This window comes from Oncorhynchus masou, chromosome 8 (assembly GCF_036934945.1).
Source record: "Oncorhynchus masou masou isolate Uvic2021 chromosome 8, UVic_Omas_1.1, whole genome shotgun sequence".
NCBI classification, from domain to species: Eukaryota; Metazoa; Chordata; class Actinopteri; order Salmoniformes; family Salmonidae; genus Oncorhynchus; species Oncorhynchus masou.
Window position 1 is genome coordinate 29089213 of NC_088219.1, and position 144179 is coordinate 29233391.

General features: G+C 42.4%; 6 protein-coding genes across 8 annotated transcripts; 2 read left to right on the top strand and 4 right to left on the bottom strand.

The window, feature by feature from the left end:
* Positions 1-4506: 4506 nt before the first annotated feature.
* On the bottom strand, positions 4507-26036 carry LOC135544501 (growth hormone receptor-like). The gene is made up of 9 exons (XM_064972160.1): positions 25770-26036; positions 18043-18135; positions 13893-14034; positions 13483-13652; positions 7675-7853; positions 6709-6853; positions 6506-6596; positions 6320-6389; positions 4507-6201 (listed from the first exon to the last, which is right to left on the bottom strand). Exons 2-9 carry the CDS (start codon positions 18131-18133, stop codon positions 5293-5295), a joined length of 1797 nt encoding a protein of 598 aa, XP_064828232.1. The 5' UTR covers positions 18134-18135; positions 25770-26036; the 3' UTR covers positions 4507-5292.
* A 2356-nt stretch (positions 26037-28392) lies between these two features.
* On the top strand, positions 28393-38546 carry LOC135544503 (succinyl-CoA:3-ketoacid coenzyme A transferase 1, mitochondrial-like). 2 transcript variants are annotated; one of them, XM_064972164.1, is made up of 17 exons: positions 28393-28544; positions 30487-30613; positions 30850-30940; positions 31084-31219; positions 31396-31545; positions 31717-31823; positions 32056-32116; positions 32243-32350; positions 32456-32570; positions 35888-35982; positions 36117-36165; positions 36313-36385; positions 36487-36562; positions 36653-36742; positions 36847-36927; positions 37022-37123; positions 37254-38546. In XM_064972164.1, the coding sequence occupies exons 1-17, from the start codon at positions 28446-28448 to the stop codon at positions 37287-37289; spliced, it is 1596 nt and encodes a 531-aa protein (XP_064828236.1). In that variant the 5' UTR covers positions 28393-28445; the 3' UTR covers positions 37290-38546. The 2 variants fall into 2 exon arrangements, with proteins under 2 accessions (XP_064828236.1, XP_064828237.1); XM_064972165.1 differs by lacking the exons at positions 36117-36165; positions 36313-36385; positions 36487-36562.
* A 6494-nt stretch (positions 38547-45040) lies between these two features.
* c6 (complement component 6) lies at positions 45041-73692 on the bottom strand. Of its 2 annotated transcripts, none has more exons than XM_064972162.1 (18): positions 73675-73692; positions 65394-65594; positions 53269-53425; positions 53032-53173; positions 52787-52928; positions 52447-52591; positions 52145-52354; positions 51641-51881; positions 51410-51532; positions 51078-51244; positions 50651-50876; positions 50234-50402; positions 47662-47776; positions 46902-47034; positions 46524-46718; positions 46266-46353; positions 45808-46049; positions 45041-45602 (listed from the first exon to the last, which is right to left on the bottom strand). In XM_064972162.1, the coding sequence occupies exons 2-18, from the start codon at positions 65537-65539 to the stop codon at positions 45418-45420; spliced, it is 2826 nt and encodes a 941-aa protein (XP_064828234.1). In that variant the 5' UTR covers positions 65540-65594; positions 73675-73692; the 3' UTR covers positions 45041-45417. The 2 variants fall into 2 exon arrangements, with proteins under 2 accessions (XP_064828234.1, XP_064828233.1); XM_064972161.1 differs by lacking the exon at positions 73675-73692 and adding an exon at positions 73509-73647.
* A 7319-nt stretch (positions 73693-81011) lies between these two features.
* On the bottom strand, positions 81012-94994 carry LOC135544504 (regulator of G-protein signaling 7-binding protein B-like). Its single transcript, XM_064972166.1, has 6 exons — positions 94621-94994; positions 93838-94010; positions 84923-85053; positions 84526-84670; positions 83129-83199; positions 81012-81182 (listed from the first exon to the last, which is right to left on the bottom strand). Exons 1-6 carry the CDS (start codon positions 94768-94770, stop codon positions 81091-81093), a joined length of 762 nt encoding a protein of 253 aa, XP_064828238.1. The 5' UTR covers positions 94771-94994; the 3' UTR covers positions 81012-81090.
* Positions 94995-105958: 10964 nt separating this feature from the next.
* On the top strand, positions 105959-107244 carry LOC135543928 (5-hydroxytryptamine receptor 1A-beta-like). The gene has a single exon (XM_064971249.1). It carries the CDS (start codon positions 105959-105961, stop codon positions 107189-107191), a length of 1233 nt encoding a protein of 410 aa, XP_064827321.1. The 3' UTR covers positions 107192-107244.
* A 19039-nt stretch (positions 107245-126283) lies between these two features.
* On the bottom strand, positions 126284-128939 carry LOC135544505 (uncharacterized). The gene is made up of 2 exons (XM_064972167.1): positions 128571-128939; positions 126284-128364 (listed from the first exon to the last, which is right to left on the bottom strand). Exon 2 carries the CDS (start codon positions 128235-128237, stop codon positions 127482-127484), a length of 756 nt encoding a protein of 251 aa, XP_064828239.1. The 5' UTR covers positions 128238-128364; positions 128571-128939; the 3' UTR covers positions 126284-127481.
* Between the last annotated feature and the right edge of the window lie 15240 nt (positions 128940-144179).

The window sequence follows — 144179 nt, forward strand, 5'->3', positions numbered from 1 at the left end:
AGTTCTAGGTCCCAAGAAAAAAGAGATCTTCTGTTGGATCTGACAATTAATCTTGATGGTTGTACAGTTGTCTCAAATAAAACTGTGAAGGACCTCTGCGTTACTCTGGACCCTGATCTCTCTGTTGATGAACATGTTAAGACCGTTTCAGGTACAGCTTTTTCCCAACTACATAACATTGAAATAAATCTGAAACCTTCTGTCCAAAAATGAAACAGAAAAATGTATCCATGCTTTTGTCACTTAGATTAGCTCTACTTTCCAACTATCTGGATAAAGCACTAAATAAACTTCAGTTAGTGCTAAACACAGCTGCAAGAATCTGGACTAAAACCAATTTTAAAAATCATATTACTCCAGTGCTTGCCTTTCTACACTGGTTTCCTGCGTTTTATTTATTTATTTATATATTATTTCACCTTTACTTAACCAGGTAGGCCAGTTGAGAACAAGTTCTCATTTACAACTGCGACCTGGCCAAGATAAATCAGAGCAGTGTGACAAAAACAACACAGAGTTACACATAAACAAACGTACAGTCAATAACACAATAGAAAAATCTATCTACAGTGTGTGTAAATGTAGAAGATAAGGGAGTTAAGGCGATAAATAGCCCAAGGGGCAAAATAATTACAATTTAGCATTAACACTGGAGTGATAGATGTGCAGCTGATAATGTGCAAGTAGAGATACTGGGGTGCAAAAGAGAAAAAAATCTAAAGAACAATATGGACATTAGGTAGTTGGGTGTGCTATTTACAGATTGGCTGTGTACAGGTACAGTGATCAGTAAGCTGCTCTGACAGCTGATGCTTAAAGTTAGAGAGGGAGACATAAGTCTCCAGATTCAGGTGATTTTTTTCAGTTCGTTCCAGTCATTGGCAGCGGAGAACTGGAAGGAAAGGAGGCCAAAGGAAGTGTTGGCTTTGGGGTTGACCAGTGAAATATACCTGCTGGAGCACGTGCTACGAGTGGCTGTTGCTATGGTGACCAGTGAGCTGAGATAAGGCGGGGCTTTACCTATCAAAGACTTATAGATGACCTGGAGCCAGTGGGTTTGGCGACGATATGTAGCGAGGGCCAGCCAACAAGAGCATACAGGTCGCAGTGGTGGGTAGTATATGGGGCTTTGGTGACAAAACGGCACTGTGATAGACTACATCCAATTTGCTGAGTAGAGTGTTGGAGGCCAAATGGAAAATGACATCTCCGAAGTCAAGGACTGGTAGGATAGTCAGTTTTACGAGGGTATGTTTGGCAGCATGAAGGAGTGAAGGAGCCTTTGTTGTGAAATAGGAAGCAGATTCTAGATATAATCTTGGATTGGAGATGCTTAATGTGAGTCTGGAAGGAGAGGTTACAGTCTAACCAGACACCTAGGTATTTGTAGTTGTCCACATATTCTAGGTCAGAACCGTCCAGAGTAGTGATGCTAGTCGGACGAGCGGGTGCGGGCAGCAATCGGTTGAAAAGCATGCATTTAGTTTTATTAGCATTTAAAAGCAGTTGGAGGCCACGGAAGGAGTGTTGTATGGCTTTGAAGCTCGTTTGGAAGTTTGTTAGCACAGTGTCCAAAGAAGGACCAGATGAAAACAGAATGGTCTCGTCTACATAGAGGTGGATCAGAGAATCACAAGCAGCAAGAGCGACATCATTGATATATACAGAGAAAATAGTCGGCCTGAGAATTGAACCCTGTGGCACTCCCATAGAGACTGCCAGAGGTCCGGTCAACAGGCCCTCCGATTTGACACACTGAACTCCTACACGTACGCAATGATGAAACACTTGCTTCAGCGTATCAAGGTGTGTTGAGTATAAATTGAATCAGGGGTGGTTGCACTAAGCTGGGATACAAACATGAAACACTGCAGCTCTCCATGAGCAGGAATGAGGATCACTATCAGTCACTCAGTGTGTTTGTGTAATATGTGCTTATGTTTGCTCTGTGAGTGCTTTCCACCTCTCTCCTGTGCTGCTGTCACAATCTCGAGCTCCCTCTGGTGTCTCTGTCCCACAGCAACAATTTCTGCCACCAGCCTCTGAACCTGGCCACAAGGGGGAAGCAGTGGCAACACATTTTGTTTTTCTGTTTTGTCATGTCAATTTTAAATCCAAACTATTTAATTATGCAAGAATATAATTGTTTGATTCAGTTCATTTAATCCTTCTGCCCTCACCTCTACTGTCCTCTCACAATGCTTTTTTCACATCTGACACTATCTTACAGAAGATAATTCAAAGCTGAAAAGCAGAGTGTTACCATTTAATTTTATTCCAACATTTCCAAGAGAGTTTAGAATCAGACAATAGATTAAGTACTGTATCTAACAGATGAGACTATTCCCTCAGCTCACACTGCTGCTGTAGTCCACTCACGTCTCGACCTCTCTCTGCAGGACATATTCAGGTGAACTGATGTTACATTACAGTACCACCAGAGGGAGACACAGACTGTAAATATAGTTTTTAAACTAGTTTTTAAAATAGCGTTTATCATCGAGGCCTATTTACCTTACTTTGAGAAGGACAGCTCCAATACAAGTTCATGTTTGATTGGAACTGGACTTTGGTAAAAGTACTAATGTAAATACCAACATTCCTAGTATTGGTCACTTTGTTGACTATTCACACCAGACCAAAGAGCTATCAATTCAATTCAATTCACGGGGCTTTATTGGCATGGGAAACATATGTTAACATTGCCAAAGCAGGTGAAGTAGATAATAAACAAAAGTGAAATAAACTATGAAAATGAATAGTAAACATTACACTCACAGAAGTTCCAAAGGAATGAAGACATTTCAAATGTCATATTATGTATGTATACAGTGTTGTAACGAGGTGCAAATGGTTAAATAAATAAACATAAATATGGGTTGTATTTACAATGGTGTTTCTTCTTCGCTGGTTGCCCTTTTCTTGTGGCAACAGGTCACAAATCTTTCTGCTGTGATGGCACACAGTGGTATTTCACTCAATAGATATGGGAGTTTTTCAAAATTGGGTTTGCTTTCAAATTCTTTGTGGATCTGTGTAATTTGAGGGAAATATGTGTCTCTAATATGGTCATGCATTTGGCAGGAGGTTAGGAAGTGCAGCTCAGTTTCCACCATTTTGTGGGCAGTGTGCACACAGCCTGTCTTCTCTTGAGAGCCAGGGCTGCCTACGGCGGCCTTTCTCAATAGCAAGGCTATGCTCACTGAGTCTGTACATAGTCAAACCTTTTCTTAAGTTTGGTCAGGTATTCTGCCACTGTATACTCTCTGTTTAGGGTCAAATAACATTCTAGTTTGCTGTTTTTGATAATTCTTTCCAATGTTTTCTTATGATTTGGTTGTGTCTAATTGTGTTGCTGTCCTGGGGCTCTGTGGGGTCTGTTCGTGTTTGTGAACAGAGCCCCAGGACCAGTAAGTGATGGCTTTGTTGTGGAAGGTTTAGGAATCACTTCCTTTTAAGTGGTTGTATAATTTAATGGCTCTTTTCTGGATTGGTGTTTTATGTTGTACACTGGGGATATTGTTGCAGAATTCTGCATGCAGTCTCAATTTGGTGTTTGTCCCATTTTGTGAATTCTTGGTTGGTGAGCGGACCCCAGACCTCACAATGAAAAAAGGGTAATGGGTTCTATAACTGATTCAAGTATTTTTTAGCCAGATCCTTATTGGTATGTCGAATTTTATGTTCCTTTTGATGGTATAGAAGGCCCTTCTTTCCTTGTCTTTGTGGAAGTTATCTTTAAGCCGAGGTATGTATAGTTTTTTGTGTGCTCTAGGGCAACGGCGTCTAGATGTCATTTGTATTTGTGGTCCTGGCGACTGGACCTTTTTTGGAACACCATTATTTTGGTCTTACTGAGACTTACTGTCAGGGCCCAGATCTGGCAGAATCTGTGCAGAAGATCTTGGTGCTGCTGTAGGCCCTAATTGGTTGGTGACAGAAGCACCAGATCATCAGTAGACATTAGACTTCAGATTCTAGTAGGGCGAGGCCGGGAGCTGCAGACTGTTCTAGTGCCCTCGCCAATTCAATGATATATATGTTGAAGAGGGTGTGGCTTAAGCTGCATCCCTGTCTCACCCCACAGCCCTGTGAAAAAAATATTAACCGCAGACTTGTTTGTGGACATGGATTTTATAATGTTGTATGTTTTTCCCCCAACACCACTTTCCATCAATTTGTATAGCAGACCCGCATGCCAAATTGAGTTGAAGGCTTTTTGGAAATCAACAAAGCATGAGAAGACTTTGCCCTTGTTTTGGTTTGTTTGTTTGTCAATTAGGGTGTGCAGGTGAATGAGGTCTGTCATTCATGTTCATCTGCTCATGACTGGTCTCTCTCCCTCTATCACTAAAGATAACACAATCCTGATGGGTGGCTACTTTAAAATTCATTTAAATTCTACGGATCTTAGATTCATTTGACGCTGTGAAATGAAATGGAGCGTAGTCCAATGGCTACAACTCAAAGCATTAGTACTACATGAAATGAATGGAATCAGTACAGTTTTAATGTGAAATATGTTTATTTATAACATTATAGCTGTACAGTGAAGAACCATTACCATTTCCAGTTCCCCAGAAGGATCATCTGACACTCATTTGATAGTCCCCTTTTTGTAAGTGTACATCATAGTAAGCAGAAAAAATATATAATTTTTGATAAAACACATTTGTGTATATATGGAAAAACAACACAATGACCTACTCTTATAGACTGGTTGAGAAGCCACATTCAATCGGCAGAACACAGATGGTGTATTCCCACTTGTTTACCAAATGTTTCCCTTTTGACAATATTCTGATCTGTAAATACTTTTCAGTTGTAAGAACCAATAATTGGGATTATTGTAAACAACATTATCAACACCACTAAGTTAACTATATGTATTTTGTGCTGGCAATTAAAGTCACTTATAGATAATGTTCTTCAAAAATATTAGTAATATGTTAAGATATTTCATACGGCCAGCTCCTATGAGAGACCATAATCCCTTCTTGTCCTTCTATATCCTTTGTTTTCTCACTTAAGGTGTTAGCAGACAGGTGTGGCACATCAGTTCAGACCTTGGAGAACAAACCCCTCTCCTGACCTCCCCATCCTTCTTACCAAACCTCAAAATGTCTGTAGCGGTCATGTTGGGAGAAGGAAGGAAAAGAGGTGGGGCACGCAGGGGAACCCCCCTCATTTTTGGAGGAATACGATTTGGCACCCTACTCTTTGATTTATAGTCACTGAATTCCAATGCCACCTCTGATCTGTGTGCAATAGCATAGTCTCTACACCTCTGAGTTACGGTGTAATATTTCCCAGTAGGTCAGGGGTCAGGTACCCCTCTGGTGTAGGTGTAGGAAGGGGCAGCTTGGTTAGGACTGGCTGGGGTGCAGGTGGGGGGCTGGGCTTCAGAAGGAGGCTGTTCTGCCTGTCCACTCCCTCCACCATGGTGTAGACAGAGAGAGGGAGCAGTGGGGAAACGGGTGAGGCAGGTGGGATGGGAGGCATTTCAGCCTCAAAGTACAGGCTCTGGTACTCCCTAAAGGGCTGTCCCTGCACAAGCCTACTATCCTCTGTTGGAGCAGGCTGGCTGCTTCTCCCAGTGGGGAGTTTGGCACTCATCTTCCCAGCGTCTAACTCTGTGGTGTAACCTCCCCCGTCAGCATTCACCACCAGCAGCTGAAACTCCTTCCTCGGCTTCTCTTTCTCCTTTCCCTCCTTAGCCTTCTCCTCTTCATCCTTCTCAACCTTGCTCTGCTCCTCAGGCATCAGGAGCACTTCGCCAGAGGGTCTCACCTCGCTCACCTGGGTATAGAGGTCCTCCCTGCCAGGGACAGCCCAGAGAGTCATCCCTGTGGTGGGGGTCTGGACTGGGGAGTTGGCCTCAGTGCTGGCACCAGAGGGCTCCAGGCTGGGGCTGGTGTTGGAGAGGAGGGGATGGAAGGGGAAGGCCTCTGGTTCAGGCAGATCAGGGTCACAGCAGCTGGCCCGGCCAGAGTCGTCATCTCCGAAGCCAATGGTGAGAGGGGGACAGTCTGAGGAGGGCGAGCGGTCCATCAAGCACTGTGTGTCCAGCTCAGTCAGCCTGTCGTTGGGCTCCTCCATGTCCAGCTCGATGAACTCCACCCAGGGGTCTTCACCGTACAGCTCTGGCCTCAGGTCAGGGTGGTCGCCCAGGATGGAGGTCAGCTCAGCCAACTTACCTTTCTATGGACAACGACATAATACCTCAGAGTTAGTTTAAAAGGGAAACATACATTTATTACAACCTCGCTGGTACTTCATATTGTCTCCCCGCTTTTTAAAAATTGTGTCAAATTAATACCTTGAAAAGCTCAGGGTCGATTCCTTTGATTTTGGGACCAGGAATTGGAGGCAGGAGAATCATCATCAACCTTGAAGATAGAGGAAGTTATTAACAGGCACACATGTTGCATAAGACTTCATATTTATCTGAAGAGGTTCAACATATTATTTAAGACAGAGTAACAGGCAGAAGTAAATATCTTACTTCTGTTGCTGGGAATAGATGACCAGTATTAGGATGACTGCTAAACCCAAGGCAGCAAAGACAAGCAGGACAGTAACTGGAAATCGGGACTCTGAGCACACATATATAGAAGGCAATTAATATGATTCAAAACAGAGACATCATATATGTTATAACATGTTACATTCTATATGACAGTATATAAAAACTATACATGTCAGTACCTTTAGTGGGGATGTGTATGACTATGGGGTCGCTGAATTCCCCAAAATTACGGGATGCCAGCGTCTTGCACCTCACCCTGACCTCGTGATCTGTGTTGGTGCGCAGCCCGTACAGCGACCTCTGCCTCCCCTTCTCAAGGTTCACCTAGGGGGTGCAGTCAAAACAGAGAGGTTTCACACCAGTAAGTTGGTGAATAGCACCCACACAGCAGGCGAGACAACTTACACCGGCAGGCTTCATCCATATAAGGACCTGAATCAACGAAAGCAGTAGAGCCTTGGTATGTTACTTTGGTAGATTACCCCCAAGATTAGACTCATGTTCCCTTGCATGGAGGGAGATAACATGAAAGGGCAAGAATGAGGACATAGTGGGAAAGAGGCTGTCTGTTCTAAATTACAACGTGGGAGAAGGAGGCATAAGACTTGATTATTAGGTACTTTTAAAATAGTGCAGTAAAACTTGGTCATGTCAAAATTACATGGACAGCAGTCTTAGCAGGTCTGTCCAGATGAAGGTGTATATGAGCACTGACAACTACATTTAGGAATCTATTCAATCTGTGTCGCTGAAGCGTTGCAGATTGTGTGATAGAAATGGTAAGGTCATTTAGGATTTAGCTGACAATATACACCGTTTACCGTGAATGCAGTCTCCGCTAACGCGGGAATTTAAACCATGTTGTAATGCTGAACTTCCTCGATACGGATTGAATAGAGCCCTATGTAAAGATTCTGAAATGTCACAATGGTGGGATCTGCAACAGTTTCACCAAAAGAGTCAGAGTCCTCATGGAAGGGTAATCAAATCAAAGTTAATTGAATGCATACACAGATTTGCAGGTCTTCTGGCAGGTGCAGTGAAATGCTTGTGTAACTTTATCCATCAGTGCAGTAGAATGTCTCGCTAATTTATCATGCAGAAAAGCCACCACTAGTCAGCTAACTGTTAGGGTGTAGACTCACCATCCTCCACAGTGTTGAATTGACCTCACGGTACTGCACCTCGTATTGTAGCGTCATCCAGCCCATAGACACGTCTGCAGAGTGTGGCGGCTCCCAGCTCACCATGATGTCAAAGTGGCTACCGGTTAGACCCACATTCAGCAGGGTCCAGTTCAGCGCTATTGGAGGGTCTGGTTCCACTGGAAAACATTAGTTGGTTCATCACTTCAAATGCTGAATGGCACATGCAAAATTCAATATATCTACACAACTAGGCAATATACTGTATATACTGTACACACACACTGCATGACCAATAGTATGTGGACACCAGCTCGTCGAACATCTCATTCCAAAATCATGGGCATTAATATGGATTTGGTCCCCGCTTTGCTGCTATAACAGCCTCCACTCTTCTGGGAAGGCTTTCCACTAGAAACATTGATGCAGTGACTTGCTTCTATTCAGCCACAAGAGCATTAGTGAGGTCGGGCGGTTAGGCCTGGCTCGCAGTCAGCGTTCCAATTCATCCCAAAGGTGTTTGACGGGGTTGAGGTCAGGGCTATGTGCAGGGCAGTAAAGTTATTCCACACCGATCTCGACAAACCATTCCTGTATGGACCTCGCTTTGTGCATGGGGCATTGTCATGCTAAAACAGGAAAGGGCCTACCCCAAACTGTTGCCATAAATTTGGAAGCACAGAATTGTCTAGAATGTCATTGTATGCTGTAGAGTTAAGTTTTTCCTTTACTGGGACTATGGGGCCTGAACCATGAAAAGCAGCCCATACTATTACACTTCCTCCACCAAACTTTACAGTTGGCACAATGCATTCGGGCAGGTTAGCGTTCTTCTGGCATCCGCCAAACCCAGATTCGTCTGACAGCCAGATGGTGAAGGGTGATTCATCACTCCAGAGAATGCGTTTCCACTGCTCCAGAGTCCAATGGCAGCAAGCTTTACACCACTTCAGCCGACACCTGGGATTGCGCATGGTGATCTTAGGCTTGTGTGCAGCTGCTCGGCCATGGAACCCATTTCACGAAGCTCCCAAAGAACAGTTATTGTGCTGACGTTGCTTCCAGAGGCAGTTTGGAACTCTGTAGTGAGTGTTGCAACCGAGGACAGACCATTTTTACATTCTATGCACAGCACTCAGCGGTCCTGTTCTGTGAGCTTGTGTGGCCTACCACATCACGGCTGAGCCATTGTTGGCCCTAGATGTTCCACTTCACAATAACAGCACAGCACTTACGGTTGACTGGGGCAGCTCTAGCAAAGGCGGGAAATTTGATGAATTGACTTGTTGGAAAGGTGGCATCCTAGGACGGTTCCACGCTAAAAGTCACAAGTTCTTCAGTAAGGCCAATTTACTGCCAATGTTTGTCTATGGAAATTGCATGGCTGTGTGCTCGATTTCATACACCTGTCAGCAACAAATCATTAAGAACACCTGCTCTTTCCATAACATAGGAAGCTAGGGGAATCCAGGTGAAAGCAATGATCCCTCATTGATGTCACTTGTTAAATCTACTTCAATTAGCATCGATCAGTAGTCACCAACCTTTTCTGAGTCAAGATCACTTTGAGTCAAAATGCAAGCAAAGATCTTAAGAATGGCGCCGGAGGGGATGGCTGCCGTTTTACGGGCTCCTAACCAACTGTGCTATTTTTTTATTTTTTTTGCGTTGTTTGTAACCTATTTTGTACATAATGTTGCTGCTACCGTCTCTTATGACTGAAAATAACTTCTGGACATCAGAACAGCGATTTCTCACCTCGAACTAGACAAAGATTTTTTTCTTTAACGAGTCTGACACAAAGGATATACTGCTTTCTTGGGAACAGGCCCACATCCCCGTCATTTGCGTGAAGAAAAGATGGAGAAAACTCTAGAAACTCTAGACCACCTTTTCTTCACACACAGAGACGCATACAAAACTCTCCATCGCCCTCCATTTGGCACATCTGATCATAATTCTATCCTCGTGATTCCTGCTTACAAGCAAAAAGTAACAGAGACTCGCTCAGGAAGTAACAGTGACTCTGTCACGCCCTGGTCGAAGTATATTGTGTTTGTCTTTATTTATTTGGTCAGGCCAGGGTGTGACATGAGTTTATTGTGGTGTGTTTTGTCTTGGGGTTTTGTTAGGTATTGGGTGTGTGGCTTAGTGGGGGTATCTAGCATAGTCTATGGCTGTCTGTAGTGGTTCTCAGTCAGAGGCAGGTGTTTATCGTTGTCTCTGATTGGGAACCATATTTAGGCAGCCATATTCTGTGAGTGTTTCGTGGGTGATTGTTCCTGTCTCTGTGTTTATGTTCACCAGATAGGCTGTATAGGTTCACACATTTATTGTTTTGTTTAGTTATTTCATGTCGAGTTCATTTATTAAAGAACATGAAAAACCACCACGCTGCATTTTGGTCCGCTTCTCTTCCACCAGACGAAAGCCGTTACAGAATCACCCACCACAACAGGACCAAGCGGCGTGGTAACAGGCAACAGCGACAGCAGGAGCAACAAAGAGAGGAATGGACATGGGAGGACGAATTGGACGGAGAAGGACCCTGGGCTCAGCCTGGAGAATATCGCTGCCCCAAAGAAGAACTGGAGGCGGAGAAAAGCGGAGAGGCGCCGGTATGAGGAGGCAGCACGGCGACGCGGATGGAAGCCCGAGAGTCAGCCCCAAAAATTTATTGGGGGGGGGACTCAGGGAGAGTGTGGCAGAGTCAGGAGTCAGACCTGGGCCAACTCTCCCTGTTTATCGTCAGGAGCCAAGGAGGAGACCAGAGCCGGTGTTGGAGGTGAGCGAAGCAGAGACTGTGAAGGAGTTAATGGGGAAAATGGAGGAGAGAGAAATGAGGGAGTTGCTGTGTTGGTGCTTTAAGCATGGAATTCGCCCGACGGAGCGTGTTGGGGATTTGATGGCACCTGGGTCAGCGCTCCATACTCGTCCTGAGGTGCGTGTTAGTCGGCTGGTGAAGTTGGTGCCAGTCTCACGCACCAGGCCTCCTGTGCACCTCCCTAGCCTTGCACGTCCTGTGCCAGCACTGCTCTCAAGATCTCCAGTACGCCTTCACGGTTTAGCCCATCCTGTGCCACCTCCACACACCGGTGGCAGCTCCCCGCACCAGGCTTCCTGTTTGTGTCCTTGGCCCAGTACCACCACCACGCATCAGGCCTACAGTGCGCCTCGCCTCTCCAGCACTCCCGGAGCCTTCCTCCTCTCCTGCGCTGCCGGAGTCTCCCGCCTGTTCAGCGCTGCCCGAGCCTTCCTCCTCTCCTGCGCTGCCGGAGTCTCCCGCCTGTTCAGCGCAGCCAGAGCCTTCCTCCTCTCCTGTGCTGCCGGAGTCTCCCGCCTGTTTAGCGCTGCCGGAGTCTCCTGCCTGTTTAGCACAGCCAGAGCCGCCAGTCTGCATGGAGCAGCCAGAGCCGTCAGTCTGCATGGAGCAGCCAGAGCCGTCAGTCTGCATGGAGCAGCCAGAGCCGTCAGTCTGCATGGAGCAGCCAGAGCCGCCAGTCTGCATGGAGCAGCCAGAGCCGCCAGTCTGCATGGAGCAGCCAGAGCCGCCAGTCTGCATGGAGCAGCCAGAGCCGCCAGTCTGCATGGAGCAGCCAGAGCCGCCAGTCTGCATGGAGCAGCCAGAGCCGCCAGTCTGCATGGAGCAGCCAGAGCCGCCAGTCTGCAAGGAGCCGCCAGAGCCGGCAGTCTGCATGGAGCAGCCAGAGCCGCCAGTCTGCATGGAGCAGCCAGAGCCGCCAGTCAGCATGGAGCAGCCAGAGCCGCCAGTCAGCATGGAGCAGCCAGAGCCGTCAGTCTGCCAGGATCCGCCAGTCAGCCAGACGCTTCCAGATCCGCCAGTCAGCCAGACGCTTCCAGATCCGCCAGTCCGCCAGACGCTTCCAGATGCGCCAGACTCTTCCAGATCCGCCAGACTCTTCCAGATCCGCCAGGCAGCCAGACTCTTCCAGATCCGCCAGGCAGCCAGACTCTTCCAGATCCGCCAGTCAGCCAGACTCTTCCAGATCCGCCAGTCAGCCAGACTCTTCCAGATCCGCCAGGCAGCCAGACTCTTCCAGATCCGCCAGTCAGCCAGACTCTTCCAGATCCGCCAGTCAGCCAGACTCTTCCAGATCCGCCAGTCAGCCAGACTCTTCCAGATCCGCCAGTCAGCCAGACTCTTCCAGATCCGCCAGTCAGCCAGCCTCTTCCAGATCCGCCAGTCAGCCAGACTCTTCCAGATCCGCCAGTCAGCCAGACTCTTCCAGATCCGCCAGTCAGCCAGACTCTTCCAGATCCGCCAGCCAGCCAGACTCTTCCAGAACCGCCAGCCAGCCAGAATCTGCCGTATCCAACTCCCTGCCGGAGCTTCCTTTCAGTGCCGGGCTGCCCCTCAGTGCCGGGCTGACCCTCAGTGCCGGGCTGCCCCTCAGTGCCGGGCTGCCCCTCAGTCCAGTGGGGTTCTGGGTGAGGACTACTAGGCCATGGTCGGCGGCGAGGGTGGACTATCCTAGGACGCGAGGAGGAGGGACTAGGACCTTGATAGGGGGTGACCTTGATAATTTATTGTTAAAACGAGAAGCTGCCTGGATCTTTAATTTAAAGACCCTTGCGCCCTTCGGTCTCAACGTAGACTTTGATCTGAAGCCATTCTTGTGATTATTGTGATTTGGCCATTGTAATTGTGTGTAAACTTGTATAGTCAAATTAATCTATGATCGTATGCTATCCATTTGTTTGTATGCTGTTCTTTTTATAACATTTTAATATTTGATTATTAACCACCTGTGTCCTTTGACACTATATAAACGAGTCATCCCGCAGTGTTTGTGATTATACCCTGATGAAGACAGCTTGGCTGTCGAAACGTTGGTATTACATTTTTGCATCTGAGCTCCAAGAGTGTGTGGCTTTCTTTTATTTTCTAGCAGGCAATATTAACCAGGTGAAATTGTCTCACTTCTCTTGCGTTCATTGCACGCAGAGTCAGTGTATATGAAAAAGTTTGGGCTGCCTAATTTGCCAGAATTTTACGTAATTATGACATAACATTGAAAGTTGTGCAATGTAAAAGAAATATTTAGACTTATGGATGCCACCCGTCAGATAAAATACAGAACGGTTCTGTATTTCACTGAAAGAATAAACGTCTTGTTTTCGAGATGATAGGTCATTAATATGGTTGAATCCGGAAACTAAGGATAGTATTTATGTGTGTTATTATGTTATAATTAAGTCTATGATTTAATAGAGCAGTCTGACTGAGCGATGGTAGGCACCAGCAGGCTCGTAAGCATCATTCAAACAGCACTTTTGTGCGTTTTGCCAGCGTTTTGCCAGCAGCTCGTTGCTGTGCTTCAAGCATTGAGCTGTTTATGACTTCAATGCCAAGAGTGTGCAAAGCTGTCACCAAGGCAAAGGGTGGCTATTTGAAGAATCTCATATTTTGATTTGTTTTTTGGTTACTACATGATTCCAATTGTGTTATTTCATGGTTTTCATGTCTTCAATATTATTCTACAATGTAGAAAATAGTAAAAATAAAGCAAAACCGTTGAACGAGTAGGTGTTCTGAAATATATATACACACACACACACACACACACACACACACACACACACACAGTCAAGAGTTTTAGAACACCTACTCATTCAAGGGTTTTTCTTTATTTTGTCTAATAATAGTGATATATAAAATTCAGTATTTCATTTTTTAAATTCAAGGCTGTAACGCAACAAAATGTGGAAAAAGTCAAGGGGCTGTGAACACTTTCTGAAAGCACTGTATAGGTAACTAAGGTTTAGGAGGTCAGAGGCCAGGCTCACCGATTTCTTCCACAGTGAAGATGACCTCGTCATAGAGATTATCCTGATCTCCAGAGCGGAGTTGGACACTGTAGGTTATCCAGACCTTCGTGTAGCTTTCATTGAAGAAGCACTCGTCTATCCTGTCAGCCATGTAGTTAGGACACTCACTCCACTCTTTGGGAGATATGCTGCAGGCATGGGAGACAACATGGGGGGTTTAATACTGTGCTGATTGGAAGAAAGACTAACATCATGCACCTGACATGTAGGTAAGAGGAAGAGACTCACATACGGCTAATAACATTTACATTACATTTAAGTCATTTAGCAGACGCTCTTATCCAGAGCGACTTACAAATTGGATAACTACAAATGATTTCAAGAAAAATGAATTGGCCTATCAGTGAACAAACTCTTCTTTCTCTCACTTCTTGTTATTGATGTAGTAGAACATCCGCAGGTCTCTGGGCTCTGTGAGGTTCTGGAATGTTCCGACATTCCATCTGCAGCGGAACGTGTTCATGTCATGGGAGACACAGCCAGTGATCTGGGGGCGGATCTGGGGCAGGGCTGAGAGGGAGAGCGTGAGAAAGAGAGACGTGAGCACACACAGTCTATAAGGCTTGCAAACAGTCAAAACTCTAACTTAAACATTAACTTTGCGCCCATTTTTAATTATCCTAAAATGACACACACCCAGTCAAGTTGAACTATGCCCGTTGCTGTATATAGAGACCATTTACGGGGCTGAGCTGCTCTTCATGTGTAATAGCCACAGGGCGGACAGCTGTGTTTTCCTGGAAGTATCCTTAGACCTTCAAATTGTCAGCCAGACTATAATGCCCACGGGACTTTCTGGTAAATCCTCTCTGTTACTGGTTCTCAGAACTACATAGTACAAGGTGTGAAACCTCTACTCACAGTAATGGACACTACTGTTCAGATATCTTCTGTTTCTGCAGAAAATGGCAGCGGACAATTAAATTCCTAATTAAATTGCTCAATTGGAATGATTTTCTCAGAAGCCAATTACTACCTCTACACATGAAAACGCTGTAATATTGCTTATCTTGTTACCTTCTGCTCATTGAGATAATAAAGGAACCAATAAATAAGCTGTAGGAATGGTAAATTATCATTCTATCTTGTTTATAACAGGTAAGTGCTGTCCTGGTCTGTCTGTGCTATATTAAATGATTATACTAATGTGTCCTCGGGGAGAGGGGCGATTAAGGTAAACACTCTTGTCTGTTCACAGCCCTGAGGAGTGACTTAAGTACCATCTCCCATAATGACACTGGCAAGAGCTGTCAGTCTGCCACATCAACACCGATGAGTGGGACAGCACAACAGCTGATTGAAGGGCCCTGGTGCCTAGGGAGATGGCAGCTTCAACGGTGTATTGCTCTTCTGAGGAGTGATGCACACCACTGGCTTGGTTAGCAGCTCAACAAGGGGGGAAGGGGGCACAAAGGTTAAAAATAACCTGTTTACCAGATCCTTTCCTCCCAGGAACGCCCTTAGAATTAAGAGGAAAAATCTATCCAACACCTGGCAACGCTTAAGGGTTTCATACTAGCTACATTTCCTGTGACTGATTAGGATTCAGGGACTAGTGGTGTGTGCGTGCGTGCGTGCGTGCGTGCATGCGTGCGTGCGTGCTATGCAGAATTTGAGACTCTACATCCAGTCCCCATTTTGACTTACCCAATATTTTCTGAATGTAAATGTGCACGTGTAAATATATATGTGAGTACTCGTGAATGTTCTTGAATGTGGACGTGAGTGAGTGCTGTTTGATTCGTGTTTGCCAAGTTCAGGTCGCTAGTTTTCACAGAAGCAAAGGTGCGCAGCAGATATCACCGGCTCCAACAAAACGTTGAAGCTTTAACTTCAAAACATACTTTCCAAGAAAACATACACTTTTGAGTTCCAGTTATTCTAGTATTTCCAGTCACTGGAAGGTGAACTCTTTTCCATTACAACCCGTTTACCCTGACATCCCTGCAGTGCAGAGTACATTTAATTGCCTTTAATAACGATCCAAAACGTGCTGATTTATCTCGTAAAATCTCTCACATTAGGACTGAAATGTCAAAACATTCATCCTGACTAATCAAAGGAAGGAGAGCGTTGTGTTTGATCGGCTGCTGTCTAATAGGAGGTACGGTGGGAGGAAATGTCTATTTTAATCAAGGTGCTTCTAAATGTACATGTACCTTTTAATGTAATTCCCTGAAGAGTACACATGCAAGGAGTGCTAGAACTGGATGCTTTATAGAGGCAAATTCCCTATTATCTCTACAATGTCACTGACATATCCCATATACACATGCACATCTATACAGATGAAAGGGATGGTGCTATTGCCTTAAACGCTACAAATGAAATACTCTTCCGGGTCTGTTGTTTTTACTCCTTCAAAAGGCTCAAAACCACTTTGTTTAACTCTGTGAAACATGGTTGGGCTGGGCTGTTTTTTTAACAGGGAGCTCGTCCTCCACTTTAGGAACATGCCGACTTAACGCAGAAGTTAGAATGACATAGTTATCTGAGAAAATGTGTTACCTTTGTCCCGGTTCTCCCCTACACACCAGGGAGTATCATCATACTGTAACTGTCTGGCACACAGTTAACAACTCTCAGAGGACTAGATCACAGATATACAGTATGAATGATTTAATTACACACTCTGGTTTAAATGTTACATAAATAATTGAATATAGCAGTTATTTGTGAAAATGCAACATGTTTTATGATAATGCAATGGCACTGTGTTTAGTGTATTATACAGACTAATACAATCTGTTAGAACATGTTCTTTAAATAAGCATGCACGTATGGGCACATAGTGTTGCACTGGGCACGCTGCACATTGAGTGCTTTCCAGGAACTGGATTCCCAGGAATTCTGAAGGGGCAGTTTGGGAGCAGTGAGTAGTGCACTGTGGGAAACGGTTTAAATATTCAGAGGCCCCCTTCATTCAAGAGTGTTGAATGAACAAAGTTTAAGTGCAGGAAGTTTTATTCCTAGGTGGTTCAGGCATTTATGGTGAGTGAAGTCACACTTTAAGTGTTTCTTCATGTTACGTAACATTATACACTTTATATTAGAGCTCTTTAGCGATGACTGATTGAGCAGAGGCTTTCCCTCTACCGTGAGTCTGTTTTGTCTGATTTGTGTAGGCTTTGACTGTATTGCTTCTTCGACAAAGTTCCTCTGTTTCCAGTAAGTGTTACTTCACTCTGTCAGAATAGTTGAAAGAATTTAAGATCCCAGACAAAAATATAATTGACACATTTTTTTCTGAAAATCATCAGTAGTCCAGCCTAAGAGGTTATTGTCTGAGATAAATGGGTGGGAGGTGGAGGAGGTGGGGACACAAACAGAAGGAAAATCTTTATAATCCAAGGTTTTACCTCATGCTTTAAATCTGTTCAATTGAAGGAGAATACCTTGGTTGCAGCTACTGCTTTAAAGTGCCCACATAAGTACAATATATATCAGATGTCCTTCACTCAAGCTTGCCTCTACCATAAATGGGGAAATGGCACATTGCACATGTAATTCACTTCATTTCTTGAACAAAACAGAACAGGTAAATGCTTGCTGTATATTTATTTTAGACACACATGTATTTTTGGAAACTATCATGAATTTCTCTCTCACGTTAGGACTGAAAAGTCCAAACATTCATCATGACTTTAATCAAAGGGAAAGAGAGGGTTGTGTTTGCACAGCTGCTGGGTAATAGTAGGGACGGAGATAGGAAATGGCTGTTTTAATGGGGAGGGGAACGAAGCGCGCTCCCCTGACAGCCAAGGCAGCGGATTGATGAAGCTTGAACATGTAACTCAAGCGCGCTCCCCTGACAGCCAAGGCAGCGGATTGATGAAGCTTGAACATGTAACTCTCTCTAAATAACCACTGGCCTCCATGTTTTTTTGGGAGGCCATTTATTAAATACATCACTTCAAATAAGGAAATATTATGATTGCGCAACATTGAGATGTTGTCGCAAGATTCATTTTCATACACTTCTAACCTTTAACATGAATTATTCAAATCGACACATGAAATGATGTCTGATAGTACATTTGTCGAAAGTAATGAGCATTACAAACCAGAAACATGGGGATAAGACAGATATTGTGCACTCTTCACAAGCTGTCACTTCCACCCCAAGGCTGTGTTACTCTCGCCCCGCTGGAAGTTACAAAAGTAACATTGCAGTAGTTCTGGTCTTGGTCTATTTAATTTAAACTAATTTACCCTACAGAAGAAATTATAGTTGCTTATGGTAGAGGACATATATACTGTAAGTTGTTTGTCATGACAAGTGTTGTTTGTCATAAAATATGGTGTCTCTAGCTTTATCGATCTAAGCAATTAGGGAAAAAACTAAGTGTTACCTTCATCCTGGTTCTCCCCTATGTATATAACACCACATAGTGTACATACAAGACTGTCCTTACTACGAACTATGGATGCATAGGAAGTACTTCTAGGTCTGTATTGATTGTCCAGTGAAAGGAAAGCCCCTCTGGTTTGATCTGGTTCATCATTAATCAAAAGTACCTTGTTCAGAAGTTGGCGGCTCCTGCGACACAACTGTTAGGATGAGGAGAAGGCAGATGAAGAGAATGTAAGAGGTTGCCATGCTGATCATCCCTAGAAAAACATGAGAGAAGAGTTAACCCCACTGAACATCACCCTTAAGCTGGCCCGCTGCAATTAAGTAGGGTGTGCTTACAAACCGAAACATACAGTATAAGTCCAGAGTCTGGCACTGTGATCCCCACCATTGCCTGTGTATTGTATATGTATTCATAGTAGCTTATCTATTCTTCTAGGTCTCAACGTATCATTTGATGAATTTGAGCCCATTGTCCTGTCTAAATATTATGTTACATTCTTGAAGTTTGAACTCCGAGCTTCCATGAAACAGACTGCTCTCCCACTATACACAGAGTATACAAAGCATTGAGAACACCTGCTCTTTCAATGACATAGACTGACCAGGTGAAAGCTATAATCCCTTATTGATGTCACTTGTTCAATCCACTTCAATCAGTGTAGATGAAGGGGAGGAGACATGCTAAATAAGGATTTTGAAGATTTGAGACATGGATTGTGCATGTGTGCCATTCAGAGGGTGAATGGGCAAGAAAATACTTAAGTGCCTTTGAACAGGGTATGGTAGTAGATGCCAGCCTGGGTTTTTTCAGTCAACAGTTTCCTGTGTGTATCAAGAATGGTCCACCACCCAAAGGACATCCATCCAACTTGACGGAACTGTGGGAAGCAGCATCCCTGTCGAACGCTTTTGACATCTTGTAGTGTCCATGCCCGTCGAAATGAGGCTGTTCTGAAGGCAAAAGTTGTTCCTACGGTTTGGAAAACTCAGTGTATATAGTAACTGGAAACTCCAAGGGAGACCCGAAAAAGAAAAGTTCACATTTTTCCTGTGTATTCTGCCTGATAGTAAAATGTGAAAATAAACAGAGGAGTATATCATGCCGAAGAAGTTATACAAACTACACAATAATTAATACAAAATTATACAAACTAGGTTGTTTTTTTTCTTCATGATATCCAATTGGTAGGTACGATCTTGTCTCATTGCTCCAACTCACCAACGGGCTCGGGAGAGGCTAAGGTCGAGTCATGCGTCCTCTGAAACATGACCCGCCTAGCCGCGGTGCTTCTTAAAACCTGCTCGCTTAACCTGGAAGCCAGACGCATCAATGTGTAGGAGGAAAAACCATTCAACTGATGACTGAAGTTAGGATTTGCTAGAGCACATTGAGCCAAGAACAAACCCCTGGCCAAACCGGGCGAAGCTGGGCCAATTGTGCGCCGCCCTACGGGACTCCCAGCCAGCTGTGACACAGTCTGGGATTGAACCCCAGTCTGTAGTGACGGACACCGACATCACGCTTCCAGACAAACTAAACACCTTCTTTGCCCGCTTTGAGGATAATACAGGGCCACCGTCACAGCATTGTTCCTGAACCCAAGAAGGCAAAGATAACTGAACTAAATGACTAGCACTCACTTCTGTCATCATGAAGTGCTTTGAGAGACTAGTCAAGGATCATATCACCTCCATCTTACCGGCCATCCTAGACCCACTTTAGTTTGCATACAGCCCCAACAGGTCCAAAGACGATGCAATCGCCATCACATTGCACACTGCCCTATCCCTTCTGGACAAGAGGAATACCTATGTAAGAATGCTGTTCATTGATGACAGCTCAGCATTCAATACCATAGTACCCTTCAAGCTCATCATCAAGCTGGAGGTCCTGGGTCTCAACCCCACCCTGTGCAATTGGGTCCTGGAATTTGACGGGCCGCCCCACAGGTGGTGAAGGTAGGAAACAACATCTCCACTTCGCTGACCCTGAACACTGGGGCCCCAACAAGGGTGCGTGTTCAGCCCCCTCCTGTACTCCCTGTTCACACATGACTGCGTGGCCATGCATGACTCCAACTCAATCATCAAGTTCAGACGACAACAGTAGTGGGCTTGATTACCAACAACAACGAGACAGCCTACAGGGAGGAGCTGAGGGCACTCGGAGTGTGGTGTCAGGAAAATAACCTCTCACTCAACGTCAACAAAACAAAGGAGAAGATTGTGGACTTCAGGAAACAGCAGAGGGAGCACCCACCTATCCACATCGAAGGGACAGCAGTGAAGAAGGTGGAAAGTTTTAAGTTCCTCGGCGTACACATCACAGACAAACTGAAATGGTCCACCTCCACAGACAGGGTGTTGAAGAAGGCACAACAGCGCATCTTCAACCTTAGGAGGCTGAAGAAATTTGTCTCATCACCCAAAAACCTGACAAACTTCTACAGATGCACAATCGAGAGCATCCTGTCGAGCTGTATCACGGCAACTGCACCGCCCTCAACCACAAGGCTCTCTAGAGGTTTGTGCGGTCTGCACAACGCATCACCAAGCCTCTCTTGAAAAAGCCAAACCTTGACCCAGAAATCAGCCTATATCGAATCTTCCATTCCTCTCAAAATCTTTAGAAAAAGCTGTTGCGCAGCAACTCACTGCCGTCCTGAAGACAAAGAATGTATACGAAATGCTTTAGTCTGGTTTTAGACCCCATCATAGCACAGAGACTGCACTTGTGAAGGTGGTAAATGACCTTTTAATGGCATCAGACTGAGGCTCTGTATCTGTCCTCGTGCTCCTTAGACCTTAGTGCTGCGTTTGATACCATCGATCACCACATTCTTTTGAAGAGATTGGAAACCCAAATTGGTCTACACGGACAAGTTCTGGCCTGGTTTAGATCTTATCTGTCGGAAAGATATCAGTTTGTCTCTGTGAATGGTTTGTCCTCTGACAAATCAACTGTACATTTCAGTGTTCCTCAAGGTTCCGTTTTAGGACCACTATTGATTTCACTATATATTTTACCTCTTGGGGATGTCATTCGAAAACATAATGTTAACTTTCACTGCTATGGGGATGACACACAGCTGTACATTTCAATGAAACATGGTGAAGCCCCAAAATTGCCCTCGATAGTAGCCTGTGTTTCAAACATAAGGAAGTGGATGGCTGCAAACTTTCTACTTTTAAACTCGGACAAAACAGAGATGCTTGTTCTAGGTCCCAAGAAACAAAGATCTTCTGATGAATCTGACAATTAATCTTGATGGTTGTACAGTTGTCTCAAATAAAACTGAAAAGGACCTCGGCGTTACTCTGGACCCTGATCTCTCTTTTGACGAACATATCAAGACTGTTTCAAGGACAACTTTTTTTCCATCTATGTAACATTGCAAAAATCTGAAACTTTCTGCCCAAAAATGATGCAGAAAAATTAATCCATTCTTTTGTTACTTCTAGGTTAGACTACGGCAATGCTCTACTTTCCGGCTACCCGGATAAAGCACTAAATAAACTTCAGTTAGTGCTAAATACGGCTGCTAGAATCCTGACTAGAACAAAAAATTGGATCATATTACTCCAGTGCTAGCCTCCCTACACTGGCTTCCTGTTAAGTCAATGGCTGATTTCAAGGTTAACTGCTAACCTACAAAGCATTACATGGGCTTGCTCCTACCTATCTTTCTGATTTGGTCCTGCCGTACATACCTACATGTACGCTATGGTCACAAGACGCAGGCCTCCTAATTGTCCCTAGAATTTCTAAGCAAACAGCTGGAGGCAGGGCTTTCTCCTATAGAGCTGAATTTCTATGGAATTGTCTACCAACCCAAGTGAGACGCAGACTCGGTCTCAACCTTTAAGTCTTTACTGAAGACTCATCTCTTCAGTGGGTCATATGATTGAGTGTAGTCTGGCCCAGGAGTAGTAGAGATACTCTTAATGATCAGCTATGAAAAGCCAACTGACATCTACTGCTAAGGTGCTGACTTGCTGCACCCTCGACAACTACTGTGATTATTATTATTTGACCATGCTGGTCATTTATGAACATTTGAACATCTTGGCCATGTTCTGTTATAATCTCCACCCGGCACAGCCAGAAGAGGACTGGCCACCCCTCACGGCCTGGTTCCTCTCTAGGTTTCTTCCTAGGGAGTTTTTCCTAGCCACCGTGCTTCTACACCTGCATTGCTTGCTGTTAGGGGTTTTAGGCTGGGTTTCTATACAGCACTCTGGAGATATCAGCTGATGTACAAAGGACTATATAAATACATTTGATTTGATTTGATCACCAGGGGCAAACTACCTGCTCTCCATGACGCCTACAGCACCCAATGCCATAGGAAGGCCAAATAGATAATCAAGGACAACAACCACCCGAGCCACTGCCTGTTCACACCGCTACCATCCGTATGGCGAGGTCAGTACATGTGCATCAAAGCTGGGACCGAGAGACTGAAAAACAGCTCCTATCTCAAGGCCATCAGACTGCTAAACAGCCATCACTAACTCAGAGAGGCTGCTGCCTACATTGAGACCCAGTCACTGATCACATTAATAAATGGATCACTAGTCACTTTAAACCAGGGCTCTCCAACCCTGTTCCTGGAGAGCTACGTTCCTGTAGGTTTTCGCTCCAACCCCACTTGTAACTAACCTGATTCAGCTTATCAACCAGGTAATTATTAGTATCAGTTGCGCTTGATTAGGGTTAAAGAGAAAACCTACAGTGGATACAAATTGCTTTTACTATAAAATGTATTTTATGACAAATGTCAAGAAAATGTTGAGCAACGTAATAAAGTAATTACTTTTTTAAATCAATTAAGTTACACTTTATGTTAATTTGTTAGCTACGCCACAGTCGCCAGCCTTACGAACTGCATAGCATTACAGCAGTTGCTTGTATGTACGGGTAACGTTAGTTGGCTACTAACACATCAAACTTGCCAGTATATTAACTATATTGTAAAGACCCTGGGTTTATAAGCGTGGAAATAGACCCTGCCGCACAAGCATGCTTTTGCAGCACAGTCGATAGCACGCCGGACCTCAGGCTCGAAGGTCCAGGGTTCGAGACCGGCTCCCTGCTGTTTCATTACAATATGCTATCCAACTAACTACCCAACATTTATTGACTTGATTATTCACGTCATTCTTAGCGGTATATGTGTTGTGCATTCTCAATGGACATTGTTACTACAATGAAGTCATAAGATGTCTAGCTAGTATTTGTTATGCTAACAAACTAGCAAGAAGTTGCATAGCAACAGCATAAACTTCCGGTAGACAGGTGAAGCACAAGTACACTCTGAAAGAATACTGTTTGTTTATAGTATACTAAAATTAACTAGTTGTATATAGTATACAGTATGTTATTATATTGGTATTCGAACACAGTTGAGGTATTTTAAATATACCCTTCGCTAAGCCCAGCCCCCCTTAGTTACTGTTGCAACCTCCGACAACATTTTCCCGGAATGCCCAATTTCATTCAACCGCTGGCGAAATACCTTAACAATGATCTCAAAAACGGTGTGTCTAATACACATCTAAATTCAACATAACTACCCCTGGCTGATCAAGAAACTCTTGGGTATCTTGTGGTGGACTGCCATTACAATTGCTTCACCGGAACCTGGTTAAAATCTGTAACAGTGTAGCTAGCTGAATGGCTCTGAAGTCAATGTCAGCATGCAGTCAAAGCAAAACTGTTTTATAGCCCTCACTGGCTTTCATGGGATTTAAACATGAACATGTCGGAGGTGTTGACATGTTCTGCGGAGTGCTGCGGTTGGTTGCAGAAACATTTAGACGCCGGGCTTAGCGAAGGGGCAATTGCACACGCCTATCTGATGTCACGGACAACGAGTGACTCAGTAGTGTGAGCGTTGTCCACAATTGGGGGTATTGAGTTTGACCGTTCGGTCGCGTTAGGAAACATGACAAAGTCAACAGTCTACTGCTGAACATGACATTCAAGATCTGCAGCCAAAGACTCTGGGCTGGGTTGTGTCCAGCACTTGTTTTGTGAAATAAAACCATCCTACATCCTGATTCAAGTTATTTCCCCCGCTCTATGGAAAATATAGGCGTTCTTCTTAAACAACAATCCTCTCTTTTCTTCAATCACTATTGCTGTATGCCAACCAAAACATATCAGTCTTTAAGAAACTGCCGCAGAGTGGAAGATGTTAATCTTAAACGACAAATAGATTTGTATGTGTTTGTTTTCACTGAAAGACGATCTGGGAAACAGGGTCCGATCGAGGGGGAGAGGATATGGGAGGGGCGTGGGGAAGGAAAGGAGAATGGGGCACTAACGCCACAATAACACAATGGTCTAAATAGCGTACATATTTTAGGTGTGGTGTACTATGACACGTCTTCTTGTTTTCTTCTTGTTTTTATACTAACAATAGAAACTCAAGAAGTAATATGTTTTACTATTGTAAATGCCTATCCATAAAAATACAAAAAACATGTTTTAGTGATTTAGCATTCACTCTTATCCAGAGGGCCTCACAGTAGTGAGTATATACATTTTTGTACTTCTTCCCATATTGGTCCCACCTGGGAATCAGACCCACAACCCTGACGTTGAACTACATCATCACGCTCAGACTTTTATTCACAACAAGTCAGTTTGGTAGAAACCCCTAATACATACTACACACAATTACCTGTCGTGTGAACTAATGGTAAATATAACTCCCTTCATAGTGACCATAAACAGAAAACTTCAACTTCAATGGATGCGTTTATTTTCTGTATTCATCAACAGACAGTGTGAGCCATTGCATGATGTACTCTCTCTCCTCAATCTAGAATCCCACAGGAGACAGAATGGGTAAACAATAAACACCAGTACAAATCCTTAGTAATAACACCAATGAGTGTTTTAATTTCTTTTTAACTGTCTGGCAAAGGGCTCAATGGACAATTACACTAAAGAGGGTGGCAGACAATAACACGTGTTCAAAAGTGGATAAGACATTTTGATTAGAAAAGTAATTATGTCAATTAGAGTGAATTTGATTATTATAATGGACACATTCATATTGTATTGATATTTTAGTATGTTTGAGATGGCACATCTTATTTCCTTAATACATACACATGAGGTAAATGATCATTTAGACAGATTGTTGATATCTTACTTCTTCAACAAACATTACATTCTTAGTTTTATATGAGGACAGTCATGTGTTTCAGTCTCCATCTGAGGAGTTCAAGGTACTACATGCAAAGCTGAATCAGAGCGTTACCATTTATCAATGGATATAAATGAAGACAGTGTAATAGGTGAATACTGTTGTGGAAAAGTCCTAATATTCATTATTTACTTTGGCAGTGTCGTTCTCTTCTTGTGAGGCCGCCACATGCGTTATTTTATTTCGTTTGGTGTAGGCTACAATTATGAATACAAAACGTGACTTGTCATTGCTTCGCCTATTTACTTTTTTTTGCACACATTTTATACGTAGGTCTACAGGATTTTGACTTTGGAATAATTGAATTTACCAATTCATATGCTAATTACATTGAGATTGTTTTGAAATTTAGCCATTTGACTTTAAATTAACAGGACGTGCACATATGTAGTAGAGATTGTTTATAGCCTACCGTGAAGAACAAAATATTACAATCTTAACAGTAGGATAGGCCTAGTAGACCAGGGTTTCCCAAACTCGGCCCTGGGGCCCTCAGGGTGCACGTTACGTTCTTTTGCCCTGTAACTACACAGCTGATTCAAAGTATCAAAGCTTGTAGACGAGTTGGTTATTTAAATCAGCAATGTAGTTCTATGGCAGATATGGTTGAGAAATCCCTGTACTAGCTCAGTTAGCAAAGAACAATAGTGCGGCTGGTGTCTACTCACTGTATAAGCAAGTTGTAAAACGCTGCTGGTTTCTTCAAGACTTGATCAAGCGGAACACTCGTCTCAACCACGGACTGCAATCTACTAGACCATCACCAAAAACGATCACGCCTTGGTGGAAAAAAACCCCAAACTCAACATTTAAACGTTACTATATTCCAAAAATGACATATTGTAGCAAGACGCATTGCTTTCTCGTACACTCTTCCCCTTGATTCAATTCTGTCAATTTGTGGCTGCGCGCTCTGCGAGCACTTACTGCTGCCATTAAGGGGATTCAATTAATCTGGCCGGGTAAACGTATGAGGCACCGGTTGAAAGTAAATTGCATTCGTTCGTGAGCCAGGTGTCCAGTTCAAAGCAGGCGAAATCGGTTAAAAACAAACGGGATGTGGCCTTAAAACATAAGTGAAATAGGCCTAATTAATCACGTGCAGTAATGAGTAGGATTCTGTGTTTTCACATGCAAAAGTGAATGTTCTTGATAAAAACGTCCCCCAATGAAAACTAGTTTGAAAATTCAAACAGATGTATGTTTCTGGACTATGCGCCATGCTGCTTTGTTGACAACACAACCGAGCTGTGCAGATTAGGCTAGTGTTCGATTTGAGAAGGGAGTGCCTCCCTCAACATGTTTTACGGTTCAAATCACGAGTCCAAAACCAGAATAAGATATATCAATGGCAGCCATTGCAAGTGTACCCATTAGTTTAACAGTCAAATTGGCACGTAAAGAGGTTCCAAAACCCTTCAATGGATTATATGTCTATGGCCACAACAAGCCATGCTTGCTGCCCAAATTGTGGCCCTGCCGACTAGGAATACAGTATCTGCTTGTTTTATACCACAGCTATGTTTTTTTTAAACTATTGATAATCTGTGGGGAAAAATATGCTCTCTGGTGTATTTTGAACATTGTGAGCAGGCTCCTGTGGTTGGTTGCAGTAAAATAATATATATTTTTACTATAGCTGTACTTTTTTTCAGACTACGGCTCCCGACAAGTTCCTGCATTAATCCGGTCCATAAACGGGTGCCCCGCGGTTCAGCATAATCGAATCCACCACTCTGTGGCATCGTGAAAGCGCCACCAGCTGGTAAATATTTAACATAACAGGCAAGACCGAAATTTCGGAGAAGTTGTTTACGCATTTTACGCACAAAAATTACATACCCTACAGTTCAGTCGTGAAAAGAAACCTTTGTCATAATTTACACCCGTTGACAATTGTCCTGAATTATTTTACGGAACCGCCTTTCGAGATTGTGCAAATTGTTTTTTCTTGTTAATCTGTAAGTAGTCTATGACCTCTTCAATGTCCGCTCTCACAGACGCACATGTGGTGTCTATGGGACATGTAAGGCCCATCCATTGATTTAGGACCCTATTTCCACGTATATTTTCCTCGTAGTATGGATTGAAGAGTTCAAAGAAGTGGAATACTCACTTTCACCTATTCAATGTTAGGTTATAAGGAGGGGATGAGTCCATATTTTTGAACCCCCAGTCTCACCTACCAGAGTGGGCATAGCCGGCACACTGAAGTGCACTCACAACTGCAAGACAAACATTTAGCAGGAAGTGTATACCATGTGTATTTTGTTCATACAACTGGAAATGGTTCCCATGTTTTTCTATGTTGGTTGGTTGGTTGAGGGATTATTTTATTGAAAGTAACATATGGTTTTGACTTTTTCCCCTTCACCAAACAAATCAGAGCAGCTGTGGTAAGTCTGTCTAGGTTACTCAAATTACAGTAGATGGAATACATTCTCCTCTCATGGCACTCAGCCCTGGGAGAGTTTCTATTATCTAAAAGATAGGGTCTAAAGATGTATTCCTTCACAAATCTGCCCCCACTTTTCAGAGTCATTATCTCGAGAGAGTGTTTGGCATGTGAGCCCCTGACTCAACTCATTCTCTGAAGTCTGTCAAGTGAGACTCCCTACCCTTGTCACAATAATGGTCGGACCAAGGCACAGCGAAGAGTTCCACATGCTTTATTAATAGTGAAACTTAAAACAATAAACAAACTGTGACTACAGAGGTGCAAAGTGCTCCAAACAATATCCCATAACACACAGGTGTAAAAAATACTACTTAAATATGATCCCCCACTAGAGACAACGATAGCCAGCTGCCTCTAATTGGGAATCATACTAATACACCAACATAGAAAATACAAACTAGAACCAAACATAGAAAATATAAACTAGACTAAACCCCTAGTCACTCCCTGACCTACTCTACCATAGAAAATAAAGGTTTTCTATGGTCAGGACGTGACAACCCTCCATACACATGCTCTTATAAATAGACAGTTTCTCTCTCTAACAAAGTTTGGAATTGAAAGCTTGAAATTCTTCTCAAAATGTGGTCTTCCATGTTGATCCTGTGATTATGCTACCTGGTCTCATGCCTTTTTAGGTTTTCACTTGAATGTGGGGGAAACAGGGACTTACCCTTTCACGAGGTGCTTTGAAAGCCTACATTTAAAACTTTTGATCAGTATGGTACTAATAAGCAGTATCACTTTTAATTGGTCAATTTCTCAGTCACTCCAGAGATGCCCCCACCCCCCCTGGCCTGATTGTTGACTGGGCCCAGGGGGAATGACCTGTACTGCAAACCTCCAACACTCAGTTTTCTGAAAGAGTGACGGACAGATTCCGAAAATGGCGTCCTTCAGAATTCTGTCAAAATCAGAGCAATTTCATAGAAATATATCTTCAGTGAGAAGACAAAAAGGAGTACTGTCTATGCAGTATGGCAAGGTAGGAACAACTTTATAATTTTAACACAATTTGTGTTATGTGTATCATAAACCTGAACATTAGGTAAAATGTTGTTTATTAATCCAGTATATCAAGCTAGTATTGTATTGCTCCATATACAATGTAACGATTGTGTGCTAAATTGTGACTATTGATACTGTTTAATGGTATGGAACTGTTAGGAACCTCACAAGGGTATCTGTTCTGAACCTCAAATGTTTTATTCTTGTCTCTGAAGTACATATGGAAAGATTTCGGACCCTTTCCCTTTTTCCACATTTGGTTAGCTTACATCCTTATTCTAAAATCGATTAAATATATTTTTCCCCGTCATCAATCTACACACAATACCCCATAATGACAAATTGCACATTAGATTCTTTTCCCAGCTAGCGACTGGAACGAGCTGCAACAAACACTCAAACTGGACAGTTATCTCAATCTCTACATTCAAAGACTCAATCATGGACACTCTTACTGACCGTTGTGGCTGCTTTGTGTGATATATTGTCTCTACCTTATTGCCCTTTGTGCTGTTGTCTGTGTCCAATAATGTTTGTACCATGTTTTGTGCTGCTACCATGTTGTGTTGCTACCATGTTGTTATTATGTTGTGTTGCTACCATGCTGTGTCATCATGTGTCGCTGCCTTGCTATGTTGTTGTCTTAGTTCTCTCTTCATGTAGTGCTGTGTTGTCTCGTTGTGATGTGTGTTTTGTCCTATATTTATATTTTTATTTTTATTCCCAGGCCCCAGTCCCCGCAGGAGGCCTTTGCCTTTTTGTAGGCCTTCATTGTAAATAACAATGTGTTCTTAACAGACTTTTCTAGTTAAAAAGGTTAAATATTAAATAAAAAAATACAATTGGAAAAGCACACACCTGTCTATATAAGGTCCCACAGTTGACAGTGCGTGTCGGAGCAAAAACCAAGCCATGAGGTCAAAGGAATTGTCCGTAGAGCTCCGAGACAGGATTGTGTCGAGGCACAGGTCTGGGGAAGGGTACCAAAACATTTATGCAGCATTGAAGGTCCCCAAGAACACAGTGGCCTACATCATTCTTAATGGAAGAAGTTTGGAACCACCAATACTCTTCCTAGAGCTGGCTGCCCGGCCAAACTGAGCAATCGGGAGAAGGGCCTTGGTCAGGGAGGTGACCAAGAATTTGATGGTCACTCTGACAGAGCTCCAGAGTTCCTCTTTGGAGATGGGAGAACCTTCCAGAAGGACAACCATTTCTCCAGCACTCCATCAATCAGGCCTTTATGGTAGAGTGGCCAGACAAAAAACATTTATCAGTAAAAGGCTCATGACAGCCCGCTTAGAGTTTGCTTAAAGGCACCTATAGGACTTTAATCCATTTTAGAATAAGGCTGTAACGTAAAAAGTCATGGGGTCTGAATACTTTCCGAATGCACTGTATATGGGAGTGTTTTATTTATATTTTTTTCTTTCTTTACTTTACTTACCTACACACACACACACCTTTTTTCGCACTATTGGTTAGAGCCTGTAAGTAAGCATTTCACTGTAAGGTCTACACCTGTTGTATTCTCCGCACGTGACAATTTTTTTTGATTTGAGTGCTATAATACTGTGGATGGGTCACTCAGAGTTCTTATGGATGAGAACTGTCTAAGTGGAGAGCATTAGAATAAATCAAGTAGCAAACCTACAAGATTTTTTACAAGTTTTTATTCTAGAATGAATCCTAGTCCATGAGAGAAACCAGGTACAGTGCTACATTAATCACTTTGAATGAACCATTTTTGACACAACTCTAACATACCTTTTTCCCCTGACAAAATGGGGGCACGAAATAACAACATGCAAATTTGTATCAATTTCATTGAGGGGGATTGAACTAACTCTATTGATTCACTGGTAAAAATCCAGGTTTACTGTGATGTCCTTGTCCAAATTGTCATGTGGTTATTTCAGTGTGTTCCTCACCCTCGGGTGTGTGGCTGTTGCTTCTCCACCTCCTGCCCCAGGGATGCCCGCTTCTTTACCGACCCCACAGAGGCAGTGAAAGACATCCCAGACGGCTCCACTCTACTAGTCGGGGGTAGCATACTGTACCTACTCTCTGGCCTTTTTCATCACATAGTTATGCTTTTGTCAAATGTCAAATTCAAACGTTTTGCGTTTCAAACCTCATAAATATCTTCTGCTTCTGGGAAAACAATATGTCATATTTGTTTAAGCGCTAATCATTAACATTCCATGTTTGCGCTTGTACATTAGTTTGGGTAATGTATAGGATAATTCAGAGTTTAATGTTTTCTTCTGAATGTTTTCCAGGGTTTGGTTTGTGTGGAATACCCGAGAATCTGATTGGGAGTTTATTGAAGACTGGAGTGAAAGGTATCACAGCAGTCAGCAACAACGCTGGGTAATTAGGCTACTACAAAATGAGTGTGTGTGCGAGTGCCTTTGAGTATATTTGTTTTTGTGCATGTGTTGTATGTATATAAGCAAGATAGAAATGTGTTTGTGTTATTCTCGTGTGGATAAATCTCTCGTGTGTGTGTGCAGTGTGGATAATTTTGGTCTTGGTCTGCTGCTGAGGACCAAGCAGATCAAGCGGATGATTTCCTCCTACGTTGGAGAGAATGCAGAGTTTGAGAGACAGTACCTTTCAGGGGAACTGGAGGTGGAGCTAACGCCTCAGGTTAGACTCGAATGACTGTGTGTCACTCTAACGTATTTTCTCCATCTGGTTTGTAATGAAAAATGGATTTGCCTGTCATTCTCGCTATAACAAGTTTGTTATAACATTTTTGTATCTTGTTATAGCCTACGTGTTAGATCGTGTTAAGACTTTCTTATACCATTCATCTACTGAAGGGTACCCTGGCAGAGAGGGTACGTGCCGGCGGTGCTGGGGTCCCTGCCTTCTTCACGCCCACTGGGTATGGCACACTGATCCAGGAGGGAGGCTCACCCATCAAATACAACACAGACGGCAGTGTGGCCATCGCTAGCAAGAAGAGAGAGGTATGCAAAAACACACACATATATTCATATTGAACCTTTATTTACCCAGAATAATTGACTTTTTTTCCCCCAAGAAAGACCCGGTAATATTAGAGAGATAGAGGTGGACACTATAGGGTCAGCTCAGCTTTTACTCCTGACCCTGACACATGTGATGTCATTATCTCACAGGTGAGGGAGTTCAATGGCATCCACTATGTCATGGAGAGAGCCATCACAGGGGACTTTGCTTTGATCAAGGCCTGGAAAGCTGATCGAGCCGGTAACATTGTGTTCAGGTGGGGTTGGCTGATTTTTCAACAACAATCATAAGAACGTGTTATATTCAAACTCCACAAGAGGTCAGCATTTCCTAGTATGATGTTGCGCCACTGCTAGTGCTAATATTCAAAATCAATTACAACGGACAACGACTGTCACTGTGAATGATCATATAGTTAATGCACTGACTCTACTTAGCATATCAGCATACAATAAACAGTTCATGATACTGTCTTTGTCTTTCTATAGAAAAACAGCACGGAACTTCAACCAGCCCATGTGTAAAGCAGCTAAAGTCACCGTAGTGGAGGTTAGCATGTCAATGAACCAGTTTCAATTAACAGCTTGTTCAACTATCATGTGTGGCCTAAGAGTTTACTGGACCTGACACCAGACTTTTAAACCCAAACTGGGTCTTCGGTTACTACTGTCTTAGGTAGAAGAGATTGTAGATGTGGGGACCTTTGCTCCAGAAGATATCCATGTCCCCAGCATCTATGTTGACAGGATTGTGAAGGGGGCAGTCTATGAGAAGAGGATAGAGGTAAGCCTGCCTGTCTGTGTCTGTCAGTCTGTTGGTGGCAGGTAACGTGGAATCGGTTGTTTTCTCTGTACTATTGATTGGCAATAATCTCTGTTCACTGTGCAGAAGAGAACGGTCCAGAAAGGCTCTTTGGAGACACCCAAACCCAAGAGGAAGGCAGACCTGCTCCGAGAGAGGATCATCAGGAGAGCAGCACTGGAGTTCCAGGATGGGATGTATGGTATCCTTTACACAGGATCAGGGCCGGAGGGAACAGTGTGGATTGATATTGAAACGTGAGGTACATATTGGGGTATGGCGGTCACAAAATTTCCTCAGATTTGTAATTGTCAAGCAAATAAATGGTCGGTCTCACGGTAATTGACAGTTAATTAACAAACACATTTAGCATCTCCTGGCTTACACACAGCCTACAAGCCACTGATGCAGACCTTTGGAACATCTACATTTGGAAAAAGTCTAATAAAGCCATGTAATATAGCCTATACCTTCACAATAAATCCATTCTTTATTTTAGACAGTTCTAAAGAAACATGATATGAAGAAAATGTGGTCTATTTCAGAAGAACAGAATAGCATACTCTGAGTTGTCCTTATGGTAGGTCCTGATCTGGCTATTCCATATGGCTGTGGGCTATGCTAGTTCATTTAGCAGACAAGATTTACTTAGAATTCCGTGGCATTATTTTATAGTATGAAGAATACAATTGAACATAGCTGGATTACATTGAAAGGATATTTTCTCCAAACGATTCAGGGAGTGTTGCACATGCGGCTATTCTGTGTTGAGCGGTTAACAAAGAAATAGGTATCTATATGCTTAATTTTGAAAGACATGAGCTCATGACATCTGCTCTGTTTATTTGCGCAGGCTGTTCACACTTCAGTCTCTCATTCACAATTTGACGATGCCTTGAATTTCCCGGCGTCATCCCCTTTGTGGCCGTAATGCATCCTAAAAAAATCCATGCCTTTTGTGGCCAGTGGCCGTTGTGCCCTTCTTCCTGAGTGCTGCGTGCTCTTCTCCCTGAGTGCTGCATGCTCCGAAGCACCTCTCACTCACATGGCTCTCCATCACTGATCGGTTCTTTCATACAGGCTACAAGTGAAGACAGACACATCGGGGACGCAACTGTGCACGTCCTTATCCAATTTTGAGATTCATATTGTAATAACTGTCCACATTTACTTTTCGGCAGCCAACAAGATGAGAAAGGCCTAACTAACAGCAAAAGCACTAGCCTATGTCAATTGACTATCCCCAATAGTACAAATGTTGACCTATTCTGTGTGAGAAATAAATATTCCAAAGATAGTCCGGAACAGTTGTAAAATGCGATAGATCCTAAATAAATAAAATACAAAATTACACAATGTGGTGGACCAAACAGATCAGAACATGTGGCAGAAAATGTAGAAAAAACTATTAGGCTATTTCTTCACATTATAAGCGCAGCAATGCACACACGGCAGTAGGCTATATGCTCGAATGTTCCATTAGCGCGAAAACACCCTTATCAAAATCAAATTTATTGGTCACATACACGTGTTTAGCAGATGTTATTGTGGGTGTAGTGAAATGCTTGTGTTTCTAGCTCCGACAGTGCAGTAATATCTAACAACTAATATCTAACAGTTTCACAACATATACCCCAAAATACATGTAAATCTAAGTAAGGAATGTATTAAGCATATATACTGTACATATATGTCAGTGGCATTGGACTAAGATACAGTGGCGTAGTATAGAATACAGTATATACATACAGTATGAATGGGTAACGCAATATTTACACACAATTAAAGTGACTAAGATACCGTAGAATAGTACAGAGTAGAGTTTATACATATGAGATGAGTAATGCAAGATACGGAGACATTAAAGTTGCTAGTGATCTATTTCTAAAAGTGGCCAGTGATCCCTAATCTATGTCTATATGCAGCAGCCTCTGATGTGCTGGAGATGGCTGTTTAACAGTCAGCGGTGTAGTATAGAATACAATACAGTATATACATATGAGATGGGTGATGCAATATGTATTTTTTTTTAAGTGACTAAGATACCGTAGAATAGTACAGAGTACAGTTTATACATATAAGCTGAGTAATGCTAGATACGGAACATAATTAAAGTGGCTAGTGATCCATTTCTAAAAGTGACCAGTGATTCCTAATATCTATAGGCAGCCGCCTCTAATATGCTAGTGATGGCTGTTTAGCAGTCTGATGGCCTTGAGATAGAAGCTGTTTTTCCGTCTCTCGGTCCCAGCTTTGATGCACCTGTACTGACCTCACCTTCTGGATGATAGTGGGGTGAACAGGCAGTGGCTCGGGTGGTTGATGTCCTTGATGATCTTTTTTGCCTTCCTATGGCATCGGGTGCTGTAGGTGTCCTGGAGTGCAGGAAGTTTGTCCCCGGTAATGCGTTGGGCAGACCGCACCATCAGCTGGAGTTTTGCAGTTGTGGGCGTTGCAGTTGCCTTAGGAGGTGGTGATACAGCCCGACAGGACACTCTCAATTGTGCATCTGTAAAAGTTTGAGAGGGTTTTAGGTGTTAAGCCAAATTTCTTTAGCCTCCTGACGTTGAAGAGGCGCTCTTGCACCTTCTTCACCCAGGCGCGCTGTTGTGCCTTCTTCACCACACTGTCTGTGTGGGTGGACATTTTCAGTTTGTCAGTGATGTGTATAGGGGGGTGCTCCCGCTACTGTTTCCTGAAGTCCACAATCATCTCCTTAGTTTTGTTGATGTTTAATGAGAGGTTTCCGCAAATGCGATTATGCATATAATGCTTTTATTATACTAAAAAGTGCATTTAAGGTCAATTCTTCTCCAAACTTGAAACTCACATGGTCCTTATGTATGACACCCTTTGTAAGCAGATTTAATCTACTAAAAATTAAGAAGTTATTTGGCCACTTTAGTTGTGATACAAATCTTTTCAAAATTAGGCTACATGAGGTGTGCGTATATGATTCGAAGAAGTCGCAAAAAAAAGCATTGCCTTAAGTTGGGCATCAGTCACAATTGAAAATATATCATTCACAAGTGATAGGCTAATATTGTCACCCATCAGACTATTCTTAATTTGAATCTTTACATACATTTGTGGATCATTTTGTCATGCACCTGTCACAAAACTGGGGGGGGGGGATACATGTAATCTATGCACTTAAACAGCGGATTTAAGACACTTTTTCCCTTGGTTCATTTTCATGCCAGCTAGGTAGTGTGCTGGCAAGATAAACAATGTGCTTGATATAAGGAAAGTTGGGAAATAAATATAGAAAGCTGAGGCCAGTAGAGTTCGAAGTACCAGGCAGTTAGCAAGTTTAGTAGACTACTAATGACCATTAGCAGCAACAGAGCTTGGAGCAGCCTAATTGCCATGACTAAACGTGGAATTTGACTGCCTTCATGACTCATGACTGCCGGTGTGGCGGTAATATGGTCACCAAACAGCCCTAGGTATATACAATATGTAGATGTGGTGGATGTGATTGGTTATTAATAGGTCCCTTGACTACAGCATCTTCAGCAAACCTTGGTATTGGGATCCCCATGCTGGCCAGCAACTTCATCAACTCTGACATCACTGTGCACCTACAGAGTGAGAATGGACTTCTGGGCCTGGTGAGCCATATTAAACTGTTAGATTTACAGATACAAATAGAAAGTGCATTCAGGAAAGTGGGCACCCTCTCTTTGACAAAGCCCTGTGTGTGTGTCTGTGTCATTTTGTTGTTTTGTCTGTGAATTATAAAAAGGGTCCTTATCCCACCGAAAGTGAGGTAGACCCAGACCTTATCAATGCAGGTGCGTACAGCAAGCACATACGTCAACACTACACCTACAAAGTTGTAGAAAGTCTTTGGTTGGACATGCTATCCTCAAATCAAAGCTTTCTTGGAACATCTTTCCTGGCCTTTACCCTCCTACCCAGTCTCTGTTTGTGTTATTTAGGTAAAGAGGTTGTAACTGTGGTTCCTGGAGCCGCGTTTTTCTCCAGTGATGAATCATTTGCTATGATCAGGGGGTGAGTGCTCAAACCACCTACTGTACTCCCTGATCTTTAGCTCCACTATCACTTTTTCCTTTGGAGTAGCTGAAGGTAACATGAACCACCTCTACTTTCAGTGGCCACATTGACCTGACCATGTTGGGGGCCATGCAGGTGTCTAAGTATGGGGACCTGGCCAACTGGATGATCCCGGTATGATCATGTCTCTCACCCTGGCCAATCGTAGGAATATGTGTATATAATGTTTCAACATGTGTATGCTCTCTTCATTGACCTCCAAAGGGAAAGATGGTGAAAGGAATGGGAGGGGCTATGGACCTAGTGGCAAGTGCAGGAACCAAAGTGGTGGTGACCATGGAGCATTCTGCTAAGGTACAAAATGACACTACCTCTGGTGCTTCATACATATGGTTTTAGACCTTACTACACTATAGGAGTGTACCCTATAGTAAACCTTTTCTCCTTACAAACTTAAGGGGGACAAACACAAAATCCTGGAGAGTTGTACTCTCCCACTGACCGGGAAGCAGTGTGTGGATAGGATCATCACTGAAAAGGTGAGCTTTTTAAATAAAGTTAGGCTTGTCAGCTGCAGGCAGTGTCAATCTCCTCTCCCTGTATGCAGTGGCTTACACTACACCCCCCCCCCAGGCAGTTTTTGATGTTGACAAGGCCAGCGGCCTCACTCTCATAGAGATCTGGGAGGGGCTGATTCCTGATGACATCAGAGCTTGCACTGGCACAGACTTTGCTGTGAGTTTGACAAACCCATCATAGCTCAGATGAATCATGGAATAACTACTGACTCATTAACTCAACACTGAATGTTCTGTGCTTCCATTATAATGACTCAACTCTGATCACTGTTTGTGTTTCTTGATAGGTATCCCCAAATCTAAGACCAATGCAGCAGATCTGAACCCAGTGACTCCAAACCTTTCTGCAGTGCACATAATCCTTCTTTTAACATTCCACGTGACCATAGTGCTACAATTGCATGTACACAACAACTCTGGGAGAGAGGTATAAATAGATCTGCAGACTTGAAGGTATTGACAGTTAAGAGTCAGTCGGCTACAACGTGCCTGTGACTTACAATAGAATCAGCTTGCTGAAGTCTAGGTCTACAATGCAATGACTGGTCATTCCAAGCTGTATATGGTATGATCCATGGCAGATTGTTTTACTCTTAAAATGGCATAACTAAATTTGTTTGAGTTTCATAATTTTACAGAGACACTCAAGTGCTAAGTATTTTTTTTTGGTTCAGGATTGGATGATATCAAATCAAATTGATTTGTCACATACACATGGTTAGCAGATGTTAATGCGAAGTGTAGCGAAATGCTTGTGCTTCTAGTTCCGACAATGCAGTAATAACCAACGAGTAATCTAACAATTCCAAAACTACTACCTTATACACACACAAGTGTAAAGTGATAAAGAATATGTACATAAAGATATGAATGAGTGATGGTACAGAACGGCATAGGCAAGATGCAGTAGATGGTATCGAGTACAGTATATACATATGAGATGAGTAATGTAGGGTATGTAAACAAAGTGGCATAGTTTAAAGTGGCTACAGCAGCAGATGTCACAGGGATGTATTGTCTGCATGATATCATACATTATATACACTTGAGAGCATCTGGGGTCGTCAAAATCATACAATGTTTCTAACTTGGGTAAATTCAGCATTGTGACCTTTGCACTAATGGTGCGGCGCAGAGAGGCTCAACCAGGAAAAACAATTGTTACGCAACCGGTTCCCTACTCAGAAAAGGGGGGTGGTGATTTGCTCCTGGGTTCTGTTGGATTGTAAGGTCGGTAGGTATGATGTGATGGTCTAGGAGGAAGAGAGAAAATACACTGCTCAAAAAATAAAGGGAACACTTAAACAACACAATGTAACTCCAAGTCAATCACACTTCTGTCCACTTAGGAAGCAACACTAAGTGTAACATGTATAGTGTTGATTCAAGAGTTCAATTAACACTCAGTGTATTTTTACACTCAGAACCGCAGTGTTGGTGTTAATAACCAGAGTTGAACCAAAGCCATGCCCATCGTTATATTTTACAGCATGCTCTATTGCAGATTATTTTTGTTTTGTTTCAATGTCTATGTTTTTGTATGTACATTGATTAATTAACCATACACATTTTTTATTTAACTATTCCCATCTGTTGGACTTATTGCAACTGTTACTGAAATGGATTTTCCAGTTTTGATGTTTAAGGTAGTAGCATATCTTAGTCTTCCCAGGAATACCTGGGATAGGATAAAGTAATCCTTCTCACCCCCCCCCCCCCTTAAATGATTTAGATGCACTATTGTAAAGTGGCTGTTCCACTGGATGTCAGAAGGTGAATTCACCAATTTGTAAGTCGCTCTGGATAAGAGCGTCTGCTAAATGACTTAAATGTAATGTAAATGTTCCCAACCCTGGCAATCATTCTGACTGTCTGGATTCAAATCAGACCACTGTATTCAGGTAAAACTATAGTCTCAAAAGAAGGCGTTATTGAAACATGTCTTGTCTTAAAGAATTTAATTAGAATTTTTTCTTTTGGAAAAGTTTTATTGACACAATTCCTTTAAAAACAGCTCATACATTTTTTACATCATTTATACACATAAAAACGGCAACAAAGCATAAAACACAGCATTTGAAAGTTACATTTAAATTTGCTAAAAAGTACATGTTGTTAAAACCAATGAAAACAACCATGAATAAAAGTACTTTCCTTGTAAAAACATCAAATCTGTAAAAGCCATTTAAAATGTGTACTAATGATCTAACAAAGATAAAACTTTTTTAGACATGAAAAACATGTTAAAAAGCCACTTTGTTGAAAGGCTGTCTTCGGCCCCTTGTACAGGAGCGGGGTGAGTCTTTATCAAGCTCACCTCATCCTGCTCTTCTGAATAAATCATCGTCCGGTCCTTCGGGGCCCAGAGGAGATCCCTCCCCTAGGCGCATCGCCCGAGGCGCCGCAGCGCTGTCAGGCCGTGGCCGCCGGGACCTAGGGTGTTGTGGGGGACCCTTCACCTGGGGTCGAGGCCCCCCTTCCTTCCTTTAATTTGAATGATAAAACTAACCTAGGACTTGATGAAGGCAATAGGACTGAAAATGAATGCAACAACCATGTCTCTGACACTAGCAAGCACAGTCATGGATGGTACTGGTAACTCAAATATGCAAATAATGCTTAAAACCCTGCAGCAGGGCTATTAAATTCTGGTTTTGAAGATCTGAAACATTTCTGTTTTTTGATCGTTTATGGTTCTTCAGACACCCTCACCCTAAAATGGTTACCCTATGACATCACTCTCAATAACCTTTATTTGGTTCCAACTTTCACCTTTATTTTTAAGAGCGTAGCTGCAACCTATGTATGAGCTGGAAAAGGAGGTGCAGTATGCTGGGCTGAAGAAGCTCCTTCTCATGAGAGCTACAGTGGAGTACTTGTCAGAGGAACATCCCTGCCACTGCCGCCCTGTCACAACAACGGGCAGCCCCTGCTAACTGGAACAGTGTACATTTTATTATTATTGTACTTTTTAACCCCTTTTTTGTTTTTATCCCCAATTTCATGATATCCAATTGGTAGTTAGTCTTGGCCCATCGCTGCAACTCCTGTACGGACTCTGGAGAGGCGAAGATCGAGAGCCATGCGTCCTCTGAAAAACGCAACCACGCCAAGCCGCACTGCTTCTTGACACACTGCTCGCTTAACCCTGAAGCCAGCCCACCAATGTATCAAACACCTTACAGCTTGCGACCTGAAGTCAGCGTGCATGCGCCTGGCCGCCACAAGGAGTCGCTAGAGTGCGATGGGACAAGGACATCCCAGCCGGCCAAACCCTCCCCTAACCCGGAAAACGCTGGGCCAATTGTGTGCCGTAACCCAGTCACGGCCGGTTGCAGCACAACCCAGGATCGAACCCGGAACTGTAGTGACGCATCTAGCACTGCGATGCAATGCCTTAGACCGCTGCGCCACTCGGAAGGCCAGCACATTCTAAATGTGTCTGCAGGTCTGGCACCTCAGGCCCTGGCTGTGAAAGTGGCACTGATTAGAGAGCAGCCAGATTGCACACTTAATGTAATTTAGGGTTGTTTAATATTTAGTTCACTGGCACTATTGTTCCTATCTCCACTTACATCTGACACTTGGCCAGCAGGATTTCAGATCAATGTATGTAGTTGTACATTTATGCATAATGATTGTAATTGTGATATTTTGGCTATTGGTTTTATAAGGGGTGATCCATGGGAGCTGTAGCTGCTGCTTGTCATGGGGATCCTGTTCTCAGGGTCAAATGTCAAGACGAGGGGGGGCCTCCCTTGTGTGGGCTTCCCACAGAACAAAGGTCCTATTAAGTGCCAGACCTACAACATTTACAGTGAGGAAACTTGACCTAGCAGCTGTCATCGAATTTGATAAACTTATCAGTCATGTGAGGACTCGCTGTCACCTCTTGACCAGAGAGCCTAGTTCGGGGTGCCTAGTTCGGGGTGTGACTAGGGTGGGTAATCTAGGTTGTTTATTTCTATGTTGGCCTGGTATGGTTCCCAATTGGGGATCATATTTAGGCAGCCATTTCCCCACTGTTTTTTTGTGGGATCTTGTTTTTGTGTTGTTGCATGTGAGCACTCCAGAACGTCACGTTTAGATAATTTTTTATTGTTTTGTTGTGCGGTTCACTTGGAATAAAATACGTGGAACCCATATCGCGCTGTGCTTTGGTCTGAGAATGCTTACGACAATCGTGACACTCTTGAAGCGTAAGAGGAATGGGAGTTGGAGTAATACAGTGCTGAGGCATAAGGCTCATAGACAACTGGATACTATTATGAATTGTGTGGTGACATTTCTGGAGCCAAGAGCCGCTGAGGCATCCCCCAAGTGTGTGCTTCACAGAGTGGAAGGCGAGAAGTCCAGTGGCTATATGACTCCGGCTGGTTCCCAGACCATCCTTTTGCAATGGAAGGTGATACCAAAGAGAAATTGTATTCTATGGACAGTACCTTCAGAAAGTATTCACACACCTTGACTTTTTCCACATTTTGTGTTACAGCATGAACTTTAAATGGAGTGTCAGTGTCACTGATCTTCACACAATACCCCATAATGTCAAAGTGGAATATTGTTTTTAGAATTTTTTTCAAATAACTTTTTTTTTAAAGCTGAAATGTCTTGAGTCAATAAGAGTTTAACCCCTTTGTTATATCTATCCTAAATAGGTTCAGGAGTAAATGTTTACTTAACTAGTTAAATCCTGTTTCTAGTCTATTAGTTACAATGTGTAATCATTGATGTCCCAGGACCAAGATTGGTAAACATTGCTGAAGTGTGGAATTGTAATACATGCAGTTGAAGTTGGAAGTTTACATGCACTTAGGTTGGAGTCATTAAAACTTGTTTTTCAACCACTCCACAAATTTCTTGTTAAGTAGCTATAGTTTTGGCAAGTCGGTTAGGACATCTACTTTGTGCATGACACAAGTCATTTTTCCAACAATTGTTTACAGACATTATTTCACTTATAATTCACTGTATCACAATTCTAGTGGGTCAGATGTTTACATACACTAAGTTGACTGTGCCTTTAAACAGCTTGGAAAAATCCAGAAAATGGCATCATGGCTTTAGAAGCTTCTGATAGGCTAATTGACATCATTTGAGTCAATTGGAGGTGTACCTGTGGATGTATTTCAACGCCTACCTTCAAACTCAGTGCCTCTTTGCTTGACATCATGGGAAAATCAAAAGAAATCAGACAAGACCTCAGAAAAAAATTGTAGCCCTCAAGGCTTGTTCATCCTTGGGAGCCATTTCCAAATGCCTGAAGGTACCACATTCATCTATACAAACAATAGTTCCCAAGTATAAACACCATGGGACCATGCAGCCTAGTGGTAAGAGCATTGGACTAGTAACCGAAAGGTTACAAGTTCAAATCCCCGAGCTGACAAGGTACAAAATCTGTCGTTCTGCCCCTGAACAGGCAGTTAACCCACTGTTCCTAGGCTGTCATTGAAAATAAGAATTTGTTCTTAACTGACTTGCCTAGTAAAATAAAGGTAAAATAAAAATACTGCTCAGGAAGGAGATGCGTTCTGATCCAAGAGATAAACGTACTTTGGTGCAAAAAGTGCAAATCAATCCCAGAACAACAGCAAAGGACCTTCTGAAGATGCTGTAAGAAACCGGTACAAAAGTATCTGTGTCCACAGTAAAACGAGTCCTATATCGACATAACCTGAAAGGCCGCTCAGCAAGGAAGAAGCCACTGCTCCAAAACCGCCATAAAAAAGTCAGACTACAGTTTGCAACTGCACATGGGGACAAAGATTGTACTTTTTGTAGAAATGTCCTCTGGTCTGATGAAACAGAAATAGAACTGTTTGGCCATAATGACCATTGTTACGTTTGGAGGATAAAGGGGGAAGCTTGCAAGCCAAAGAACACCATCCCAACCGTGAAGCACAGGGGTGGCAGCATCATGTTGTGTGGGTGCTTTGCTGCAGGAGGGACTGGTGCACTTCACAAAATGGCGTCATGGGGAAGGACAATTATTTTGTGGATATATTGAAGCAATATCTCAAGACATCAGTCAGGAAGTTAAAGCTTGGTTGCAAATGACCCCAAGCATACTCCAAAGATGTGTGCAAAATGGCGTAAGGACAACAAAGTCAAGGTATTGGAGTGGCCATCACAAAGCTCTGACCTCAATCCTATAGAAAATTTGTGGGCAGAACTGAAAAAGCGTGTGCGAGCAAGGATGCCTACAAACCTGACTCCGTTACACCAGCTCTGTCAGGAGGAATGAGCCAAAATTCACCCAACTTATTGTGGGAAGCTTGTGGAAGGCTACCCGAAATGTTTGACCCAAGTTAAATGATTTATAGGCAATGCTACAAAATACACTCAATTAGTATGTAAACTTCTGACCCACTGGGAATGTGATGAATTAAATAAAAGCTGAAGTAAATCTCTCTACTATTATGCTGACATTTCACATTCTTAAAATAAAGTGGTGATCCTAACTGACCTAAGACAGGGAATTTTTTACTAGGATTAAATGTTAGCAATTGTGAAAAACTGAGTTTAAATGTATTGGGCTAAGGTGTATGTAAACTTACGACTTCAACTATACATGCAGATACAGCATCATTCAAAGACTGGAATGTGATACTCCTGGTATTGACTGAAAAATAAGCTCAAAGCTCAAAGACATTCATACCTGAACTGCACCTTTATTTGCCAAGGTAGAGTACATTATCAGTGAATATATTAAATGTACAGGCTACAATGTGCAGATCTCATGCATGGTAATAACTACATGTATTATATGCGACTTGCATCCTTTCACAAAGTTATATTATATTCTACTCAATCCATAGGCTTCATTAATGTCATTCAGATTTGAAGTTGATACATCTGGCTATGAAAGCTGAGGTTCATTGCTAGGTTCTGAACTAATACGTATACCAAACGTTTGGGTCCATACACAGATCAGCTAGACAGATAGCTAGACATCCATAGGCACACAGGCATTTTTATCCTGCACTGCACAATAAGCAAGAACATAGCAAGCTACGTTATTTCATCTATCTGCATTGCATGGCAAATATCAGCAAGGCAAGCTTACAAAATTGTACATTCAATTTGCAGTAAATGCTTTAGCTAGCTAGATTCTATACCTCCAATGTCACAAGATGAAAGCCTGGTTTGCTGGTTGTTTCAGGATTCCCTAAAACAACACCCATAAAGCTAGCCAATGTTAGCAAGTCAGCTAGCTTGCTAAATCACGATTTTCGTCAATTTAACTTCATGATTAAAAAAAATGCATAATCGTTTGTCTCTACATTAACATATTCCTGTCAACTGTACATTTCTCATATGATTCGTTATGACATTATAATCACTTACATTTGCTTCCATCCTAGTATTTTTGTCAGCCATCTTTGTTGAAGAAAGCCTCCAGCCTTGGGTTGCATAGGGTCAAATTTGTCATGGGAACCACTCGATATGATTGGTCATTGCCCAGCGGTCGCCGCTTGTGATTTGCATAAAGTTGGGAAAAGTGTATATTTTTCACCGCACTGCCCACAGCTCCCCTCTTCTCATTGCTTCCCATTCATTCCAATGGAAGGCAAGCAGTGTTTCACCGCACCGCATCCTGTGCTCGTGTATCATGCCCATTTTACGGAGATTCTGGCGCGGTCCCTGAAGCAGGGCTTTCCACCACCATTTACAAAACACAAAATAATGGAATTTCTCATTGAAGAATGGTGTCCCTCCAATAAGAGTTCCAGAACCTATGTTAATGCGCATTGAAGCTGTTCTGGTGACCCGACACACTATTGGTAACGATGTATGCTGAGAGTCGGGAAGCAAGTTCAGGGAGTGAATACAGGTAATAAATAAATAAATGAACAAAACAAGAACCACAAACAGCGCACCGACATGAAACAGCAACAACAACAACTGGGGAAGAAACCAAAGGGAGTGACATATAAAGGGCAGGTAATCAAGGAGGTGATGGAGTCCAGGTTAGTGTATTATGCATGCAATGCTGGTGACAGGTGTGCGCCCTAACGAGCAGCCTGGTGACCTAGAGGCCTGAGAGGGAACACACGTGACACTATTAAGACACTATGTTGGTGTTTCCTTTATTTTTGGCAGTTACATGTAGTTGCAAGTTGTTGTAAATAAAATATTGGATAAAAAATGTTTGTTTTTGTTAATTTAATTTAAACACCACATTTTGCCAAAATATATTTGATTTCATAACAACACAAGCAAATAGTCATAAAAGGATATAAAAAGGACATACAAGTACAAAATAACATGCAAAGAAATGAACTTCAAGCTAGATTGTAAAACAAATTAAGTTGAACAAAGCTGCAATTCAAACGGGACAAAAATCAGCTCTTTCAGAACGTCCATCTTTACAGTTGTGCTGTATGATATAATGGAGAGGGAGAGAGTGATAGAATACAGGAAAAGGAAAGCTACACTAGGACCTGGTTATGTGGACTCTTCACACAGGCCTTCGTTGAGAATCTCAAACTCCATCTTTCTACACTTGATGGCAGCCATGAAACACAGATTCACACTCCTCTTGCTCTGGGTCTTCAGTAGCTTCACACAGAACATGTGTTCCCCCTCCTTAGGACAGTCCCGGGGAACTTTACACAGACACTGTTTGGACTCTGATTGCACAAAGACAAAAGGGAAAGAGCACAGGTATATGAAATGATTTTGCTATGTTGAAACCCTATCGACACATTCATCCTTGAAACATAATTAATTGTATTGCATGTAAACTAGTTAACTCTTTGCAGATTAGGTTATTTCAGATGAAGTGGTCAAGTGCTATCTAAAACTGAAAGGGAATCTGTGGTCAGTCAGTCATACCAGTGCAGCTCTCCCACTCATAGCAGGTGTCAGAGTCGCAGGGCTCCTGGACTGAGCTCTTGGCAGCCATGCTGACCCTGAACTTGGCCCAGTCCAGGCTGACCACATCCTCGTCACACGGGCCCACATTCATGAAGAAGAGCTGGTCACCATGGCAACGGCCCGAGTGGAAACCACAGTAAGACATCATCACACCACTGCCAACTTCAGCATTGAAGATGCAGAACTCAGTTTTGTATGGGCTGCAATACACACACACAGGTGGAGCACACACAGACATGGAAATCATTAGTCAGTCCAAGAAGAGGACAAATCTTGATGAACAGACTGATTCGGGAACCAAATTATTATGGTGGCCTTCAGATGCATGTGTTTAGCTAATGTTAAAAGGCAATTAAAAGTCCATTAATATTAAATTGTTCATGACTTAATTATGATTGATAGGTAAAAGTGCTCACAGGCATGTCTCACGTGCCATGCAGATACATTTGGATCCAACGTGCCTCTCTCCTCTCCCACATTGATTGTCAGGAACAAATGGCTTATCTGGACAGACACATTGACAGGACAAACATCCAATTACGTAATTGAATTATATTGTCAATCATGTGATCGCCACTTGATTGTCGAAAAACTCTATGAGGTCTTTAAAAGGATGCCAACTTTCCACCAACATCCCTCTAATGTTTCTTCAAAGTCCATTTGAGACAGACTACCTATTTTGCAGTGCAGGTCTTTAGGAAGTGGAGGCTCCCAGGTTAGACTCTTGGCACAGGTGTAGAAGCCCTGTTCTGACGGAACCATGCCTCTCTCCGTGCATTCAAGTCCCACGGAGTGGTCCACCTTGTACTCCTTCTTGGAGGGGTACAGAGTCATACCCTCAGGCACGGCAGGCGGGGAGCACACCTTCCCTAAGATGGAGGACAAATACTCAACAAGACTGGTTTGACATGAAAAAAAATGAAAAATTATTATACTATTGGCAAAACATGGATTCCAAAGTCGTTCCATACAAAAGAGGTTTGGTATGGACAGAGTGTAATGCCTTCTGTCTGCATTCTATGCAGGGATTGTTCCTAAGAGGACAGACTTACTGATGCACATCCCTGTGGGAGGGGTCCAGGTCCCGTCAGGGCGACAGTTGATGAACTGGTAACCTTCCATTTCAAACCCTGTGAAGCACAGGAACTCCTCCATGTCGCCAAACTCATAGTAACGCTTATCTTTCTGACATTGAGAAGACAGAGAGAGAGACCAAACCTTCCATCATAAAGCCCTAACCTGCAGAGAGATGAACCTAGAGAAGAGGCCCCTCAGCCAGCTGGTTCTGGGGCTCTGTTAAAATATCCAAACAGATACCACAGAGCCCCAGGATAATTAAACCCAACCAAATCACGAGGGAAAGAATTAATTCCAAAAACTGAAAACATTGGAATGCCATCTGTGCCTAAACAGAGAGTACACAGTGGCAGAATATCTGACCACTGTGACTGACCCAAAACTAAGAAAAGCTATTTGCACATTGTTACAACACTGTAGTTAACAATATAACATGTCAAACGTTTCTTTGAAAATGTTTGTGTGTGTAATGCTTATTGTTTATTTATGATTGTTTATTTCACTTTCTTTGGCAATGTAATTCTTTACCATGCCAATAAAGCCCCTGAGAGAGAGAGACTAAATGAAGAAAAAGAAGATGCTAATAAGGGTATAAACAGGTAAAGGTCACTAAGAGACTGTGACATCACTGAGAGCTGGCCCAGAGTCTTTGGAAATATCACTCTTTCAGAGATCTTTAGTGAGCTCTGTCTCTGTTAGCTTTGTTAGCAGCTAGTGTTGTTAGCTTGTGTCTACCCTGAGGTGACTGTTGGCAGGACGCTTGGGTCTTGGACAGCCCTCCACGCCGGGAGGCAAGCCCTCTGCCCGCCCCTCTGTGGCAAAGTCCTCATCATTAACACATACATTTTGCCTGCGGAGAAAAGACAGACCAACAGAAAATCAGAAATGCACTCAGATATATAAATCAACAGTACGTTTTTATCAAGAAGACCAACACTCTTCCTGATCGATTCTATTTTACTGGAGTGGTATGTACAGGTAACTGCCAAAATAAAGGAAACACTAACATAAAGTGTATTAATGAACACTGGAACCACACCTGCTTTCAATATACACTGGGTATACCAAACATTAGGAACACCTTTCTAATATTGAGTTGCACCCTGCCTTTTTTCCCTCAAAACGGCCTCAATTCGCCAGGGCATGGATTCTACAAGTTGTCGAAAGCATTCCACGAGGTGGCTGGTCCATGTTGACTCCAATGCTTCCCACAGGTGTCAAGTTGGCTGGATGTCCTTTGGGTGGTGGATAATTTTGATACACACGGGAAACTGTTGAGCGTGAAATACCCAGCAGCGTTGAAGTTCTTGACACAAACCGGTGCGCCTGGCACCTACTACCAAATCCAACAACTAGACTTTACCGTGAAATGCTTACTTACAAACCCTTAACTAACAGTGCAGTTCAAGAATAAAATATTTACCAAGTAGACTAAAATAAAAAGTAATAATAAAAGTAACACAATAAGAATAACGAGGCTATATACAGGGGGTACTGGTACAGAGTCAGTGTGCAGGGGTAGAGGCTAGTTGAGGTTATCTGTACATGTAGGTGGGGGCGAAGTGACTATGCATAGGTAACAAAAAAACAGTGAGTGTACAAAAGGGAGGGGAGTGGGGGGGGGGGTCAATTTAAATTGTCTGGTGGCGATTTTATGAATTGTTCAGCAGTCTTTTGACTTGGGGGTAGAAGCTGTTGAGGAGCCTTTTGGTCCTAGACTTTGCGCTCCGGTATCGCTTGCCGTGCGGTAGCAGAGAAAACAGGTCTATTTCCTGGAGTCTCTGACAATTTTATGGGCTTTCCTCTGACACTGCTTATTATATAGGTCCTGGATGGCAGGAAGCTTGGCCCCAGTGATGTATTGGGCCGTTCGCACTACCCTCTGTAACTCCTAACGGTCAGATGCCGAGCAGTTCTCATACCAGGTGGTGATGCAACCAGTCAGTGATGCAACCACACTCAGACCTGCCTGGTGTTTACTCTCGATGGTGCAGCTGTAGAACCTTTTGAGGATCTGGGCACCCATGCCAAATCTTTTCAGTTTCCTGATGGGGAAAAGGTTTTGTTGTGCCCTCTTCATAACTGACTTGGTATGTTTGGACCATGATAGTTCATTGGTGAAGTGGACACCAAGGAACTTGAAACTCTTGACCCGCTCCACTCCAGCCCCGTCGATGTTAATGGAGGCCTGTTCGGCCCGCCTTTTCCTGTAGTCCACAATCTGCTCCTTTGTCTTGCTCACATTGAGGGAGAGGTTGTTGTCCTGGCACAACACTGCCAGTTCTCTGACCTTCTCCCCATAGGCCATCTCATTGTTGTCGGTGATCAGGCCTACCACTGTTGTGTCGTCAGAAAACTTAATGATGGTGTGGAGTCGTGTTTGGCCACACAGTTGTGGGTGAACAGGGAATACAGGAGGGGACAAAGTACACACCCCTGAGAAGCCCCAGTGTTAAGGATCAGCGTGGCAGATGTGTTGTTGCATACTCTTACCACCTGGGGGAAGCCCATCAGGAAGAACAGAATCCAGTTGCAGAGGAAGGTGTTTAGTCCCAGGGTCCTTAGCTTAGTGATGAGCTTCGTGGGCACTATGGTGTTGAAAGCTGAGCTGTAGTCAATGAACAGCATTCTCACATAGGTGTTCCTTTTGTCCAGGTGAGAAAGGGCAGTGTGGAGTGCGATTGAGATTGCATAATCTGTGGATCTGTTGGGGCGGTATGCAAATTGGAGTGGGTCTAGGGTGTCCGGGACGATGCTGTTGATGTGAGCCATGACCAGCCTTTCAAAGCACTTCATGGCTATCGACGTGAGTTCCACAGGGCGGTATTCATTTAGGCAGGTTACCTTCGCTTCCTTTGGCACAGGGACTATGGTGGTCTGCTTGAAACATGTTGGCATTACAGACTCGGTCAGGGAGAGATTGTAAATGTCAGTGAAGACACCTGACAGTTGGTCCGGGCATGCTTTGAGTACATGTCCTGGTAATCCGTCTGGCCCATAGCCTTTGTGAATGTTGACTTGTTTAAAGGTTTTGTTCACATCGGCTACCAAGAGCGTTCATATTGGCTCCCAAGAGCGTTATCGCACAGTCATCCAGCTCTCGTGCATGCTTCAGTGTTGCTTGCCTCTAAGTGAGCATAACAGGCATTTAGCTCGTCTGGTAGGTTCGCGTCACTGGGCAGCTCGCGTCAATACCCCGTTCAAAGGAACTTCAATCTTTTGTCTTGCCCATTCTCCCTCTGAATGGCAAAAATACACTATCCATATCTCAATTGTCTCAAGGCTTAAACATGTCAGTCTCTCTTACTCTTGAAAAATAGAGATGAAGCATCCCTCCTCCTGTCTGGCCGGTCCCTGGCAGAGTTTCCCCCCCCTCAGGGGAGCGGGGTTGTTGCACTCTCTGGTACGATGTCTCTTCATGGATGCATCACAGGCACTCCATGTCCCCCAGCAGCTCCAGTAACCATCTACTGCCTCTGAGGAAACCACACAGCAAACCACACTCAGACCTGCCTGGTGTTTACAGACCAGAAGCCAAACCACATTCAGCACTGTTTGGTGTGTACTATTCACCAGGAGTCAAACCACATTCAGCAGTGTCTGGTGTCAGTCAAACATACTGAGCACTGTCAAATGACTGTGCAATACACAACAGGGACTATACATAATCCTCATCCTATATAAAAATGTGTATATCAGTGAGTGAGTGGGTGCTGCTGTGTACCTGAGGTGTAGTCTTGCGCCCGTTGCTCACAGTTGGACCCATAGGTGCCCGTCTGGCAGATGCACTGACAGTCTGTGCCAGAAAGGACGGCACGGGCATTGTTAGGGCAGGGGGCACACTTGCAGGAGTCAAAGTGCTCCAGGTACTCCACCAGAGCTCTGGTCAGGTGCCTTCTTTTAGTGGCAGCACATGGGATCCCCTTGACCAGATTGATGATGGGCAACAGCTGGAGACAGATAGGAAGGAGACCAATTTCTCACAGGAAGTGACATGTTTTATGTCTTAGGAAAAAGCTGTTATAAACCGAAAGTATCTCAAAAAGACGGTATGGATTCACTATATCACAGCCAATCATACACAATCAATGAATGAACTGGATTCATTGTTTCCATCCTATTTCATTATATTCCACGGAGGGAGTTCTGACCTCATATTCCACAACAGCAGGGTTGTCTATGAGTGATTTGGCCCAGTTCTTATAAGTGGTGCTGTCAGGGGCAGCCCCTTTCTGCTCCCAGGCCAGGGCTGCAGCCTCTCCGTCCCTGCCTCCACGCACCATGGAGAAAGACTTCTCTGACGACTGCACGAAAGAGCCTGACCAACACAGAAGTAACAGCAAAGGATGAAGAGCCAGTTCTCAACAAAACTATTGAGAGAGATACTTAATGAAACCGAACAAGTGAAAAGTCAAGACGACTAGAGCAAGGTGGTCTATCTTGAATGTTCAATTTGTCTGTAACGGTAATTAGAAAAACCAACCTTCATGTTTTTGAGTCATTGTATTGTCGGAGCATCTTACAACATTTGAACTTTGCGAGTATATTATTATAGACATGCTCGACTCAGACTTTAGGCATCCTTTGGTATGCTCTTCTGTTAAACCTGTGACAATGAAACACAAAAAAATGAACAATTTATGAAATCAGAGAGAACAATGCACTAGCAGTGGGTATCATGCCTCCTTTTGACTACAAGGCTGTGCTCTCGTACCACTGTTCTTAAGCTCCAGTCTGCTGTATTGGTAAAGCAGATCATAGTGTCCCCCTAAGGTTCCGGAGGTGAAGTAGTGGGTCCCAAAGTGCATGAAGATCTCCCTGTAGAGGGCGTAGTTGTACTCCAGGGGCAGGCTGGTCAGAAACTGTAAGAAGGGCTCTGTCAGGTACAGGTCTGAATCCTTTACCCTGAATCTGGATACAGGTAACACCTGGTGCACTCGGAAGAACTGGGAGTCCTGCAGAATAGGGTGAGATTACGTAATCATAACGTCAGTGTTACCTTCCCAGCTTTGAAACGCAGTGATTGTATGCATGCCTCACAGTAAATGCCAGTCCTACTGCTTGGATAGAGGGTATGGTAATGTGATCTTAGATCTGTGATTGAGGGAAACCTCTACTTCAAGGTCTACCACTACGTTGCAATACCGTGATCAGTTTTTTATTTTTGTGTGTGTGATTGTGAATATGTGAGAGTGCATATACTGTAGATGCAGCTTGCCGTCTTCTTTGAAGCTGAAATAGCCTGCTTGAATGTCTTTGTGTTGGATTGGTGGTGGCTTCTGGAACCAAAGAAGAAGATCGGGACCCAGATGGAACTTGAGTCACCACTGGAGGAATCACTTCTGGTAGAGACTGGTGGGGAAGCCAGGTTGACGGTCTCACTGTAGACTGGCTGGGGTTCCTGTTTAAAGTCATCTGGGATCTCGACCTGTGGAAGCAGAACCACAACGAGATCTGATCCCAGACCAGTCAAACATGGGGAATAGAATAAGATGAGATCTCTATGCATTAATACTGTACCTTGATCTCAAAGCTTTCTACATTGGCTGGGACGCGGTAATACAGCCTGTAGCTGCTGCCTCTGCTCCTGTTAAGGTTGCAGGTGTCCCCCATGAACATGTTATCCAGTACCGCCCCCCTCTTAGCCTCTGCCATGGCATCAAACCTAAAACAGGAAAGTAACAGAAGCCAGCAGCATTAACCCCGAAGTTAGGTTACTTTTCTTAAAATCACAGGATACGTATCAAGAATTACATGAAGCCGTCCTGCTCTGTATTCACTGACTACTGCTAAACATCTACTATGACATTGACCACTGCTCCGGGCAATGTCTTATGCTGGCCTTTGACCTTTAACCTACCCGTTTCCTATGAGGTCAGCTCCAGGGACCACTCTCTTCTCAACAGGACACACTATTTTGAATTCATCACAGTTCTTCTCATCTGAGTTGTCCCCACAGTCGTTCTGTTTATTACATGTTAGTTTGGAGCTGATACAGCGACCTGCGACAAGGGGAAATGTACATGAGCAGAGTTTTGTTTAAATGTGCACAAGCAGTATTTTGTCTATACTGTATACGTAGTAGCTGAATATGTGACTGTTCACCATTGCCACACTGAAACTCTTTGCAGTTGAGTGTTTCCATCTTGCACTCTGTTGATGGGTAACACGCTCTGTCTTCTGTCAGAACAGCATCGCACTCCACGCCTCCAAACTGGGAAGGCCTTAGCAGTGACCGAGTCCTTAACTACAACATCAGAAAACTGGTCAGAGACAGACGGTGGAAGAGTGTGCGTGTATTTATGTCTGTGTGTCTCTGTGTGTGTATATTCTTTCACTTGCCTGTTTTTTGGCACACGGGGAGCACCCGGACCAGTTGGCCCAATCAGTGAGTTGACAGTGGATGAAGCAGGCCTGGACGTTACATGCCCGACTCTCATGCTTTTGACACAGCTGCTCACAGCTATTCTTCCAGTAATAGTCATCATATCGGATACTCCTGCAGAGGAGGGAATTGTGAAAACACAGGAAGTTGTATTCTATTGTATTTCAAAAGAGGTTTGTTTAAAACTGAGATGGTCATGGAAACGCTGAACAAATGCAAAAGGAGCTTTTGGCCAACTGACCTCAAAATTATACACATTAATCATAAATCACTTACAGTAAAATATCCTTCCTTTATGTCATTTATGGGGCTTGTGAAGCAAAAATCCCACTTTAAATATTTGACATACTTCTGACTTATTGTAAAACAATAACAATAGTCAATGTCTGCGGCCCCGCAGAAATCTAGTTAACAATAATATCAAAATCCCCATAAAAATGAATCACTTTAAGCTAGAGAGGGTTCTTTGCATGGGCAGCGTCTCAATCCACTACATCCCCTGATGTCCCCCGTCCGGGTCTGCAGGACTCGTCTGAAGTCGGTACATCTGATCTACCAACTTCTGTCTGTAGCGTTTATTTTAAGAATGTGAAATGTCAGAATAATAGTAGAGAGAATGATTTTTTCCAGTTTTTATTTATTTCATCACATTCCCAATAGGTCAGAAGTTTACATACACTCAATTAGTATTTGGTAGCATTGCCTATACTTAAAAAAAAAAACTTTGGTCAAACGTTTCGGGTAGCCTTCCACAAGCTTCCCACAATGAATTGGGTGAATTTTGGCCCATTAATCCTGACAGAGCTGGTGTAACTGAGTCAGGTTTGTAGGCATCCTTGCTCACACACGCTTTTTCAGTTCTGCCCACACATTTTCCATGGGATTGAGGTCAGGGCTTTGTGATGGCCACTCCAATACCTTGACTTTGTTGTCCTTAAGCCATTTTGCCACAACGTTGGTTATTGTCCATTTGTGACCAAGCTTTAACTTCCTGACTGATGTCTTGAGATGTTGCTTCAATAAATCCACATCATTTTCTTTCCTCATGAAGCCATCTATTTTGAGAAGTGCACCAGTCCTGCAGCAAAGCACCCCCACAACATGATGCTGCCACCCCCATGCTTCACGGTTGGGATGGTGTTTTTCGGCTTGCAAGCCTCCCCCTTTTTCCTCCAAACATAACGATGGTCATTATGGCCAAACAGTTATATTTTTGTTTCATCAGACAATAAGACATTTCTACAAAAAGTACGATCCTTGTCCCCATGTGCAGTTGCAAACTGTAGTCTGGCTTTTTTTTATTTTTTTAAAACTCTGTTTATTAAGTTTTACACACACACACACACGCACACAGACAATACAATATAAATAATATACTCAACTAGAAAAAAATACAAATAAAAATACAAATAAAAAAATAGCTAGTCTGGCTTTTTTATGGTGGTTTTGGAGCAGTGGCTTCTGCCTTGCTGAGTGGCCTCTCAGGTTATGTCGATATAGGACTCGTTTTACTGTGGATATAAATACTTTTGTACCTGTTTCCTCCCGCATCGTCACAAGGTCCTTTGCTGTTGTTCTGGGATTGGTTTGCACTTTTCACACCAAAGTATGTTTTTCTCTAGGACACAGAATGTGTCTCCTTACTGAGCGGTTTGACAGCTGCGTGGTCCCATGGTGTTTATACTTGCATACTATTGTTTGTACAGATGAACGTGGTACCTTCAAGCATTTGGAAATTGCTCCCAAGGATGAACCAGACATGGAGGGCTACAATTTTTTTACTGAGGTCTTGGCTGATTTCTTTTGATTTTCCCATGATGTTATGCAAAGAGGCACTGAGTTTGAAGGTAGGCCTTGAAATACATCCAGAGGTACACCTCAAATTAACTCAAATTATGTCAATTAGCCTATCAGAAGCTTATAAAGCCATGATGCCATTTTCTGGAATTTTCCAAGCTGTTTAAAGACACAGTCAACTTAGTGTATGTAAACTTCTGACCCACTGGAAATGTGATACAGTGAATTATAAGTGAAATAATCTGTCTGTAAACAATTGTTGGAAAAATTACTTGTGTCATGCACAAAGTAGATGTCCTAACTGACTTGCCAAAACTATAGCTTGTTAACAAAGAAATGTGTGGAGTGGTTGAAAAACTAGTTTGAATGACTCCAACCTAAGTGTATGTAAACTTCCGATTTCAACTGTATATATAGACAGGTGTGTGCCTTCCCAAATCATGTCAAAACAATTACATTCACCACAGGTAGATTCCAATCAAGTTGTAGAAACATCTCAAGGTTGATCAATGGAAACAGGATGCAGCTGAGCTCAATTTCGAGTCTCATATGAAATGTTCTGAATACTTCAGTTTTCTTAGTTTTTTTAAATTTTAACACATTTGCAAAAATGTCTAAAAACCTGTTTTCGCTTTTGTCATTATAGGATATTGTGTGTAGATTGATGAGGATTTTTTTTTATTTAATCCATTTTAAATAGGGCTGTAATATAACAAATGTGGACACAGTCAAGGGGTCTGAATACCCTCCAGAATGCACTGAATGTTATTTGGCTATGCACCATGCTATAGGCTTGTTTAACAGACAAGAAATGCTTATAAGTGCCTTTGACATTATTTTACATTATATGATTTTATAGTAGCAATAATTTTAATGAATTTAGCTGAATAAAATATAAATAATATTTTTTTCCATTTCCTGAGCGTTAAAGTGATCCTTTGAAACAGGTTCTATCTATATGCTAGATTTAGAGTTATTTTGCAACTTAAGTTGTGAATGTTGCAAACCATAGAATGCCTTATAAATTAAGATATATGGGCTGTATTATGACTAGGCTATCGATGATTTGAGAAAGTCGGAAAAAAACAGCTTGTGCTTTGTTCCTTGCTGCACACGTTGTTCTCTCCTCAAGTGATCATATTTTCATCCATCAGACTATTCTCAATTTAAATTGAATCTTGTCTTTACTAATATGTACAATTTGTTTAGATTTAGAATGGCCCATTAGCAAATGTACTGGAAAAGGGAGCGAGAGGAAAAAATACGTCATCCTTTTGCAACGGAGGCCACTTTCCCGCAGGGTTCGTTTCACTCATGTCCATCCGGCATGTTAGTAGGCTACTTCGGTTATTTTGCATATGTGAGGTGATATTCCGCCTATGGTCTCTCCAACCCTTTTCCTGCAACTACCCACTGCTTAATTTGGGAAACCAAATGAAATCTGTTTGTGAACATCGACAGTAACATATTTTCACAGCAAAACATATTTAATTAAAACGTTTGACAGCCCCTCTCTCTGCTTTCTGGAGAAAGGAATGAAGGGGAGAGGGGAGGATCTGGAAATACATGGTGGTGGGATATTCTGTAGCTAAAGGCAATGTGTCAGCCTGTTAATCATGAAAATATTTTTAAAAAGCCCAATTACGAGGCTATTTAAAATCAAATACAAAAGTCTTATAATTGTAGGCTAACTCTGAATCTGTTATTGGATGGGACATTCTAAACTGTAAATCTTCATCATACTCTTCATCATACTTTTTTTATAAATATTATTATTATTATTATTGTTGTTATTTAATACACTACTCCTCTTGTGTTGTCTTAAGGGTAAAAAATGACCTGCCACTGTGTTTTACAGAAGAGAAAAAACCCCAAATTATCTTTCTTCAACTTGAAATTGGATGACTTTTCCTAGAACGGCCCTAACGGCCCCTTACCCATCTGTCTATCGCCTCCTTTGAATTCCATGCTGTCACAGTTACCAGCCCTTTCAAGCTTAACATCCTTATCATTTATCGCCCTCCAGGTTCCCTCGGAGAGTTCATCAATGAGCTTGATGCCTTGATAAGCTCCTTTCCTGAGGACGGCTCACCTCTCACAGTCCTGGGCGACTTTAACCTCCCCACGTCTACCTTTGACTCATTCCTCTCTGCCTCCTTCTTTCCACTCCTCTCCTCTTTTGACCTCACCCTCTCACCTTCCCCCCCTACTCACAAGGCAGGCAATACGCTCGACCTCATCTTTACTAGATGCTGTTCTTCCACTAACCTCATTGCAACTCCCCTCCAAGTCTCCGACCACTACCTTGTATCCTTTTCCCTCTCGCTCTCATCCAACACTTCCCACACTGCCCCTACTCGGATGGTATCGCGCCGTCCCAACCTTCGCTCTCTCTCCCCCGCTACTCTCTCCTCTTCCATCCTATCATCTCTTCCCTCTGCTCAAACCTTCTCCAACCTATCTCCTGATTCTGCCTCCTCAAATCTCCTCTCTTCCCTTTCTGCATCCTTTGACTCTCTATGTCCCCTATCCTACAGGCCGGCTCGGTCCTCCCCTCCCGCTCCGTGGCTCGACGACTAATTGCGAGCTCACAGAACAGGGCTCCGGGCAGCCGAGCGGAAATGGAGGAAAACTCGCCTCCCTGCGGACCTGGCATCCTTTCACTCCCCTCCTCTCTACATTTTCCTCCTCTGTCTCTGCTGCTAAAGCCACTTTCTACCACTCTAAATTCCAAGCATCTGCCTCTAACCCTAGGAAGCTCTTTGCCACCTTCTCCTCCCTCCTGAATCCTCCTCCCCCTCCCCCCCCTCCTCCCTCTCTGCAGATGACTTCGTCAACCATTTTGAAAAGAAGGTCGACGACATCCGATCCTCGTTTGCTAAGTCAAACAACACCGCTGGTTCTGCTCACACTGCCCTACCCTGTGCTCTGACCTCTTTCTCCCCTCTCTCTCCAGATGAAATCTCGCTTCTTGTGACGGCCGGCCGCCCAACAACTTGCCCCCTTGACCCTATCCCCTCCTCTCTTCTCCAGACCATTTCCGGAGACCTTCTCCCTTACCTCACCTCGCTCATCAACTCATCCCTGACCGCTGGCTACGTCCCTTCCGTCTTCAAGAGAGCGAGAGTTGCACCCCTTCTGAAAAAACCTACACTCGATCCCTCCGATGTCAACAACTACAGACCAGTATCCCTTCTTTCTTTTCTCTCCAAAACTCTTGAACGTGCCGTCCTTGGCCAGCTCTCCCGCTATCTCTCTCAGAATGACCTTCTTGATCCAAATCAGTCAGGTTTCAAGACTAGTCATTCAACTGAGACTGCTCTTCTCTGTATCACGGAGGTGCTCCGCACTGCTAAAGCTAACTCTCTCTCCTCTGCTCTCATCCTTCTAGACCTATCGGCTGCCTTCGATACTGTGAACCATCAGATCCTCCTCTCCACCCTCTCCGAGTTGGGCATCTCCGGCGCGGCCCACGCTTGGATTGCGTCCTACCTGACAGGTCGCTCCTACCAGGTGGCGTGGCGAGAATCTGTCTCCTCACCACGCGCTCTCACCACTGGTGTCCCCCAGGGCTCTGTTCTAGGCCCTCTCCTATTCTCGCTATACACCAAGTCACTTGGCTCTGTCATAACCTCACATGGCCTCTCCTATCATTGCTATGCAGACGACACACAATTAATCTTCTCCTTTCCCCCTTCTGATGACCAGGTGGCGAATCGCATCTCTGCATGTCTGGCAGACATATCAGTGTGGATGACGGATCACCACCTCAATCTGAACCTCGGCAAGACGGAGCTGCTCTTCCTCCCGGGGAAGGACTGCCCGTTCCATGATCTCGCCATCACGGTTGACAACTCCATTGTGTCCTCCTCCCAGAGCGCTAAGAACCTTGGCGTGATCCTGGACAACACCCTGTCGTTCTCAACTAACATCAAGGCGGTGGCCCGTTCCTGTAGGTTCATGCTCTACAACATCCGCAGAGTACGACCCTGCCTCACACAGGAAGCGGCGCAGGTCCTAATCCAGGCACTTGTCATCTCCCGTCTGGATTACTGCAACTCGCTATTGGCTGGGCTCCCTGCCTGTGCCATTAAACCCCTACAACTCATCCAGAACGCCGCAGCCCGTCTGGTGTTCAACCTTCCCAAGTTCTCTCACGTCACCCCGCTCCCCTTGCTCTCTCCACTGGCTTCCAGTTGAAGCTCGCATCCTCTACAAGACCATGGTGCTTGCCTACGGAGCTGTGAGGGGAACGGCACCGCAGTACCTCCAGGCTCTGATCAGGCCCTACACCCAAACAAGGGCACTGCGTTCATCCACCTCTGGCCTGCTCGCCTCCCTACCACTGAGGAAGTACAGTTCCCGCTCAGCCCAGTCAAAACTGTTCGCTGCTCTGGCCCCCCAATGGTGGAACAAACTCCCTCACGACGCCAGGACAGCGGAGTCAATCACCACCTTCCGGAGACACCTGAAACCCCACCTCTTTAAGGAATACCTAGGATAGGATAAAGTAATCCTTCTCACCCCCCTTAAATGATTTAGATGCACTATTGTAAAGTGGCTGTTCCACTGGATGTCATAAGGTGAATTCACCAATTTGTAAGTCGCTCTGGATAAGAGCGTCTGCCAAATGACTTAAATGTAAATGTAAATGTAAAAGTGAAACATCGCCTTTGTTCATATTTCCATGAAAGTTGTACACCACCAGGGCACAAAGATTGTATTTTTGACCCGGCAGTTATAAAATCATTTACACACCACAACAACAACCACACACACACAATGAGAAATTGAGATTATGTGTGCTACTGATTGAACTCAGCCAGCAGCTCCTGAAGAGGAAGATAACCATGGTTGGCACAGTTAGAAAGAACAAGCCTAAGCTCCCCCTGAACTGCTCGCAACAAGGGGGAAAGAGGCCTTTTCATCAAAATTTTCCTTCACCCCACCACCACTCTAGTGTCTTATCTCCCAAAGAGGAACAAGAATGTGGTCCTCCTGAGCACACTGCACAAAATGGCTGAGATCAGTGATCGTGAGGGCAGGAAGCCAGCCATCAACCTGGACTGTAACCACAACAAACGAGGCGTGGACAACCTGGACAAGGTGATTGGATCTTACAGCTGCAGGAGGATGACTGCCAGCTGGCCCATGGTCATCATCCATAACCTCATTGATGTGTCCTCATACAATGCCTTCGTGATATGGAACAAATTCAACCCTACCTGGATGCCTGATAAGGAGAACAAGAGGGTGGTGTTCCTGGAGCAGCTGGGAAAGGCACTTGTAACACCACATATTCAAAGAAGGGAGCGCCTCCCCCACACAGCAGCCTCTGCAGCGCTTGTGAAAGCTGTTCAGGGGGATGAATCTTGTCCTGATCCACCTGAGGTTGCAGCTGGGGCAAGGAAGAGGAGGAGATGCCAATTCTTCCCCCCAAAGAAGGACTGTATAACAAATACTATGTGCTGAACATGTGAGAAATACATCTGCAAAGTCCATGCACACACACTTGCATACTGTCCTTGATTTATGTTCTTCATGTTTTTGTTTTGTATCAATTATCTTATTTTATTCTTATTTATTGTTGTTGTTTATACCACTTGTGGGTGGGAGCAATGGTTTTTAAAAAATTAAGACTAGTACTAGATTAGATTAGACTAGACTAGATTAATTCCTCATTGGACAGTATATAAGTATATATCACTATGTTTTCAAAAAAGTTCAAGACTGTTATTTGTTTACCTTCAGTAAAAGGCATTCAAAACTACTTTCTGCACATTTCTTCTACTTTCTTAGGCTATACAAGTGCTATCTTTGGCACAAAAAAAAATAATGTTTACACCTATGCAGTACCTTTAGCTATAATAATAATAATAAACCTCTACTTTGGTAAAGAAAACAATCATGACAGGTGTGTTGTAATAAAAACGAGTGATGTTCACTGATTAAATGCAGTCTCTGCATTGTGAAGAGGGAAAACCCAGATATTCACAAAGTTTTGATGAATGACAGGTTGTTTCTTCATGCAAAATAGATTTGGGGTTTAAAATTAAATTAAACTGCTATATTTTAGGGTTTAGTGAGGGCGGGTCATTTTTTTACCCTTATGTCAAGGGGAGTATACAGAATGTTAAGACTACACAGGGGTTAAGCTAGAAACGCTGTTTAACTTTATGTGTAGACTGGTCTGGACCAGTGTGCAGACATACAACATTTTGATCTCTTTTATACCTTTTAAGTCAGAATTTTTAAAATCTTTCTTTTTGTCCATCCACTTTCGTGGGATTCCCTCAATATTCTAAAGATCCCATTGTGACATCATCTCTTCCAACATTCCATTCACTGTAAATTCAAAAATGTAACTTTTGATACAAATCAGCTACTTTTATCACTTTGCCAAAAACTTAGACAAAAGGTTTGAGGATATGACATCTTGGTCTCCTTCACTGCTATTCAAATCTGAAATTAGAACAGAATTATCTGGAATGGATCAAATGTTACAGCAGTATTAATAACTTGCATCAGCAACATTTTCTGTAACTTTTTATAGACAACTGAAATGTTGACCAATTTCACAACAAGTTAGACAAAAAGTTAAAGGATATGTCTCCTTCTCTGCTATTAAAATCTGTTGTCAGAACAAAAATATCTGCTACCAATGCAACCATACATCTGTTTTAGTAACTGCATTAAAAAAAATGTTTCCTAACTTTTTCCAAACAACTGCAGTTTTGACCACTCCCCCAACAAGACAGACAAAAATGTGTAGCGTATGAATTCTTCCTGAACTTCTCTGCTTTTCAAATCTGAGAAAATATCAGGAATCGCTTCTACTAATCAAGGGGTAAAGCTGTTTTAGTAACCCATCAACTGCTTTCATTACAGATGCAGTAAGTCATGTCACAAGCTAGCAGATTCAGTTCTGGTCCTGGGTGTAGCTAGCTAGCTCTGGTCTAGCGCTTGTCTGCACTATAATTTATAACTTCTTAAATGTTGTCGTGTCTTTGGCTATGCCATATTAAGTGATATGACTTGCTATTCTATAAAATCATTTCTCTGTAATTAATATTACCTGATTAAGCTTATCATGTAAATGTAATTAACTAGAAAGTCGGGGCACAATGAAATAATGTTTATAGAGCTGTTATCTTCCGAATAAACTCTTAAAGACCTAGTAATCTTTTACATCAGTAGCAGTCAATATTTAATCGTCACTTTATTCAGTCTCATCTGAAAGTTGTAAATTCTTAGTTATCTTCACGAACCCTGGCTAACAAGTTGATTCAGCAATACAAAATTAGGTTTAATTATTTATTTACTAAATACCTAAATAATCACACAGAATTACATATACACAGAATGTATTATATGTTGATTACAAATTACGTCATAAAGGAAAACGTCCCTAGCGGACGGAACAGATATGAAGGCTGGTTACACGAAGAAAGGGAGTTGGGTTTGAGTGAAAGAGCGGGAAGACTGAGGAACAAAAAGGTTTTGTGTCTCTATCGGGCCGTAGGCAGCTATGCTATCGTAAATACAGTATCTTATGCATTCTAAATAACCGCCCATTTGAAAAAGGAAAATGCAATAAATATTTTCTCTGAGCTGCGCTTCGATCGGTTGTTCGTAGATGGAGGGCCGGGTGGTCCAGCATGGATCTCTTGTCCTCTGAAGAATGTCTAGTGGTGAACTGGAGCGTGGTAGAATGGATACTCTGTCCGTCTTCTCCTAGCCCAAGTTTAACGGGCGGATAGGATAAGAGTACCAAGTTGCCATACTTTTAAGCTCATGCTATATTCTGTCTGGTATAGTCGAAATTCATCCTTTCGGCATGTGGATTGTCATCTTTACGTTGAAATTCGATGCTAATTTCGTTAGGTTATTTTTGTTCAACCAGAGCTCACGCTGAGGTTGACTTAGTTCTGTATGTGACCTTTGTTCCTTCAACATGGGGACCGCAAGTCCGCACGTCTTTGGAACAGGAAGTTGAGTTTTCATCACGGGTTTATATAGTGGGGAAAGAAGGGCGTGTTTCATAGTTTTACAACCCATGTCTGTTCACTTGGACGAGGCCTCTGAGTGAGCAGAGTGTCAAACCGTTCTCTCATTTCAGAAGCTACAAATACATTTCTTCTTTTCACAAATAGTTTCATATTTAAACAGTTAAATTGCACAACAATTCCATGTGAATCTGATTTTCCAAGATACAGTTTATGTCGTCCTATCATCAGTAATCATGTCTCAGACATCAACTGATCTGACATCCTATTCATTAAGTACCAACGTATATTTTCAACTGGTTGGATTACCGAAATATGGTTCAGTTTCCCACCTTTTGATGTCACCAGACTCTTTCTTTCTATGTTAACAAAGGCTTTACAAGAGTCAACTCCATAAAGTAGAGAAAGAGAGAAAAGTGGAAAGGTATTTATGGGGGTCATAAACCTCCCCCATCAAGCCAACGTCATAACAGTGTGCATACATATGCATATACTGTAATACCCACCAACAATAATTGTAACTCTTGAACCGTTCAAGCAAGTGACACCAAACTAACTTTCATAGGTGCAGGCTGCCCATTCATCTCAACCAACCAATCAATCAATCAATATTTTAGTCAACTTACTTTTTCAACTATTGGGCTCCCGAGTGACGCAGTGGGGAGGGGTTGGCCGCGGCAGGCCATCATTGTAAAATAATAGTTTGTTCTTAATTAACTGACTTGCCTAGTTAAATAAAGGTTAAATAAAAAATAAAAACAGTCACCACCATTGCTCTTGCAGATACTAACACTACTATACCATTTCAAAACCATACATACTTTAACATAAGCTAGCAAGTGTAACGGATGTGAAACGGCTAGCTTAGTTAGCGGTGTGCGCTAAATAGCGTTTCAATTGGTGACGTCACTTGCTCAGAGACCTTGAAGTAGTTGTTCCCCGGGGCTTTTGTGGAGCGATGGGTAACGACCCTTCGAGGGTGACTGTTGTTTATGTGTGCAGAAGTTCCCTGGTTTGCGCCCGGGTATGGGCGAGGGGACGGTTTAAATGTATACTGTTACATTGATGCTGTTGACCCAGATCACTGGTTGCTGCGGAAAAAGGAGGAAGGTCATAAGGGGGGTGAGTGAAACGGCTAGCTCAGTTAGCGGTGTGCGCTAAATAGCGTTTCAATCTGTGACGTCACTTGCTCTGAGACCTTGAAGTAGTTGTTCCCCTTGCTCTGCAAGGGCCGTGGCTTTTGTGGAGCGATGGGTAACGATGCTTCTTGGGTGATTGTTGTTGATGTGTGCAGAAGGTACCTGGTTTGCGCACGGGTATGGGCGAGGGGACGGTTTAAAATTATACTGTTACACAAGCACACCACATTTTCTTCAGGAAATGTACTTTTCACTGTTAGTCTAAAGAGTTTATTTATTAGATAGAACTACAACTAGCTATCAGTAGGTTTATATACCAACCCATTGTACACAGTTCTTCAACTACCACAAAAATACTTTAAAAAAGCTTTAATCACTAGATGCAACATCATATTTCTCTCCCCAAATAGCCTAAAACTTTCTAATCATTACATCGTCATTCAACCGTTGTTAGGTTAGAATACTCATTGGATATTACTGCATTGTCGGAACTGGAAGCACAAGCATTTTGCTACACTCGCATTAACATCTGCTAACCATGTGTATGTGACAAATAAATGTTGATTTGATTTGATTTGATCTCAAATTAAACTTAATTTACACTGAACGTTTTACAAAAGTAAATCATGCATCTATTTATCTGAAACCCACAGCATTAATGATTCAGAGTTGCTTTGCTAAGAGTGTTGTGCACATAATCCTGCCTATTATTCCCATCTTCTGACAGAAGATCGCATTGTCATACAGATAGATGTAGGATCTTAATTTGATTATTCTTTTGTTGCAGAGAATTTTCCTTGCAAACTTGCTTACAATCCTGCATCTGTATGTCTTCTTTCAGTGTTCAAACGCAAACTGTAGTTTATGCATTTTTGTGATCTAAGTTCCCAGCATTCCAAAGTAATAAGGTTTATATAGTAGTATATCAAAGTAATCAGACCAATTATTTTACAAAATGTTACTTTGACTATACAGTATGCAACTACTTTACTTTAAATAGTACAGTAAAACATTTCAGCTTCTTCCACTACCATAAAAATACTTGGAGAGAGATAAAGCAAGCCCCACAACTTTACTTCATGTAAAGTTACCATTTAGTTCTGTGCTATCGCTCTGCTCATACTAAGTTGTGTATTTTACCTGCGGCGCTCCTGGGTCCCGTAGTTGCAGGTTCTGGTGCAGGTGGACCATGAGCTCCAGGCGTAGTGGTCACAGAAGCAGCCCAGGCCGACCGTAACTGAACCCAGGACATGCAGCAGTACCAGGAGACTGTTGGTACGGTCCATGGAGAAGGGTGGTCCAGGAACAGCTCACACTCTGGTCAGGACACTTCTGAAAGACCTGGATGGAGAAGGATAAGGAGGTGGAGGAGGAAATAGATAGTTGAGCAGGATTTACATCCAGGCACACTCAATGAAATCCATGCACTTCATCCCACATGATACCAGAGGTGGGACCAAGTAACTATTATTCGAGTCACAAGCAAGTCTCAAGTCGAGTCCCAAGTAGAGTCTCGAGTCAAGTGGCGGAAGGGTAGCCTAGTGGTTAGAGTGTTGGACTAGTAACCGGACGGTTACAAGCTCAAACCCCCGAGCTGACAAGGTACAAATCTGTTGTTCTGCCCCTGACCAGGCAGTTAACCCACTGTTCCTAGGCTGTCATTGAAAATAAGAATTTGTTCTTAACTGACTTGCCTAGTTAAATAAAGTTAAAATAAAAGTGCAAGTTGTGCATTCTAACAGCAAGTTGAGTCACAAGTAAAAATGATCTATACATGCAATGACTTGTTCAACGACAAATCATTGTCTATTTATTGAGGCTACCAGACAACCCTTTTCATTATTTTGTCTACAAATTGTAATTGATGATGCAATTGTAAAATGGGTTCCTTGTTGCAGTCGCAAGTGCGTGACATCAGCAGAAGGCGAGGCAGGTTGACGTGCTCAGAGTGTAGATTTATTTACAGGTCTTAGTGATCCAATGGTGAAAGCTTCATATCATACAAAATATACAAGTAGATTTACCAAATATACATGGGCCCAAAAGAAATAGCCTCTGTATCAAGCTTAGCCTGTCCTATCTGAACAGACACAGGTAGTGTCATGTCTTGTTATGTCTGTTCATGTCCTTTCTCTTCACTCTGTCTCTCTCTGCTGGTCTTTTTAGGTTACCTTCTCTGTCTCTCATTCTTCAGCTGTTCTACATTTCCCCTAACTAGCTCATTCACTCTTTCCCCACCTGTTCTCTCTTCCCCCTCTGATTAGGTCTCTATTTCTCTCTCTGTTCCTGCTACTTTCAGTGTCTGATTCTTGTTTGTGTTTTTGATACCAGAAGCAAGCTGTCGTCCCGTTTGCTTCCACCTTGTCCTATCCTGTCGGAGTCTGCCTGGCAGGTGCATCCTGCATTATACTACGTTCTTTTGTTCCATTGACTACGTTGGAAGAGGATTTATGCCATTCCTGTTTTTATTAAAGAACTCTGTTTTCTGTTAAAACCGCTTTTGGGTCTTCACTCAAGTACATAACAGAAGAATCAGACCAAGAATGGACCCAGCGGCTCCGGACCCTTTTCACTCCGCCGTCGAGATCCAGGGAGCGATGCTAGGCAGACACGAGGAGGAATTGTCTGCTGCTCGACATGCCGTTGAGACCCTGGCCGTCCAAGTCTCCGACCTCACAAGACAGGTTCACCAACTCCGCCTCGATCCACCGCCCACTTCCAGGGTTTCCGAGTCTCCGGAGCCCAGGATCAACAACCCGCCGTGTTACTCTGGGGAGCCCACTGAGTGCCGCTCATTCCTCACTCAGTGTGATGTGGTGTTCTCTCTCCAGCCCAACACTTACTCCAGGAGCGCAGCCCGCATCGCCTACGTCATTTCTCTCCTTACCGGACGGGCGCGTGAGTGGAGCACGGCAATCTGGGAGGCGAGGGCTGAGTGTATTAACCAGTATCAGGACTTTAAGGAGGAGATGATACGGGTTTTTGACCGTTCTGTTTTTGGCGAGGAGGCTTCCAGGGCCCTGTCTTCCCTATGTCAGGGGAATAGATCCATAACGGATTATTCTATTGAGTTTCGCACTCTCGCTGCCTCTAGTGACTGGAACAGCCGGCTTTGCTCGCTCGTTTTCTGGAGGGTCTCCTCGTCGAGGTTAAGGATGAGATCCTCTCCCGGGAGGTTCCTTCCTGTCTGGACTCCTTAATAGCTCTCGCTATTCGCATAGAGCGACGGTTTGATCTTCGTCGCCGAGCTCGTGGAAAGGAGCTCGCGTTCTCCGTTGCTCCCCTCTCCACATCACTGCCACCTGCCGCATCACTGCCACCCTCCTCCGCCGGCTCGGATGCTGAGCCTATGCAGCTGGGGGTATCCGCATCTCGGCCAAGGAGAAGGAACGGAGAATCACCAATCGCCTCTGTCTCTACTGCGGCTCCGCTGGTCATTTTGTCACCTCATGTCCAGTAAAAGCCAGAGCTCATCAGTAAAGGGAGGGCTACTGGTGAGCGCAACTACTCAGGCCTCTCCTTCTGGATCACGCACTACCTTTCCGGTCCATCTCCGCTGGCCCGGTTCATCTGCTTCCTGCAGTGCCTTGATAGACTCTGGGGCGGAGGGCTGTTTTATGGACGAGACCTGGGCTCGGGAACATGACATTCCTCTCAGACAGTTAGGGGAGCCCACGGCCTTGTTCGCTTTAGATGGTAGTTCTCTCCCCAAGATTCAGCGTGAGACGCTGCCTTTAACCCTCACTGTCTCTGGTAATCATAGCGAAACCATTTCTTTTTTAATTTTTCGTTCACCTTTTACACCTGTTGTTTTGGGTCATCCCTGGCTAGTGCGCCATAACCCTTCTATTAATTGGTCTAGTAATACTATCCTATCCTGGAATGTTTCTTGTCATGTGACCTGTTTAATGTCTGCTATCCCTCCTGTTTCCTCTGTCTCTTCTTCACAGGAGGAGCCTGGCGATTTGACAGGGGTGCCGGAGGAGTATCACGATCTGCGCACGGTGTTCAGTCGTTCCAAGGCCACTTCTCTCCCTCCACACCGGTCGTATGACTGTAGTATTGATCTCCTTCCGGGAACTACTCCCCCCGGGGTAGATTATACTCTCTGTCGGCTCCCGAACGTAAGGCTCTCGAGGATTATTTGTCGGTTTCGCTCAACGCCGGTACCATAGTCTCCTCCTCCTCTCCCGCCGGAGCGGGGTTTTTTTTGTTCAGAAGAAGGACGGGTCCCTGCGCCCATGCGTGGATTATCGAGGGCTGAATGACATAACAGTTAAGAATCGTTATCCGCTTCCTCTTATGTCTTCAGCCTTCGAGATCTTGCAGGGAGCCAGGTTTTTCACCAAATTGGACCTTCGTAACGCCTACCATCTCGTGCGCATCAGGGAGGGGGACGAGTGGAAGACGGCGTTTAACACTCCGTTAGGGCACTTTGAATACCGGGTTCTTCCTTTCGGCCTCGTTAACGCTCCAGCTGTCTTTCAGGCACTAGTTAACGACGTCCTGAGAGACATGCTGAACATTTTTGTTTTCGTTTACATGGACGATATCCTGATTTTTTCTCCGTCTCTCTCGATTCATGTTCAGCACGTGCGACGCGTCCTCCAGCGCCTTTTGGAGAACTGTCTTTATGTGAAGGCTGAGAAGTGCATTTTTCATGCCGCCTCTGTCCCTTTTCTCGGTTCCGTTATTTCCGCTGAGGGCATTAAGATGGATCCCGCTAAGGTCCAGGCTGTCATTGATTGGCCCGTTCCTAAGTCACGCGTCGAGCTGCAGCGCTTTCTGGGCTTCGCTAATTTCTATCGTCGTTTCATCCGTAATTTCGGTCAGGTGGCAGCTCCCTCACAGCCCTTACTTCTGTTAAGACGTGCTTTAAGTGGTCCGTTTCCGCCCAGGGAGCTTTTGATCTTCTTAAGAATCGTTTTACATCCGCTCCTATTCTTGTTACACCTGACATCTCTAGACAGTTTGTTGTTGAGGTTGACGCGTCAGAGGTGGGCGTGGGAGCCATTCTTTCTCAGCGCTCTCTTTCTGACGGCAAGGTCCATCCTTGCGCGTTTTCTCTCATCGCTTATCGCCGTCAGAACGTAACTATGATGTTGGTAATCGCGAACTGCTCGCCATCCGCTTAGCCCTAGGCGAATGGCGACAGTGGTTGGAGGGGGCGACCGTTCCTTTTGTCGTTTGGACTGACCATAGGAACCTTGAGTACATCCGTTCAGCCAAACGACTTAATGCGCGTCAGGCTCGTTGGGCTCTGTTTTTCGCTCGTTTCGAGTTTGTTATTTCTTATCGTCCGGGCTCAAAAACACCAAGCCTGATGCTTTATCTCGTCTCTTCAGTTCTTCTGAGGTCTCCACCGACCCCGAGGGGATTCTCCCTGACGGGCGTGTTGTCGGGTTGACTGTCTGGGGAATTGAGAGGCAGGTAAAGCAAGCACTCGCTCACACTCCGTCGCCGCGAGCTTGTCCTAGGAACCTTCTGTTCGTTCCCGTTCCTACTCGTCCGGCCGTTCTTCAGTGGGCCCACTCTGCCAAGTTAGCCGGCCACCCCGGCGTTCGGGGTACGCTCGCTTCCATTCGCCAGCGTTTCTGGTGGCCCACTCGGGAACGTGACGCGTCGATTTGTCGCCGCTTGTTCGGTCTGCGCGCAGACTAAATCTGGGAACTCTCCTCCTGCCGGCCGTCTCAGACCGCTTCCCATTCCCTCTCGACCGTGGTCTCACATCGCTTTAGATTTTATCACCGGACTGCCTTCATCAGCGGGAAGACAGTTATTCTTACGGTTGTCGATAGATTCTCTAAGGCGGCTCATTTCATTCCTCTCGATAAGCTCCCTTCTGCTAAGGAGACGGCTCAGATCATTATCGAGAATGTTTTCCGTATTCATGGCCTTCCTTCTGACGTCGTTTCCGACAGAGGCCCGCAGTTCACGTCTCAATTTTGGAGGGAGTTTTGCCGTTTGATTGGGGCTTCCGTCAGTCTCTCGTCCGGCTTTCATCCCCAGTCTAACGGTCAAGCCGAACGGGCCAATCAGACTGTTGGTCGCATTTTACGCAGCCTTTCTTTTCGTAACCCTGCGTCTTGGTCAGAACAGCTCCCCTGGGCAGAGTACGCCCACAACTCGCTTCCCTCGTCTGCTACCGGTCTATCCCCTTTTCAGTGTAGCCTCGGGTACCAGCCTCCGCTGTTCTCATCTCAGCTCGCCGAGTCCTGCGTCCCCTCCGCTCAGGCTTTTGTCCAGCGTTGCGAGCGCACCTGGAAGGGGGTCAGGTCGGCACTTTGCCGTAATAGGGCGCAGACTGTGAGGGCCGCTAATAGCGTAGGACCAAGAGTCCTAGATATTGTTGCGGTCAGAGAGTATGGCTCTCCACTCAGAACCTTCCCCTTAAGACAGCTTCTCGCAAGTTGGCCCCGCGGTTCATTGGTCCGTTCCGTATTTCTCAGGTCATTAATCCTGTCGCAGTGCGACTTCTTCTCCCGCTATCTTCGTCGCGTTCACCCAGTCTTCCATGTCTCCTGTGTTAAGCCCGTTCTTCGCGCCCCCGCTCGTCCCTCCCCCATCCTTGTCGAGGCGCACCCATCTACAGGGTTCGTAAGATTTTGGACATGCGCCCTCGGGGGCCGTGGTCAGCAGTACCTAGTGGATTGGGAGGGGTACGGTCCTGAGGAGAGGAGTTGGGTTCCCTCTCGGGACGTGCTGGACCGTTCGCTGATCGATGATTTCCTCCGTTGCCGCCAGGTTTCCTCCTCGAGTGCGCCAGGAGGCGCTCGGTGAGTGGGGGGGGTACTGTCATGTCTTGTTATGTCTGTTCCTGTCCTTTCTCTTCACTCTGTCTCTCTCTGCTGGTCTTTTTAGGTTACCTTCTCTGTCTCTCATTCTTCAGCTGTTCTACATTTCCCTTAACTAGCTCATTCACTCTTTCCCCACCTGTTCTCTCTTCCCCCTCTGATTAGGTCTCTATTTCTCTCTCTGTTCCTGCTACTTTCAGTGTCTGATTCTTGTTTGTGTTTTTGATACCAGAAGCAAGCTGTCGTCCCGTTTGCTTCCACCTTGTCCTATCCTGTCGGAGTCTGCCTGGCAGGTGCATCCTGCATTATACTACGTTCTTTTGTTCCATTGACTACGTTGGAAGAGGATTTATGCCATTCCTGTTTTTTATTAAAGAACTCTGTTTTCTGTTAAAACCGCTTTTGGGTCTTCACTCAAGTACATAACAGGTAGAGGGCAAGACTGCACAGTCTCCCGTTGAGAAACCAAATTGAACGTGTCTAACAGGACCTCAAACAGGTACATATAAGCACTTAGCCCCTCCCAGGACCATACAATTACCCAATTGGCAATTACAACCATTAAACTGGTTCCACAATGTAAAAGGCAATTTCCACATCCATTGTTACATTGGTACATTAGACTTCATTATTATTAATGACATTTCATCACAATTCATACTTGGAACAACAATTTTCTCTTATTCAACATACTAGCCTAACCAGAATGACAGAGACATAGGACACAGACACATGGAATTCCGACATAACCTGGGAAATATGAACAAAGAAAACCCATAGAGAATGATAGGGGCCACTAGTGGCCAAAAAGCCGCTTTAGCATGGCCGGTGCCATTGAGGGCTTCCACACTGTTTCCGCCATTTTAAAGTAGTTTAAGTAGTAAACTTGGTAGAGATTCCTGTTGGTTTGAGCTTCAATGGTGCTGTCACAGACACTATAGTGGCACAGATATAAAGATGAGTGTTCAATCTATGAGGAAACCATACAATGAATTAAATAAACAGAACTTCTAGCTCATGAGTCTTGCGAACCTTCATGTGCACAATAAACATCAAGCCCAGTCAGAGAACATTTTTAAATAAAAATGTATAGTATCAAACATGAAACAGAAATGTCTAAGTGTTACAATAAACAGTATATGGCATAGCTGTGGGAAGTAGGGCTGCTGAGGGTGCTGTGAACCCCCCCCCCCCAATAAAAAAAAATAGTTTTACAAAAGTAGTGCATTTTTTTAAATCTGCATACCCCAGCCCCCTCCCCAACCCCCGGGGGTCATATAAGAGGGCTGTGTACATTTCACGAGCCAGTCTGTTGCAGTTTTTTTGTTGCATGGGCGATGCTGCAGCTATTGTCTCTGGCTGCTTGTAGAGTAATCCACAGAAACTCTGTGCCACAAAATGAGTGACAAAACGTTACAATACCAGGCCAGATAATCTTGAGTCTTGAGGCTCCAAGTCCAAGTCAAGTCTCAAGTTATTTTATGTTCTGTCAAGTCGAGTCCCAAGTCGACAAATTTGCGGGTCCAAGTTAGTGCTGAGCGATTAGTGCTTTTTGAGGTCGGTTTGGTTTCGTTTAGATTATTAAAAAATTATCCGTTTTCGTTTTCAATACTTTTTTTGTTGTTGCATTATGTGGGTTGAATGCTGTAAGAACAGAATAAACATTTAATAAAAGTCCCATGATGGTAGTGACTACCCATTACGGCTTATCACATGTTAATCATCATTTATTCACATTATTTTATTTTAATAAAATACTTGTTTAGTTTGATGACTTCATTATTTCTTTCCAAGTTATCATCTCATAGAGCAGCTGCCCGTGCTGTCTGACAAAATCACTACTTAGAACTTAGTAGTTCTTCAAAGTAAATAAGGCATACTTTTATGACTGATTAATACCAACTATCAATCGCTTATATCATGTATTTTCAGGTAGTGATAACTAGCGAAGCAATTGCTTTCTATCCCTCTTGATTGCAAGTTCTCTGTTATATCCGTCTCCATGTCTGCTCCACAATGACCGGACAAGTAAACTGGCACACAGTGGATTATGCTCATTACTGTTAATTGCCACGTTTTCTGCGCTAAACTATGTACAATATTGGCCTGTTGTAAAATAAAACTCCCTATTGCATCGCACAGTTCAGGGCTTGATCTGATTTATCTCTACAGAAACTGTGCATCCAGCTCACAGAAGAAAAAAACAACAACATGGAATTCAAATAAATTTGTCAATTCGTTCATTAAAAAACGAAAATAACAGAAATGTTGGTTGCTCAGCACTAGTTCAAGTCATATGGCTCGAGTCCGCATCTGCTTGATAGTAAATTAAAATGTAGGCATCAAGGGTTAAATTCCTCCTCATATATAATCCATAGTTTTGCAAACTACGAGGTCGAGATACTGTCCACTTCCAGATAACAAAAGATTGTCAATACAATTCAAACTAATTCTGACTCACCACAGTGTTGACTCCTCGGCCACTAGATCCTGAGCTCTGCAAGAGTGTGTGTGCATGTGAGTATGTTTATGTTCAATAGCTTGAGGGGAACTACTTCATATACCCCCCTAAATGATCTCCCAAGGGAATCGGACTGTGAAAACGATTGGTTATTTGACTTGCCTACCTCTTAACCAGGAAACCCCCTTCCTGTAACAGCCACGAACCCAGCCTAGAATATACACCGAAGAGACTGAAGGCTAAGCAATTTCAACACAAAGTTCAAAGTTCTGTATCTCAAGTCTTCCAAACCATCCTTTCGCAACTCTCCATCCTGTCCTGTTACTGGAAAAAGTGTCTGGAAATGTCAAATTCCGGTAATATGTACCAGCTGTAAGTCCTCTCTACAACTCCTTGTAACCTTTTCCTGCAGTCAATGACTTCAAGCGCCCTCGTTCGCCTCATGGTTGGAATGTTATTAAAACTCTTAAGGATCACATTTTTTGTTGACAAAAATCTGGTGTTTCTATGTCAAACAGTTTTGATATATTTCAGTGTTCTGTGGTGTATATAAAGTGTAATATTGGAATGTAACCTCAAAATTGAATACATTTAACTCTCTATATATCTTTAAGCCCATAACCATGTGTGTACTTTTGTTTCAATGTAGATTTGTTTAAGACTACCATCAATCACTTTGTGTGAGAATGATTTAGCCGACTGCAGCAAAAGGTTAACTCTCCCCCTGTTGACACCCCACCCTTTAACATAGTCCTAGAAAGAGTGTCGAAAGAGAGAGTTCATGAATCAGACACTGCATTCCTGTAACACTGATACAAATGAAAAGGGTTTCATGCTGTGATGATTTTTATAGCGCTGTAAGTATCCACAATTTCTCCATCATTGCCCACATGAAAAATACAACACTTTACTATAGAATACTACAGTACTGTAGAACACTATACACACTGCATACACACTGTAGTAACCCTTGATAATGTGTAGTACTTATTACAGCATTTTGTAGTATACTGTAGAATACTATAGTAAATACTAGTATTATCCACACAAAAAACACTGAAGTAAACTGTTTTTTTAACTATAGTATATACAACAGTATTTAATTTGCATATACCTGCCCATTTCCGTCCACCATATCCCAATTTGTGCCACCCATAAGTGAGAAATCTATGTGCCAAGTATAGACCATACTGTATACTGTGTCCCCTACAGGTTATAGAAAGAGCAGAAGCTCTGAACTATCCATTCAGACCCCAGTCCTGCCTACCTACAGGTTGAGCTCTAAAATTAGCTCTTTTAGTATTTCTCCAGTAGTTTTAATCAAAGAGAAAGCCTCCACTTCTATGTCAAATATATTAAAACAGTATTACTATAGTAAATACTATAGAAATGTCTGCAAAAGCACTACAGTAAATACTGCAGTACGCTACAGTACAGTCCGCAAAAACACTACAGTAAATACTGCAGTATACTACAGTCTGCAAAACCAATACAGAAAATACTACAGTATACTACAGTCTGCAAAAACACTGCAGTATATACTGCAGTATACTACTGTCTGCAAAATCAATACAGAAAATACTACAGTATACTACAGTCTGCAAAAACACTGCAGTAAATACTACAGTATACTAAAGTACGCAAAAGCACTACAGTAAATGGATCTTTCTATAAACTAGGGTAAGGGTGAGCATTTATTGTAGTGGACAACTGTTTGGAACTGTTACAAAGTCATTAATGAATTATTTGCAATTTTTGTCATGTGAATATACTAACATACAAAAGGGGAACATAGATAGAGTTGAAGTCTGAGGTTTTAGACCTCCACAAGTCTGATTCATCCTTGGGAGCAATTTCCAAACGCCTGAAGGTACCACGTTCATCTGTAGAAACAATAGTGCGCATGTATAAACTCCATGGGACCACCCAGCCATCATACCGCTCAGGAATAGCGGTATTAGTCTCCTAGAGATTAATGTACTTTGGTGCAAAAAGTGCAAATCAATCCCAGATCAACAGCAAAGGACCTTGTAAAGATGCTGGAGGAAACAGGTACAAACTTATCTATATCCACAGTAAAACGAGTCCTATGTCAACATAACCTGAAAGGCCGCTCAGCAAGGAAGAATCCACTGCTTCAAAACCGTTATAAAAAAGCCAGTCTACGGTTTGCAACTGCACATGTGGACAAAGATCATACTTTTTGGAGAAATGTCCTCTGGTCTGATGAAACAAAAATAGAACAGTTTGGCCATAATGACCATCGTTATGTTTGGAGGAAAAAGGGGAACACCATCCCAACCGTGAAGCACAGCGGTGGCAGCATCATGTTGTGGGGGTGCTTTGCTGCAGGAGGGACTGGTGTACTCATAAAATAGATGGCATCATGAGGAAAGAAAATTATGTGGATATATTGAAGCAACATCTCAAGACCTCAGTCAGGAAGTTAAAGCTTGGTCGCAAATGGGTCTTCCAAATGGACAATGACCACAAGCATACTGCCAAAGTTGTGGAAAAATGGCTTAAGGACAACAAAGTCAAGTTATAGGAGTGGCCATCACAAAGCCCTGACCTCAATCCCATAGACAATTTGTGGTCAGAACTGAAAAAGCGTGTGAGAGCAATGAGGCCTACAAACCTGAACCAGCTCTGTCAGGATTAATGGGCCAAAATTTGCCCAACATATTGTGGGAAGCTTGTGGAAGGCTACCCGAAACATTTGACCCAAGTTAAAAAATGTATAGGCAATGCTACCAAATACTAATTGATTGTATGTAAACCTCTGACCCACTGTGAATGTGATGAAAGAAATGAAAGCTGAAATAAATAATTCTCTCTACTATTATTCTGACATTTCACATTCTTAAAATAAAGTGGTGATCCTAACTGACCTAAGACAGGAAATTGTTAGTAGGACTAAATGTCAGGAATTGTGTAAAACTGAGTTTTAATGTATTTGGCTAAGGTGTATGTAAACTTCCGACTTCAACAGTACATTCAATATAATTCATGCTTTGAATCCAAACCTATGTTTAAATCCTCTCATGCTTGGAGTCAAAAATCATGTGACATAAAACACTACCTTTCTTTCCTTACATTTATGATTCTGTTGTTTGATGTTACATCATATACTAAGCATTTAACAAATGAATTACACATTCAACTTGATCCTATGAAATTTCTGGATATTGCTGTCAGATTCTTTTTTTTGTCCGGAGATCTCGGATGTGTACTGTAACCTCGTAACATTTTCTATTTCCCTATGTTACGGTGTGAAAACAGTTTTTATGGGCAGACATATCCAAAATAATGTACTGTATGTGATTGCAAAATCCAATGCTTCTAACATAAAGAGGAGCTTTAACATGGTTAATAAAACAAAAATCAATACTGTCTTTAATTAAAGGGGTTCTTCAATAATTACTGGATAATAGTTGTTCGATGCGCATTTGATGTCTAGCTGTTCAGCTACATGGGGACGTTTTCTCTCAACATCAGCTGATTCACTAAAGGATAAAGAGCTTGTGTGATACCGCCCACAATTTAACAACAGCCACAGTGTGGGAATGAATGTTGACCTCAAAGATTGACAGAACATTTTGGTGTCCGTGTTGTTACGGTGGTCAAGATAATTAGGTGGTCAAGATAATTATCCTACATCATGTCAACGTTAACTCAAGAATCCCGAGGTAAGATTACGGTTTGTGTACATTTTGATCGAATGTTTCCCGATCGGGAAATTGGGAATGTGAAAATTACCTGTTTATTCCTTGTTGAATAGAAATCTAAACATTATATAAAACCAAAGCCCCTACCCCTAGACACTTGTGGAGATCTGAGAGAATTGGACAGGTGTAAGCAATACCACCAAAATTCCATCAAGCCTATCAGAGGGTAAGGTGGAGCTCTCACCATGTCACCACCCACCAATCTCTCTCAGATCTCCGCAAGTGTCTCGACTGGGCAGTACGGACTAGGGGTTGTTTCTCGGCAGGCCATGGGTATTATGGTAGCTCAGTCAGTCAGCCTGGCACTGTCAAACATGTTTAATACTGTAGCTGTCAAATACTTGCTTCCTCTGTCCTTGGGAGAATCTCAATTGAATTTCCTTGATTCGTTGCATTCTCTCTCCTCGTCTCCTTCTCAAAAGTCATTGGATGAGGTCAGAGGTCGCTCCCCTCTGACATTCTAGAGGACAAAGGAATGAAGGACAGACTCACTCAGTCACACACACACTGCTTGAAGAGTTTACTAATTATAATGATTGAATATTATAATGATTGTTATTATTATTGTCAACGTTTTTGTTGACAGAATCCATTGTATTATATTATTTTATTAAATTATATCAACTATTAAAAAATATAGAAATGCTGTTGTTTAATTATTCTGGAATGTTTAGCATGGCTATAAATTATAGATAAGTTGACTAAAGCACAAACAGACCTGGCTACTAGGCATGAAAAAGAAACAAGCAGTATACAGTGCCTTGCGAAAGTATTCGGCCCCCTTGAACTTTGCGAACTTTTGCCACATTTCAGGCTTCAAACATAAAGATATAAAACTGTATTTTTTTGTGAAGAATCAACAACAAGTGGGACACAATCATGAAGTGGAACGACATTTATTGGATATTTCAAACTTTTTTAACAAATCAAAAACTGAAAAATTGGGCGTGCAAAATTATTCAGCCCCCTTAAGTTAATACTTTGTAGCGCCACCTTTTGCTGTGATTACAGCTGTAAGTCGCTTGGGGTATGTCTCTATCAGTTTTGCACATTGAGAGACTGAAATTTTTTCCCATTCCTCCTTGCAAAACAGCTCGAGCTCAGTGAGGTTGGATGGAGAGCATTTGTGAACAGCAGTTTTCAGTTCTTTCCACAGATTCTCGATTGGATTCAGGTCTGGACTTTGACTTGGCCATTCTAACACCTGGATATGTTTATTTTTGAACCATTCCATTGTAGATTTTGCTTTATGTTTTGCATCATTGTCTTGTTGGAAGACAAATCTCTGTCCCAGTCTCAGGTCTTTTGCAGACTCCATCAGGTTTTCTTCCAGAATGGTCCTGTATTTGGCTCCATCCATCTTCCCATCAATTTTAACCATCTTCCCTGTCCCTGCTGAAGAAAAGCAGGCCCAAACCATGATGCTGCCACCACCATGCTTGACAGTGGGGATGGTGTGGTCAGGGTGATGAGCTATGTTGCTTTTACGCCAAACATAACGTTTTGCATTGTTGCCAAAAAGTTCAATTTGGTTTCATCTGACCAGAGCACCTTCTTCCACATGTTTGGTGTGTCTCCCAAGTGGCTTGTGGCAAACTTTAAACAACACTTTTTATGGATATCTTTAAGAAATGGCTTTCTTCTTGCCACTCTTCCATAAAGGCCAGATTTGTGCAATATACGACTGATTGTTGTCCTATGGACATAGTCTCCCACCTCAGCTGTAGATCTCTGCAGTTCAACCAGAGTGATCATGGGCCTCTTGGCTGCATCTCTGATCAGTCTTCTCCTTGTATGAGCTGAAAGTTTAGAGGGACGGCCAGGTCTTGGTAGATTTGCAGTGGTCTGATACTCCTTCCATTTCAATATTATCGCTTGCACAGTGCTCCTTGGGATGTTTAAAGCCTGGGAAATCTTTTTGTATCCAAATCCGGCTTTAAACTTCTTCACAACAGTATCTCGGACCTGCCTGGTGTGTTCCTTGTTCTTCATGATGCTCTCTGCGCTTTTAACGGACCTCTGAGACTATCACAGTGCAGGTGCATTTATACGGAGACTTGATTACACACAGGTGGATTGTATTTATCATCATTAGTCATTTAGGTCAACATTGGATCATTCAGAGATCCTCACTGAACTTCTGGAGAGTTTGCTGCACTGAAAGTAAAAGGGGCTGAATAATTTTGCACGCCCAATTTTTCAGTTTTTGATTTGTTAAAAAAGTTTGAAATATCCAATAAATGTCGTTCCACTTCACGATTGTGTCGCACTTGTTGTTGATTCTTCACAAAAAAATACAGTTTTATATCTTTATGTTTGAAGCCTGAAATGTGGCAAAAGGTTGCAAAGTTCAAGGGGGCCGAATACTTTCGCAAGGCACTGTACATGTTTCATGTGACATTTTGAATGACACCGATGTTTTGCTGTTGCTTGGAGTTATGGTCTCATTGTGCCTACCTAGACTCTTTTTCCTGTAACCACACATGTGAAGCTGCAAGAAAATCATATTTAAATATACGTATATCAAACCATTTTGAAATGTTTACCCTGATGTTACACATTGGTCACTTTATTTATAGAAAGACCCAAATACAACAGTATACTACTATCTGCAAAAATAGTACATGAATTATAGTATATACTACAGTTCTTTTACAACAGTATTTATAAATACTACAGTATACTACAGTAAACACTACATTGAATAGTACAATAAAGTTCGCAAAAATTCTACAGTAAATAATATACTATTTACTATACCTTCAGAAAGTATTCACACCCCTCAACTCTTTCCACATTTTGTCGTTACAATGTGGGATAAAAATTGATTTGTCATTTTTTTTTTGTCAACAATGTTCACAAGATTCTACTTTGACATCGTGGGGTATTGTGTCTAGGCCAGTGACATAACATCTCAATTGAATACATTTTAAATTCAGGCTGTCAAGGGGTGTGAATACTTTCTGAAGACACTGTAAACCATAGTGTACTACAGTATTTTATTTAGATGGGTGTATCCTCTCAGTGGGCATCAAGTATTGGCTCTGAATCCAAACATCAAGACACTACAGATCAGAGCCACCGTATAAACCAGACAAAAACTCTTATTTCTATACAAAAAGTTTATTCACATTATAAAATGGCCTATACATACTATCATTCATAGAATAATCTATAGCGCAACATCTATACACTACAAACACTACATTGAGCAATATTCGTGCTGTACTCTTTCTGCCAAGACATACAAAATAAATAGATGCAAACCATTTACAGTAGACATCTTCTGATCATCTAAATAAAAAATGATTCAAAGAAAGTTTCATACAAAACAGAATTTTGACCATTGTTTATATATTTTAATTACATTCATTGACAAATGGCTTTTAGGAGTAACATTGCAAAGCCCTTCTGATGGAAAATGTACGTTGGAGACCGATTTCCTTTTCATTGAAGACTGCAAAAGAAGCATTGCACAGTGAAATAAATATAATGACATTCTGAGGAAGAGGTCTGAAGGCAGAGTTTAGGCGAAGCCATCTACCAACATACTGAATCTCTTATGTCATCAGCTTGGCACATCTGTTTGGGCTTGCCTATAGACCTATAAAAGGTTCTCCTTTTCTACAAAGGGAGATGGCTTGAATAACATAATAGCAAAATATGCATAACATCATTATCCTTTGAATAGCTTTTTCTACAGCGAATAGTATTCAAAAGTAAAGTGACTGATCAGCATGAGATAAAAAAAAAAGATAATTTCCTAAATGGCAGTAATAAGTTGGAAAACATGTAAGATGTTGGGTAAGGTTGGTGTGTTCCCCTTGCTGCTGCCTGCAGGACCTATCAGGCACTCAGCTGGACACCAGGCAGCAGAACCCAGAGAAGCGACTCTTCCTCTGCCTGACCAGCGGATATGGAGTGAGATTCAGCAGACTGCTGTCATCTAGACAGAACACAGACAGCGAAACCTGAGCACAGTGCAGTGCCTTCAATATTGTGTATTTTTTATGATTTAATCCACTCATTGTCACACCCTTATCTGTTTCACCGGCCTTGTGGTTGTCTCCACCCCACACCAGGTGTCTCCCATTTTCCCCATTATCCACTACGTATTTCTGTTTGTCTGTTCGTCTCGTCTTGTTAGGTCATAACAGCATGTTTCCCATTTTTCCTGTTCTCAAGTTTTAGTCTTCCAGTCCTGACCTTTCTGCCTGTCCTGACCCTGAGCCTGCCTGCCGTCCTGTACCTGCCTGACTCGGACCTGCTTTACGAACCACTGCCTGCCGTCCTGTACCTGCCTGACTCGGACCTGCTTTACGAACCACTGCCTGCCGTCCTGTACCTGCCTGACTCGGACCTGCTTTAAGAAACACTGCCTGCCGTCCTGTACCTGCCTGACTCGGACCTGCTTTACGAACCACTGCCTGCCGTCCTGTACCTGCCTGACTCGGACCTGCGTTACGAACCACTGCCTGCCGTCCTGTACCTGCCTGACTCGGACCTGCTTTACGAATCACTGCCTGCCGTCCTGTACCTGCCTGACTCGGACCTGCTTTACGAACCACTGGCTGCCGTCCTGTACCTGCCTGACTCGGACCTGCTTTACGAACCACTGGCTGCCGTCCTGTACCTGCCTGACTCGGACCTGCGTTACGAACCACTGCCTGCCGTCCTGTACCTGCCTGACTCGGACCTGCTTTACGAACCACTGCCTGCCGTCCTGTACCTGCCTGACTCGGACCTGCTTTACGAACCACTGGCTGCCGTCCTGTACCTGCCTGACTCGGACCTGCTTTACGAACCACTGCCTGCCGTCCTGTACCTGCCTGACTCGGACCTGCTTTACGAACCACTGCCTGCCGTCCTGTACCTGCCTGACTCGGACCTGCTTTACGAACCACTGGCTGCCGTCCTGTACCTGCCTGACTCGGACCTGCGTTACGAACCACTGCCTGCCGTCCTGTACCTGCCTGACTCGGACCTGCTTTACGAACCACTGGCTGCCGTCCTGTACCTGCCTGACTCGGACCTGCGTTACGAACCACTGCCTGCTGTCCTGTACCTGCCTGACTCGGACCTGCTTTACGAACCACTGCCTGCCGTCCTGTACCTGCCTGACTCGGACCTGCTTTACGAACCACTGCCTGCCGTCCTGTACCTGCCTGACGAACTACTGCCTGCCGTCCTGTACCTGCCTGACTCGGACCTGCTTTACGAACCACTGCCTGCCGTCCTGTACCTGCCTGACTCGGACCTGCTTTACGAACCACTGCCTGCCGTCCTGTACCTGCCTGACTCGGACCTGCTTTACGAACCACTGGCTGCCGTCCTGTACCTGCCTGACTCGGACCTGCGTTACGAACCACTGCCTGCCGTCCTGTACCTGCCTGACTCGGACCTGCTTTACGAACCACTGGCTGCCGTCCTGTACCTGCCTGACTCGGACCTGCGTTACGAACCACTGCCTGCTGTCCTGTACCTGCCTGACTCGGACCTGCTTTACGAACCACTGCCTGCCGTCCTGTACCTGCCTGACTCGGACCTGCTTTACGAACCACTGCCTGCCGTCCTGTACCTGCCTGACGAACTACTGCCTGCCGTCCTGTACCTGCCTGACTCGGACCTGCTTTACGAACCACTGCCTGCCGTCCTGTACCTGCCTGACTCGGACCTGTTTTATGAACCACTGCCTGCCGTCCTGTACCTGCCTGACTCGGACCTGCTTTACGAACCACTGCCTGCCGTCCTGTACCTGCCTGCCCTCGACCTGGGTTTGCCTGTCCCTTTTTGTTATAATAAATATTCTGAGAATAGTACTATCCGCCTCCTGTGTCTGCATCTGGGTCTTATCCTGAGTCGTGACACTCATACCGTATAAATTCCACTTACCTTGGGTTTTCAGTGGTAAAGGCATGGTCTCCCTGAGTTTGCTTAGCAGGTTTCTCATCTCTCGCATGTCCCTAGGGAGACAGGGGGAATCATGGTTAAATCCATTTAGGGGAGAGTGGGGTGTGTTGAGCTAATGGGGCACAACACTCTTAACTGCCAAGCTACCTGCCGATAAACATTATTAAAGTCACCAGTGTTCAATGACTCTATAGGCCAGTAGTCTCTAAGGTGCAGGTTAAAGTACCGGGTGGTAGCTGGCTAGAACAGTGACTAAGGTTCAGGGCAGGGTACTGGGCGGAGGCCGGCTAGTGGTGACTGTTTAACAGTCTGATGGCCTGGAGATAGAAGCTGTTTTTCAGTCTCTCACTCCCATCTTTGATGCGCCTGTACCGTCTTTGCCTTCTAGATGGTAGCGGGGTGAACAGGCTGTGGCTCGGGTGGTTGAGGTCCTTGATGATATTCAAAATCAAATCAAATTGTATTTGTCACATGCGCCGAATACAAAATGTGTAGACCTTACAGTGAAAGGCTTACTTACAAGCCCTTAATCAACAATGTTGTTTTAAGAAAAAAAAAACGTGTTAAGAAAGTATTTACTAAAATAAACTGAAGAAAAAATAAAATAGAAAAATAAATACAAAAAAATAAATAAGAAAAATAGAAAAATAACATAATTAAAGGGCAACAATAAAATAACAGTAGCGTGGCTATATACAGGGGGTACCGGTACAGAGTCAATGTGTGGGGGCACCGGTTAGTCAAGGTAATTGAGGTAATATGTACATGTAGGTAGAGGTAAAGTGACAATGCATGGATAATGAACAGAGAGTAGCAGCAGCGTAAAAATGTGTGTGGGGGGGGACAATGCAAATAGTCCAGGTTGCCATTTGATTAGCTGTTCAGGAGTCTTACGGCTTGGGTGTAGAAGCTGTTAAGAAGCCTTTTGGACCTAGACTTGGCGCTGTGTGGTAGCAGAGACAACAGTCTATGATTAGGCAGGAATCTTGGCCCCAGTGATGTACTGGGCCGTACACATTTGCGGTGCGGTTGGAGGCCTTGCGGTTGGAGGCAGTTTGGAGAACGTGACCACCCTAACCATAATCCTGTTGGTTGAGATTAGTTTGCCTGCCTGCGTCTGTGTCTGTCTGAGTATTTCACCAATTTACCTATTGCCGGTTTATCACATACTTTTTTTTTCTCACATTGAATGCATTATGCATCAATACCGCACATCTTTTTGCAAAAGCATCACAGACTAAAGCTCATCAAAGATATAATGTTTACTGTGATGTCCAATCTGTTGATAATCCTCTTTATGTATGGCCTATACTCATGTGACCTGGGCATTCTCACTATGAGAGACCATGAGTGTATTAGCATTTTGCATTATACTCTACCTCTCTATGTTTTCAATATCGGTGCACACCAGCCAGGACTCATGTTGGTAGTCTACAGGTGAGGAGGAGTGCTCCTCCAGAATGGGCACATCAGAGCTCTCATCCATCTTGAAGTCCAACCTGGGCTCTGGGTAAGAATCTTTTCCTGTGAGAGGGATTTACATATGATCAACATATAACACTGGGTAACCTGTGAATTGCTTGTGAATGTCTGAACTGCATGTCTAAATGTTCCAATGCTTTGTCTGAAATATAAGAAATCGATGGAATTTGGCTAAATGACTTAAATGTAAATGTAAATGTAGCTACATCTTATTTCATTGCTCTTTATCTTGGTATGACACTGAACATTTTACTATGGACTACTGTCCTCTGCTGGTTGAGATTGGTATAGCACCTTTCCTGTGGAGCTGCAGCACTCCCAGTAGACACATGGACTTGAGCATCTCCGTGATGAACATCTCCAGGCAGCACTGCAGCTGAATGAAGAGCCGGCAGATCTCTGGGTGGATCTCCCCATCCTCTGGCCTAAAGCACATATATACAGTTGGAGAATAGACCGTTTCAAATCTGATCACTGTCTCCTATCCTTGGCCCTTCTTGAATCCCCCTGGCTTTAAAGCAGGGGCCGGAAATAGGTGGCTCACTGCCAACACCAGCCCGCGAGTGAATTATTTTGTCCCCCCAAAGTATTTAGAAAATAAATACTAATATATATATATATATAATTTTTTTTACCTTTATTTAACTAGGCAAGTCAGTTAAGAACAAATTCTTATTTTCAATGACGGCCTAGGAACAGTGGGTTAACTGCCTGTTCAGGGGCAGAATGACAGATTTTTACCTTGTCAGCTCAGGGGTTTGAACTTACATACATACACACACACACACACACACACACACACACACACAGTACCAGCCAATAGTTTGGACACACATACTTATTCAAGGGTTTTTATTTATTATCACTATTTTCTACATTGTAGAATAATAGTGAAGACATCAAAACTATGAAATAACACATATGGCATCATGTAGTAACCAAATAAGTGTTAAACCTAGGACCATGCCTCAGGACTACTGGGCATGATGACTCCTTGCTGTCCCCAGTCCACCTGGTCGTGCTGCTGCTCCAGTTTCAACTGTTCTGTCTGTGATTATTATTATTATTATTATTATTATTATTATTATTATTATTATTTGACCATGCTGGTCATTTATGAACATTTGAACATCTTGGCCATGTTCTGTTATAATCTCCACCTGGCACAGCCAGAAGAGGACTGGCCACCCCACATAGCCTGGTTCCTCTCTAGGTTTCTTCCAAAGTTTTGGCCTTTCTAGGGAGTTTTTCTTAGCCACCGTGCTTCTACACCTGCATTGCTTGCTGTTTGGGGTTTTAGGCTGGGTTTCTGTGCAGCACTTTGAGATATCAGCTGATGTACGAAGGGCTATATAAATAAATTTGATTTGAAACAAATCCAAATATATTTTATATTCTTCAAAGTAGCCTCCTGTTGCCTTGATGAGAGTTTTGCAAACTCTTGGCATTCTCTCAACCAGCTTCGTGAAGAATGCTTTTCCAACAGTCTTGAAGGAGTTCCCACATGTGCTGAGTACTTGTTGGCTGCTTTTCCTTCACTCTGCGGTCCAACTCATCCCAAACCATCTCAATTAGGGTGAGGTTGGGTGATTGTGGAGGCCAGGTCATCTGATGCATTACTCCATCACTCTCCTTGGTCAAATAGCCCTTACACAGCCTGGTGGTGTGTTTTGGGTCATTGTCCTGTTGAAAAACAAATTATAATCCCACTAAGCGCAAACCAAACAGGATGGCTTATCTGCAAAATGTTGTGGTAGCCATGCTGGTTAAGTGTGTCTTCAACAGCAATGCACCCCCACACCATTACACCTCCAGCAAGGCCAGCATCTAGAAGTCGCATCTTCACTGTTGACGTTGAGACCGGTGTTTTGCGGGTACTATTTAATGAAGTTGCCAGTTGAGGACTTGTGAGGCATCTGTTTCTCAAACTAGACACTAATGTACTTGTCCTCTTGCTCAGTTGTGCACATGGGCCTCCCACTCCTCTTTCTGTTCTGGTTGGAGCCAGTTTGCCCTGTTCTGTGACGGGAGTAGTACACAGCGCTGTACGAGATCTTCAGTTTCTTGGCAATTTCTCGCATGGAATAGCCTTCATTTCTCAGAACAAGAATAGACTGACGTGTTTCAGAAGAAAGTTGTTTGTTTCTGGCCATTTTGAGCCTGTAATCGAACCCACAAATGTTGATGCTCCAGATACTCAACTAGTCTAAAGAAGGCTAGTTTTATTGCTTCTTTAAATCAGCACAACAGTTTTCAGCTGTGCTAACATAATTGTAAAATGGTTTTCTAATGATCAATTAGCCTTTTAAAATGATAAACTTGGATTGAAAGAATGTGCTGCTGCACACTGACTATGGAGTGCTCATGTTTTTAAACTCTTTTGAACACATCGAATTGGGGGGGGGGGGGGTGAATTACACATCCTATTAACCTGAGATTGGTGATGTTAGTATAAATGTTTATAGTCAACATGACACGAAATCAATTGCTTAAAACAGATGAATATCTTTGGTATTGTACTGCTTACTTTGTCATACGCGCTGGGGCTCGCAGGACTTAGAACGCAGCTATGATTTTCTTCCTCATTTGGGGCGGGCTCTCTATTCAAGCCGCTGGCCATACACCAATACACTGATCTGACAGTCAAACTATATCTTAAATAGAAGCCAGCCGTTGTCACTGTTGATATCCTATGGCGGCGATTCGTTGAAGTTAACCAACAGAAAAATTAGTTTGTCCCCTTTTCCGTGTGGGCAGGCAGCCTCGTGAAGTCGACATCTGCCATCCCAAAATATATACTGAACAAAAATACTAACGCAAAATGCAACAATTTCAACGCCTTTACTGAGTTACAGTTCATATAAAGAAATCAGTCAATTGAAATAAATTCATATGGATTTCACATGACTGGGCAGGGGCGCTGTGAAGCTGGCCCAGCTAATCAGAATTAATTTGTTACAGACATAAATACTCCTCAGCTGTCCGGGTAGCTTGTCTCAAACGATCCTGTAGGTGAAGAAGTCGGATGTGGAAGTCCTGGGCTGGCGTGGTGACACATGGCCTGCGGTTGTGAGGCCGGTTGGACGTACCTCACAGCATAAGCAATCCAGGGTTTATATACGTCGCTGGATATAAGCCTTATAAATTCTCATCTCACCAACCATGTATAGGTTATTCCAAGTTTCTGTGTGGCCTTTGAATAGTGTTATTTTAAACAGAGCTACACCCCAAAACGGTTGCCCCGTTCTAGTAATTTCAGTGTTGCATTACACTTACCCTGTCAGCGACCCACTTGAATCAAAATGCAATACTTCAAAATGTAGCTAACTGTCTTCTACAAATTGTCCTCTAAACAGTGATGTGCACATTATTCCCAGATTCTGAGTGTTTTTTAACAGGACGTACAACCTCATCTTCCTCCTCTTGCGTAATTGATTTCAACGTGATAATTGACAAAACAGTGTGTTTCTCTTTCTGTATTGGTGCAGAGGAGTGTATTCATGGATGACAAGGGAAGCCAGGTTTCCCCAAAAAATTGACTAAGAAAAAAGCAATATATATGTATTTCTTTTAAATCTCTCTGTGTTTCAGAAATGTCCTTCAATTCGCAAAAGGCTGGATGTCTCTCACCGGAGAAAGCATCCAAGCGAACGAAACTGCACCCTGCTTTCTCTATCTGATGCTGTCTGGTCATAAATAATATTGCCACTGGTAGCACTGAATGCAAGGGAAGCCAGCAAGCATTTGGCCTCCCTTGAGGCCTAGTGGTTAGAGCATCGGGTAACTGAAAGGTTGCTGGATCGAATCCCTGAGCTTACAAGGTAAAAATATGTTGTTCTGCCCCTGAACAAGGAAGTTTACCGGGGAACAGTGGGTTGACTGTCAATGTAAATAATAACTTGTTCTTAACTGACTCGCCTGGTTAAATTAAAATATATATATATATATTAACCAACCAGTATTGAGCTAAACTGAGTGAGCTCAGCTGTAAACGGTCCTGGTGCACCAAAAACTTAAGTAGCAATGGAAGCCAGTTTGGATTTGGCTTCAGACCAATCACAAGCCAAACATCAATATTGACAGAAAGAAAATTGAAATGTTGCATCTCGATGTCAGTGTCCACCGGTGGCTCGCTAGCTCGCTAAATTCATCACTTTCCTAAATTAGCCATGGATAGGTCTACACGGACAAATTCTGGCCTGGTTTTGATCTTCTCTGTCGGAAAGATATCAGTTTGTCTCTGTGGATGGTTTGTCCTCTGACAAATCAACTGTAAATTCCGGTGTTCCTCAAGGTTCCATTTTAGGACCACTATTGTTTTCCCTATATATTTTACCTCTTGGTGGTGTCATTCGGAAACATAATGTTAACTTTCACTGCTATGCGGATGACACACACACACACATGGTGAAGCCCCAAAATTGCCCTCCCTGGAAGCATGTGTTTCAGACATAAGGATGACTGCAAATGTTCTACTTTTAAACTCAGACAAAACAGGGATGCTTGTTCTAGGTCCCAAGAAACAAAGAGGTCTTCTGTTGAATCTGATAATTAATCTTGATGGTTGTACAGTTGTCTCAAATAGAAATGTGAAGGACCTCAGCGTTACTCTGGACCCTGGACTTATCACCTTATCGCCTCTAACATGTAAATAAAACACTATAAAGAGTTTATATAATGTGTCATTACATACCTATTTGAAGGTTGGTGTCGAATTTGAGTCGGGTTTTTAGGGCGGTGCTAGAGTGATCTTAGAAGTAAACAGCGGCGTTGAGAATGATGCAATGATGACGAAAAAAATGACTAGGTATCCCCCCTTACCATTTCTTGTTTTTAACCTCTTACATCTATGGGGGCGCTATTTCATTTTTGGATGAAAAACGTTCCCGTTTTAAACAAGATATTTTGTCACAAAAAGATGCTCGACTATGCATATAATTGATACCATTCGAAAGAAAACACTCTGACGTGTCCAGAAATACCAAGATATTCTCTGTGCGTGCCCTAGAACGTGAGCTTCAGGCAAAACCAAGATGAGATGGCATCCAGGAAATGACAAGGATTTTTGAGGCTCTGTTTTCCATTGTCTCCTTATATGGCTGTGAATGCGAGAAGAATGAGCCTGCCCTTTCTGTCGTTTCCCCAAGGTGTCTGCAGCATTGTGACGTATTTGTAGGCAGATCATTGGAAGATTGACCATAAGAGACCACATTTACCAGGTGTCCGCCCGGTGTCCTGCGCCGAAATTGGTGCGCAAAAGTCACCTGCCAGTATTTTTCCATGCGATACAGAGAGGAAAGCAAGCTTCCACGAACTGCATATCAATGAAGAGATATGTGAAAAAACACCTTGAGGATTGATTCCAAACAACGTTTGCCATGTTTCGGCCGATATTATGTAGTTAATCCGGAAAAAGTTTTACGTTGTAGGTGACTGAATTTTCGGTTCGTTTCGGTAGCCAGACGCAATGTAGAAAACGGAACGATTTCTCCTACACACAGACGCTTTCAGGAAAAACTGCGCATTTGGTATGTAACTGAGAGTCTCCTCATTGAAAACATCAGAAGCTCTTCAAAGGTAAATTATTTTATTTATTTGGTTATCTGGTTTTTGTGAAAATGTTGCGTGCTAAATGCTACTCAAAATGCTATGCTAGCTTTGCATACTCTTACACAAATTAGTCAATTTCTATGGTTCAAAAGCATATTTTGAAAATCTGAGATGACAGTGTTGTTAAGAAAAGGCTAAGCTTGAGAGCAGACGCATTATTTTCATTTTATTTGCGATTTTCAGAAATCGTTAACGTTGCGTTATGCTAATGAGCCTGAGGCTTTAGTCACAAACCCGGATCCGGGATGGGGAGTTTCAAGAAGTTAAAGGATGATAGAAGTGCTACACCTGGTGGAGAGAGATTGTAAGACAGAAATAGTTGCTTTATGCGTGCTGTAAGTTACCACATGACACGTCAAGGTGTAACGGAGGGTCAGTTTTTTTTAACTTTTCTCCAATACTATAGAGCCATTACCATGTTGATCAACGCTTGAATAGAAACCTAGTTCACACCCCCGATTTTGACGTCAACACAGTCGCTACAGTCCCATTAGTTTTCTTTGTAGCCTCGTTTGAATGTTGTGGTTGTGCACATTTGTACGGAATGGGGTGAGTTTACGTTAGTGGTGTTTTCTTTGCGACTTGAGGTAACTTTCTGTTGTTCTAAATCAATAGTTTAATATGCTGAAGAACAAACATGAGTACATATCTTTCCATAATTTACTTAAGGATTAAAAACAAGCTTTGCTTGATTTACAATCCGATACGTCAGTCCTTACCCGCCCTGCTGATAAGGGTGGGTCGGTTGTACAATCCAACACGTCAGTCCTTACCCGTCCTGCTGCTAACAGTGGGTCGGTTGTACTCATGGATAGGACAGTTTATGTAAATGGGTGTCATAGACAACTGCTTGACAACCCATTTACAAGAAACTCAGAAGTGACCCCCCTTCCAATTTCAGAACACTATCTTTACTGTCCTAGATGGGTATTTAAGTTCTGGTCAGATAACCAAAAAAGTATCTGTTTGGGTATTCAACACCCTAAAATTTCTATACTTTGCCAAAATTACACTAAAATGTTACAAAACCTCCAGGTCGCCCTATAGCGGGCATTGATGCAGTAACAGCCCCTTTATGGACTATTTTATTAGACCGCTCGTAGTACAGCTCCCCTCCTTTGTAAAGGACACCAGCAGTATGATCTCTATTATTGAATCTCTTGATGTTGAGTCATTATACACCAATATTCCACACGAGGGAGGTATTGAGGCCAAAGAACATTTTCTTCTGCAACGTGACCCTACTGAACTACCTACCAGTCCATGCATTATAACATTAGCTGAAATGGTACTCACACACAACTATTTCATGTTTCTAAAGTATTTCTTTATTCAGAAGGGTACTGCAATGGGATCCCTTATGGATCCTAACTATGCTAATTTGTATGTGGGTTACATGGATAAAAAGTAAATTCTCAATCCTCTCAAATGTTTTCTTGCCTAACTATATTATTTAGAAACGGTACATTGATGATATTTTTGTTCTATGGAGGAGTGATACAAAACAGCTCAGGGCATTCCATGCTTTTCTTAACTCTTGTTCTGAGCACCTGAGATTTACTATGCAATCTGACACACCTCAAATCATTTTCCTTAATCTTCTGATTGTGTGTGTGTGGATAATGTTCTATACACTGATCTTTACAGGAAACCTACTGATCGTAACAGTTTGCTTGGGTTGATAGTTGTCACCCGCTTCCCTTGAAAAACAGTTTGCCCTACAGCCAATTCAGTCGAATCAAAATAATTTGCAAAAAATGGCTGAGACGCAAAGAAAATTCAAGGAGAGGGGGTAAAAATGGTCAGATTAATACTGCCATTGAGAAAATGTAAAACAAATCGAGACATGATCTCTTTCAAGGACAGTCTCGCAAAAAGAAGCATTATTGTGTTCTTACTGCCCACTATTCAGAGTTCTCTGAACAAATTAAGGGACTCGTTCAAAAATTGGCACGTTCAAAGATCCGATGACAGTATCGGTAATGTGTTTTCGGACCCTCCCATGGTCTTATTCTAGCGGGGCGGGAATCTCAGATCAATTGGTCAACTCTGATTTACCACCCCAAAATACCGCTGCACAACGTCTAGTTGCACCTTTACCGGATGGAAACTATAAGTGTAATGGCTGTGCTCAATGCAATGACACTCAATGCAGATCCTTCAAACACCCCCTAACAGGGAAACAGATAATCAAAGCTGTTATCACGTGCTCCACTAGGGCAGTTATTTATCTTATAACTTGTCATTGTGGTAAAAATGATGTGGGTAATACGAAGCGCGAATTAAAAGTATGAATGTCAGAGAATTGTAGGTGCAAAAACTCGACGTACCCAGTTGCGGTCCACTTTTTGGAAGCGAACCACTCTATTTTGTCCCTACATTATATCGGCATCGAACACATCGCCCTCCCTAGGAGAGGGGGTGACCTTGACAATATATTCTTAAAACGAGAGGCTGCCTGGATCTTTAATTTAAAGACCCTTGCCCCGTTCGGTATCAACGTAGACTTTGATCTGAAGCCATTCTTGTGATCACTGTGATTTTGGTATTCATTGTAAATGTTTGTAGGCCCATGTAGCCAAATTGTATCTATGATCGTATCTTGTAGTTGTCACTGTATTAGACTAAGCAGAGGTGATTTGATGATGTTGAAATGTTTAAATTGAAATTACTTGCGGTAACTCTGTGGTTCTAAATCAATAGTTTAGTGATTCAAAAATATCGGAAACATGAACATGCTTAGCCATGCTGTAGGTCATGTAACAGAGGTTGCTATCCGGTTTTGTGGTAAAACAAAGGTGTGTGTGAATTTATCCTGGTACTGTGTATTCTTATTGTCTCGGCCTCTTATATATCTCGGTCGCAATGCATATGAACTAACAGGTTATAGAGCAAACAACGCAATTATCACAACGCATACTAGGTTGTAATATTGTTTTTTTTTTGCTTCCCCAGTGATTTTATACACGCACCGCTACTGATCAGAAGAAAATTAATCCACGAATACGATACGTTTTACATATATCTTAAATTAGGGAGGGCAAACCCGTTTTGGTGATTTCTCGTATATCATCAAAATGAATAAATCATAGCACGATTTTTTTATTACCTGATGAATTAGCCTACAATACAATTGGAAAATAATGTTGAAAGTTCAATTTATATTCTTATAGATGGAAATGTCAACATTAATTTCCAATGGTGTTGTACTTATTCCGGTAATTAACTGTTGAACTGTGACTGATTTTCAATATATACCAGAAATCCCCCCCCAAAATATTTTTCCTTATCGAAAACCTTCAAAGGCATTGGGTAAAAGAAAATTAATCCACTAATACGAATATATACTTTTACATAATATCATAAATTACGCGTTTGAATGAATTTAATTATATAATAGGGGTATTGAAGGCCATTCAAAAGAGTGTGGGAGATGATCCAGGAAGTAGGCGGCACTTTCATACCATGTAGCAAGCTGTTATCTCGAATAGCGCGCCTTAAAATGACATACACTAGCACCATGGACAGTTCCAGTGACAACTGAAGAAGTCAACATATCATGTTGATGAAACTGTATCCGTATATCGTAGATTCCTTACCCAGATCCAGATATCACGGTGAGGTTCTGATGGGCAGCTTGGGCCATGGTACATCCTTTGGTCCTGGTGCGGTGCAGCGCCTCGCGTAAAGAGGGACAATCGGCCGAAATCTCCCCAATAGTGATGACCTGTTCTCGGTACAGCGCCACGAGAGTGTTGAAATCTTGGACTGTCTTCAGAAGCAACATGGACAAATAACCCCTTTCAGCAAGTCAACGCATAGCACCATACATTTTCAAGGGAGATTGGAGCGACAAGATTATTGCATACGCAAGTGGACACGCAGTAGATCAATGTTATGATTGCCACCCGACCCGTATAGGCCACATAGGCTATATTATGATTAGTGAGGTGCAATTGGCTATACTTGAATAATAACAATATCGCGCTACATAATATAGGCTATTCATATAGACTATATATAGGCTTCCTAATTGAGGCACATTGGTGTAATATTACACCAGCTCTCCTTGTGGCATGCCCTTGTGAGTGCAACAGCCATTATTTTGTTTATCACACCTTAAAGCGCTAAGACACAAAGGGCAGTCTTATATAAATCGCTCTATGGTACCTGGACTCACATTTACGACTTAGTTGACAGAAAAATGTAGCTTGGTAAGAAATGTGTCTCTGCGCATTTTAATTTGTCTTTGTGGTTTAATAGAACACGTGCTTTTCATGGGGGAAATATATTGGTTACAATGTGTCTGCTTTTATAGTAGTATGCCGGTGTTGACTCCATAGTTATTACGACTAACGAGGGAACGATAGATCATAACTTACCATCCTACATTCGCCTACGGCCCGCTGGGCTTTCCGCGTGCTCTCGGTGCTCTCCCGGCGTTCGGGGTCCCTCTGCAGTGGTTTGCTGAGCTGAAAAATGTTCGCTGCGGATCTGGGGCGGTTCTTGCGCCCGTTCGGAGCAGAACACATGCATACACAGCCACTGATAAAACCCAGCGGACAGCCTATCTATTATATCCCCCGAGGTCGCAACCGAGGTGGAGGCTCTTGTCGATGTTCCTACAGGGTCTAAAATGTTCAGCTTGCAGGATGAGTGCGAGTAGCGGACGGCTTCTCGCAGCTCCCTCTCTGCAGCTCTCCCCTCAGCGGCTAGACGAGTCACCTTCACCCTGCAGAAGGCCAACTGTGGCTGAATGTGGTCTTCCGTTGTGCTTTCACGTGAGAAGCGAATACACTCGGAGCCTGCCATTCGTCACTGCTCCGTCATTGGAGGCATCGACGACTCCAAAACATGCGAGTCTGTCACATGAAAACGTGAGTAGACGTAAACACCTCAAAATATTACTCGTATCTGTCAGGAGTAAGAGCACACTCAAAGACCAGTAGTAAAATACTCAAAGTAGATCTCGTGAGTTTACATGCACATCGAAGCCTCCCCGACTGATGTCTGAGATCGATAGGCCTACATGTGGATGATTATAAATATATAGGCCTAGGCTACTTTACAAGCAAACCAAAATATTGTCAGCACAAATGCAAACCAATGAAAACTGTAAACTTGACAGGTAACTTGCCAGAGATTTGGCAATTTGTTATGTAAAATTGGTATAATATGTCTGGTAATACACCAAATGACACAATATGTACAATGAGTTCCTGGAACACACAAAATTGCAAAAAATACTAAAGCACTTAAAATATGCCTATTATGTCTCGTTGCAAAGCTTTTTCTCAGCCAGATTTTTTTAAACAATCATAGTTTTTGTTCTTTCACATTCACTTCTATAACACTTCTATCACACTCATAAATATCCCTCATAAAACAATTGTGGATTTGACAGTGAAAAGATTGATTGCCACTCGGGAGCCAAAATGAAGAATGTAGTGAAGTAAAAGTTGTCAAAAATAGAAATTGTAGAATACTGATACCTAAATAAAAATACTTTGAAGTATTTTTACATACATACTTTACACCACTGACTGCAAGCAATACACAATATACCTCACCCCAAAAGATGCTGAAATGTTTTCGGCAGTTGGTAAGAGGACATTTAGCACAGTTAGCTTTTTAAAAGTTGTGCTTCCATGATTTGGTAGACCTTTGGGAAGAAAGTCTTAGCTGACTGGTTAAGCTCTGAGAGCAAAATGCAATTTAAACACATTTTTGTTAAAACTCTCATCAAAGAGCATCTATACCATTTACAAGTATGGATAAAACAGCTAGTCATTATCAATAAGTGAACCATTGGGAGGAGTATGCACCATAAATTCACACCGTAGCCCACTTTTCTGGAAAAGTGTGTGTGGGATGAGGGTGCGGGATAAGGGACATGTGGTGTTGGCAGGCCTGTTCTTGGCCAGCATGTGGAGGCAGGACTTACAGATATAGGGGCTTAAGTAGACATCTAGGTACTTTAGGTACTTAAGTAGACATCTAGGTACTTTAGGTACTTAAGTAGACATCTAGGTACTTTAGTAGACATCTAGGTACTTTAGTAAACATCTAGGTACTTCATGGTACTTTAGTAGACATCTAGGTACTTTAGTAGACATCTAGGTACTTCATGGTACTTTAGTAGACATCTAGGTACTTTAGTAGACATCTAGGTACTTTAGTAGACATCTAGGTACTTTAGTAGACATCTAGGTACTTTAGGTACTTAAGTGGACATCTAGGTACTTAAGTAGACATCTAGGTACTTAAGTAGACATCTAGGTACTTGAGGTACTTAAGTAGACATCTAGGTACTTGAGGTACTTAAGTAGACATCTAGGTACTTTAGGTACTTAAGTAGACATCTAGGTACTTAAGTAGACATCTAGGTACTTAAGTAGACATCTGGGTACTTAAGTAGACATCTAGGTACTTTAGGTACTTTAGTAGACATCTAGGTACTTTAGGTACTTTAGTAGACATCTAGGTACTTAAGTAGACATCTAGGTACTTAAGTAGACATCTAGGTACTTAAGTAGACATCTAGGTACTTAAGTAGACATCTAGGTACTTAAGTAGACATCTAGGTACTTTAGGTACTTAAGTAGACATCTAGGTACTTTAGGTACTTAAGTAGACATCTACTCTTATGTTGTCACTGATCATTTGGACAAATAATGATTTCGCAGGTGCTCGTATCATTTTAATTTTGGAAGGGAGGGGACATTAACATCTCTTTGTTCCCTTTGCACATGATGTTCACATATGATATAAGAGCACTCCAATCAGTCTGTCGAGTGTCATTGTGAGAGAACACTCAGAGGCAATAGAGAGTCTTTCATTTTGGGCAGAACTGAGGGCTTTTTGACATGCACTAGGCCCCCCAATTAAAATACCAATATCACAGAGACAGTCTGCAAACCATGAAGAGAGTGGTTTGTGGAAGGGCTTGAGTTTAACAGCAATCAACCAAAACTAATTGAACTCCTCTTGGAACAAGAATAGCGACTCTATCAAAACACAAAAATCAACCGCTAGTACAGACGTCTCCCTTACCGTTGCTTAACATGTTTTTCATTGGTATGTGCAGTGCAAGTGTGTGTATCGCGCACCATAGCAGGGCACATTTATACTACAGATTATAAATGAGCACCAAATACAGTGCAAGCCCTGCACCAATAAAGCAGTGAGACAAACCTCAGAAGAAACCCTTCACGGCCACCGGCTGAAGAACCTTACATCAGCCACGTATGGTGACTTGAACCTGGATACCTCCACAAGAGAAGGCGTTGCTCTTTTCTACGGGTCAGTCAGACGAGAACCAGAGTAGTACCTGTAGACCACACTGTACAGTAGTGTAAGTGTCTCTCAATGAAATGCACCATAGCTCCTGTGTGGCTCAGTCAGTAGAGCATGGAGCTTGCAATGTCAGGGTTGTGGGTTTGATTCCCATGGGGAACCAGTATGAAAAAAAAGTATGAAAATGTATGCACTCTACTGTAAGTCGCCCTGGATAAGAATTACTAAAATGTTATGTAAATGTAGGTCCACATTGGCCACTGTCAATTGTTACACGCTTAGCTGATGGGTGACTACATTATCAAAGATGAATGTGTAACTTTACCCCTTTCCAGACACGGTCAAAGCAAGGTCAGGAAATGTGTGCTTGTTGTAAAGTGTCCAAAAACTGTGGTCTTCTAGTCAGCTCAACAAAAGGGTCAAAAATATTCTCACAAAAGTGCAAAATACTAAACAAACTAACCTGTATGAATATTTAATTTACCATTACACACAACACCATTATTCTGTCTTTCTTACCGGCACTTACACAGAACCCAAACCGGCTGCGCGTGTGCGCCATCGTACATATATTTATTTTGTCCCCCCCACATCAAACGCAATCACGACACGCAGGTTAAAATATCAAACAAACTCTGAGCCAATTATATTAATTTGGAGACAGGTCGAAAAGCATTAAACATTTATAGAAATTTAGCTAGTTAGCTTGCACTTGAGAAAGCGATGCGACCGGTGTAGTCAGCCTGTCACCGTTGAAGTCGGAAGTTTACATGCACTTAGGTTGGAGTCATTAAAACTAATTTTTCAACCACTCCACAAATGTCTTGTTAACAAACTATAGTTTTGGCAAGTCGGTTAGGACATCTACTTTGTGCATGACACAAGTAATTTTTACAACAATTGTTTACAGACAGATTATTTCACTCATAATTCGCTGTATCACAATTCCAGTGGGTCAGAAGTTTACATACACTAAGTTGACTGTGCCTTTAAACAGCTTGGAAAATTCCAGAAGCTTCTGATTGACATCATTTGGGCGCCAATGGTGGAACAAACTCCCTCACGACGCCAGGACAGCGGAGTCAATCACCACCTTCCGGAGACACCTGAAACCCCACCTCTTTAAGGAATACCTAGGATAGGATAAAGTAATCATTCTCACCCCCCCCCCCTTAAATGATTTAGATGCACTATTGTAAAGTGGCTGTTCCACTGGATGTCATAAGGTGAATTCACCAATTTGTAAGTCGCTCTGGATAAGAGCGTCTGCCAAATGACTTAAATGTAAATGTAAATGTAGCCTAGTGGTTAGAGTGTTGGACTAGTAACCGAAAGGCTGCAAGTTTGAATCCCCGAGCTGACAAGGTACAAATCTGTCATTCTGCCCTGAAACAGGCAGTTAACCCACTGTTCCTAGGCCATCATTGAAAATAAGAATTTGTTCTTAACTGACTTGCCTAGTTAAATAAAGGTTAAAACATTTTTTTTTTATAAAATAAAATTGGAGGTGTACCTTGTGGATGTATTTTAAGGCCTACCTTCAAATTCAGTGCCTCTTTGCTTGGGAGAATCAAAAGCAATCAGCCAAGACCTCAGATTTATTTTTTTAGACCTCCTCAGGTCTGGTTCATCCTTGGGAGCAATTTCCACACGCCTGAAGGTACCACGTTCATCTGTACAAACAATAGTAAGCAACTATAAACACCATGGGCCCATGGAGCTGTCATACTGCTCAGGAAGGAGAAGCGTTTGGTGTCCTAAAGATTAACGTATTTTTGTGTGATGTGCAAATCAATCCCATAACAACAGCAAAGGACCTTGTGAAGATGCTGGAGGAAACAGGTACAGAAGTATCTGTAAAACGAGTACTATATCGACATTACCTGAAAGGCCACTCAGCAAGGAAGAAACCACGGCTCCAAAACCACCATAAAAAAAGCCAAACTACATTTTGCAGCTGCACATGAGGACACAGATTGTACTTTTTGCAGAAATGTCCTCTGGTCTGATGAAACAAAAATAGAACTGTTTGGCTATAATGAACATCGCTATGTTTGGAGGAAAAAGGGGGAGGCTTGCAAGCCGAAGAACACCATCCCAACCATGAAGCACGGGGGTGTCAGCATCATGTTGTGGGGGTGCTTTGCTGTAGGAGGGACTAGTACACTTCACAAAATAGATGGCATCACGAGGAAAGAAAATTAGGTGGATATATTGAAGCAACATCTCAAGACATCAGTCAGGAAGTGAATGCTTGGTCGCAAATGGGTCTTCCAAATGGACAATGACACCAAGCAAACTTCCAAAGTTCTGGCAAAATGGCTTAAGAACAACAAAGTCAAGGTATTGGAGTGGCCATCACAAAGCCCTGATCTCAATCCCATAGAAAATTTGTGGGTAGAACTGAAAAAGCGTGTGCGAGCAAGGAGGCCTACAAACCTGACTCAGTTACACCAGCTGTCAGGAGTAATGGGACAAAATTTCCCCAACTTATTGTGGGAAGCTTGTGGAAGTCTACCCGAAACATTTGACCCAAGTTAAACAATTAAAGGTAATGCTACCTCCCCATACAAATCTGTCAGTGTAAGCTAGAGAGAGCTGCATTGGATGCGTCTCAAACCACCACATCCACTGATGACGCACTGCGGTGAAAGGTTACAGAGCTCGAGCGATGTTTGTCAGACGATGAGACATCCCGAAAATTGGTCTTCTCACAAAATCGTCTGTAGTAGGCTACAAACTATTATGACCCCTCTATGGAAAGATGAGACTCTCACGAACACGATGGTGTTCTTCCTTTCTACACATCTCTGTGAAAAGGGGAGACTCTCACAAACACGTACATGTCAGTTGTTGCCCACAGGCCTCACAAGACCTGCCTTAAGGTCCCCCGATACCAGTTTAAAAAAATCTATGGAAATACAGCGCAGTCGGAAAGTATTCAGAACCCTTCACTTTCCAGCATTTTGTTACGTTACAGCCTTATTCGAAAACGTATTAAATAAAATGAAGTTATTGTCAATCTACACACAATACCCCATAATGACGAAGTGAGACATTTTTGCAAATTTATAAAAAAATATGTAAACACCTTATTTACATAAGTATTCAGACCCTTTGCAATGAGAGTCAATTGAGCTCAAGTGCATCCTGTTTCCATTGATCATCCTTGAGATGTTTCTACAACTTGACAGGCACACACCTGTCTACATAAGGTCCCACAGTTGACAGTGCATGTCAGAGCAAAAACCAAGCCGTGAAGTTGAAGGAATTGTCTTGTATAGCTCAGAGACATGATTGTGTTGAGGCACAGATCCGGGGAAGGGTACCAAAAAATGTCTGCAGCATTGAAGGTCACCAAGAACACAGTGGCCTCCATTATTCTTAAATGGTAGAAGTTTGGAACCACCAAGACTCTTCCTAGAGCTGGCCGCCCAGCAAAACTGAGCAATCGGGGGAGAAGGGCCTTGGTCAGGGAGGTGACCAAGAAACCGATAGTAGCTCTGGCAGAGTTCCTCTGTAGAGATGGGAGAACTTTCCAGAAGGACAACTATCTCTACAGGACTCCACCAATCAGGCCTTTATGGTAGAGTGTCCAGACGGAAGCCACTCCTCAGTAAAAGGCATATGACAGCTCGCTTGGAGTTTGCCAAAAGGCACCTAAAGGACTCTCAGACCATGAGAAACAAGATTCTAGGGTCTGATTAAACCCAGATTGAACTCATTGGCCTGAATTCCAAGCATCACGTCTGGAGGAAACCTTGCACCATCCCTACGGTGAAGCATGGTGGTGGCAGCATCATGCTGTGGGGATGTTTTTCAGGGACTGGGAGACTGGTCAGGATTGAGGGAAAGATGAACAGAGCAAAGTACAGAGAGATCCTTGATGAAAACCTGCTCCAGAGAGCGCAGGACCTCAGATGGGGGCAAAGGTTCACCTTCCAACAGGACAATGACCCTAAGCACACAGCCAAGACAACACAGGAGTAGCTTTGGGACAAGTCTCTGAATGTCCTTGATTGGCCCAGCCAGAGCCCGGACTTGAACCCGATCAAATATCTCTGGAGAGACCTGAAAATAACTGTGCAGCAACGCTCCCCATCCAACTTGACAGAGCTTGAGAGGATCTGCAGAGAAGAATGGAAGAAACGATGCAAAGCTGTCATCAAGACAAAGGGTGGCTACTTTGAAGAATCTCAAATATAAATATATTTGATTTGTTTAACACTTTTTTGGTTACTATATGATTCCATATGTGTTAACTATTTCATAGTTTTGATGTCTTCACTATTATTCTAAAATGTAGAAAATAGTAAAAAAATAAAATAAAATAACGAGTAGGTGTGTCCAAACTTTTGACTGGTACCGTATATGGAGACTGTTTAGTTCCAAAAATAAGGGGTTAAATAAATTTAAAGAAAATAAATGTTTCCTGATCCTTCTTATATTTCTCAGATAAGGAAGTTTGTTCTGAAGTGTCTGTCCTCTAAGATTGTTTGAGCAAGTACATCATGTCATAGGGCTGACAGCCATCAATACAAATATATACAGTGGACCTACTAGTGACCAACATTAGCAGCAGCACAAAAGTATAGCAAGCCAAAGTTGCCTAATAAGTAAAAGTGCTTTGTGCATTCTTAGATCATCTCGTCAACAACATATCAACAATGTGCTAACAAAATCATCAACAACACATTACCATCGTCGTTGTCAACATCATCGTCATCCCTAGCCTACCTCCTTCTCGTCCCTGTATTCATGAACTTTACAAGGGAATGACAGGATTATTTGGAATGAAGCTACTGACCTTTAATACAGGACATTTCCATGTAAAAGGCCCCATGAGGACCAATGTGTGAAGTTCATAGGAGCATATCAAATTGGAAGTCAAATGAAAGCTATGAGCCTATATTTTTGGGAAATGAAAGCGTAGGTATAAATGTTTTACAATTTTCCATCTTAAAAATGTGGATTAAGTAAAGGCTTTGATTTCTGGTGAAACGGAGGAAAGGAGGTCTTAGAAAACATCTAACATAAAATTAAAGGGTATGAGAAACACATGAAAACACAATCATGTTGAGTTAAAGACCCCTGCCAACTAATATCAACACTTATATTTAGTTTTGGGCGAACAATTTGCCGTCTGTAAATTCATAATTTGGTATTATTTGGGGCCGGAGATCATTAGAATAATAGCCAGTGAAGAACAATTGTAACGACTGTTGGTGGAAGAAGGTGAGGACCAAAGCGCAGCGTGGTACGTGTTCATGTTATTTATTAAACTGAACACTAAATACAACAAGTAACAAAAGAACAACCGAAACAGCTCCGTCAGGTACTAAACAGAAAATAACTACCCACACCACACAGGTGGGAAAAGGCTACCTAAGTATGGTTCTCAATCAGAGACAACGATAGACAGCTGCCTCTGATTGAGAACCACTCCCGGCCAAACAACACAGAAATCCAAAACATAGAAATGAACATACCCTGGTCTAACCAAAATAGAGAATAAAAGCCTCTATATGGCCAGGGCGTGACAATAATACCCAAATATGCAAAGGAGGATATTGCATATTTCTACCTATTCAGGATACATCAACATCTGTGTAGTATAGATCAAGGACCTATGATGTAATTACCATAATTCTGTTACAGGGTGTAAATCCACTTTACTTCCTCTAGTTCAATAACCAAAATAGATTTTATTCAAACTGAAGGTGTCATGTCATAGATGACACCCCATTCTTTCTTTGAATCTCAATTCGGAGAAGATATTTAACTGAGTTTTAGAAAAACGTTTTCATATAAAAAAAACTGATTTTACATCTGCACAGTTCTTCCAGTAAATGTGTAACATTTTCAGTGGAAATTGTTTAAAGTAGTCATTGTGCATAGAGTTGTATGGTTTGTTAAAAGGGGCAATCAGCAGTAGAAACAATAACAAACTGTTCTTCCCTGTTTTGGTAAAAAGCTGAGGGATGGGTATGGAGAAATGTAACCACTCTTAAATTGATATACAAAGCTATGGATGCAAGTGTAACAGAATAGCTTCCGTCCATCTCCTCACCCCAAACCAGGGACCCTCTGCACACATAGACAACAGCCACCCTCGAAGCATCATTACTCATCGTTCCACCAAAGCCGCGGCCCTTGCAGAGCAAGGGGAACAACTACTTCAAGGTCTCAGAGCGAGTGACGTCACCAATTGAAACGCTATTAGCGCGCACCCTGCTAACTAGCAAGCTATTTCACATCGGTTACACAAGGACTGACCTTCCATGATATCAAAAGTACAGTTTTAACCATGTTTTGAGGCTATATAGTGTTTGCTTTGCATTTACTTTCTTTACAAACATTGACAAAAAAAAAATATATATATAATATATATATATATATTTCAGGTTCTGATTGGGTATGACATTTGAACTAAAGATCATAAGGCATTAATAAGTTATATTCTTCAAGAATCAATGGGTACATATAATTAATGTATACTTCCAAAAATGGATGTAGCAACTGCAGATTGCCCCTTTAAACTTTGAAATCAATGTTTTCTGTAAATCTGTTGACGTGGAATTTCCCTACACCCAACATTAATTGGATGTTTTTGCAGTCTAAGGCAGAGTAAACATCTCAGAGTACTCCTACTCCGAGATGTTTGATATATACGGCCTCTGAACAATTGCCTTTGGAGTCATAACTAGAATCATGTCCTATGTGCTTTCCATACACAATGCTAACTGGAAAAGTAACCCACTCTCACCCACCAGATGCATGCATGTTCCCTCTACAAAGCCTTTACGAAACCTCCTGCAGCAGAAAATAGCCACCTTCCCTGGTTTGACCATGGAGACCGATGTCTGATTCTGTGGCAGGTGAGAACCGCAATGAAAAAGAGGGCACAATAGGCTACAGGCACACACACAGGCACGGAGCATCTCTTTCCTTCTAATGAAAGGATACCAGAACATGTGACTGCAATTCAGCACAGGTGATAAGGCTAATGGGAACTTTTTTGTTTTACAATGAACATACTGTCAGGAGGTGAACCTCAAAAGGCTAAATCACAATATATGATCCATGTGATGACTCCTGAGACTTTGTTTACTGAAAAACGGTTTACTGTTATGTGTAGATAGCTAGCTATATTCGTATACACAATAGCATAAGTGACTAAACTTAAATTAAGAAACAGTAGCCCATCTACTCTATTTAACTTGGTAGCTAGCTACCATGATGATGATGCAGTTCAATGACTCAGAGCGTGCATGGCCATGATCCTATAGCGCTATAAATAGTATGGAAAATTCATGATATTAAAACTAACATTTACATTTGGATATTCGTAAATGTGTATTAATATGAATTTTGGCGTAGTATGTATTTTATAGGGATAGCCAATGACAAAACGATCCAGTTTGAGCTAATGTTAAATCCAGCAAGCAAAAACCAAAACAACAACCTGACGTTAGTCTCGGTTGTCGATTGAGTTGATAGCCCAACATTTGTACGTTTAGCCAAATAATTTCTATGAAAATGTTTATGACGATGGTATTTCAAACAATGGCCATAATTAAGACATAAAATATCCTACCTGGAATTTCCAAATTCCTTTGCATTCCCTCAAAACGAGGAATTTATATTTTAATTGAAGAAGAATTTGGTGGACAACAGAAAGTTAGAGGACAATTACGTCATTGCTTGTTGTTACGGAGAGTCAGATGCGCCATACTAACAAAAAAAATATGTACCATCCTACATCCACGCTGCCATCTAGGCCTACGCCAGGTGGCAGCATCGGCCCTGCTGCTCACATCGAGGTGTGTAGAAGTTTCCTCTCTCTGATCCGAGGGAAACTTATATACATCCAACATCTTTATTTTGAAGCAAGAACAGCAATGGCAGATTCGTTTTTATTATTTTCAGCATTGAGAAAGGATAGGCATATGTAACCTACTGTTTCCGTTAAAGCTGTGTTTTTCGAGAATAATTGCTATTGCTCTTGACAAAACATTATGAATAATAAATACATACACCTTTAAAATGTGTGTGTGTGTTTGGACGAGGGGGGATATTCCATGCAAATTCACTGTCATTGCTGTTCTATCAAAACCTGTTGGTAATGTCCTAGTGATGATAGCGCCTATATCTCACTGCCCGCACTCTCTCAGAGAGAGCCCAACTGTTGGTGCGCAGAGAAAATCGTTATTTCAACCTCACAGGCAACTGACGTATTTTCCATCACTGGTATAAATATACAGTTTCGTCAGTCTTCACCCCCCGGCACAGGGAGTGTATGCAATGCTATGCGAAGGGCGCAAAGAATCCAGCTCAGATCACCAAATGCTCTCCAAGGATGGAGCTCCGTTGCGCACTGGAACTGACACGTAGTAACTGAGGGGCGCTTCCTTTTTCATCACCATGGAGGAAAGAAACAACACTACGGCCGCATGGTTTCCATTTGATTTTCAAAACGAAACCTCGACAGCTGATGCAGAGATTAAACTAAGTTCCCAAATCTTCACCTCCTTTCTTCTTTCCGTACTTATCCTCTGTGCCGTATTTGGGAACGCGTGTGTGGTTGCAGCCATCGCCCTGGAGAGAAATCTTCAGAATGTAGGGAACTATCTGATTGGGTCTCTGGCCGTGACTGATCTGATGGTATCGGTTCTGGTGTTGCCCATGGCGGCCCTTTACCAAGTCTTAAACAGGTGGACTCTCGGACAAGTACCATGTGACATTTTCATCTCTTTAGATGTGTTATGTTGTACATCATCTATACTGCACCTTTGCGCCATCGCCTTGGACAGGTACTGGGCCATTACCGAACCTATAGAGTATATGAAGAAGAGGACGCCTAGAAGAGCGGCGGTTCTGATCAGTGTCACCTGGTTTGTCGGGTTTTCCATCTCTGTTCCACCCATGTTGATCATGCGTTCCCAGCCGAGTAGTAAAGCGGAGGACATAGCTAATCCCGAGCAGTGCATGATAAGTCGAGACCCCTGGTACACAATCTACTCGACATTCGGCGCGTTCTACATTCCGTTGATACTCATGTTGGTCTTATATGGACGGATATTCAAAGCTGCCAGGTTTAGAATCATGAGAACAGTGCGTAAAACAGAGAAAAAGAAAGTGTCGGATTCTTGTTTGGCACTGTCCCCTGCTCTTTTCCACAAGAGGACCAACGGGGACCCGAGTAAAAGCTGGAAGAGGAGCGTGGAGCCCAAACCAACCCCATGCGTAAACGGTGCGGTCAAGCACGGCGATTTGTTGGAGATTATCGAGGTTCACAGCAACTCAAAAAACAACCTGCCACTCCCCAACAACCCCAATTCCGAGCCGCTCTTTGAGAGCAGACAAGATAAGAACATGGAGGCAAAGAGAAAGATGGCCATGGCCAGAGAGCGCAAGACTGTGAAGACGTTGGGTATAATTATGGGCACTTTTATTTTTTGCTGGTTGCCTTTCTTTATTGTCGCCCTGGTAATGCCCTTTTGCCAGTCGTGCCAAATGCCAAAGTGGCTCGAGGACGTCATTAACTGGCTCGGGTACTCCAACTCTCTACTGAACCCCATCATTTACGCATATTTCAACAAAGACTTCCAAAGTGCCTTTAAGAAAATAATAAAATGTCACTACTGCAAAACATAAGCATATTACATAATCCGTTTATGATGGAAAACAGTTCACTGCAGAGTTGGGACTGATGTCTGCAGAAGACAAATCTTACAACCATTTCAGTAGCATTAGTCAGTCAAACATGGGTCTACTGAAAGGTTGACAGTAATGTTGACAGTTGACAGTAATGTTGTTTAATAAAACTAGTTGTATTATTATTAATATTATTATTATACCAGGAGTTGTTTTTACGAAGATGTATTAACAGGTTTGCAGGATGTCAGAGCTGATCACTCCTGCCCATGTCAAGCATGCTTTGTAGTGTTCAATAAACCATGTCCTATTTCAGGATCTTCTGTAATTCTGTGTTGATTTGTGTGCTTGCTTGGAGCTTTGTATAATCTCTTAGGCATTTGCCATAGCATTTTAGGGGGAAACAGTTATTTGTGTTGAGTCACCTACATTTACAAGTCTATCAGCAATAGAAAGCATTATGGAAGTATAAGCATCATTTAGTTTTTCTTGTAGGAATAATTGTGTATAGAGATATACCCAAATCAGCCCACAGCAAATAATCACTTTTTTTCACAACAGACTGGTGGTTGAGACAATCACATACATCACCAGTAACATCCCTGAACTACTTACACACACACACACTTTTTTTATAGGCAACATGATCAGATATGAAAATAAGAACAAAATCTAATGCGTAATGTTGATATCCATCACTGAAGTGCTAATTGTCTATCCTAGTATGAATAATTTCAGGAAGTTCAAATTGTATTTTGCAATTGAGGCATGTCACAGGGATATAAAAAAAAGAATGCAATGGAATTCAAAACTAGTGACAGCAAGTCAAAGTTGAAAGCTCCACAATAACAAGCTTTATAAACCAATAACCTAGTAAGCCTGTGTGTGTGTGTGTGTGTGTGTGTGTGTGTGTGTGTGTGTGTGTGTGTGTGTGTGTGTGTGTGTGTGTGTGTGTGTGTGTGTGTGTGTGTGTGTGTGTGTGTGTGTGCTGATATGAATGGGGGACATACACTACCATTCAAAGGTTTGCGGTCACTTAGAAATGTCCTTGTCTTTGAAAGAAAAGCAAATTTTTTTATCCATCAAAATAACATAAAATTGAAACAGACGCCTCACAAGTCCTCAACTGGCAGCTTCATTAAATAAACCCGCAAAACACCAGTCTCAGTGAACGTCAACAGTGAAGAGGCGACAACGGGCTACTGGCCTTCTAGGCAGAGTTCCTCTGTCCAGTCTCTGTGTTCTTTTGCCCATCTTAATCTTTTTTTTTATTGGCCAGTCTGAAATATGACTTTTTCTTTGCAACTCTTCCTAGAACGCCAGCATCCCGGAGTCGTCTCTTCACTGTTGACATTGAGACTGGTGTTTTGCAGGTATTATTTCATGAAGCTGCCAGTTGAGGGTTTATGAGGCGTCTGTTACTCAAACTAGACACTTTAATGTACTTGTCCTCTTGCTCAGTTGTGCACCGGGGCATCCCACTCTCACTCCACTTCTATTCTGGTTAGGGCCAGTTTGCGCTGTTCTGTGAAGAGAGTAGTGCATAGCGTTGTACGAGATCTTCATTTTCTTGGCAATTTCTCGCAAGGAATAGCCTTCATTTCTCAGAACAAGAATAGACTGACGAGTTTCAGAAGAAAGTATTTTTTTCTGGCCATTTTTAGCCTATAATCAAACACAAACGCTAATGCTCCAGATACTCAACTAGTCTAAAGAAGGCTAGTTTTAATGGCTTCTCAGGATAACAGTTTTCGGGTGTGCTAACATAATTGCAAAAGGGTTTTCTAACGATCAATTAGCCTTTTAAAATGATAAACTTGGATTAGCTAACACAACGTGCCATTGGAACACGGGAGTGATGGTTGATAATAATGGGCCTCTGTTTATGGAAATCTACATAGGCGTACAATCATCCGTTTCCAGCTACAATAGTCATATACAACATTAATGGTAGTGTATGTATATTTTTTAATTACACCTGCACTCTGTGGGTTCATTAGAGAGAGTCAGAAAGAAAGAATGAGAGAGTGTGTGTGCACTGAACAGAAATGATGAGAAGAAAAGAGAGAGCGAGAGGATGGTGCGATGTATGGTGCGATGTGTATGTTGGAGTGTTTGTGATCTGATCACTGCTATAAAACAAGATGCTAGCTTGATTGATTGTGCCATTATGCATCTGGAAGCTATTGTATGGTCTGTAGTGGGGCATTAGCATAGCAACAAAGATGGGCTATTTGCACAGCGTAGGAGACCAATTCAACTCAGCACAGTGCTTTTCTCTCTTGCAAAACACTCCCCAACAGACCCACACACATGTCTCTCTGTGTGATTTTCAGCAAATCTCCGGAGGGTGAAGGAGTCCACCCATGCAAAGGGTCTTACATTTTTATCTTACATTTTAAATGTAAAACTGTATTCTAATCATAACCTAACTTTCACCATGAACCTGATTCATTTAACACTGGCATTACATGTAAAATGCTCTTTCGTGTTGGTTTTCAAAGGGATACAATATAACTGGCCAGTGTGCCCCATGGAGCATGGCATGCTGTTTCCTTCCGCAACCCCGGCAATCCTTCCCACACAAGCTAGACCCACTAAATACTACTCAATGGAAAAAGAGGATGGAGAGCCGCGTCGCCATAGCGACTCTCAGGGCCTTCAAACTCTGGGTTTGAGGGGCAATTATCTGATCAAAGGACGTCTAGAAAACAGGAATACAGAGGGCCCACGTGGGGCCCCACAGCTGGCCAGACACCACCTTCCTGAGGAGCCCCATTTTGTTTTCACAGCCCTGAGTACCACAGTTGGGGAATTAAAAACATTGTTAAAGACTACAACTTGGGCCCAAAGTTGTTCTTGCACTGATTGGAAAAATAAGGAAATCTCCTGGCCCTATAACCATATCCAAGGCCCACTCCTCGCAACAACCATCCACCTACATTTGTCCCATCTCATCCACTCTCCTCTTGTTCTCCAACAAAGCACAGTGTTTGTCTAAGTGTCTACTTGGGGTGCAAATAGCCAGAGATCATTTCAGACAGACAAAACCATGATGGAGAATGAATCATAAATCTGCCATTCAGATTCCTTTGCAATCTCCCGTGCACTCCTCACTAAATTACTGTGTGGATTGGAGAATATGAGAACATCATATCCATGTGCACTTGAGCTGCTCAGTTATGCAGCCCCCGGTGTTCTTCTGTCAGTACCATTAGGTTCCAGTCCTTCAACTAAACATATAAACCCATGGCAGAAGAAGAATTGGTTTCCGTTTTGGTCTCTGCTTGCTTGTCCTTACATAATAGCTTACAGTATATGAAAATATATAAGTACATGATGAAATGAGGTACTCCTGAGTTAGTTACTCATCATATGAATAGATGAAAAAGAGAAATACATACAGCATATATCAATTTCTGTCCATCATTCTTTCTCTACTCTCTCTCTATGTCACCTCCCACCCCTGATTAAAGCTCACACCAGTGATGCAATTTGTAGTAGCAGGAAACAGATGAACACTTGACATTAAACAGAAGCTCATTGTTTGTAGTGTTGCTGTTTGTACCTTCGGCAGGTGCTGTCATTCAGCATTCTGCAGCGGCTGCTCCCACTCACCTGTGGTCTATAGAGAACAATGGAACAGGAAGATTAAAGATGACGACACATACATCAGAGAAGAAGCGGGCACACATACGCACACAAACAGGTGTAAAAAAAAAGTGTGCGTTATTTGATTTATTTGATACAGGTCTTAAGACAATTCACATTGGCATATTAATGGTTATGGGTAATATTCACAAGGGGTTTGACATCTCTTTAGAAACACTGAGGAAATTCAATGAGGGAATTGACTACTAGCACATAAAACAATGTGGGCCGTTACCCCGCCATCAGCCAAAAGGCACATCTACTGTTCTTTTCATTTATCTTTCCTCTTTCAATTTCTGTCTCTGTCTGACCACCTGAGGCGGGGAATGTGCTGGAAAGGGATTAGAAAAGGGATGATAAGGTGGGATAAGGTAAGGTGGGACAACGTGAACAGGGTTGGGGGGAAACGGCGAAAGCACAAAAGAGTGGTGAAAAAGGCAAAGCTGCAGAATGAGAGAACATGAGCAATCCTCTCCTCAAAGCCATTACCTGTTCCTCCCCAGCTTGACACTGACAGCCAACATTGACATCCAACTGACTGAACAGAAGGAGAAAGATGATTCTGATGCACAATGAGACACAATGACACACATGTATATTCAAACGCACAACAGACATATGGTCAGACGGATAGACACATAGGTGGACTTTCCATCCATCAATTAATCAGATTGATAAGTATTGTGCCAACACACTCTATCATGTGTTGCAGGTTGGTATTTACTGTCATGAATCTTGCTGTGGAGGCAGCTCTGCAGTGGTCACTAGCTGGCAAAGCCACAAAGTCATAAAATCAGATTTTTAAACCTAACCACACTATTACCCTAATGCCTAACCCTAAATTAAGACCAAAAAGCACTTTTGTTTTACTTTGCAGCTGGCCCACCTGACAGAAAACGCTCAGTTCTGCCTCCAGGGAAAGATTCATGCCAATAAATGTCAACCTGCTCATTTGTTACCCTCCCCCCACCCCCCAGTTTCCAGTCACAATAAGGAAGGGATCATAACAGTCAGACAGCTTGTCTATGGCTTCCCGAATAAGCTAGGCAGACCCCTTTATGTCCCCGATCCAATGGTATATAAACAAAAAGCTTGTAAGTCTCTGAAGCGGACACTGCTGCTTGTAAAAGATCAACAGGAAAAGCCCAACACAGAGTTAGCCAACCCAATCCTCACTAATGACAAACATTCCCTTGTACTCTGTCCTTGCCCTTTCACAAGGAAGAAACTAATAGTCTGGCTCATGGACTATATGAAATGCACATACAGATATGGCTTTGCCTATATCAATAGGGTATATAAAGGATCAATGGTCTATATAATAACATAGTAGCAGAAGGATGTGTGTCGATTGTTGGAATATACCATAAAGCCATTATTAGAGAGGGATCTAGCCTGTCAGTCTGTGGCATTCTGCGCCACCGTCTCAAATCCTACAGTCTGGACTCAATGATTCAGAAGCAAACATTTCCTAACTGTGGATAAGCCCACTTATAAAGACCAATGCTTATGAAAGTAAACCCACAGACACTGAAAACTAAGCTAAAAGGTGTATCACACTGCTTCCCATGGGACTAAACAAAGATTGCTCACTGTTGAACCAAAATAGCACAAACTACTCCAAATCTGACTCCACACCTACAGTACTGTATTTAACAATAATGTGAAAACATCCATAAAGTACACAAGACAGTAAAATATCTTCAAATAGTATTTTAATAAGGAGAGATGGAGATAAACGCTGATGTGTCACTGTTTGATAGACTCAGGGACAAATTGGTGGAGCTTCAGTCATTACCTAAGCAGAGATCAGAGCAGAGGCTTTCCTGTGGCTAGCAGGTGAAAGATTAAAAACCTCTGTTCCTCTGAAAAGGAGAAGTTTAAAAGATTCTCACCTACTGTATGAACAGCACTGAGGGAATGCTGCCCACTTACAGTATAGTACAAACACTAACCCACTGTCTCCCCGCTGTGTACTGTCACTCTCTCATGTGTTGCAATACATTGGGGGGGAAAACTCTCAATAGTTTACCCTTCATTTTAAGTTCTAGTGCAGATGGTTACTGTACATACTAGAACTTCAAACTAAGGGTAAGCTACAGTATAGTAATTATTGTAACGTATAGTGAGTAAGTGCAGGGATCAATTTCCCATAAGCATTTAGTAAGCATTTAGTCAGAAAGACTAATGAAAACAAAAAAGGAACCTAAATACACAAAGACAGTTTCTTAACAAAAGTAATTAAGGTGAATTGCTACCTCATTAGAGATCACATACTGTACTGAGAAGACATGTTTAGGACCTAAGAGAATATACAAACCACACACATGGTTTCCTGCTCTGTCGCTACTTTTTAAATGACGCTGTGTCAACTCATCCCTGTCACTTTAATATTTCAGCTCCAACAGCGAACCCCTGGAATGAGGATCAAACAGAATCTTAATGAATGTGACTCCAGCCATGAAAACTGGTTTAGCGCTCCACATCTCCACACAAAAGGACTTTGGTTCTTAATATGTGAAACAATTAAAACAATTCCCTTTCGCATGGAAGAAGCAAAGGCCTGAGCTAATTCTCTCTCTTAGTAAATTGCTCCTCTGCTCCTACAGTCAGGTCCAAAACTATTTGCACCCTTGATAAAAATGAGGGAAAAAAATGTATAAATAGATAGTACAAATTATACTAATACAATTGTTCAGAGATAGATTTTGTTTAACAATTAATACCTTTTCTCTAAAAAAGATAGGTGTCAAAATTGTTGGCACCCCTAAAAAAATCAAAACAAACTAAGTTACATCATTCTACTTTTGAAAATGAATCTCAGTTTAAGGAACTGTATTGTGGCCTTCCATGGCTTCCTGTTTTACTGGGGTATAAAAATTAGGTAGCACATGTAAAATCCCTTTGTCATCCATCAACACGGGAAAAGGCAAAGAACTCACAAATTAAAAGAGAAAAAATGGTTCATAAATCAGGCAACGAGTACAAAAACATATTCAGTACCAGTCAAGTGTTTGGACACCTACAAATTCAAGGGTTTTTCTACATTGTAGAATAATAGTGAAGACATCAAAATTATGAAATCACACATATGGAATCAGGTAGTAACCAAAAAGGTGTTAAACAAATCAAAACATATTTTAGATTCTTCAAAGTAGCCACCTTTTGCCTTGATGACAGCTTTGCAGGACGGTACACCTGTATTTGGGGAGTTTCTCCAATTCTTCTCTAAAGAACATCTGAAGCTCTGTCAGGTTGGATGGGTAGCGTTGCTGCACAGCTATTTTCAGGTCTCTCCAGAGATGTTAGATCCCGTTCAAGTCCGTGCTCTGGCTGTGTCACATTCAGAGACTTGTCCCGAATCTATTCCTGCCTTGTCTTGTTTAGGGTAATTGTTCTGTTGGAAGGTGAACCATCACATCAGTCTGAGGCCCTGAGCACTCTTGAGCAAGTTTTCATCAAGGATCTCTCTGTACTTTACTCTGTTCATCAGTCACTCAAACCTGACTAGTGTCCCAGTCCCTACCGCTGAAAAACACCCCCACAGTATGACTGTAGGGATGGTGTCAGGCTTCCTGCAGATGTGATGCTTGGCATTAAGGCCAAATAGTTCAATCTTGGTTTCATTAGACCAGAGAATCTTGTTTCTCATGGTCTGACAGTCCTTTAGGTGCCAACTCCAAGCGGGCTGTTGTGCCTTTTACTGAGGAGTGGCTTCCGTCTGGCCACTCTACCATAAAGGCCTGATTGGTGGAGTGTTGCAGAGATGGTTGTCCTTCTGGAAGGTTCTCCCATCTCCTCAGAGGAAGGCTAGAGATCTGTCAGAGTGACCATCGGGTTCCTGGTCACCTCCCTGACCAAGGTACTTTTCCCCTGATTGCTCAGTTTGGCCGAACAGCCAGCTCTTGGAAGAGACTTGGTGGTTCCAAACTTCTTTAATTTAATTTTCTATTTTTATTTTATTTTATTTTGTGTTATTGACTGTACATTTGTTTATGAGTAACTTTGTGTAGTTTTTTTTTTTTTTTTTACCTTTATTTTTACTAGGCAAGTCAGTTAAGAACAAATTCTTATTTTCAATGATGGCCTAGGAACAGTGGATTTTGTACCTTGTCAGCTCAGGGATTTGAGCTTGCAACCTTTCGGTTACTAGTCCAATGCTCTAACCACTAGGCTACACTGCCGCCCCCGCCATTTTTGTCACACTGCTTTGCTTTATCTTGTCCAGGTCGTGGATGTAAATGAGATCTTGTTCTCATCTGGCCTACCTGGTTAAATAAAGGTGAAATAATAAAAATTAAAAAATGAAATCCTGTCTCAGAACTCTACGGACAATTTTGTAGTTATTTATCTTTTATTTAACCTTTATTTAAGTAGACAATTACTTTAGTCTCGTGACTTGGTTTTTGCTCTGACAATGACTGTCAACTTTGGGACCTTATGTGTGTGCCTTTCCAAATCATGTCCAATCAATTGAATTTACCACAGGTGGACTCCAATCAAGTTGTAGAAACATCTCAATGATGATCAATGGTGCAGGATGCACCAGAGATCAATTTTGAGTCTCATAGCAAAGGGTCTGAATACTTATGTAAATAATGATTTTCTATCAATTAGTGTATTTGAGTTAACCCCAATATTTGTGGTATTATTTGTATTTTCAGATGGATTCAACTGAAATTGCAACCAAATTTCTAAGGCTTTGATTTAATTTTAAAATAAAGAAGTGAGAGGTTGTAATCTGAATAAAAGGAATATGGCCATTCTTGAACATGGGGTGAAACATTCTTACTAATCTGCTAGAGAACCAGTTCGGATATAAGTATAACATGTGTATGATGGACGCCTTTAGAGAGAGGTCTAATGCTTTAATATTTAATACTTTCTGCTCTCTGAATTAATATTCATTTTATAAATAGGCCTGTTTAATTTAGTATGTCTTGCCATTCCAAATAAAATGTCATTCTTTGCTCCTATAGTTTAAGAAACAGGTCACTAGGTGTAGGTAAGACTATAAGCAAATAGGTAAACTTGTCACAGCCTGATCTGTTTCACCTGTCTTTGTGCTTGTCTCCACCCCCCTCCAGGTGTCTCCCATCTTCTCCATTATCCCCTGTGTATTTATTCCTGTGTTCTCTGTTTCTGTTGCCAGTTTGTTTTGTTTGTGAAACCTACCAGTGTTTGTTTCCCTGCTCCTGCCTCTTTCTTGCTCCTGTTTTCTCTGATTTTGACCGTTCTCCCTGCCCTGACCCTGAGCCTGCCTGCCATGTTGTACCTTACCCCATTTTACTGGATTATTGACCCATGCCTGCCCTGACCCTGAGCCTGCCTGCCATATTGTACCTTACCCCATTTTACTGGATTATTGACCCCTGCCTGCCCTGACCCTGAGCCTGCCTGCCATATTGTACCTTACCCCATTTTACTGGATTATTGACCCCTGCCTGCCCTCACCGTGAGACTGCCTGCCATGTTGTACCTTACCCCATTTTAATGGATTATTGACCCCTGCCTGCCCTGACACTGAGACTGCCTGCCATGTTGTACCTTACCCCATTTTACTGGATTATTGACCCTTGCCTGCCCTGACCCTGAGCCTGCCTGCCATGTTGTACCTTACCCCATCTTACTGGATTATTGACCCCTGCCTGCCCTGACACTGAGACTGCCTGCCATGTTGTACCTTACCCCATCTTACTGGATTATTGACCCCTGCCTGCCCTGACACTGAGACTGCCTGCCATGTTGTACCTTACCCCATCTTACTGGATTATTGACCCCTGCCTGCCTTGACACTGAGACTGCCTGCCATGTTGTACCTTACCCCATCTTACTGGATTATTGACCCCTGCCTGCCCTGACACTGAGACTGCCTGCCATGTTGTACCTTACCCCATTTTACTGGATTATTGACCCCTGCCTGCCTTGACACTGAGTCTGCCGGCCATGTTGTACCTTACCCCCTTTTACTGGATTATTGACCCCTGCCTGCCCTCACCCTGAGAATGCCTGCCATGTTGTACCTTACCCCCTTTTACTGTATTATTCACCCCTGCCTGCCCTGACCCTGAGCCTGCCTGCCATGTTGTACCTTACCCCCCGTTACTGGATTATTGACCCCTGCCTGCCCTCACCCTGAGCCTGCCTGCCATGTTGTACCTTACCCCCTTTTACTGGATTATTGACCCCTGCCTGCCCTGACCCTGAGCCTGCCTGCCATGTTGTACCTTACCCCTTTTACTGGATTATTGACCCCTGCCGGCCTTGACCCTGAGAATGCCTGCCATTCTGGACCCTTTACACCCTCTCTGGAATATTGACCCTGCCTGCCCTGACCCTGAGACTGCCTGCCATGTTGTCTGGACCCTTTACACCCTCTCTGGAATATTGACCCTGCCTGCCCTGACCCTGAGACTGCCTGCCGTTCTGGACCCTTTACACCCTCTCTGGAATATTGACCCTGCCTGCCCTGACCCTGAGACTGCCTGCCGTTCTGGACCCTTTACACCCTCTCTGGATTATTGACCCTGCCTGCCCTGACCCTGAGACTGCCTGCCGTTCTGGACCCTTTACACCCTCTCTGGATTATTGACCCTGCCTGCATTTAACTTGTCGCTTGCCTGCCCCTGTTTTAGAATTAAACTTCTGTTTCTTTGACACAGTCTGAAACATGATAAAACTGGCATATGACTAAATAGTTCATCAGGGCGATTTTTTTCCACAAATAGACAGGTATTTCCCTTTCCATGGTAGCACAATCTTATATTTTTGCTAACTTTCTATTACAATTTATTGTATTGAGATAATTTTTTTCTTTCAGGATTTGTATACCGAGTATGTCCACATTACCGTCAGACTATTTCATTGGTAAACTACACAGTAATGTAAAAGTTGTATTTTTTTGTGATCCAATACATAATATAGTACACTTATCATAATGTGGTTGTATCCCTGAGAGGCTAGAAAATGCAGCTAGATCCTCTACTTACATGGATATATTGAAGCAACATCTCAAGACATCAGTCAGGAAGTTAAAGCTTGGTCGCAAATGGGTCTTTCAAATGAACAATGACCCCAAGCATAGTTCCAAAGTTGTGGCAAAATGGCTTAAGAACAACAAAGTCAAGGTATTGGAGTGGCCATCACAAAGCCCTGAGCTCAACCCTACCTCAACCCTATACCCTCAACCCTTGTGGGCAGAGCTGAAAAACGTGTGTGAGCAAGGAGGCCTACAAATCTGACTCAGTTACACCAGCTCTGTCAGGAGGAATGGGCCAAAATTCACCCAACTTATTGTGGGAAGCTTGTGAAAGACTACCCGAAACATTTGACCCAAGTTAAACAATTTAAAGGCAATACCAAATACTAATTGACTGTATGTAAACTTCTCACCCACTGGGAATGTGATGAAAGAAATAAAATATGAAATAAATATTTCTCTCTACTATTATTCTGTCATTTTTTCATTCTTAAAATAAAGTAGTTATCCTAACTGACCTAAGACAGGGAATTTTTAACCAGGATTAAATGTCAGGAATTGTGAAAAACTGAGTTTACATTTATTTGGCTAAGGTGTATGTAAACTTCCGACTTCAACTGTAGATATGCCGATAGTGGACAACCTTGTTTTACTCCTCTTGACAGTTTAATACTTTCTGAGAAGTAGCCAATATTCACTATTTTACACGTTGGGTTAGTATACATTTATTTAGCCCATTTTATAAGAGATTCTCCAAATCTGAAGTATTCCAGGCATTTATATATAAATTCCAGTCGTACTTTATCAAAAGCCTTTTCAAAGTCAGCTTTGAATACCAGGCCTGGTTTCCCAGATTTTTCCTAGTGTTCTATTGTTTCCAGTTCTTATCTTATATTATCTCCAATGTTTAGACCATGTGAAAAACCTGATTAGGATCTGATTAGGATGAATAATATCCGACAATACCTTTTCAATTCTGTGCGCTATGCATTTTGCTAGAATTTTTGCATGACAACACTGAAGTATAAGGAGCCTCCAATTTTTGAAATGGACCGGATCTTTATTGAATACTGTTTCAGTAATAATGAAATCAGACCTTCTTGTTGAGTATCTGATAATCTACCATTTTTGTAGGAGTGATTAAAACATGCTAATAACGTTCCTCTGAGTATAGCAAAAAAGGTTTGGTATACCTCCACTGGTATGCCATCCAACCCTGGAGATTTCCTGGTTTTAATGCTTTAATTGCATCAAGAAGTTCCTCCTCTGTAATTTGGCCTTCACATGAGTCTTTCTGTACAGCCGTTAATAATTTTACATTATTAATAGAAAAACAATCCATAAAATTATCTTTGGTTAGTGGGGATGGAGGAGACTGAAATTAAAACATATGCTTAAGGTACAGTGCCTTGCGAAAGTATTCGGCCCCCTTGAACTTTGCGACCTTTTGCCACATTTCAGGCTTCAAATATAAAGATATAAAACTGTATTTTTTGTCATATACGTATATTTAAATATGATTTTCTTGCAGCTTCACATGTGTGGTTACAGGAAAAAGAGTCTAGGTAGGCACAATGAGACCATAACTCCAAGCAACAGCAAAACATCGGTGTCATTCAAAATGTCACATGAAACATGTACAGTGCCTTGCGAAAGTATTCGGCCCCCTTGAACTTTGCAACCTTTTGCCACATTTCAGGCTTCAAACATAAAGATATAAAACTGTATTTTTTTGTGAAGAATCAACAACAAGTGGGACACAATCGTGAAGTGGAACGACATTTATTGGATATTTCAAACTTTTTTAACAAATCAAAAACTGAAAAATTGGGCGTGCAAAATTATTCAGCCCCCTTAAGTTAATACTTTGTAGCGCCACCATGTATGTACAGTTTTTATTTCTATCTATCTGTACTATTAGTCCTGTCATGTCCTTTGATAATGTGCACTCTTAATGTGGACTCTTAATGTGGACTCTTTTGATTTTGTTTTAGAGATGAGTACTGAATTGCATGGCCTCTAAAGGCACATTTAAAAGTATCCCATACAATAAGGGTATTTGCTGTACCTATGTCAGAAAAAGTCCGTTATAAATTCTTCTGTCCTAGTTAGAAACAAGTTATCACCCAATAGGCGTTTGACAAAATGTCCAATATCCTCGCACATGTGGAAATTCTGTTAGAGTAATATATATATATATGCTAATGATTTGATGGCCCACCGCATTCTGTCCCCTATCAACACTTTTTAAACTTAAGGTGCCAGCGAGAATGACATAAGAAAATAGTCAAGACGACTAGCTTGATTCAGCCTCCGCCATCTATATTTCGCTAGGTCGGGATATTTAAGCTTCCATATATCCACTAGTTCCAATATATCCATGACCTTTGTGATTTCCTTAAGTGCATGAGGGTGATAGTTTGTGTGATTTCCTTTAAGGTCCATTGAGGTATTTATAACCATATTATAATCTCCCACCATAATAATAAAGTCTTGTATTTGTTGTAGGTTTGATAAATTATTATATATATTTTAAAAGAAGCATCATAATTATTTGGACCGTATAGATTAATGAGCCATATCTGTTTATTGTCCAATAACACAATAACATACTTAAAATCATCCATCTACCTTGCGGATCTGTTAAGAAAATTTGTACATTTGGATCAAATTATTGTTAATTAATATCATCACCCCTTTTGAGTATCTTTGCACATGAGAGAAGTATATTTCGCCCTCCCGCCCCCAGTCCTTTTTTTCACACATCTTCATCTGAAACTGTTGAATGGACCGAGTATGTGATCAAGACAAAGGAGATGATTGTGGACTACAGGAAAAGGAGGACCGAGTACTCCACCCATTCTCCTCGACGGGGCTGCAGTGGAGCAGGTTGAGAACGTCAAGTTCCTTGATGTCCACATCACCAACAACACACTAAGACAGTCGTGAAGAGGGTACGACAAAGCCTATTCCCCCTCAGGAGACTGAAAACATTTGGAATGGTCCTCAGATCATCAAAAAATTCTACAGCTGCACCATCGAGAGCATCCCTACCTGATATGGCAATTGCTTGGCCTCCGACCGCAAGGCACTACTGAGGATAGTGCGTACGGCCCAGTACATCACTGGGGCCAAACTTCCCACCATCCAGGACTTCTTTACCAGGCGGTGTCAGAAGAAGGTCCTCCAAATTGTCAAAGACTCCAGCCACCCTAGTCATAGACTGGTCTCTCTGCTACCGCACAGCAAGTGGTACCGGAGCACCAAGTCTAGGTCCAAAAGGCTTCTTAACAGCTTCTACCCCCAAGCCATAAGACTCCTGAACAGCTAATCAAAGGGCTACCCAGACCCCTCTTTTACGCTGCTGCTACTCTCTGTTTTTTTTTATCCATTCTCTGTTTATTATCTATTCATGGTCATTTTACCTACATGGACATATTACATCAATTACCTCGACTAACCGGTCAATTTTTTTCTTAACACGTATTTCTTATTAAATTCTTCAAGCATTGTTGGTTAAGGGCTTGTAAGTAAGCATTTCACTGTAAGGTCTACACCTATTGTATATTTTTTATTTTATTTTATTTAGTTTTGATGTTTTTCCTGAAAGCTGACTCTCCAGAATGCTATTTCCCTCTGTGACCCTCACAAGCTGTACATGACACGTTAGAAGAGACTGGGACAAAACCACAATTGCTTCTTGCTTACCAAGAAGACAGTGAATGTTCCTGAGTGGCCTAGTTACAGTTTAGACTTAAATCTGCTTCAAAATATATGGCAAGACTTGAAAATGGTTGTCAAGCAATGATCAACAATCAATTTGACAGAGTTTGAAGAACTTTGAAAATAATAATGGGCAAATGTGGCACAATTCATGTGTGGAAAGCTCTCAGAGACCTACCTAGAGACACTCACAGCTGTAATCGCTGCCAAACAGTGGAGGCTGCTGAGTGGAGAACGACTCATAATAATGGTAGGAATGGAGCGAAAGGAATGGCGTCAAACACTTGGAAAACATGTGTTGGATGTATTTAATAGCATTCCACTGATTCCGCTCCCATCCTTACTAGGAGCCCATTCTCCCCAATTAAGGTTCCACCAACCTCCTGTGCTGCCAAATGTGATTCTAACATGTATTGACTCTGGGGGTTGATACTTACCTAATCAAGATATATTTGTATATATTTTTTTAAATGTCTTCCACTTTGACATTACAGAGTATTTTGTGTAGATCATTGACAATTTTTTTACAATTAAATCCATTTTAATCCCACTTTGTAACACAAGAAAATGTGAAAAATGTCAAGGGGTGTGAATACCTTCTGAAGGCATTGCAGCCTAGTAGTTATTTTTTTTTAAGGGTAGCAGCTCAGTATTTGTATTATCTATTTCATACAGCATTTTTTGCTCCTCTTTGTCAAGCCTGGAAATAATGTCGGACCTAACTATGTGTCTTGAAGCCCAGAAAAAACCTGTCACCATGGGAACCCAGGTTGTCAAATAAATCAGTGTAATTTTTTAAAACTTTAGGTGCAGAGTGAAATCTCTTAGGGGATTTAAGTGCATGTCTGTGTTCTGGGATCAGTACCTTAAGGAAAGGGAGAGAAGATAACAAGAGAGAGCTAACACTGGTGATGTCACAGCATATACCTGAGCTGATGACTAAGGTCCAGGAGCAGGCAGCAAGCACTGTTTCTGATTGAATTTGTACTATTAATAGTGCTACCGTTGAGGACCTGAGAGTTAAGGCGTACGCATGCTTCCCATCCGAAACAGTTCGAAACAGTTTGTGTGTAACGTCTCCTTCCAACTCACACTCTCAAACACAAGTAACTGAGCTCTTCAGTAATGCATTTCTACAGCCAATGTGTTCCTATGGAGATTGCAAGGCTGTGCGCTCAATTTTATACAGCTGTCAGTAACATGTGTGGCTGAAATAGCCGAATCTACTCATTTGAAAGTGTGTACATACTTTTGTATATATTGTGTATGTTACGTTTTGTAAGGCATGTATACATTTTTGGATGTCCATCCTCCATTTTGTGTATGTTACAAATTACAATTTGTATGATATGTTACGAATTTGTAAAATGTAGAATATGTTACAAATTTGCAAAACATATATGTAAAAAATTCAAATTTGTTGTGGCTAACGTTAGATAGCTGGCTAACGTTAGATAGCTGGCTAACGTTAGATAGCTGGCTAACGTTAGCTAGGCTAGGGGTTAGGATTAGGGGTTCAGGGTTAAGGTTAGGAGTTAGGTTAAAGGGTTAAGTTTAGGTTTAGCGGAAGGGTTAGCTAAAAGGGTTACGGTTAGGGCTAAGGGAAAGGTTAGCTGTAGTTGTAAAGTAGCTAAAAAGTAGTAAGTTGCTAATTAGCTAAAATTCTCTGTGATGAGATTTGAACACACAACCTTTGGGTTGAAAGACATTTACATTTTACATCTGCCCAGATACCCAGACCAATCATCCACCTTGAATTTTTGTCCAAAACCTCTTTGGGCTAGGGGGCAGTATTTTCACGTCCGGATGAAAGGGTGCCCAAAGTAAGCTGCCTGCTACTCAGGCCCAGAAGCTAGGATATGCATATTATTATTACAGTTTCTAAAACTGTTTGAATAATGTCTGTGAGTATAACAGAACTGATTTGGCAGGCGAAACCCTGAGCACAATCCATCCAGGGAAAACAATTTTGGAGGTCAATGTGTTTTCCATTAGTTTTCTATGGGAAACCCTTTTTAATAGGAATCTGGTTACAGTTCCTATGGTTTCCACTAGAAGTCAACAGTCTTTAGAATTTGGTTGATGTTTTTCTTTTGAGAAATGAAGAAGTAGTCCTGTTCTTTCCATGTGTCACTCAGATGGACTCAAGTCTTTTGTTGTGCCTGCCCTGGAATGCGCTTCACGTTGTTTTTATCCGGTATTGAACACAGTATATCCCGTCTCAAATTTGATCAATTATTTACGTTTTAGGATACCTTAGGTTGGATTAGGAACGTTGTTTGAAATGTTTGGACCAAGTTTACAGGTAAATTATTAGATACTCTGTAGGCATGTTGGGTGAGATGAAACCGGTGTATTTCTGAATCAAATGAGCCAAATAAATGGACATTTCTGGGACATAATGAAGGACATTATCGAACAAAGGGACCATTTGTGATGTTTCTGGTGTCAACAGAAGAAGATATTCAAGGTAAGGCATTAATTATATTGCTATTTCTGACTTTTGTTGCGCACCTGCCTGGTTGAATCTGATTTTCATGTGTTTGTATGCGGGGTGCAGTCCTCAGATAATCGCATGGTCTGCTTTTGCCGTAAAGCCTTTTTGAAATCTGACACAGTGGCTGGATTAACAAGAAGTTAAGATTTATTTTGTTGTATAACACTTGTATGTTTTGTGAATTATTATTATGAGTATTTCTGTTTTTGAATTTGGCTCGCTGCAATTTCACTGGATGTAGTCAAATCAATCCCGTTACCGGGATTCAAGCGGGAGTGGGGGTTTAGGGATCACTAAGAGGTTTTAAGTAACCTTCTGTCTTGTATAACCTTACCAAATGTAAAATATCGCACTAGCTTGACTGTTCCGGATTGACTTTTACTATGTTACGTCTACTCTATGAGACCAGGCTGCTTAGTTAGATTTTATGCGACTAAGATCTCCTTGGCAAAAACGTCAACATTAATGAGTTATTTTAGATTAATTCAGACTATTTTGAGGCAGTATACTAGCTACAGCATTTCAAGATGGACAATCAATACTATTGCTGCTTTTTCTTGATTTTCAAGTGAAGGTATTTTAAGGGAGTATGCAGGTACACTTTATTAGAGTATGCAAGCACACGAGGTAGGCTCGGCGCCAGCCGAACCAAAGCATGCCCTTTGCTCATAATAATGGCTGGAACTAAGCAAATGGAATGGCATTAAACACCTGGAAACCATGTGTTTGATGTATTTGGTACCATTCCATTGATTCCGCTACAGTCATTAACACAAGCCCGTCCTCCCCAATTAAGGTGCCACCAACCCTCTGAGATAGAGACAGATACTTCACTGGATACTTCGGCGTTTCCACTCACTACCCATTATGGTGATGAGAGGAAGCCCAGTGGACGGCAGTGGGAGAAGATGAAGCAAGATGGATTTTGGCCGACATTCTGTTCATTTTATTGTCAATGAAACATTTGATCTCTGAATCATTTTCTGTTTCCAAAACTAGAATCTGTGACAGAGTGTACTGTCTTTTTTAGACTTTACCCTTTGCCGAAGTTTCTAAAAATTGAGTAGTTTAGAAAGAGTGCAAGGGCGAATTGTTTTTGCACACGTGCACTTCACAAATAAATGCTAGAATGCACCAATAGCATCTCACTAGCTCAAGCCCTTCTGGCTTGTTCTGCCAATTATGATGAATTAATTTGCTCCCATTGGAAAGGACAGGCTCTGGTCTATCTTGGGTTAGTTATAAAAAAGTTTGGTTACGCTACTCATGAAAGTAAAATACATTAATTAAATGGAATAAAATGAGCTTGCTTCTGAAGCTAAGCAGGGTTGGTCCTGTTTGGTCCCTAGATAGGAGACCAGATGCTGCTGGAAGTGGTGATGAAAGGCCAGTAGGAGGCTCCCTTTCCTCTGATCTAAAAAAATACCCAATACCCCAGGCCAGTGATTGGGGAAATTGTCCTGTGTAGGGTGCTGTCTTTTAGGTGGGATGTTAAATGGGTGTCCTGACTCTCTGTGGTCATTAAAGATCCCATGGCACTTATCGTAAGAGTAGGGGTGTTAACCCTGGTGTCCTGGCTAAATTCCCAATCTGGCCCTCATACCATCATAGTCACCTAATCATCCACAGCTTACATTGGCTCATTCATCCCCCCTCCTCTCCCCTGTAACTATTCTTCAGGTTGTTGCTGTAAATGAGAATGTGTTCTCAGTCAATTTACCTGTTAAAATAATGGTTAATAATAATTAATTGTGCATACTCGTATAGTATGCTGTCCGTCTGTTTATAATACATACAAACCATCATAATACATTGCTTGGTCCACTGAGTTTACTCCAATCACGGAGCATGTTTTGCACAACCAAATATTACGCTTCCTTTTATTCATTTTGTGGTTGTTTTAATCTCTAGAGGGACGTTGTTAAAAACTGACCAATACTAATTGCATGGTTTGAGGACTCTTTTGGACACTGAGGCTCTGGGTGCAATATTAATAACACGATTTCTTCACGCATTTTCACAAAATGACAAGCAGAGACAGAAGCAATTATGCAGCATTCCTAACTCAAGGGTTTAGGTGGCAGAAAGTCATACATTGGACAGCAAAGGATAAATATACAGCATGGTGGCTAGTTTTACAATAAAAGCACCTGACCTTTACTGAACCTGAGCTACTTTCATCGAAACTCTGTGAAAAGGAGAACCATAACTAGAAAAAAGTTATCTGAATGGAATTATTTGGATATGTATTTAATGCAGTGCAGAAGCAGAGATCCACACAATGATCAAGGACATTTACAATTGAATCCCTTTTCAGAAAGGCCTCGCTTCTCACTCATCTGGTATGTGGTTGACTGTGCCCGATGTCCAGATTCTATAACAGTATCAATCTCGTTCCACACAGAACCCATTGACTGGTTATGACGCTGCCCATGTGTGTAGTGTATTAACATGCATTCAGCAAGTAGACAAGTCAGATAACAGTCCTGCAAACAAAGTTAGAGATGGCCAGGGATAAACAGTCACCCACGGGATTGGATCAAATGAGGTCTTAGGTTTCACCCTGCTCTTCTACTTTATTAAACAAATAACAACCCATGAATCAACTATGCATGAAGGACCAGTTGGGGAACTAAAATGTTATTAATTAATTGAAGGTGAATAAATCTTAAGGCATGGTGAAAACTTACAAAAAACCTTTGTAAGAACCAAGAGCAGAAGTCTGTCAACAAGGTCATAAATCCTCTATAGATGGTGATGAACAGATCTAATCTATTTACATTACTTAACAGACATAAACATGTATTATGTTGGCAATATATACTGTTAAGCTGTTCTGCTTTAAAATATAAACTTTTTTTTTTACAATTACAATAAAATAAAACATTTCATGAAACAATCATGGCTTCAGACTGCGAGGAGAGAGAGAGAGAGAGGGAGAGTACAGTAAGTATTATGGAGAGGGGGAGGAAACATAGGGAGCGAGTGAGATAGGGAGAGACCCAGTGATGGAAAAGCGTCAGAGGAAATGTCTACCGCCAATCAAAGGAAACAGTGAGGTCAGTTATTGTGATTGTGGGAGAAATGGGATATGTCTCAAGACAAACAACATAATTAACATGGTTTTAGATTAGGAAAAATGTCTTTTATCAGGGCAACCATTTTAAATTCTTTGTGACTTTAATAGGACCATAAAATGGACATTTGCAATTCAGATACAGGACATTTCAAAGCCTATGCACTCAACAGTGAGGGGATAATAAAACAGTGAACTCAACAGAATCCCTTTCATGATCCTCAAAGAACTCATCACAAGGGAGAACACCCACACGCAAATCTGAAATTCAGAACATTAAAATAGGTTATAGAATTCTCACAGAAGTGATAGAGAAGCAGCAACAAAGTTGAATGCTCTTAATGTGGAATATCCAGAGAAGATGTCAGAGAGAGGAATGTTCAAACAGGATGACCTGTGAGTGGCTGAGGCTGGACAGCCTGGATGGTCTGAACGCTCCGATCCGAGAGTACACCTCTGCATCTGAGCTGGCGCCCCAGGACTGGTGAGGGCTGGGTGGGGTGGTGTGGATGATGGGCAGGGGCAGAGGGAGAGAGAGTGAGGAAGAGAGTGGGAGAAGGGGTGGAGGCAGTAGAGGAGGGGGAGGTAGGCGAGAGGGTAGAGACAAGATGGGGGGCTGAGGGAGGGGAAGAGAGGGTGGTGGGGAAACCGGTGGAGGTGGTACTGGGGTGACAACAATAGGGGCCACAGGGTTGGCCACAGGGGTGACCTCTATAGCATCTCCATTCGTGGGCAGTATCCGAGGCAGCCTGGGGTCCTTGAGGGTGTAGGTGGCGGTGTGGTAGAAACTGTAGTACTCCAGGGCATGTTGAGCCTGGGCCAGCCTCAGTCTGTGCCTCAGCTGGAGAAGTCTGTAGAGCAGGATCAGTATCAGAGCTCCAGCCACGATCACCAGCAGCACGGCCACTCTCACATCCAGGCTCCAGCAGCTCTGGCCTGCGCCTTGAGTGCCACAGTTCTGGGGGGAGTCAGGCTGGGGATGGGGGTGGCCTTCCTTACTGATAACTGTCTCCCTCAGTAAGGGTTGGATGGAGTACAGGAGGATGGGGTGCCTGTTCTTGGGTACAGGCTGTGGTGGGATCTGTAGTGGGGTGCCACCAGTAACCTGTGGCCTCTGCATGGTTCCCTGGTTCAGTCACCAGAGGGGTGGTGTAATGTCTGTTACTCAAGGACTGTTGGTAGTGACGGGTGGAGGCAGCACTGAGCATCAAAGCAGTTTGCTTGAAAAGGCTTCATGTTGTCTCAAACTTTAAAACACAAAGATGAAGGATTTAGCAATTGTTAAGTTAAAAAAACAGAATTTCAAATGTCAAAATTAAAAAGTATACATTGCATACAACTGACCAACAGACTCAAATAAAAAATCTAACATTCAGCCAAACTGAGTCAACTGTGCAGTGTTAAAAGCTTGGATTCACCCCCAAAAAGTGTTAATCAGGAAAATGTTACTTACTTCTTCTTTAAGGTTCTGGCCAAAGATACTCCATAAGACCGTAAGAACACTGTAGCTTTCCAGGACACAAACAAAGAATTCCACTCTGTACCAATGGGAGGAAGCCCTTTTGAAAAGCAGGAAACACTGCATTTCCCCACCATACAATACCAACAGTCGATTGGACAAAACTCCCCGTCACCATGGATACAGGAAACTAGTAAAAAAAAGTATATTTTGGTTATCGCTATGGCAACAGCCTCCAGGAACAGACAAAACACAATATTTACATCTTAGAGTTAAATGAAAAAATGAATAAGCAATTGATTATCCTAGATATGTGACGCTCTGTAAGAACTCTCTGTAGCTTTCCTGGTCACAAACAAAGAAATCCACCCTACACCAACGGGGAGAAGATGGTGGGAAAAACAGGAAACACTGCATTTCCCCACAACACAATACTGACTGTTGATTGGACAAATCTCCCCATCACCATGGATACAGGAAACTGGTAAAGGATGTCACTGGGAGCCTTTGGTTTTTTGAGAAAATGTGTACATGGGGAGAAGGTCAGAGCACTTTAGTCTGTCTCTCACACACACACACACACACACACACACACACACACACACACACACACACACACACACACACACACACACACACACACACACACACACACACACACACACACACACACACACACACACACACACACACACTAAGCTTAATAACTTAGCAGAGACCTTCATTTCATGTAATGAAAAAAAAAGAATGAGCTAATGTTCAGTGGACCATTCAAGCCAACACTAATCCCACTTATGAACATTACATTTGACATTTAAGTAATTCAGCAGACACTCTTAACCAGAGTGACTTACAATTAGTGCATTAATCTTAAAATAGCTAGGTGAGACAATAACACATCATAATTAATTGAACCATTACTTTAAACATATGCTCCCTCTGAAGACAAGCCTCTTATCAGTAGTCATAACAGTGATTAATGTGGGCAAAGTCAAAAGCAGAGACAAGTCAAGTGAAGAATGGGTGGGGAGGCTGGGGGATAAGTATAAAATAATGTAACACTTTATTTGGAAAGTCCATCTGTAAATTCTCTACATACTATATATTGTCCAGTGCTGGTGATCACGTGCCCACTGGAGATGCTTCTGCATGTTTTTAACTGATAGGAGTGGAACTCGTACAACCTTCTCTGCAGCACTCCACCAATCAGGCCTTTATGGTAGAGTGACCTGACGGAAGCCACTCCTCAGTAAAAGGCACATGACAGCCCGCTTGGAGTTTGCCAAAAGGCACCCAAAGAACATGAGAAACAAGATTCTCTGATGAAACCAAGATTGAACTCTTTGGCCTGATGGCCAAGTGTCACGTCTGGAGGAACCTGGCACCATTCACCTTCCAACAGGACAACAACCCTAACCACCTCTTGCCGGCTTTGTATTCATGTTACCTGATGAAATTGCAGTATAATATGATCTTGTTGCCATCTGATGCACATTCAGATGTCATAAATCAGCACTGTAGATCTCTCCCTGTACTATGCCGTGCCTTGATTGTAATACTGTTGATGATATCTGGAAATGTGCATGTACACACTGGCCCATCTACTGTTGCTAGCCCCAATTCTGACTGGTACACTATCTGCTTCATTGATTTCTGCTCTAGTAAAAGCCAGGGTTTTCTGCATGTTAACACAACAAGCTTCTTAACTAAAATGAATAAATTCAAAGTGTGGGTTCACACCCCCAATCCAGATGTGTTGGTCATTACTGAGACGTGGTTAAAGAAGAGTGTTTTGAATACTGATGTTAAGGCACATGAATGTTCACATGTTCCAGAAGGTATTTCTGCCAAAATATGCATTTTGATCAATAAATAAATGTTTACGTTCAAATGCCTCTCCTGTGAACTAGTGAAGTGTGACATACGCCTAGTTTCCTGAAATGAGTCACATATATCAATTATGTTGTTGTCACCAATCAACTTAAAAATCACAACTTCAAGATTGCCCTGTCTTGGTTTAGCTTTGCATTCAGGAGTGGATTGGCCACTTTTAGCCCAGTGGACCTGTCGAACTTGTTTTTTCTGTTGCACAAATGGATCATTATCTGGCTAATAATGGAGCCTCAAAGAAAATAATAGTCTGGTGTCGGGCTTCTCAAGGAAAGAAATGGTTCGGTGTGCGGGCCTCAAGGAAAGAAATGGTTCGGTGTGCGGGCCTCAAGGAAAGAAATGGTTTGGTATGCGGGCCTCAAGGAAAGAAATGGTTCGGTGTGCGGGCCTCAAGGAAAGAAATGGTTCGGTGTGCGGGCCTCAAGGAAAGAAATGGTTCAAGGAAAGAAATGGTTCGGTGTGCGGGCCTCAAGGAAAGAAATGGTTCAGGGTGCGGGCCTCAAGGAAAGAAACGGTTTGGTGTGCGGGCCTCAAGGAAAGAAATGGTTCAGTGTGTGGGCCTCAAGGAGAGAAATGGTTCGGTGTGCGGGCCTCAAGGAAAGAAATGGTTTGGTGTGCGGGCCTCAAGGAAAGAAATGGTTTGGTGTGCGGGCCTCAAGGAAAGAAATGGTTCGGGCCTGTGAAATGGTTCGGTGTGGGCCTCAAGGAAAGAAATGGTTCGGTGTGCAGGCCTCAAGGAAAGAAATGGTTCAAGGAAAGAAAAGGTTCGGTATGCGGGCTCAAGGAAAGAAATGGTTCGGTGTGTGGGCCTCAAGGTAAGAAATGGTTCGGTGTGCGGGCCTCAAGGAAATAAATGGTCCGGTGTGCAGTCCTCAAGGAAAGAAATGGTTCGGTATGCGGGCATCAAGGAAAGAAAAGGTTCGGTATGCGGGCCTCAAGGAAAGAAATGGTTCAGTATGCGGGCCTCAAGGAAAGAAATGGTTCAGTATGCGGGCCTCAAGGAAAGAAATGGTTCAGTATGCGGGCCTCAAGGAAAAAAGTTGGTTGGTACATTAGAAATGCCAGGGCTGACTTTTGGTCCCAGTCTGCCGCTGTCGGCATTCAACTACTGCATCAAATAAATCATCCTATTTTGCATTGATAACCAGATATAATCTCAGCAACTGTTCAAACAACAAACCAAACAACATTGTAGCCTTATTCGAATCTCCCAAAAGGTATCTTGTTAAAGAAGTGATGATTCTAGGCTATTTTGAAAAAGTAAAAACAGTTGTAGCCATGTGCTTTTTTCTCTGCCAGGAAAAATCATTGCAATCTATTTTTAGCTGATATGGGAGCGAATACATTCAAGCAGCATATCAAACTGGGATAATGTTGTAGGTTACACTTGGAAGTATAAGAATATTTGCCAGGGCAAATAATTTAATTATCAATCTGATTATTTCATATGGAGATGTGGGAAGCTAAAAGGCTAGCTTGCAGGCTATGTTTATCCAGAGGGGTAGCCTATACTACGAATCAGTAACATTGAATAGGCCAGCTAACTTTGATAAACAACAAGTAACATTGAGTAAGCCAGCTAACTTTGATAACAAAACAAAAAAACTACAGATTTTCAGGTTCATGAAGAAAGCTAAACTGATATGCGTTTTTGGTTGTTGAGTCAATGAGACTATTCCCATTTCAAGCATATCTTGCTGAAGAATAAAAAAGTTGTTTCAGAATATTTAGGCAAGTTAGCTGGCTAACTAATTTTTCCTGCTTTGGAGTATATCCCTCAACTAGCTAGCAAGGGAAGACGACAAGAACTTGATTCTTCTTAGCTTTCACCACAAAATGAAAACAAGAAAACATCTGCTATCAACCCCCTTGTGTGTGTTTCTATTTGGGAGCTTTGGAATGCATGAAACGTTAAAGTATAGTGTTACCAAAAGGTGCGCTGCTTAAAAAAATCTGACATCGCTCAAACTCACTCCCACACATAAAATGACTAACGTGATCTCTGGATCGGCCTACATAACAGTACCATGTGAGATCATAAGAGTACCTCTGAAGGTAAATTATGTGTAGAGTATATTTTATTTTATGTACCCCAAGGAACACTGTACCCTAACCGTACCCTTTTTTTCTGAGAGTGTACACACACACACACACACACACACACACACACACACACACACACACACACACACACACACACACACACACACACACACACACACACACACACACACACACACACACACACACACACACACACACACACACACACACACACACACACACACACACACACACACACACACACACACACACACACACACACACACACACACACACACACACACAGAGTACAGCTGAGGGAAACTCAGTGACCCGGAGAGGGAGAGACACCAGTGTCTAGATGGTTGGTGTTAACTGTGGAGCCACCTTCAGCCACACACAGGAAATAAAGCAATCAACAAGTCTACTTCAGCCTCCCAATTACCCTAGGCCTCTCAGAGCCACAGCACACATGCTCAGATGGAAAATATCTGTGTTATTCATCACTAGAAACTCATTCGTTTTTTTTCAATTGCTTACAAGCATCAGTCAATACCGAAGCCACTTTTCCAAAACTCTTCACAGAGTCTGCATTATCAACATGCATCTGGCCAAACAGTTAATCTCACCTCCAAAACTCACTCAAAGCACCAAAACACTTCATACGGGTCTAAAAATAAACTTGTTCAACCATAACACTGGCAACAATTCTTACTCAGAAAGCATACATTGTCACTCATAACACACTGACATAAAACACACTAACAGGGAGCATTACATAAATTATTGACTTTTCTTTGAAGTTTGAATGATTTCACATAAATCAGCATTTCATTATAGAATAAGAATAACACCTTTTCACTTTATTGACGGTACTAAAGTATATGTAACAAGAATGAATCAGAAAAACAGCAATTTGCTTCAATAGCCTTTATTTTTTCTATATCTTTGCATATAGAAATTTACCTGTGAAAAATAAGAAGTTGAAGCAAAAAACAAACTCCTGAAATTCCATGGCGGCAATAATAATTACAAAAAAAACATCATCAACATGTATAGTATAATCACTCATACTGTACAGTACTGTGAGGGTTCTAGTTCTCATCAACATGTATAGTATAATCACTCATACTGTACAGTACTGTGAGGGTTCTAGTTCTCATCAACATGTATAGTATAATCACTCATACTGTACAGTACTGTGAGGGTTCTAGTTCTCATCAACATGTATAGTATAATCACTCATACTGTACAGTACTGTGAGGGTTCTAGTTCTCATCAACATGTATAGTATAATCACTCATACTGTACAGTACTGTGAGGGTTCTAGTTCTCATCAACATGTATAGTATAATCACTCATACTGTACAGTACTGTGAGGGTTCTAGTTCTCCGTCCTGCATTTGGCCACAAGTTCTCATCAACGTCACGTCTTATCTCGTCTCTGATGCATCTTGGAAAGTATCTTCTGGAATGTCTAATCCAACCCTGGCAGTCTTCAGGAGAAGTGTCTCCACACCCCGCATTCATGGCATCCAGTAAGGACATCATGTGGATGTTGGTCATAAACCTTCCACCTCCACGCAGAGAAACACTCCTCTATGGGGTTTAGGAAGGGGGAGTATGGAGGCAGGAATAGTACTGATATCCTGGGATGTGCAGCAAGCCAGTCTGTGACTGCAGCAGAGTGGTGGAATGCCACATTATCCCACACAACGATAAAGGTAGGGGAGATTCTTGCCCCTCTCTCTTCCGCTGGCACAAGTCAATTATGTAGGTCATCCAGAAAATAAATGAGCCTCTCTGTATTGTAGAGGCCAATGAGTGGTTTGTGTAACAGCAAACCATCATTGGCCAGTGCTGCACACATTGTGATGTTAGCTCCTCTCTGGCCTGGGACATCCACGGTTGCTCTCTGTCCAATCACATTTCTTCCCCCGCGGCGTGTTTTTGCCAGGTTGAATCCACGTTCATCCACAAAGATGAATGTATGTGCAGTTTGCCTGGCTTCCATCTCCATTACTCTAAAATACAGTAAATCCCCAGTTTCACAGTACTTTACATTATGCATAGCTGTGTATGTACCCTGTTTGGTTATTGAACAGTCATTTTACCTGGACATACAGTGGGGAGAACAAGTATTTGATACACTGCTGATTTTGCAGGTTTTCCTACTTACAATGCATGTAGAGGTCTGTCATTTTTATCATAGGTACACTTCAACTGTGAGAGACGGAATCTAAAACAAAAATCCAGAAAATCACATTGTATGATTTTTAAGTAATTCATTTGCATTTTATCGCAAGCATTTGATACATCAGAAAAGCAGAACTTAATATGTGGTACAGAAACCTTTGTTTGCAATTACAGAGATCACACGTTTCCTGTAGTTCTTGATCAGGTTTGCACACACTGCAGCAGGGATTTTGGCCCACTCCTCCATACAGACCTTCTCCAGATCCTTCAGGTTTCGGGGCTGTCGCTGGGCAATACGGACTTTCAGCTCCCTCCAAAGATTTTCTATTGGGTTCAGGTCTGGAGACTGACTAGGCCACTCCAGGACCGTGAGATGCTTCTTACGGAGCCACTCCTTAGTTGCCCTGGCTGTGTGTTTCGGGTCGTTGTCATGCTGGAAGACCCAGCCACGACTCATCTTCAATGCTCTTACTGAGGAAGGAGGTTGTTGGCCAAGATCTCGCAATACATGGCCCCATCCATCCTCCCCTAAATACGGTGCAGTCGTCCTGTCCCCTTTGCAGAAAAGCATCCCCAAAGAATTATGTTTCCACCTCCATGCTTCATGGTTGGGATGGTGTTCTTGGGGTTGTACTCATCCTTCCTCTTCCTCCAAACACGGCGAGTGGATTTTAGACCAAAAAGCTCTATTTTTGTCTCATCAGACCACATGACCTTCTCCCATTCCTCCTCTGGATCATCCAGATGGTCATTGGCAAACTTCAGATGGGCCTGGACATGCGCTGGCTTGAGCAGGGGGACCTTGCGTGCGCTGCAGCATTTTAATCCACGACGGCATAGTCTGTTACTAATGGTTTTCTTTGAGACTGTGGTCCCAGCTCTATTAATTTTTTTATTTATTTTACTAGGCAAGTCAGTTAAGAACAAATTATTATTTTCAATGACGGCCTAGGAACAGTGGGTTAACTTCCTGTTCAGGGGTAGAACGACAGATTTATACCTTGTCAGCTCGGGGATTCGAACTTGCAACCTTTCGGTTACTAGTCCAACGCTCTAACCACTAGGCTACCCTGTAGTTCTGGGCTGATTCCTCACCTTCCTCATGATCATTGATGCCCCAGGAGGTGAAATCTTGCATGGAGCCCCAGACCGAGGGTGATTGACCATCATCTTGTGGAGTGGTTGCAGTCTGTTTGATTGAGTGTGTGGACAGGCCTTTTAAACAGGTAACGAGTTCAAACAGGTGCAATTAATACAGGTAATAAGTGGAGAACAGGAGGGCTTCTTAAAGAAAAACTAACAGGTCTATGAGAGCCGGAATTCTTACTGGTTGGTAGGTGATCAAATACTTATGTCATGCAATAAAATGCAAATTATCTCAAAGGGTACAGTGTACAACTGCTACATCCTTACACCCTGACTTTAGCAACAGCAAGCTAGCTAAATAAGGCAAATTAGCTAGCAAGTGCAAGCTAGCTAGCTATATTGCCATAAATAGTTGTTTTGTTATTTTAGCCTGAGTGTCGTGATTGCGTTTGGTGTGGGTTTGGTGTGGGGGGGACAAAATTAATTTATGCACGATGGCGCACGCACGCAGCCGGTTTGGGTTTCATGTAATTTTATGTTTCTCTAGGACCCTGGCAATTGTCGTTGTGCTGACCATATTCACATTCCCAAAAGTGATATTGTCTGCCAGCACTCTGTCGCCAATTGCCAATTACCATGTCAACAATGGCATTTTCCTGCACCTCTGATAATTTTCTGCCTCTCCATCCTATGGGAGGCAACCTTTGGATCCTACTGAAAAACAGAAAACAATCAATATATTTCAAAATGTCAGTACATGTAAAAATGTGAACATACTGTATTGTACTGTAATATGTAGTTAAATTATCATTGAAGGATACATATCTCACCTGTTGTTTTGCGGAAAATTCTTACTATTGATGCAACTGTTGAACGCTGCAAATTTGGGTGCACCCTTTAACCGGCCTCTCTCAAAGAGAGACCACGGTTTACAACACGGTCAATAATTGTGGCCCTTATCTCATCAGAGACCGCCACTCTTGGTCTTTCTCTCCTTTGTCCTCCATGCATTCTCCCTCTCCCTGCCAATCTTCTTGTTCCATGTTTCCTAAGCCGTCCTCTTTTGTCTGTTTGGTAATGAGACTAAAAACAGGACACTTGGGTATGCTTTCAGCTGAAATTGCAATCAGCTGTGTTTGGAATGATTAAATATTCTGTTGAGATTTTCTACATGTTTCAATCTAGTTACTGCAGAAATACATGGCATTTGCCATCATTCTGTTTTGAATGTGTTTTTAACAGTTTTGAATACATGTGCTGCAAATACGTATATAGTTTTGCAGGTGGTGGAGTATGAATGAGAAAAGAGTTCATGTATTTCGGAGAATGTGGTCATTGAATGCATTTTGTGTGAAAGCAATGAAAAATGATTCACAGTTATGTCTACATACACTTCTGGTTTGCTGACTGTGTGAAGAGTTTTGACAATGTGACTTCAGTTTTGACCAATGCATGTTAGCAATTGAAAAAAACTGTACTACATTTATATTGATGGATTATTTACCAGAACGTTATTCTCCCTTTCCCATGTTTCACAGATGTATGATCTTAATTTGAGCCAGTTTGCTATAGCAGGAAAATACTCCCGCAGCCACAGGAAATGTGAATTATTATATAAAGTATAAATAATTTCAAATTCCCTATATTAAGTAAACCAGACCGCACAATTTTAATTTCATAATTTAGAAACGAGCTAGGTGTGTTTAGTGAGTCTGCCAGATTAGAGGCAGTAGGGATGACCAGGGAGGTTCTCTTGATAAGTGTGTGAAGTGGACCATTTCCCTGTCCTGCTATGGATACAAAATGTAACTTTTGGGTGTCAGGGATAATGTATTGACTAAAAAGTACATTATTTTATTAAGGAATATAGTGAAGTAAAAGTAAAAGTTGTCAAAAATATAAATAACAAAGTAAAGTACATATACCCCAAAAAACTCCTTAAGTAGTACTTTAAAGTATTTTTACTTAAGTACTTTACACCACTGATGATAATTAATCAACATTTTTCATAGGGGTTTCTACATTTTTTGTTAGGGCAAATCCAGCCTGACTTTTTAAAGTGGAAACTACAAACTTTAGAAGTCTTTCTAAACCTTGAATAAACTACACGTTTGCATTTCCTGCTGGGGAGAAAAATTCTCAGAAAATAAAGAGTGATCAAATTAAGATCCTACATCTGTAGAATGTCATTATTTTCTCCCCTGTATATGAGCAGTGACTGTGTTTCTTGCTTGAGGGATTTTCAGTATCCGTCATGATTAAACTTCAGGTTAAAGCATACCCAGACGCAATCTTTGATTGTAAATTGCAATGGAACGATATTTCCCACTGATTTTTCCCCCAAGCCAAAGAACACGTCAATTCCCATGATGGTCAATTTCTCTGGAATTAAATCCCTTTTGGCCTCTGCATGGGAGATGTGTTTAACCTGCTGACTGGGTGTTTTCAGTGGGAATGAGTTTAATTTCACCTGGGAATTATGCATTTCACGCAGTATAAAGTTAATACTGTTGGTGGTGTGCAGTGGCGGTGTCTCTCTCTCCGGCTCACTGAGAGCCAGTGGCAGAGACTCTTTGATGGTTCCCCTCGGATGTCTACCAAAACACCTGCTGCAGCTGGTGAATACTTATAAGGTAAACTGTGCTTTAAATTGACATGTGACTCAGAGAGGGGTGTGTGCACACGTGTGTGTGGTGTGATGGTGGCAGGAGGGGACAGGGGGTGACAGAGCTGGCACAATGGCACTTGTCACCTGACTGCCAGTCTTCATGGAGGCCTCCAGCTTCTGTGCTTCGTAATGACGCGAAAGCTGCTACTTTCAAGAAGAAAACAGAATGGGTAACACATATTATGACAGTAGAGACTACAATGCTATTGATACCTTTAAAGCTATTAAGGCAATTGTTTTATGAATCGCCCATTGTATAAATGACAGATGTCAAAGAATATGTATTTTTTAATGAGTTTATTGCAGGATTTGCTGTGACCACGATTAATCACAAATTATGAATTTGTTCAAATTAAGATACAAAAAATTAAGATACAAAAAACACAACAAGAATATTTATGTCTTGATTTTGTCTAAATGAACAGTTAGCAAAATTATGTAATTGAGAAAGCATACTTTTTTGAACATCAATGTTAACTTGCTTTGACATTGCATTGTTGTTGTTAGCTGTTTAGATGATGTACTTGGGATGTTTTCAGTGTATTTGTCACGACTTCTGCCGAAGTCGTTGCCTCTCCATGTTCGGCCGGTGCTCGGCGTTCAACGTCACCGGTCTTCTAGCCATCATTGATCCATTTTTCATTTTCCATTGGTTTTGTCTTGTCTTCCCACACACCTGTTTTCAATCCCATTCATTACCTGTTGTGTATTTACCCTCTGTTTCCCCTCATGTCTTTGTCAGAGATTGTTTTATTGTCAGTGTAGTTTTTTGTTGTATAGGTGCGCGTCGGGTGCTCGTACCCATGTTTGTTGATGTATTTACATTTTAGTGTTATGGAGCATGTTACGTGGACTCCATTTTACACTCCGTTTGACTCTCCTGCGCCTGACTTCCCTGCCACCTATACACCTATGCCTGACAGTATTTTGAATGCTTTCAGACAATGTGATTAATCAAAAGAAAAAAAAGTTACAAAAAGTTACTTGAGTTATCTGATTAACTACAGGATTGGTGTCCCAAAACCGGGACTTGGCAGGGTTGTTCCGGTTTTGGTCACTAGATGCCCCCATTGTGCTTTTTGACCCTTTTTTTCCCCTTGTTCCCAGTTATTATTTGCACCTGTGCCTCATTTCCCTTGATTGTATTTAAACCCTTAGTTTTCCTCAGTTCTTTGCTCTGTTTTTGAATGTTGGCACCCAGCCCCAGTGTTGTGAACATTTGTTGCGTCAGTTGGACTCTCTTGTGGTACTCTGTTTTTGTTTATTTATTTTTGATTATCTTTTGAGGCTTTTTCTGCTGTACCTACCACCTTGTGGATTTACCTTTTTGACTTGGAGGATTACCTTTGTTCTCTTGGAATTACTTTTGAAGTTGTGGATATATATTTTTGCCTGAAGAACTTTCCTTTTACTTTATTAAAACACCCTCTTAAGTACTGCTGTGTCTGCCTCATCTTCTGGGTTCTGCCGACTATTCGTGGCTTAGTTTGCTAAGTGATTGTTTCTCACACCGGAGCCCCGGGTTTGTAACCGGGTCCTGACAGGACGGTTGTTGCAAAATTGCACTAATTTGACTAGAATGACGCTGGATACAACAGCCAACTTCCGGGACATAGACACCATTTTTATGGGCAGACAGCTTAAATTCTTGTTAATCTAACTGCAGTGTCCCATTAACAGTAGCGATTACAGTGATAAAATACCTTCCTATTGTTTGAGGAGAGTGGACAACAATAAAACACTTTTCATGGCAACTGATTCGATGCATTCACCTCTGAAGGTTAATAATGTACTTACATTCTGTAATCTTGCTCTGATTTTTTTCAGGGTGACAGAGATAAAATGTAGCATAGTTTTGTTTGATAAAATCCATTTTTATAGTCAAATGTAGGAACTGAGGTCTACAGTTCGATCCCACTGCTGTCTCTGGCTCCACATCCACCCTGCCCGGCCATCTAGATGTGTGAAAGTTAGTGAATAAGCTAATGATCCATCATGTATGACATTCCTGGGAGTGTGTAAACTTACATTTTTTATTACCATAGAATTTTTGTACGTTATCCATAGTTATGTACTTGAAAATGTATCAATTGACCAATTTGGCACATTTGGGCAAACTCCTGGCAGACTTGATACAAAATATTGTATAGTCATGTAATTCTTCACTGGATCTGTCTGAAACTTTGCACACAAACTGCGGCCCTCTGTTGGCCAAAATTCAGATTACACTTCGACTCTTATCAGAATGTATGGCCTTTCTCTTGCATTTCAAAGACGATGAAGAAAATATATAGAAAACGCATGTTGTTTTGTTTGTATTATCTTTTACCAGATCTAATGTGTTATATTCTCTTACATTCATTTCACATTTCCACAAACTTCAAAGTGTTTCCTTTCAAATGGTGTCAAGAATATGCTCATCCTTGCTTCCGGTCCTGAGCTACAGGCAGTTAGATTTGAGTATGAAAAAAAGTGCCAGATCCTTAAGAGGTTTTTAACTCTGACAGTATAAAGACATTTTGAAATGTCTAAATTTCTACACAATAATAGGAGATAAAATACAGCCAATAAATAGATCTGATATTAGAATTACCAAAAATGGGAACAAATGTCATCAAGCTCTTAAGCCATGTCTTTTCTTGGGCCTTCAGTCTGGAAATAGCTATTGTTGTGGCTGTGTGTTGTCAATATAATGTCCATATATGTGACAGCAATAACCTCCACTCGAGTCCTCGTGCTAAACAATCCCCTGCCACCAGCAATTACACGATAAGAGATCTCTTTAATATCATTCCCTCCTATTATATCTGGATTCTGAAAAGTTCACTATGTCTAGGATATTGTGTTAGGGATTAGAGTGGCATTTCTTCCTCTACATGTGGGGAAAGAAAGTTATTAAACAGATAAATGAGAAAAGGATGCTTGGACGTAATTTCCTACTCAGCAAAAACTGGTTGAATCAACGTTGTTCCAACTTAATTTGTCAACGTATTGGGATGTGGAATCTACATACCAAATACATTGGGTTTGAAAAACATCATTAACTGTTGTTATGAGGGTGACATTTCTACCACAGGATTATATCATCATGGTAACCATATTTTAGCAAAGCCAAACCTTGTATAAAATATGTTGAATTTGTACTTTTAAAGGAGAGTGATATGCTAAAATATGGTTACCATGACGATATAATCGGATCATCAACGTCTTCAACATTATATCCACTATCAGAAAAAGAACAATAGGCTTGGCAGCACCTCCTACTGGAGGAGTCATCTATTTACAGCTAGCCTTTGGTCTCCCTTCCAGGGTTTTAACTAAGCCCTGCCCTGCTTAGTTATTTGTCACTGACTATTACTAATGTGCTGCTGTGAGAATGACTGTTGAGAAATATCCACTTACAGCTGCAATATGTATCGTACATTTTTTTTACGTGATATTTCCACTTTTTTAAATATATATATAAATCTGCCCCAAAAAATAAAAACATGTTTTTGCTTTGTCATTATGGGGTATTTTGTGTATATTGATGAGAATAAAAAAATATTGAATCCATTTTAGAATAAAGCTGTAACGTAACAAAATGTGGGAAAATTCAAGGGGTCTGAATACTTTCCGAATGATAAAGTATGGTCACATTTCATTTGCTCTGTTAAACCTAACCTTTGGAATTACTTCAATAAAAACAGTGACTCTATTTCATTTTTAACACATAAATCGTTCTGGCATGTTCTGGTTGCTAAAATTTGAAAAGTTCACCTAATTTTTGTTTATGAGACAAAACAGACAAGTATAGTGTAGAGAATCATAGTACGATCTAAACCTCTGTGAAGTATGTTTTTTTTACAAAGGTATTCAGACCCTTTACTCAGCACTTTGTTGAAGCACCTTTGGCAGTGAATAAAGCCTTGAGTCTTCTTTTGGTATGACACTACAAGCTTGGCACACCTGTATTTGGGGAGTTTGTCCTATTTTTCTCTGCAGATCCTCTCAAGCTCTGTCGGGATGGATGGGGAGCATCGCTGCACAGCTATTTTCAGGTCTCTCCAATGTTTTTCGATCGGCTTCAAGTCAGGGATCTGGCTGGGACACTCAAGGACTTTCATAGACTTGTCCACAAGCCACTACTGTGTTTTAATAAAAATATATATATTTAAGCTTATTTAACTAGGCAAGTAACTGGATACCAGTTACAAGTCAATTACTACCAAAAGGCAAAAGGCCTCTTGTGGGGACGGGGGCTGGGAATAAAAATAAAAAAATAAATAAAACATAAATATAGGGCAAAACACATATCACGACAAGAGAGACAACACAACACTACATAAATAGAGACCTAAGACAACAACATAGCAAGGCAGCAACAAATGACAACACAACATGACAACAACATGGTGGCAACACAACATGGTAGCAGCACAAAACATGGTACAAACATTGTTGGGTGCAGACAACAGCACAAAGGGCAAGAAGGTAGAGACAACAATACATCATGCAAAGCAGCCACAACTGTTAGTAAGAGTATCCATGATTGAGTCATTGAATAAAGAGATTGAGATAAAACTGTCCAGTTTGAGTGTTTGTTGCAGCTCGTTCCAGTCGCTAGCTGCAGCGAACTGAAAAGAGGAGCGACCCAGGGATGTGTGTGCTTTGGGGACCTTTAACAGAATGTGACTGGCAGAACAGGTGTTTTATGTGGAGGATGAGAGCTGCAGTAGATATCTCAGATAAGGGTAGGTGAGGCCTAAGAGGATTTTATAAACAAGCATCAACCAGTGGGTCTTGTGATGGGTATACAGAGATGACCAATTTACAGAGGGGTATAGAGTGCAGTGATGTGTCCTAAAAGGAGCATTGGTGGCAAATCTGATGGCCGAATGGTAAAGAACATCTAGCTGCTCGAGAGCACCCTTACTTGTTGATCTATAAATTACATCTGTATAATTTAGCATGGGTAGGATGGTCATCTGAATCAGGGTTAGTTTAGCAGCTGGGGTGAAAGAGGAGCAACTACGATAGATGAAACCAAGTCTAGATTTAACTTTAGCCTGCAGCTTTGATATGTGTTGAGAGAAGGACAGTGTACCTTCTAGCCATACTCCCAAGTACTTGTATGACGTGACTACATCAAGCTCGAAACTCTCAGAGGTAGTAATCACACCTGTGGGGAGAGGGTTATTCTTCTTACCACATTACCTTTGTTTTGGAGGTGTTCAGAACAAGGTTAAGGGAAGAGAAAGCTTGTTGTACACTAAGAAAGCTTTGTTGTAGAGCATTTAATACAAAATCCGGGGAGGGGCCAGCTGAGTATAAGACTGTATCATCTGCATATAAACGAATGAGAGCACTTCCTACTGCCTGAGCTATGTTGAGAAGAGCATGGGGTCTAGGATTGAGCCTTGGGGCACAAACTTGGTGACAGGCAGTGGCTGAGACAGCAGATTTTCTGACTTTATACACTGCACTCTTTGAGAGAAGTAGTTAGCAAACCAGGCCATAAACCCCTCAGAGACACCAATACTTCTTGGCCGGCCCACAAAAATGGAATGGTCTACCGTATCAAAAGCTTTGGCCAAGTCAATAAAAATAGCAGCACAACATTGATTAGAGTCAAGGGCAATGATGACATCATTGAGGACTTTTAAGGTTGCAGTGACACATAACAGAAAAACGGAAAATGGAAAATAGACTGCATACCAGAGAGACTATAAACATCCAGA

Coding starts and splice junctions, on each gene's coding strand:
- LOC135544501 (XM_064972160.1), bottom strand. CDS start 18,133: ATGATCAGCATGGCAACCTCTTACATTCTCTTCATCTGCCTTCTCCTC. Junction 13,653..13,892: donor TACTACATCAATAACAAGAA/GTGAGAGAAAGA, acceptor CCATGCCTGCAG/CATATCTCCCAAAGAGTGGA. Junction 6,390..6,505: donor ATCTATTCCCAGCAACAGAA/GTAAGATATTTA, acceptor TCTATCTTCAAG/GTTGATGATGATTCTCCTGC.
- LOC135544503 (XM_064972164.1), top strand. CDS start 28,446: ATGGCGTCCTTCAGAATTCTGTCAAAATCAGAGCAATTTCATAGAAAT. Junction 35,983..36,116: donor AGAATGGACTTCTGGGCCTG/GTGAGCCATATT, acceptor AATTATAAAAAG/GGTCCTTATCCCACCGAAAG. Junction 36,928..37,021: donor ATAGGATCATCACTGAAAAG/GTGAGCTTTTTA, acceptor CCCCCCCCCCAG/GCAGTTTTTGATGTTGACAA.
- c6 (XM_064972162.1), bottom strand. CDS start 65,539: ATGGACCGTACCAACAGTCTCCTGGTACTGCTGCATGTCCTGGGTTCA. Junction 47,035..47,661: donor CTGCCAACAGTCACCTCAGG/GTAGACACAAGC, acceptor TCTCAATGTCAG/AAAGATAAGCGTTACTATGA. Junction 46,354..46,523: donor AGACCTGCACTGCAAAATAG/GTAGTCTGTCTC, acceptor GTGTCTGTCCAG/ATAAGCCATTTGTTCCTGAC.
- LOC135544504 (XM_064972166.1), bottom strand. CDS start 94,770: ATGTGTTCTGCTCCGAACGGGCGCAAGAACCGCCCCAGATCCGCAGCG. Junction 83,200..84,525: donor GATATTGAAAACATAGAGAG/GTAGAGTATAAT, acceptor CTGTCTCCCTAG/GGACATGCGAGAGATGAGAA. Junction 81,183..83,128: donor TTTACCACTGAAAACCCAAG/GTAAGTGGAATT, acceptor TGTTCTGTCTAG/ATGACAGCAGTCTGCTGAAT.
- LOC135543928 (XM_064971249.1), top strand. CDS start 105,959: ATGGAGGAAAGAAACAACACTACGGCCGCATGGTTTCCATTTGATTTT.
- LOC135544505 (XM_064972167.1), bottom strand. CDS start 128,237: ATGCAGAGGCCACAGGTTACTGGTGGCACCCCACTACAGATCCCACCA.